We start from the raw sequence: 115000 nt of genomic DNA, 5'->3' as shown, positions 1-115000 counted from the left end.
GATTAGGAGTAATAGCCTGAAATAAATATTCTGCTTTTTTTAAAGCAATTACGAAGAGTAGGTGGCCTAAAGCATGGAGACAAGAGGGGGGGGGTGCTGGAGGCTCACAGCATTGCATTGCATCGCATGCTCCAATTACGATCAATTAATTCTCTCCTTTGATATGCATCCCCCTCTCAACATTAGCATCTGCATTCTGCTCCATAAAGCCCCTGTTTTTTTGTTGTTTTTTCCTCCACTTGAAAAATACAAGAAGGTGAGGATGCGCACGCAGTACCAACAAAATAAGATAGTCCCGCCCAGAGAGCAAGACTTTAAGAGGTAAACAGCCACTCCCCCTCTACAGTCAGCACGAAGCAGGAGAGAGAGAGAGACAGACAGACAGAGAGAGAGAGAGAGAGGGGGAGCCAGAGAGAGAGAGAGAGAGAGGAGAGAGGGAGCCAGAGAGAGAGAGAGAGAGAGAGAGAGAGAGAGAGACTCTCAGACAGGAGGCAGAGAGAGGAGTTGCTCTAATTCCTTGATATGCGTGTGTTCGTGCTCAGCCTTCCTAAAAGCAAGCAGCGCTCTTCTCTCGCCAGGGAGGAATCCTACCAAAAAATGTGCAAACCCCCCGCTGTGCTGTGCTGTGCGGGATGAGAAAGTGACGTTCTGAAACCAATGCAAGGCAAGCGTGGATCAACATGGATCATTCATGACATGAACTGATCTGCATCCATGACGCCCTAGTGTTCATCATGAGCAAGTTGAAAAATCACACAACTTCATAGCCGTCTAAAAAAAACACATCCAATTTGGAATTTGCGCGCGCGTGTATGTGCGCGCGCGAGAGAAAGAGTGAGCGTGCAGCACACACACACACACACACACACACACACACACACACACACACACACACACACACACACACACACACAGCACCGTCTGCTGTTCCATTTGGCCGCCCGCTGCCCTCGGCTACTCAGTTTGCAACGTGCTTTCTTTCTGGTGACATCGTAGCGAACGGAGGCTCGTTACATAAACACAGAAAAGAACCAACTGCGCTACGTTGTTTCACCACAACACTGACTGACTTCATCCACGTTTCCTCCTGCGTGCGGAGCGGAGCGGAGGACACTGACTACATTACTAAGTTTTACACACGCACAACACAGCAAAGCCGGGTATTTCCGCATACATACATACACAGTCAGTATATTGCTTGTATGTCGGTATGTTGAAAAAAGAAGGTAAGCCAAATACACAACCACTGAACCGCCCTAAGCCTAAGGACTACAAACCATTGAGTGTCCCGCACTATCTGTGCCGAGTAGACCTCCTGACAAATAAACAGAGCTGCCACCTAACGCATTTCTGAGGCTAAATCTGAGGCTTTTTTGTAAACTATTTAAATAGTTTTGAGAAAAAAATGCTCCTATTTGTACAAAAGTGACTGCAAGAGGTTGCTGCTATTTGTTTCAAAAAGCGTCATACCCTGTATATAACTATAGCTCTGTTTACATAATGCTGTACCCGGCTCCAACTGTATATACTTTACCCATTTTCAACTGTTTTTTATTACATTTTGACACTTGCTTTGGCAATGCAAACATAGTTTTTCTCATGCCAATAAAGCTCCTTTGAATTGAATTGAGTTGCTTGTAGTCTACTACTCTGGACCGTGGAGCTGGTAGCGGTTGTGTTTGACCCACATGCACCCAGCAGCAGGCTAACTAACGTACACAGCAGCACCTCTGCTCTGCTGGCTGACTGACAACCCGCTTCAAAAGTGCGTGGAAATGCCTCCCTCTGCTAGCTAGCATGGAAGCTAACAGCCCCAACTGTACTTCTGTTCTGTCTCTCTCTCTCTGCAAGAATCCCAAAACCTCCCACCTTTAACAGCGTTAATATATATTTTTTTGTATTTGTTAAAATGTGTATTTACCTTGGTCGTCAGTCAGCTTCGAGTGGCGACAGACGTCCGACTCGGTCCTGGACGGGTGGGGGGCGGTTCGGGTGGGGGGGCGATCAGGAGATCATTTGAATCATCCAACCACATGTAGTTTTATAAGAGTGGATTATTTGGCAAAAAAAATCCTCCTGTGTGTGTGTGTGTGTGTGTGTGTGTGTGTGTGTGTGTGTGTGTGTGTGTGTTTGTGAGAGAGAGCGTGCGTGCGCGCGTGCGTGCGTGTGTGTGTGTGTGTGTGTGTGTTAGCGGTGCTGTACAGCGGCAGCGGGCGAGCCCCCCTGTCTGTCTGACTGACGGACTAGATCCACGTTGGTGACAGTCAGGACTGTCCCTCCTTCCTCCGGCGGTGTGTTGTTGACAGGCTGCAGCGCGTCAGATCTGCAAAGATGAAGAGAAATAATCCGGGGGGAAAAAAAAGAGCGAAAAAAAGTAATACCGATGGATAGATAGATATCCCGGGGGTTATTATTGTGATTATTTTACCCCGGCGGCAGCATCGGTGCTGCGAGGTGCTGTAATGTGCGAGGTGCGCGCAAGACGAAGAGAGTGTTCAGATCCAAAAACCCATGTCGCATTTCCAAAACAGTCCCAAAAAAAATGTGGTTATAAAATAAATCCGCCAGGGTCTCGATCTTCTCTCTCTCTCTCCTTCTCTTTCTCTCTCTCTCTCTCTCTCTCTCTGGCTTCAACGAGAGTCAGTCAGCTTATGCTCTTCTTCTTCTTAAAAGGATGCATTTAATGTCCAAAAAGGATGATGAGTCATAAAATTATATAAAAAAAGATGTTGCAAGCTGCTAGTAGTTTTGCACGCAGCGTTCCTTCTTCCTCCTTAAAAAACATCCAGCTCTCTCTCCCCGTGTGTTCACTTGGCTTTGGCTTAATGCTCCCCTCCCTCCATCCCTCCCCCTAACACACCACTTTGCCCGACTGTATACAGATCTGCACAAATGTTCACACAGTCAGTCAGTCAGCCAGCCAGGCGGGTCTACTAGATCTGGAATGGATCTGGTCTGGGATCCTGCAGCCCTGATGCTTCTTGTTCTTCCCCCTTCCCTCTTCGGGAAAAAGAAAACAAAAAATCAGCTCATATCATTAGGTTGAAAAACTCTTTTGGCGCCATATTTTTATGGCGTACTTTCAATTCACCAGCTCCGCCACCAAAAGCCGCACTTCCTCCTGCTAGAATGATACACTCCGTAATACGACGGTGAATATACCCCCCTCCCTCCTCCCCCGCCCCCTAAAATGAACAGATGTACAAGCTGACAACGCGTCGCAACGTGACAGGTTATCAGCTTGTATATCTGTTCTTGTTTTGGTAAGCGACACCCTCCCTTCTGTATAGCCTATAAATTAAAGCTTTTTTTTTTTTTTAGAATTGCAAGAGTACAACGCCTCTGAGAGGAGAGCACGGGGATTGTCTAATAGTAGTCACCTGTTAGTTTGGGAGAGAGCTGAGAACATGATATACTTTGTAGTCACTGGAAATTTACGGACAAGAACAGAAGTAGCGCTGGTTATTTTCCGTGCGGGATGGTTGTCTTATGTCTTGTATAGAATGTAGGTGAAAAATTATAATAATTACAAAGTCACCGAAGCAGACTGGCTGTGTAGTCTGTTGTTATTATTATTATTATTAAGTATTCTATGAGAACGTTTCTGATACTGAATACCATTCATTCATTCATACTGTCCACCCCAGTGTGAGAGAGTGATGGTGTAAATAAATATTGGTAGCCTAAATTGTTCAGTTAAAATGTCAGATTAGCCAATGTGAATATTGTGAATGCTTTGTTAATTCTGTCACATATATAAAAGAAAAATATTGACAATGTATGCAAATAGAAGTGACATCCAGAGTGTAAAAAAAATGCAACAACAAAAACGTATGTAATATACACTTGGCTTTGGCTACCTCCCTCCCTTTTCCCCCCTGCTCCCTCCCTCAGTGGTGAAAAAAGCACTCACATTTTGTAGTTAAGTAAAAGTATCAATACTGCAATGTACAAATACTCTGTTACAAGTAAAAGTCCGGAATTCAAAATTTACTTGAGTAAAAGTGGTATCAAAATATACTTAAAGTGTAAAAGTAAAAGTACTCATTATGCAGTATGTCCCATTTCACAAGTTTTCAAATGTATAAAATGTATACAAATATTGACAATATAGTATGCAAATAGAAGTGAAATCCAATGTGTAAAAAAATTCTTATGTAAAAATGTATGATTATGTTTTTGCCTCTGTCTGTCTAGCATCTGTCTGTGTGTTGAGCTAATCTCACAAACCTTTGGACTGATCATCAAACTTTTTGTGCATGCTGCAGTAGGCCAATGGAAACAAGACCGCAAGGACTTTTTGGGTGTTATCCTTTTAGACCAATTATTAGGTAAACAATGGTACCTAATTAGTTGGTGGTCTATTGTAGTGTTAGTGTACAATAATAATGGTTCAGAATGAACAATAACAGATTTCAATATAATAAAGGAGTTTTAGAGATGTTCCTCAGTTACTCAAAAAGACGGTTACACAAAGACACAATCATAATGACCAGAACATTCCAAAGTAAGTTAAAAGAAGGTACAAAACATAGTTTCAGTCTCTGAACCACATGGGGCAGTCCACCATATCATCAAGCAATGTTATGATAGAAGCATTGTACAATACAGATATTGTCAAATCAGACCATCCCTCATATCTGTGCACCTGGGCAAGAAGAAACTGGTAGGAGATAACAATCTGAGACCAAAAACTACTTTGAAATAGTTCAGTTCAGTTCAGTACAGTACAAAGAAGTACCTCAGGCAACTGAAGAAAGTCAAGGTCTCAGAGAAGGTCCTGGAATCATTCCACTCCACTACCACCCAGAGCATCCTCCTGATGGGATGGGATCATCCATAATGATGTCTAATATTCTTGGGTCACCTTTTGGGTGAGTCTCCAGTGCCTTGGATCTGGACCTGTTTGAAGATAGGAGTAAAATATGTAATTAAATCACACTGTTTTTCTTTCCAAAGAAAATATCTTTGAGCTATTTTCATATTTGTTTCATGTTTTTAAAAGTTTATTTTTATTTTTAGCTAGAGTAACCAGGCTGAAAGATAGTGTACAGTATCATGGTGCTTGGTATAAATAATATGTCCATATTCAGCTGTTATGCAGTCTTTGGTTCCGCCCTTGGTCACCAGGTGGGGCCGATGTCTATTTGTGTGTATTTGTATATAAAGAGATGTAATTTCCTGGTCTGTAATCTTAACCTAAAGAAGATCCTCTCTCTCTCTCTCTCTCTCTCTCTCTCTCTCTCTCTCTCTCTCTCTCTCTCTCTCTCTCTCTCTCTCTCTCTCTCTCTCTCTCTCTCTCTCTCTCTCTCTCTCTCTCTCTCTCTCTCTCTCTCTCTCTCTCTCTCTCTCTCTCTCTCTCTCTGTGCTATCAACCAAAAGACAAACATAACAACCAGAGTATTTATTATTTATAAATTGTATAAATTGGTCCACATCAATTCTCATAATATTATGCAAATTAATATTGGGTTGCTGTTTGCAATGCAGTTAGGTCACGTAATTTCGACCTTACTCTCTCACCTGAACATGACACCTGAACAAAATCATTTGTTTCAATGCTTCAATTCCCTGTCTAGAACTGTAGGCTACTGTATATACCACAAAGTCAGATAATGTTCTTTGACACAATTCACACCTCGGAACTGCAACAACTTTCCAAGTCACAGTGATTAACAGCCAAGTTGCTCTGTTCCAGAGGAGAATATTGTTAATATGTTTAAACAAACAAGAACGGTCGGTACGACAAATATGGTTTGATAGAATTACAATAAGATTATGATAGAGGTGACAGAAATCATTAGCAATATTCAGAATCCTATAGGATTCTATTGCAACATTGGAAAATGAGAGAATGTATGTGAATGACTATTCAGATCATAGGTCTCACTCTCTCCACTGCTATCTCCCCACGTACAGTAAAGACAGTTGTAGAATTCTGTGTACTGAATCTAATCTAAAACAACATAATCTAATCTAAAACAACAAAACTCTTCTCTTATGGGGTTTAGCGGACGCAGAACTCAGCAATTTGGGGGTTCGTGACTTGAAAATAGTTTGAGAACCACTGCATTAGATCATGACAAAACAAAAAGGGACAATTGGGTGGGTTTTACCACATTAGAACACTTTAAATGGGGTTCAGCACAGAAACGCATCAATTTGGGGGTTGACAACTTGACATTGTTGTTTGAGAACCACTGACTGACAATGCATTAATAAATTAATTAATTAATTAATTTGGTGATAAAAGGAATCAGCACACAATATATAGCAGACACAATATCACAGAGGATCAAAACACGATAAAGCCCTAAGGCTTATTTCCATTGTGGTCCTCATTTCGGCAGGATCGGTAATCATAGGCCCTATGTCACATTTAATTAAACTGTTTGGCTTTTTCCTCTGACTGAACTGAAGACTTATAATCTAGTGGGTGATAGTCTTTCCCAGCTATCAAGGAAATCATTTTCAAATACATTGTCTTCCTATTAATATGTTATTATTAGTTATGGGAAGAGTTGATGCAGTCACTATAGGCAACCAACATAACCCCAACTCAAATAATAATAATTATCATAATTGGTTGGAAGTATGTGGAACAGTAGGAACAATATTACTAATACATCATTCTGCGATCATTGATTCTTTAGGAATATTGTGGGGGGCTCCTTTCACACTGTTTAACAAATCAGACATGAAGACATACAAAAAAATCCAGTCTGGAGATTTTATTTAATCCATGCTTTCTTTGTCTAGTCTTGAGTCTTGAGCTTAGATCTTCAAGCTCACAATACGTTGTGAGCTTGTAGATCTATTTATCACTTCTAAAAAGTTTTTATTTATGTATTAATGGAATTAATTTGATTATTTAGCGGTAGTATTTAGTATTAATATTTAATATTTAATATTAACATGAATTTCTTTTTTTTCTGAAAGAGTTTTGTGTGTCTTTTTTTGTTGAAATCATTGAAACAATTGTTGTAAACGAAGAAAAAAAGAGGGTATTTACTCGCCACCCATGGAAATGTGTTCAAGACCCACAAATGGGTCCAGACCCACTGTTTGAGAACCACTGTCATAGATGACCAACAACGGCAAAGAGTGATACATGAAGTCTGAGATCCACATGGTCCAGGTCCATTATTGGACAGTGTCATTATCTATTAGACCCACTCTTGTTCAATGTCTTTGTAATCTTCATTTATCTCCACTGCACAGGTGATTAGTGTCTATGCAGTTTTACCAGAGCCCTGTTAGTCAGCATTACCTGCTTCCACCTCTCACGACGTGGACGTAGGGCTGGATTTTGAGAGGCACACATTGTTTTTTTGGCGGGCGCCCCCCGTGAGTCACAAAGAGCGCATATACCTCAGTTTGAATCAGACCCAAGACATGTTACTGTATCTCATCATGGTATGCACTCTTTGACTCTTACTTGGTGACGCACCTCTTTTTATATTATACCTTTTTTATAGATTTCCCTGGTAGGGCGTAGCGCGTGGAAGGAATGCGTTATTCCAACCAGTTCCTTTCCCCTCCCTCTGGCTAACCAGGGGGAGGCAATATAGAAAGACCAGGATTACTGCATGTTCTTTGTGAGGGTACCTACCCTAGGGGACACAGGGAGAACATGCAAACTCCACCCAGAAAGGCCCTTTCGCCAACCCCACCTAGGGTATGGGCACTGATGACAAACGTACGGAATCTTAAGATTTTCCTATGCAGACGCAGGACACGTTGGAAAATGGACATACTTTAAGATTAAGGAATTATTTACTGCCCTCCCCTCAGACGCAGCACAAGATGGAGGGTGGATTCTTTCTGGATGTTGTAGTCAGAAAGGGTGCGTCCATCTTCCAGTTGCTTGCCAGCGAAGATCAGCCTCTGCTGGTCAGGGGGAATGCCTTCCTTGTCTTGGATCTTGGCTTTGACATTCTCAATGTTGTCACTTGGTTCAACCTCCAGGGTGATGGTCTTGCCAGTGAGGGTCTTGACGAAGATCTGCATTCCTCCCCTCAGACGCAGCACAAGATGGAGGGTGGATTCTTTCTGGATGTTGTAGTCAGAAAGGGTGCGTCCATCTTCCAGTTGCTTGCCAGCGAAGATCAGCCTCTGCTGGTCAGGGGGAATGCCTTCCTTGTCTTGGATCTTGGCCTTGACATTCTCAATGTTGTCACTTGGTTCAACCTCCAGGGTGATGGTCTTGCCAGTGAGGGTCTTGACGAAGATCTGCATTCCTCCCCTCAGACGCAGCACAAGATGGAGGGTGGATTCTTTCTGGATGTTGTAGTCAGAAAGGGTGCGTCCATCTTCCAGTTGCTTGCCAGCGAAGATCAGCCTCTGCTGGTCAGGGGGAATGCCTTCCTTGTCTTGGATCTTGGCCTTGACATTCTCAATGTTATCACTTGGTTCAACCTCCAGGGTGATGGTCTTGCCAGTGAGGGTCTTGACGAAGATCTGCATTCCTCCCCTCAGACGCAGCACAAGATGGAGGGTGGACTCTTTCTGGATGTTGTAGTCAGAAAGGGTGCGTCCATCTTCCAGTTGCTTGCCAGCAAAGATCAGCCTCTGCTGGTCAGGGGGAATGCCTTCCTTGTCTTGGATCTTGGCCTTGACATTCTCAATGTTGTCACTTGGTTCAACCTCCAGGGTGATGGTCTTGCCAGTGAGGGTCTTGACGAAGATCTGCATTCCTCCCCTCAGACGCAGCACAAGATGGAGGGTGGATTCTTTCTGGATGTTGTAGTCAGAAAGGGTGCGTCCATCTTCCAGTTGCTTGCCAGCAAAGATCAGCCTCTGCTGGTCAGGGGGAATGCCTTCCTTGTCTTGGATCTTGGCTTTGACATTCTCAATGTTGTCACTTGGTTCAACCTCCAGGGTGATGGTCTTGCCAGTGAGGGTCTTGACGAAGATCTGCATTCCTCCCCTCAGACGCAGCACAAGATGGAGGGTGGATTCTTTCTGGATGTTGTAGTCAGAAAGGGTGCGTCCATCTTCCAGTTGCTTGCCAGCGAAGATCAGCCTCTGCTGGTCAGGGGGAATGCCTTCCTTGTCTTGGATCTTGGCTTTGACATTCTCAATGTTGTCACTTGGTTCAACCTCCAGGGTGATGGTCTTGCCAGTGAGGGTCTTGACGAAGATCTGCATTCCTCCCCTCAGACGCAGCACAAGATGGAGGGTGGATTCTTTCTGGATGTTGTAGTCAGAAAGGGTGCGTCCATCTTCCAGTTGCTTGCCAGCGAAGATCAGCCTCTGCTGGTCAGGGGGAATGCCTTCCTTGTCTTGGATCTTGGCTTTGACATTCTCAATGTTATCACTTGGCTCAACTTCTAGGGTGATGGTCTTGCCAGTGAGGGTCTTCACAAAAATCTGCATGTTTGCGTACTTTGAGTTTTCTGATATTATTTTACTGAGATACTGTTACCTGCAACAAACTCTACAAACTGCAATGCTTAAACTCTTTTGCTCACTCTTATATTGGCAGTGACGTCACCTCGCATTGTGATTGGCAGAGAGGCATTGTCAAAGTCTCCTAATTTAGAAATGCATGGGCAATACCTGTTGGTCACACAAGAACCTCAGTTATACAATACTCATTGTACCCGAGTACTTAGTGCATATAGATGCATATTATCGAGTGGGGACCTGGAATTCCCGACCATTCATTTCAATGAAGTTGCTCACCTGCACTCCCTCAGGACCTACAAACACAGGTATTTGCGTAATTTATAGATAAATTAGAGAGACTAGAGGTTTGGGTCCTCACATCTAGGCCCGATCAGTTACATCACAGCTGCACCAGTGATCCAACTGATATGGCCATATATGGAGATGCGCAGTAGGGTGGGGTGCTGTGGCTAAAATGTGCAATGTAGTTTTATATTAACTGTACAATATGTAAGTACATTGCGGATGGGGAAAGAAGCCTAGGTATTAACCAGAGCACTGATCAATAGTCTGTGGCAAGTTTGGAGGCAAATGGAGTTATCGTGTGCTGACCAACCCCGGACGTACATTGGCGGTCATTTTAATATAGTAGTATTTCAATTATAGTAGTATATATAGGATAGGATAGGATAGGATATCATTATGTGTACTTGAACCCTAGCATCCGTATTCGGGGGGTAATAGCTGATTTACAAGCTCACAAGGCATCACAACGTGACACATTGCAGCGTGGCACGATGCGTAAAGGTTGCCATCCTTGTCTGTCATGGGCAGGGCAGGGGGGGGGTCCCTTTACATTGTACGTGCTCAGTAATAGATAACAGAAGAACATCTGAGCAGTTCTTATCCATCTTAACACAGCCATGGCTGACTGTCCACCCCCGAATCACTGCACAGCCAATGAAAGGTCATTCACATCAATGCACATACCGTACATACGTTCACGCACACACATGCAAACACGCTGTGTGTGTGTGTGTGTGTGTGTGTGTGTGTGTGTGTGTGTGTGTGTGTGTGTGTGTGTGTGTGTGTGTGTGTGTGTGTGTGTGTGTGTGTGTGTGTGTGTGTGTGTGTGTGTGTGTGTGTGTGTGTGTATACACGTGTATGTATATCAGGTATATATATATATATAATCATACGTGCTTGCCCACATGCAATGGTGCCAGGTGCACAAATGCTCATATCAGCTGTATTAAGTGTCACTCGGTCAGTAAAGGTGGAGAGCGAGACAGAGAGAGAGAGAGAGAGAGAGAGAGAGAGAGAGAGAGAGAGAGAGAGAGAGAGAGAGAGAGAGAGAGAGAGAGAGAGAGAGAGAGAGAGAGAGAGAGAGAGAGAGAGAGAGAGAGAGATGCTCTTTTGCACAATGTGAAATGAGACGGTGAAGGACACTGAAGAGGGATCTCCTTGGCACTCATTCAAATGCAACAGCAGCAACTCACAGTATGCCCGCCTTGCCCCCCATAAGGCAGGTGGGTGAGGTCCCCTGAGAAAACGCGTTTAATGTGGCCTAATGTACGTGCCTCGTGGCCAGTGAGTGGGCTGACTGTGCTGCTCCCTGTTTGTGTAAGAGATGAAACCAAGCAGACCCACCCGAGTCAAATAATGTCCACAAATAATTCGCACAGAGTCCCAATTGGGTGGGGTTTACCACATCAGGATCAGTCAGTGGAGGAAGAAGTACTCACATGTTTTACTTAAGTAAAAGTAATAATACCATAATGAAGTAGAAAAAAAAAAGTAAAAGTCCGGTATTCAGCATTTACTTGAATAAAGGTACAAAAGTATTGGCATGAAAATATACTTAAAGTACCAACAGTAAAAGTATTCATTATGCAGAATGTCACATTTCACAGCTTTATAACATGTACACAAATCATTTGAAAATAACCAAGCTCACTGTGAGCAGCTGTGAGCATGCAGATCGGCTATTTACAAATAGCTTAAGTATATAGGGCTGAAGTGGTTAAAGTATGTTTTGCATAATCTCAATCTACAAAGTAACTAGTAACTAAAGTTGTGAAATCATTATAGTGGAGTAAAAATATAATATTTGCCTCTGAGATTTAGTGGAGTAAATGTTAATTGTAATTAAGTACAACACTTGAGTAAATATACTTTTTTTTAAATATATATTATTGGACTTTTATGCCTTTATTTGATAGGACAGTAGACTGACAGGAAATGGGGAGAGAGAGATGGGGAGTGAACGTCGGGATCGGGATTCGAACTTGCGACACGCGCGCCCAGACCGCCACACCAGCGGCCCGGGCCTAAATGTACTTAGTTACTTTATACCACATTAGGACACTTCAGTTAGAATCAGGCATTAGAATGCTAAATTAACTCCCCAATACCTTCCTTGTGTCCTATGTAGCTAAATTGATCCATTGGCGGCATAAATCCTAAAAAGCATTTGCAAATGCTATTTTTTGCCCTGGTCTGGATCCAGCCACACACCTGGTATCATAAACCAGGTAACCGAGATAATAATCTTTGGTGTGGTGCCAAGGAATAAAGGCTGAATGTTATAGTGCTCCCCTTGACTCCCTGTCTCTGAAGTCTACAGACCAAGCCAGAAATCTCCATTTAATTATGGATTATTTTATTACCCTCATGAAGGGGCAAATTCCAATGCAGCAATACTATCATTGTAAAAGTATAGCACAAACTTCCACAGCACAAACTTCCCCTAACCCTGTCACCCATGGTTACCGGCCATTAAACACACATGACATAACATAAATTATGTAACATAAAGCAACATAACACATGCATTTCCAGAACCGCATTCCCATAGCAAGAGTAAAGGGAGTCAGGGGTTACTGTATAGCTGAGTGGGTAGAGAGGCCGTCTGGGAACTGGAAGGTCACCGGCTCGCCCTCGGTCCACCCAGTCGAAGTGTCGAAGTGTCCCTGAGCAAGGCACTTAAACCTTAACTGCTCCCTGGGAACTGTATTAACCATTTAAGACCGGGAAAGCATCATGTGTGTCATTTTCTTTCTTTTTTCTATGGCTATTCAAAAATAGCAGATATGCAAACTCATAGCGTAGAACTCGGTGCCACGCCATGATCTTGTAGATCTGCTATTTATTTATTTTTTGGAAAATTTGTGCAAATCTTGGAATATATATATTTTTAAAGCGAACATTCGTCAAATATTTAGTTCCAGGGACCCCCAGAAGCAAAGATTTGAGTTACAAATGTCTGCTTAAAAAATGACAAAGATGCGTTCCCGGTCTTAATGGGTTAATAGAGCCCACTGCTCCTAATAGTTAGGATGAGTAAATGCAGAGGTCAAATGTCATGTGCGTATGTGCAAGTGTACAGTGACAAATATCCCAACAACAACTAAAAGGTGCTTAAAGCTGCACTATGTAACTTTCCTCTTCTACCCCGGATTTTAACCCGGTTTCCTGCGAAACTGCGAATTTATTTTGCCATTGAGCTAATAGAGCCTGCCTGCTTGCTCAGGGGATAAATCAGGTCAAAATTAATGTCAGATCTTGCGTCTAGGTGAGACATGACCTTTGACGTGATCTAAATGTCTCATTGGAAGAGCAGGGAGACAAAATACAACCACCCCAATTGTATAAGTTATATTGTATTAACATACTCTACCATACTGATTGGACAAAATAACATTTTATTCATTAAAAAGGTTACATAGTGTAGTGTAACTTAATAATACAACAATAAAACGATACACAAAATATGTGCACCCCAAGGCATGCCACTAATATCCCGGGATGCTTCAATATTGCTGCTCATCTTTAAATCACTCCAAAATATGTCCCTGGATAATTTATATTATGAACCCTCGAGAAGTTTCAGATCGTTCAGGACCGGTCTATTAACCGTTCCTAAAGTTAAAACAAAACATGGTGAGGCGGCATTTAGTTCAGCCACACAGAGTTGAAACAAATTTCAAGAGGATCTGAGAGTCCCACTCCCAGCTTACTCTAACTACTACCTTAAGCATGTTCTTCACTGTCTTTTTCTAAAAGGAGTATGATGGTTCCACCATAATGGCACTTTGACCTTTGCTATGCCTGTCTATTTTATTCAATTTATTCTTCATTAATTTTTGAATGCACTATTTCTTTAAATGCCTTTCACTCATGAGAACCACCATAATGGCGCTTTGAACTTTGCTATGCCTCTCTATTTCATTCAATTTATTTCTTTTCAAATGCATGTCTTTAAATGACGTTTTGCCCTGTAATGCCAGATAATGTAATAACACTGGATAATGTAATAATAACATAATTGTATGTTTTATTTTACAAATTGATACTTGAAAGTGAAAAACGCTCATCCGTTAACAAAACTTGAGTTGAGGTGCTGGAGCTGAAGAAAATAAAAATGAATGAAGAGAGCAGCATCCGCACACTCAAAACTGTGCAAGAATTCAATTTTATTTTGTATAAATAAAATTGAGGATAGGATTTTTGCTCAAAAACAAATGTTTTAATAGGCCAACATTCTGTTAAAATTAAGATTTGCTCACAATGTGACGAGTCAGATTTTTTAGACAACAGTTAAACGGTCAGAGTCTGTGACAATGTAATCACATGCAAAGATGAGGATACCTATTTGAGTTGTCTTTTGGATTTTCTTTTTTTTACTTTACGGTGCCATCAAAAGTGATCATGAAAGGCAACCAAAGAACACAATTCTTAGGCAGGATCTCCTTGTTTATCAACAGGAGTGCACTGATAGGACTCTAGCTGGAGCCCTCATCCAGTGTAACTATTTTAACTATGCTTGCACCTCATGGTTCACTAACACCCCCATATCAGTGAAGACAAAACTACAGACCTCTCAAAACAAACTGATAAGACTGCTCCTAAACCTCCACCCCGCCAGGACTCACCTAACCCCAGCTCACTTTGCTATAGGCTGGGATGGCTCAAGGTGGAAGACAGAGTACAGCAACTTGCAATGGGCCTGGTCTTTAGGGACAGAGGAGGGAGCTCCTCTGTCCTTGTTCCCGCTGAATTCGGCACAAGCATGGGAAAAATGCATTCTTATAATACTGCCACCAAATGTGTAATGCCATACCGAGAGCCACGAAACGTCTAAATTCCCCTCCCAAATGTTGAATTGACCTAAAAGCATGGCTGTCCTCAAAATGTAATTGGACTCAGATAATGTTATCCCCTACTGGCCTGCCCCCAGAGATGAAAACAACTCACTCCCTCAGCGAGCACCACGGAAGGAGCCCTGTTTGAGAGGCATCCTCTCCCCCATCAAATCTCTTCATCAACAATAGCCGATCTACAAGCTCATTGCTCAATGCGTTGTGACGCATTGTGAGCTTGTACATCGACTATTTTTGGTGAACGTTCACCTACTCTCACAGAATGTGAATTGGCCTATTATGACATGCCCAGAATAGGAATGCGCTATGGTTCAAGTTGTTTAACTTAAGAATAGAGAGAGAGAGGATAGACTGGAGTACCAAGGAGCTGACCAAGGTGAAACACAAACTTGAATAATAAGAGATCGACATATATACCCGTAGCCTTGAAGCAAATTATACTTTTATTCAAGATTAAACGATCCACACAAGGACATTCGCTTGTAGCTAAATCTTTCGCAGGGCATTGAAGAAAGGCTGTTGATTTTAGCTATTCAAGCTTTTTACCATAATATGACTTCAGTGTCTCTATTGATATTGCTCTTAAAATGACACTTATATCAAATCTTGTAAAGACTTTCTTTCCATGCATTGGTCAATAGCTTAAACGCATTCTACCGATGTTTCAACTCCCTCGTGTTACTACCTAATGTTTGCAATTTCTTGCCCATACTTGCATTGTTACTTTATCCACTTTCAACCTGGCGTCCCTATTTTGGGTACAGTGGTTTAGTCAGTATAGGCAGGTCCAAGGGTGAACAAAGGTGAGAGTGAATGACTACTGTCCACCGCTGTGAACCACCAACAGAATAATTACTGCAGGTACACAGGACAGGGAAATGAGGTCAAAGAGATGCAGAGTAAGCAGGATTTTATGATGTGCCCCTTGAGTGTTACGGTTAAATTTGGTTACATTTGTACATTAACACAGTGATTCTCAACCTGTGGGCCGGGGCCCACTGGTGGGCCTTGAGGATATTGCAAGTGGGTCCCCAAATAATTGTCAAAACACTAAGATGTGAATGACAAGATGACATAAAACATAAAATTAAAAAAAAAATGTCATGATATTTTTTCTTTAAATCCTTGAAAAAGGTTTTCATTCTGATACCAATAAATAGGAGCTTAATAGTACTGCGTTAGTTCCATTAATCCACGCGGCCCACCCATCTGACCACTTAACATGGCATCTGATAGGCTGCCGTGTTAAGTGGTCACACTTTCAAGTGGGCCCTGATCCAGACAAGGTTGAGAACCACTGCACTAACACATACATCCACACTGTAGATTGTACTGTGTAGCTCTGTTTCTGAGGGAATAATAATGAAATTAATTAAATTGATAATCATTTAATCTTCTGATTTGATCTATTGTTTTCGCTATTTGTCATACGACAATTGTCAACAATTATTTTTCTTTAAAATGCTGCAATTTTTAGTGCAATAACAAATTAGTCAAGTAAAAAATGTTTTTGTCTTAGCCTAAAGATATACTTTGCACCTTTTGTATTTGCTTTGTAGCTCTATTTTTGTATCTCTGTTCTGTTTTCCTTGTGTAATGCAATGTATTCTATTGTTGCTTGTTTTATGTATTTTTTTGTGTCTAGTGTATTTAATAATAATAATAATGATAACTCAAATTTATGTAGCGCTTTTGTAAGTACCCAAAGATGCTTACATTACATTGATATGTATTGTTCATTAATATGCGGTGTCCGTCTAAATAAACAAATAGAGTAAAGTACAGAGTATGTAGGGCCTAAGTGGTTAATTGTGGAACATTCTGAAATAAATGAACGTGGGGATGAAAGTAGTGTCCACCTACTAGTGATGCCAGTAGCGGGGTGTTAGTTATATTTTTTTCAATGACCCTAATGTGAGTGTCAATCACAACTAGACTGTAGAAGGCGAGAATATATCCTCTTGTTAATACTATGAGTCAGGGAGATAAAATAGGTCATAGGCTTATATTGCAACTGGATCCATATGTCAAGCACTGTAGTTTTAATTAGCCTGGCTTCCAGAGTGACAGTCAAATTATAATTAAGTCCCAAGCCTATAATCTCTTACACTACTGAGATACTAAAGTTAATGCAGAGGTCAAGAATAATTCCCAGACTCCTATTTCAAATGACAACACTAAGATTTTTCTTGTATAAATAATGTATGATTCACTTAATCTAAACAAAAAAGAAATCTCCCCCAAGCCAGTAGATTTTAGTATTCTCCATTTGTATCAAGTAACTAATGTAGTCTTTGTATAGTTATGCCCACAGGTATATACAGTAAACAGTTTCCACCTTTGCCAATAAGAATAATATAGAACCAAGAGTGTTGTCATTGAATAGTTGATTAAATTAAATTAAAACTTTCCATGTATTCTTATTTACTTAGCACAAGTGAACATACTCATATCCTGGCCATGCTACTTTCATACAACAACAATTTATCTGTCTGTAAGTTAAAGCTATAATCTGTACGTTTTATGTCTCTAAAAGAAGATTTCTAAACTACAAGAAAGGTCAGTCTTCTTCAAATACAGTAACTTCCTAATTAAATTCCAGGAAGGCTTTTCCTTCTTCCATTGTAACCTTACTATACATGGCAGTCCAAGTGAACTAATAGTGAGACAGTACAAGTACTTATGTTAATTGATCATTTAAATGAAGTGATATTATTTTTATTAAATCAAAAGGATTATTGATTAAAAGTTAAAACTCTATACATTCTGAAAGAAAATTGTTTGTTCAGTAACAGGGCTCTCACTATCTCCCCAAATCTTTAATAAACAGAAAATACATTTTCAGATGGGTTACAAATTTCATCCAATCAGGAGAGAGAACCTCACAAAGATAATTTATAAGCTTGTGTTCCAGTTCCAATTTCACTTCTTTATCAGATGTACTGGATGAGTCTTTTCTCCTGATTAGATCAAATTGGTCTCCTGAGCTGATTTTCTGTACTATAGAGCTGGGGAAACCCCAGTATTTGACCCCAGTATTTGAACAAACACACTATATATCAATTATAACTATTAGATTATAGAGCTATTTAACGCCTTTAAAAAAAACACATACACCACCTTTAACATTTGAATGACACTTTGAAAACTTAGTAAAGAATCTCAAGCTCAAGCTCAGATTTTATTTTCAAAAGAAAAAGAAAAAAATGGTTGAGGCTACATTCCTTCCGTTACTGCATTATGGTGATCTGATTTACATGCATGCCTCTGCCAAATCCTTGCACTGGTTATATAGAGTGTAGCACAGTGCCCTGAGGTTTGTCACAGGCTGCATGCTTCTCAATTACCATTGCACCTTGTATGCCAGAGTTGGGTCTTCATTGGCCTCATGCGGACTCACTCATTGGTACTTATCTGTCTACAGCTTACGGAACTGAAAAAGCTTTCTTTTTTTTAGAGTAAAAAGAGTAGGGAGACCACACACAACCACTGCAGATGTGCTAGTTATCTTGTATTAACATACTCAGATTATAGGTATAAATCTGGACTTTATTCCTGCATATCCTGATATCAGATACTCTTCGTCACTTTCAGGACTGTGATACTGTAGGACTGTAGGACTAATCCCTCTTCCTTGGCAGGTCAACAGGACTCCGGATGAAAGGCCTACCTGTTGTTTCCGTGTATCCCAATTATACTTTTCCCCTGAGTAAGCATACAGCACATTCAGTGACTCATCAAAAATGCTCACTGAACACAGTGTATTATTTCAGCATCAGTGTATTATCTCGGGCCGAGCGAGAGGGAAAGGACAGGCCTATAAACGTAATGGTTTAGTTCACTCAATAAAGTGGTGACTTGTATGGCTTGGAAACTGCCCAGTGCATAGTGTACTGAAGAAGCCTGCTGATGTTTCATCTGGGGGAATTTGAGAAGAGGATCGAGCGAGTGTGTATTCAGTGTGTGTGCGTGCGTGCGTGCGCGCGTGCGCGCGTGCGTGCGTGCGTGCGTGCGTGCGTGTGTGTGTGTGTGTCAAAAGGTGTGCGAGCGTTCGTGCATGTGTGACACTGGCCTGCATTCAGTATTAACACATACACACATACACTGTGAATAAAATAATCTGTGCCTGCCTGTGCTAGTTTGCATGTGTAAAATTGTGCTTCTTTTGAAAACCTACTATATGAGTCTATGCTTGCACATATGCACATGCATGTGCATTTGTTTATAAGTGTGTGTGTGTGTGTGTGTGTGTGTGTGTGTGTGTGTGTGTGTGTGTGTGTGTGTGTGTGTGTGTGTGTGTGTGTGTGCGTGCGTGCGTGCGTGCGTGCGTGCGTGCGTGCGTGCGTGCGTGCGTGCGTGCGTGCGTGCGTGCGTGCGTGCGTGCGTGCATGCTGCCACTCCCCTTTGTAATAAAGCAGGCAGACACCCACATGCTGAGGTGAAAGAGGACACAACGTTCTTGTGTTGTAAGACCTTCCCTTCTGCATGAATCTGTGTGCGTGCGTGCGTGCTTACGTACATGCATGTGTGCTATCTGATGTTTTGAAATGTCAAATTATCTGAGCTGTGACAGTAACAAAAAGGACCAGCCTTGTGATGGATTTTCTGTACAACCACTTAAGCTATTATACTTCATCGTACGACCTTGCATAGATTAGGCCTTATGGCCTAATGAAAATGTATGGACAAAGAACTGCAAACATTCAGCAGTAGTGCGAGGAAGTTTGAAACATCTGTGGCATGTGTAAGCTATGGACTGATAAGTGGAAAGAGATTAATATTTATATCAAGAGCAAAACCAGTAGTGCAATTAAAGTCACATTATGGTAATTGGTTTGAATTGCTAATTTGATCTTCAATGCAACTAGATTTTCTTCAAAGCACTGCAAATATATTCCCACAAGTGAATGTCCTTGCTGGATCTTGAATAAAAATATAATTTGCTCCAAAGTTACAGGTGTATGTTGACCTCCTCTTGTTATCGAAGTCATAAGGTGTCACGTGCGGGAAAATAGCAGATCTACACACTCATAACACAACGCATGTTTTATATATTGATATGTATACGGTGTGTATATATTTACACACACTGTGCGTGCCATTAACATTGACAATCAAAAGGTTCGAACTTTACTCTCTGTCTGAGAAGAAAAGTGAAATACGAGGGTCCAGACTTTGAAAGCCCAACACCATCTCCAATGCCAACTTGTGGGACCTCACAAAACAGTGAACAATAGACACCCAAATCAATCATCCTAACGCATTCTCATTCTAAAACGACAATAATTTCCTATTTTTAGTTTTAATCTTAGTTCTTAGTTAGTATCTCTCTACTTCACATGTATCTATGTGTTTACGGCTGTGTGACTATAGCACCTGAATTTCCCCCACAGGGATCAATAAAGGTTTATCGACCACAAAAGCATTGATAACACACAGAAATGTGTGTGGGGAAAAACGACTAAATTGGAAAGAGAAAAAGGGGGTTAAAAAATATATTTTATATATTATTACATTAACAGTACAGTAAGTAGACCATTTGGAGGTTGCCCCGTGCGGTTGCCCCGGTGCAAGCCGCTGTGAGTCAGAAAAATCTGCATTTGTGGCACTCCCTATTGCCAGATGTTGCATTTATGATTTAAGGTGTTTTTTTATGAGGCCTCTCCCACAAACTTGGGCAGGCAGTTATAGTTTTTCATTAGGGATGCACAATATTGGAATTTTGACAATTATACGATAGTCGGTTAATTGCATGGTCAAATTGGCCAATATTGCAATCCAAGTTTCCAGTAAGTTTGACCTTAAACCTGTAATACAGGAATTTTGATTTTGGTTGCAGATGCAGTATTATAACAAATTATTTGCATTCTTATTGCCTGATTTATTAGGCCTACTGATGCACACATTAGTTCAAAAACCTGAAAATAAGATAAATCACTCACAGTGTGAAGTAAGCGGTGCTTTTGATGAGTTTATTTTGCTGCCCTATTGCTGACTCCCTACTGCCTTATGCTGCCTTATAACTGACTTCCTACAGCTTTATGCTGCCTTATTACTGACTCCCTTTCTCGTCTCCCTTTGCCTCTCTTGTCTGTCGTTGTATACTGCATGCATGTGTGTGTGTGTGTGTGTGTGTGTGTGTGTGTGTGTGTGTGTGTGTGTGTGTGTGTGTGTGTGTGTGTGTGTGTGTGTGTGTGTGTGTGTGTGTGTGTGTGTGTGTGTGTGTGGATGAACGTTTACTGCATGTGTATCAAATTGTACAGGTGCCGATAGAAATGCTTGTGTAATCATTTTGTGCAGGGCACATCCTTCAACGTTTCACTTAGAGGACATTTAGTTCATTAAAATGTGAAAAAGAATATTTTATCTGCCGTCATACAGTCATACAGTAGTACTCCTTCTTTTCTTACGGATCACAAGAGCTCTTTCTTGTCCTTAGATAAAGAGAGATAGAGAAACTGTATTGTTTAAAACATGAAACAGTTTTTTTTTATCGCTCCGCTTGCAGATGTGCTCAGCCTGGCTGTCAGTCTTGATGTTCATATTTTGCACCTATACTATGGTCTCGTCACATGAATATGATCAAGTAGAGACTTGACATTGGACAAAAACACATAATATTATCCAGCAATCCTCACTGCATATCAAGCAGTAGGTAACAAAAATGGCAGAGAAAATAAGAAATAATTCATTTAATTGAATAGTTTTTACAGTTTATTTATAGTTGTCTTCTTTATTTTTTTATATAATATATGTAGCATAAACCTTTTTTTTAAAGGGCATGGGGCATAATAGCAAGAAGTGGCACATGTTTTTAAATAATATGAGTTCTTATTTGAACTCAATCATTCACAAGCTCCGTTCTCCACCTATATAAAATGATTAGTATTATTATTGTTGTTATTATGACAAAAAATGTATTGACAAATATTTATAATTATTATTGTCATTATTGTTGTTGTACAGTAACGGTGGTGGTAGAGAAACTAATCATATCCTCTATCAGAGAGAAGTACCCTGAACTGTCTGTCCGTCTGTCTGTCCGTCTGTCTGAGAAATACAACAAACCTTCAACAGCAATGAGAAAAACAATGACAGCTCTACCAAAGACCAACAGTTATATTAAAGACAGTGACAGACCAACCCAACGCTATTAAAGACAGTGACAGCACTAGTAAAAACATTAACAGTTCTATTAAAGACAATACAAGCTCTATTAACGGCAGTAACTCTACTAATAAGATATTCATTACATAGCTAATATTCCTTGTGGTATTGATATTCAATCTATTATTTTAGATGTATAAATGTTTAAATGTGTTAATTGAGCTACACAAAACTTGGTACAAACCCTGTTTAGGGGTATGCCATCAGAATAGCCACACCAGGGGCCCCTGGGTGCCACAGACACACTGTTACTCCTGTCTGGGTCCAGGGTCTACCAATACTCACACAAGGGTCCACATACTGTATGGCCCCCAGGGACCCTGTCATTGGCATCATGCTCTAATCTGCACAAAACTTGGTACAAACACTGTTCAGGGGTCTGCCATGAGAATAGTCACACCAGGGGCCATGTCAGAGACCTAAAAGCCTAAATTGCAGCAGTGTTTAACACTTCAAATAGCCATAACTCGGTGACCATTGCTCTGATCAGCACAATATAGGAAAATCTAGTACATTATAACTGCAGCATTATGTATGTATGTATGTATGCATGCATGCATGCATGCATATGCATGCATGTATGTATGTATGCATGCATGCATGCATGCATGCATGCATGCATGTATGTATGTATGTATGTATGTATGTATGTATGTATGTATGTATGTATGTATGTATGTATGTATGTATGTATGTATGTATGTATGTACATTACATTACATTACATTACGGTCATTTAGCAGACGCTTTTATCCAAAGCGACTTACAATAAGTGCATTCAACATAGGTAGGGAACGAAAACTACTAATCACCAGAGGTTTTAAGTGCATTTTCTGCAAAAACAAGCAACCAAGAGTATACCTAGCGCTAAGGTAAAAGTGCAATATATCAGCTACCTTAAACAGATTAGACAAAATAGCTAAATCAAATGAGCAGGAGCTTAGAAACAAATAATTGTATCAACTAAACAAGTTCCAATAAACAATACAACAATAAAACAAGCGTTCATACAACTAGTTATGAAGACGAGGGCTATTCTACCTGAAACTACTTCAAGTGCTCTGTGAGACAGACACAGAGTATCAATGGCCTACTGCTTAAAGCACAAATACAAATATAAACTACAGACTAACACAAGCTAATAATACAGCACTAGTAGCAAAGCACTTAAAGTACAACTGCTAGCAACTTGCTAAATAAGAAAAATGCTATACTCACAACCCAGAAGTCAGGAGCTCAGTTCACTCCAGCACCTGCAAATGTCTGGGACGCTGGCCTGATGAGCAGTTCTTCAAATTGACCACGGGGTGGCAGTCTGGTGAAAAAGGCGTCTGAAATGTCAGGTTCCTGTCCCACTTTGTTGTCAGACAGGAAGTTGTTTTCCTCTACTACTTGACTTTGTTGCCATGTCCCCTTATTATAAGCGACTTTGAGATTATTTTCTGTTAAATTGCTTGTAAATATTAATATTGGTACTGTAGTTCTGGGTTGCGTTTTTTGGGGATTGTTTCCAAAGTGTAGTTGCTTATTTGGCCTTGGTTCCTAATGTTGTTTAAAACAGTGGTTCTCAAACATTTTCATGTCAAGGACCCCCAAATTAATGTATTTGTAGACCCAACCTTCTGAAAATAGTTTGTGCCACAAGATTTTGTGGATTTGAAAATATTCCAAAATTCTCACTTTTTTCAATACCTTTCTATGAAAATAGCAGATCTACAAGCTCGCAGATCGGCTATTTTCAAATAGTGCTCATGTGGCCTAGTTCCAGGGGTCTTCAACGTTTTCACCCCCAGCTGAGAGAGATATGAAGTTGTATAAAAATTGTGTTACAGATGTAACTTTTTTTGTTTACTTGGTCTGCTCTTTTTCCCCTCTAAACCAAACACCTCTTTGCCAAAAAATAGCCGATCTACAAGCTCACAACGCCTCGAGGCGTTGTGAGCTTGTAGATCGGCTATTTTTTGGCTAAAGTTCTCCTCAGAAAAGGAATGCTAGGGTTCAAGTAACAAAAAAAAAAGCATGGGTTTCCGAGGCTAGGGTTCAAGTGGTTAAGGTTAAAAAAAAATCACATCACACAAAGATTTGGCGGACCCCCTGTAGTAACTCTGAGGACCCCCTATGGATCCCGGACCCCCTGTTGAAGACCCCTGGCCTAGTCCCTATGTTGCTTATTTTGGGCTTGTTTTCCTAAACCTGGCTGCTTGTTTCTCTCCCCATACCTGGCAACGCTCCTACTATTTTCTTTATGTCCATGCTCATTCCCGGCTGTGAATTTTTGTCTACGAGGAAAAACAAACAAGCAAACAAACAAACATGGCTGACTTGGACATCCAGGAGTTCATCCAGCAGAACAGAGCTCTGGCCGAGCAGGTAGAAGAGTACCGGGGGGTTTCAGAGAGCGAGAAGCACTGGGACGCCAGGAGAGAGTTCCTGCTGAGGAACATCAACGACTATGAAGACCCGCATGTAGACCATCTACTGGCTCTGTCCATGGTCTGGGCCAACAACGTGTTTCTGGGCTGTCGGTGAGTCAACGAGAAGAACGCTGAGGGGAGAGAAAAGCAATGGGGAAAAACAGATCTACAAGCTAATAAGTACAAAAGCTTGTATATCCTTTTGTTTTGCGAGCACAGTCGTACTACTGCTGATCCTTATTATGTTGTCCGTTGTCTCCCTCTGCGGGTGTAGAGGGGTAATGTCCTGTTATCTGGCAATAACATCAATAACAATAAAATCATATTTGGGTCTTGGAGGCTAAATATCATCGAATGGGGGTCTGCAATTCTATTAAATTAGGGTCCTTGATACGAAAAAGGGTTGAGAAGCACAGCTATCTGGCAAGAATGTCTCAATGGAACAGTTAGGAGACCACATCCTAGTGGCACTGCAGATCATCTGTACAGATATATTGTATTAACATACTCAACCATGCAGATTGATTGAAATACCACTTATTCGTTACTCATATACCAACTCTGTGTATGTAGCACAGCTTGGGTAACTAAATCGTGCGTTAAGTACTGGGTGTTGATGGTAGGTGTTGCGCTCCACCTCAGCAATCCATCTTCCGTGCATTGAAAAGGAGGTAGATAGACGTTCACGGCTGATTTAAGACTATAAGCCACTACAACCTACTTACTTTTTCATTGTTATTAAGTCCTGTATTGCAGCTTGAAGAACTACAAGGGGAAATAGCAATTCACAGACAAGACCAAGCATTTGCATTATGTTTAATGTTATTGTTTCTTGTCATGTTTTCATACAGGTACAGCTCTGAGCTGCTGGAGAAAGTGACAGAGATGGCCGAGGGTATTGTGGTGGTCGATGCACCGATCTTCAAAACCAGAGATGAGATTATGAAGAAACAGCAGGTAAAATGTTAAAACCATACTTTTCTTATTTGCCATACTCTTGTGATTCACACACGGATATGGTGAAACAGACGTCTAATCAATGCCTCTCTTACTTCACAGGGTCGGTGACCGAGAAGAAACAGATTGAACACGCCGAGGACCATAGTTCTGTTAATCACACATTTTTATGTTTTATAAGTGATGTTGAATGTGTAAAAGTGTTACGGTTTTTAGATGTGTAAATTCTTTTTTTTTTCTAATTTTGTTTGACCATAATGATGGAGGCATTGTCTCGTGTCTATTTTTAAATTTGTTTGATAGTGTTCACTCTTCATTAAAGGCATGGTTTTGAGAGTTTATTTGTGCTGATATTAGAATCGTTCCTTAGCTATGCATACAAGTTATTAAATACTCACAAACAAGAGCTTGCACATGTGTTTTACAAGAGTATAGTGCTGGCCACAGTTATGGTTGGGCTCCGGAATCGGTTCCATCACATTTGGACCGGTTTATCACACTGTCAGAGCTGGTATGTGGACGTCACGTCTGCTATACAATTACAATACCGGGTTGGTTCAACATTTTAAATTTCAAAGACCACCATAATTTGCACCCTTACAGAATTACACACCGGTAAGGTCCACTTGGAACCCCCTCAAGTAACCCAGAGGGTTACTTTGAGAACTACTACAATATGTATGCAATACTGTACTGTATCATTGAATTTGTGTATCAAATTATAATTAAGGCCAAAATTATAGATTCCGTTTTTGCCTCATCGATAAAGAGCACATGACTGTATTAAGATACCAGACATCAGCCAGGGGTTTTGGACCCACTTTGTAAACCGTTTAATTGATCCATATTTTGTGCTACTTAATGTCTCAGATCTTTAAGTTACGGTCAATGCAAGTTTTAAGTAAAAAATATAAGCTGGTAGCAATTTATAACCTTCCAATTCTTAACTGCAAACAATACTGATAATTGTGTTATGTTACATATTCCAATAATGCCATGTTTGAATAAACCACAAAGTGGAACAATACAGTAAAAGAAAACTATCTCAAAGTCTGAAAAAATTGTTTTTATTGTTTATACAGCATATTGTTATTAAGTATACATGTTTTTTACTCCTAAGTAAATTCACAAAACTTTATAACATATCCCTTTTCTTTAAATAAGGTGAAATGAAGTCACTAGCCACAACATGAGCTATACCGTCTCAAAATGAAGCCTGAATTTATGCAAGTGATTTCCATGGACTATTTAGCAGTGGTCGGATAAAGTGAAGACATTTTACGCTTTTATTTAGATGACTTTTAACTGGGTGCCACATAAAGTTGGCAAAAGTAGGCATCACAACAAACTAGGACTCAAGAGAAAAGTTGACAAGTTTCCCAAGGGTCCAATTTGTGCAACTTGGTACGTAACTTTCATCAGTCATCTTAAGTTTCTACGTTCCTGGAGAGAGTACAATCACACTGCTGCTGTGTGCCGATTTATTGAAATACTCGAATGGAAATTTATGAATATAGTATAATTGTATGACCATAATTACAACGACTCACACTGGCAGGTGTCAAGAGGCAACAAGGCAACCCACAACTCGACTTTTCCTGTGCAATGAAGTAGCTAACATTTATTTGAGCTACTCAACTAATTATGTAGCTTAAAGGCAATTTATGTGACATTTTATGATCAAAAACTCAAAATACAATTATTAATAAACAGTATTTTTAAGTATGAAATCACACAACACAATCTGATTATGAATTCTCACACACCAAATAACCACTTTTTCTTGTGGCACTGGCATCCTTATTCAAGATTTTCTTTTAATATTATGTAAATTATACCAGAAAAGAATTAGAAATAAATATTGCCATAATTCTACTTGTCCCTGCCAACCCTGGTAGCTTATTGTTCCCGTCTCATCCCAGTCCTGGGATTTCAATGGAATTGCACCACCCCACAGGAGTCCTATGTAGCTGTACTCTCAGTGGTTCTCAAACTTTTCAAGCCGCGACCCCCCCCAAAATAATCATATTTGAGCCCCCACCCGACAAGCACTTAAATGAGTTTTAGTCATTTTGTTTGACTCGGTTCCATAGATAAATATTGTGAAAATAGCCGATCTACTCGCCTTGTGAGACCCGGGGGTCCCCGACCCACAGTTTGAGAACCACTAACTAAAAGTTTAGCGCACCAATATATACTGTGTGACTGTCATGCAAGATCACATTATAGCCGTGACACCTGCCAGTGTCAACAGCAACTCTTCTAAAATGATCAAAGTACTTTTGAAATGAACGAGAAGTTGGTGTTTTTTTTTTTCCTTCTTCTAGTCAGCACTTGGAGTGTACATGGAGAAACAAGCGTATTCCACCTCTGATGACCTTGAAAGTTGAAATCGTGGGACCCGTTAAGTCAATATGCTGTAACCCTTTCCAGAATAGCTCGGTTGTGTTCAGTCACAATCGGACATAACGATATCACTTTCTCTTTTTAATTCTGTAAAACTAAACACTAACAGCATCAATCCAGCAAAAAAAAAAAAAAGATATATTACAAATTCTGTTAGCAATAACTTATTTCACATCATGCAATAAAAAAAAAAAATTAAGGACAAGAAACACAAATATTAGGTTGATTTTTCCCCCCCTCTCTCCTTTTTCTTCAAATGAGTTGGCAAGCGAGTAAAAAGTCCACACCGGCTCTTTCCGTTTGTGTTATAATTCTTCTTATCGAGGTGGCACTTGAGTTCTGTCGTCTTATGTGTTTTTTTTCAACGAGGTAAAACGAAGATTGAATTGCTGGGATGATAGAGAGGAAGAAAAGAGAGTGAGAGAGGAGATCCTCTGCACTTTCAAGAGTGTGACGCCGATTCACACTTCGTCGCACGACGGCGTCGCGTGTCAAAAATAGCCGACCTACAAGCCTGCACCGCGTCGCGTCCGCCATGCGTTGCGAGCTTGTAGGTCGGCCATTTTCGCCCGCGCGATACGCCGTCGCGCGCCGGAGCATGAATGAAGGTATAAGTTCAGATGTCCACCCAGCTCTGCTCCACGATGGCGGACACCCTCTTCTCATACTCCCTCTTGTTTTCCTGATAAAGCTGTGCTGCCTGGCTGTTGGCAGGGCTGTTGGGGTTGGGCTCGTCCAATAGAGACTGGGGAGAAGAAAACCAAACGTTAACCCTATGTGGTTGAGCGGAGTCCTTCGGAGCTCTATTCTAGTGTTATTTCTGTTATTGTGGGGAAAGCGTTCGCTGAAAATAGGCGATCGACAAGCTCACAACACGCTGCAAAGCGCCATGTTGTGAGCTTGTCGATCTGCTATTTTCTGCGAACGTTTTCCCCACCATACGGATGCTGGGGTTTAAGTGGTGGTTAAATGCTACATGTGGTGTGGGATTTATACCTCAAGTACACAAACAGATAAATGCTGACAATACTTCTGGGCATGGCTTGTGCTAGGCCTGTCAGTTATTTTTGCATAATCGTCAAAATCGCTCCTATTCATCTCTGTAAACGTATCTGTTGCAAAATGTTCTTAGATTTTCAATCATTTTCAAAAACAATTGCAGAAATTGCATATCTACAAGCTCACAACGCTTCAGCCTATTTCGGCCAAAGTAGATTATTGATTTTGATTATTGGTATCGGTCGTTGTCAGTAATTTCTTTGGATGTTAAAGTTATTTGGCATATCTGCCCTGTGTACTTTTTGTTTACAAAGCCTAAAAGCCACACAGACATTTAAGTTGTATTTATGTTCCGATATTCAATGCCAAAACACAATTTAATTTTTCATCTAATGACCATTAATCGTCAAACAAAAATGGCCCGATTGTGACAGCCCTAGTGGGTGCAGTAAGTCTGTCTACTGTCTACTCTATCGGCTACTTCTGAAGGTAAATAAATATCATTCAGAGGAATAGTACATATATGTCTTTAACCACTACCCCTTTAGACTAGGATCCACCAGGGCTCTATACTATATCCGAGCTAAAAGCTTACGTGTGTTGTGAGCTCATAGATCAGCTATTTTCACCGATTGTTCACCACAGAATAGGGACGCTAGGGTTCAAGTGTTTAAGGAAGCTGACAAATTTAAGGAACACACAAACACACCGAATGGTGTGTAAGGCCTAACCAACCTGGATGGAGGTGAGTATGGATGAGACATCATACGTCGGGCTCCAGCGATTCTGAAGGATGTCTAAACATATACTTCCATCTGCATAAACTAGAGAAGAACATGCAGAAAAGTCAACATCAGAGAAAACAAAATACTAGGACCATCTCTAAATTAAATGACCGACCAGCTGAATACCATGATAGCTTTTTTACTTCTCCCATTATAATGTATTGGAGGCAGACTAAAGGGCCATTTCTATGTATTAGTTTTAATCAATCTCCAGAAGGGTTGAATGAACGATTGTGGAAAAATATGTAATTGTGATTTTTCAGACTAATATTGTGATTACAATTCAATTTGTGATTTAATATTTCTTTAAGTCGAGCTTCAATTCCGTTTACTGTACCATACTGAAATGTATGGAAACTGATGGCTTCTTGGAATATCAAGAAAACTGGAAATTGTCAGCAATAATTTATAGTATATGGCTTCTAGATAGTGGGTTAAATTGATATTGTGCTGTATATGATTCATGGACCAAATATTACTAAAAACACTAGAATACCTAGTTTAGAAGAAAATGTTGCTGTATGCAATTAATTGCAGCCTCTGAAAGTTGGAACTTGCCATATTGATCATGTGATTTTGTGATGTTTTGATCAAGTGTTCAGCCCTAATCTTGAACAGATGGAAGTGTTGTGAGTTCAGTAGACCTCTGCACAGCTGAGAGCTATTACACTAGTGAGATGGTTGGTCATTCAGTTGAATTACCGCTCTGTAAGCAAGCATGAGCTCAGAGAACAAGATGAAAGCAGGATAGTGTCGCACGACATGTTCTGAAGTTCTTTAAGCATTCACAGAGAATAAACACATTTGCAGAGGTCACATACATGTGTCCCGGAAGATATAAGTCATCATGACTGATAGAGCTAAGCAAGACAAGGCAGTACAGGAACAGACTGTATGCTGTATGCACATACAGTCATGTGAGGAAGAGAAAGACACAGATTATCTCTATGAAGTTCTAATAAGTACAGCAGATGAGTTGTACTTCTTAAGCAGATGGCACACCTGCTTACACAGCTACTAGAATTTAATCAGTATAGTTTAATACAGAAGCAGGGGTGCAGGTCAAACCTCCATTATCCCATTAAAAGCGGGAAAGCATCCGTGTCATTTTAGATTTTAGCGTTGGCTATTCAAAAACAGCAGATCTACAAGCTCACAGCATGTCACTTCGTACCGTGCTGCGAGCTTGTACATCTATTATTTTGGAAGTGTTTGAATAATTGTGTGTTGTTTTTTTTTACACACAAATCTTTTCCTCTGGGGGTCCCTGGCACAAAACCTTTTCAGATGGGGGTTCAGTGGCCAAATATATATTAATGTGGGGGTCCTTTGGCACAAAAAAGTTTGAGAACTACTGGTTTAGAAGGCATTTGAGAATCTGCTTCTCTTAGGCATCGTCTTAATGGGTTATATTACTACAGAAAGTAAATCGTTGTGAACAACAATAAAATTAAGTGCATTGTTCAAACTAAAAAATAATTGTTGTTGGAACTAGAGCTCGACCAATGCCAGATGTTTGGGTCCGATCCTGATTTTGGAGTCCTAGAGCACTGATTACTGATGTTTTGACCGATATTTTGTCAAAAAGTGCAATAAAAGTTAAAGTTTCTATAACTTATAAGTAAACAACTATATAAAAAACAAACGAAACAAAAATGTGAGAGACAAAACTTCAATATAGGCTCAGTGGCCTTGTGGTTAGAGTGTCCGCCCTGAGACTAGGATGTCGGGAGTTCAATCCCCAGCCGAGTCATAAAATGTTACCCAATGCCCCAACGCCACTCAGCATCAAGAGCTGGATTGCGGTTCAGTCCCTGTGACACTTACTAGCGTGTCCAGGGGGTGTACTTGTACATCAAGCTGCCTCACGCTAAGGAAACAGGAGATAGGCTCCTGACCTATGGGCCACATGGCTCTGGAAAAGTTCATTCCCAAGGCTTACTTACTTACTTACTTAAGCACAATTCAAAAATAGGCAATCTACAAGCTTACAAGGTGTTGCATCGCTACATATTGTGAGTTTACAGAAAAAGAAATAACCTATGCCCAAAATAGGAATGCCAGGTTGGAAGAGGCAAAACATTCCGACACATCGGCTGCACAAGTTATTGTACCAATGTCATCAAAAAAGTCAAATGACGGTCAGGCTTTAAACATGGGGTGGAAGAATGGCAGTGACATTTCTGTTGGTGCTTATCTGTGAGGGTTGAGCTCGGCTTACCATTTGGGTGAAACATTCTGGAGACAAACCGAACTGTGGGAGGCTTGTTGGGGTACTCTTCTGAAAACTCTATCACAAGCTTAAATGTTCCTGAAGAGGATCCAGGGGGATAGAGAGGGAGGGGGGGGAGGATGACAATGTGAGGTTTAGATAGTGGTACACAGAGACAGAACACAGAAAGAAACCAAAATTATAATAATTATACGTTTCTATATAAATACCACTTGTTCTGCTTATAGAAGAGCTAATCGTTTCAAGGAGTCTGAAATGTGAGCTCCGTGGGTTAATGAGACCAAAGAGGAGATTATCTGACAGGGCAAAAAAAACTAAAACATGAAACCCCGATTCAGCATTCCTGGTGCCAGAAGAACAGAAGGAAACGCAGGGGCAGTAGCAGGGTGTACAGTATGTTTGTATGCATGTGCGCACGCAAGCACGCACGCAGGTATATGGCACATCAATATGGGTGGGGACTTGGGACGGACACAGAAAGGAAGAGAGACTGTATGTTATTGTGTATTGTAAGTATAATACCAGTGATGTAATATATTCCAACCTTTTTCTACCCCTAAAAATCTTCTGTGTTATTTTAACTCTGAGAATATACAAACTTCATTTGTACATTCTCAGAGCTACAGACCTGTAAGGGTTCATTTGGACCGATGGTGGTCCCCGAACCAGATGTTGAGAACCAGTGATATATACCTATCACACTTATATTGTCTCTTTCGGGTGGAAACCTCATTTAACGAAAGTAGAAGGTCTACAAGCTCAAACCACGTCGCTTCCAGTGTTTCGGGCTTGCGGATCTGCTACTTTTGATACCTTTTGTGAGATGCTATAGTATGAGGGCATTCATTTACGAAAAACTAAAAGTTAAAATATGGAGATAAGAGGTTTCTGCCTGACAGCAACGATAGTGTGCTAATACTGAATGCTTCTGGGCTACTTCGGCCATGTTTTCAGTAGCTTAATAGACTGATTCAATAACCCGACCCCACCCTGTGAATGTGTGCTTAATTATGAATGACGATAAACTGCACCACACTTACCATCTTCAAATGGTGTCGCCACAGGTCTGCAAAGGAAGAGAGAAAGAGAGGGGTAGGGAGAAACAAAGTTAGGGAGAGAGAATGAGCTATAAAAAAGGCAGACAGGGCCCTCCCCTGTGGCTACCAATCAAAAGTGCATCCTACTGGAAAACATACATGACCATGACAAGTCTGTAATAAACTCTGTGCAGGATGTGAAAGGCCAATTTCAAAACGAAAGGGTCATGAGGCTTGACGTTCTTGGCTCTCGCATCGCTTCATTCCCTGACTGACAATTAGTGCAGGAACTCGACTACATGGTGACGAGCTAGTCCTTCACAGTCCAACAAGCACTGTGTCACCGTTTATGAATGAATTCCTCCGTTATCTACTGTACCTGTAAATCAAACACAATGCTGGCACAAAACTAAAAAAAGAACGTTGCAGTGATGCGTTTGCAGAAAAGCAAAACAAATGCATCACTGGATGATCTCTCCCCCCTGGTTTGTTCCTCCAAAAAAAATAGAAAATAAAAATCACTTCTCTGCATGCTGATTGGGCTGGCACTGCAAGATAGAGAGAGGGAGAGGGAGAGAGAGAGAGAGACGCAGAGGGGAGGAGTAGGATTTAGAGAATGACTCACCCAAAAATAACAGCGTTCCAAAGCATGATGTTGTTTTCTGACGGTGCTCCGCTCACGCCCGTGGGGGGGTCTTCTTGAAGTCTGTGAGACAGAAAACAGGGTTTTGATTAGAGTTATGGTTATAACGTTCGGTCAGCCATTTCACCAACTTGGAAAAGGCAAACACATGAACACAAACCATTTGAGAATATACTCTGTGTGTGTGTGTGTGTGTGTGTGTGTGTGTGTGTGTGTGTGTGTGTGTGTGTGTGTACGCTTAATGATCTGAAAAAACATCCTAGAAACACTGAAAACAAAGGACATCTCCATCTTCATCATCAGATGCTTTCCTAGCAGCAGTCTCCCTTCTGCAATGTCCCCAGCTTGCTTTAGGTAGAGCCAGGCTAAAGCCCGATTTATACTTAGTTGCACACTGGTGTTGCATGCTGTAAATAGCAGATATACAAGCTCACAACGCATCACATTCGTGACGCGTTGTGAGCTTGCAGATCTGCTATTTACTGAGCACGACACCGGTGTGCAACTAAGTATATATCAGGCTCAACTGTTTTGTTGTTGCTCTGCTGCCACAAGCACACAGTATACCATACAGTGCGTGTTGATATGAGACAAACAAACACATGCATTATGCACTGCAACGCGCCCAGAGTCTGAGAGAGACGTGCTGGTGATGCTCTGAAAGCGTTCTAGTCAGTAGGGAAATATGCATGCAGGTGCACGGTGCTTCTGCTGTGCTGTGGCTTGTGAACGGGACCACTGCAACACAACATAACCTGCCTAAACAAGGACGAACTAGATTTGAATGCAAAACACCACCCAACCTAGCAGCAAACCAGACAGTAGCCTTAAAGAGAGTTACTTTTCTTTTTTTAAATAGTCCTCAGGTCAAATAAAACGACAGACTTGAGGTTGAAAATGGGTTACAAGCCTGCTTCTGAGCACAGGAGTAGAATATTTTAACCCATTGAGACCTGAAGCCAATTCTACATGTCTCCTAAATCCCAACGGTTTTCTGAAAAACGTATGTTTCTATATCAGTGGTGCTCAATCTTTTTCATGTCAAGGACCCCCAAAATGATAATGTATTTGGCCGCGGACCCCCATCAAAATATTTTGTTCCAGGGACCCCCAGGCCAGAAGTAAAGATTTGAGTTAAAATGTTCGTTTTAAAAGTATTTATATTCAAGGATTTGCACACATTTTCACGATTTTTAAAAAATAGCAGATGATAGCCAAAGTGTAAAATAATGCTTTTTAGCTCAAATCTAATCTAAATGACACAGTTCCAGGTCTTAATGGGTTAATGTGCCTGGATGCAAAAAATGTTGTCGAGTGCTTTTCTGGCACTCCCCAGACCCTGTAATGATGATACGTAGGTTTAAAACATCATACAGCATCATGAATCACCAAAGAGGCCTACAATCCAACCCCTATGTGAGCTTAAGGCTATGAAACAAGGTAGGCTGATGAGTGTGTGCGTTGGTTCGATCCCCGGCTCCCCCCAGGGTTAGTGTCAGAGTGTCCTTGAGTAAGACACTTAACCCCCAACTGCTCCCGGTGAGTAGGTTGATGCCTTACATGGTTTCCTCCGCCGTCGGTGTACAAACGTGTGTTTGAATGTGGAATACAAAGCGCTTAGGGGAAAGGTTATATAAATGCAGCAGAGTCCATTTACCATTTAGATCCATCTGTTAAGTCCCTTGGCTTCAGACAGTCCCACTGCAATTAACCTCATTTACGATTAATCTGATACAGTAGCTCTCTGTAGGTGGAGGGATATCGAACTCATGGCCCACTAGAAACGCAGGCAGATACCTCATTTTACCACTTCATGCATTATTAACCCATTAAGACCGTGCCATTTTAAGATTTCTTTGGCTATTCAAAAATAGCAGATCTACAAGCTCATAGGCTATGAGCTTGTAGATCGGCTGTTTTTCTTTAAATCGTGGAGGATTTGTGCAAATCTTTGAATATGTATTTTTTAAAGCAAACATTTTTTACTCAAATCTTTGCATCTAGAGATTCTACAAATGTCTTCTAAATACTAAAATGTTTTTGAAAAAACATATATGGTGCTATAATATCAGTGGTTCTCAAACTTTTTTCATGTCAAGGACTCCCAAAATTATATATATTTGGCCGCTGACCCCCATCTCAAATTATGTTGTTCCAGGGACCCCCCAGAAGCAAAGATTTGAGTTAAAAATGTTCGCTTAAAAATAAGAACAAATTTTCACGATTTGTTTTTTTTCAAAAATAGCAGTTCTACAAGCTCATAGCACTCGGTGCCGCGCTATGGGCTTGAATATCTGCTATTTTTGAATAGTCAAAGAAATCTTAAAATGACGCAGATGCATTTCTGGATTGAATGGGTTAATCCCTGGGGCTATATTGGAGATTATACTAGTCTATAATGAGCAGATTATTCTGACTACTACAAGTCAGTCCTGGGTCAACTTACAGCAGAGCTCAAAATCCCACACGGATGGCTGAAAAGACAACATGACGATTAACAAGTCAGGTGGTCAAGAGTGAGGTGATGTTTATTGAGTTGCAGACTTTAACCACTTCTTAACCTCTTCAAACCCCAGCATCCTTGTTGTGGGGAAGGCTTTTGCAGAAAATAGAAGATCAACGAGCTCTGATGATCGGCTATTTTCAGCAAAGATATTTAATGTAGAGAGAAAACAGAAAATACACTAGTATAGACTATAGATGTAAACAATATATTTACTTTAAGTGGTTAAACTCTATATAATTCAGTTGACCAGGGTCCCCCAGGACACTATCCTGGCCTCACACACTCCTTTCCCCCCCCCTCTACACCAAATCTGCCGAATGTTCGCCTATAAAGACATGCCCAGAAAAGGGATGCTAAGGTTCAAGGGTTTAAGACGTTGTTATTCATAGAGAATGATGCTGACTAAACATAAAAATTGCCCTTTTGCTGAATATAATAAAAATGAGCCAAGCAAGTACAAACACGTACAAAATATATTTTTGTTCTTTTCCTTTCATACAGCTGGAAATACCTTTGAAGTGAAGTTGACGGCCCGCACTTTGTCCACATTGTATATACTCTCACATGTATAAGTAAAATAAGACAACTAGAAAGGCTTTAGATGTGGGTGGTATTGTGCACTTGACAATGCTGTTGACTGACAACGATTATGACAAAATAATTGCGATTAGGGTGCCATGCCCCTTTTAAGTGGCTAGTGTAAATGTGCAGGGCACACACGATATACAATGACAGTTTAAAGATCAAACAAGTAGGGGCTGGGCTATTTTAACTGGAGTGATAAATGAACAACAAGGCTTCGCTTGGTCACAGAGGCTGACCCCATTATCTCCAGCCAAGGAAGGGAAAGCCCCATTGTTTTCTCCTTCACACACACACACACACACACACACACACACACACACACACACACACACACACACACACACACACACACACACACACACACACACACACACACACACAGACCACCTGGAAACTGGGAGTCTAGTATTACACACAAGTCACCTTATCTGCTAGGCACGCTGAGTGGCATATTAGGTAAGCATCATCCTCAGTCTCTGTTGACAGGTGTGCAGAGTCTCTTTCTTTCTTTTTCTCTCAAACACACACACACACACAGTGGGGCGGCAGTGGCTCAGGACGCAGGACGGTGAGAAAAGTCCTGTGAGCAAGACACTGAGCGCCTAACTGCTCCTGATGAGCCGATTGGTGCCTTCGTTGCATGGTTTCCTCCGCCATCGGTGTGTGAGAATGAGTAAAATGTAACGCCCGGGATTCGAACCCGCGTCTCCCACGTGGAAAGTCATCATCTTATCCACCAGCCTAAAGGGGATTCCCCCTTGGGCGAACACATATTAGGCTTTTGGTCATCAGGCTGAGGCGCTGAGCCACTACTGCTACACTATGCATGCACATTATCAATCTCTCTCTCTCTTGCTACACTATGCATGCACATTATCAATCTCTCTCTCTCTTGCTACACTATGCATGCACATTATATCTCTCTCTCTCTCTCTAATTTAAACCATCCTGTTGGTCGACTCAGGCTGTCATAGTGTTTACACACTGTCTATTTCTCCCCAGAAATGTCAAATGCAAACACTTCGAGCCATTATGATGAGTGACATTTCAAAGAAAGAATATTCAAAAGTTTACACAACTCCAGTGGTGAAAAAGGTACTCACATGTTTTACTTAGGTAAAAGTATCAATACTGCAATGTAGAAATACTCTGTTACAAGTGAAAGTCCAGAATTCAAAATGTACTAAAAGTACAAAAGTAGAAAGTACTCATTATGCAGAATGTCCTATTTCACAAGTTTTCAAATGTATAAAAGATCTTTTGAAAAAAAAATCAAAATGTTTATAGGGGCTGAAGTGGTTAATGCATGTTTTGCAATAATAATCAAAATCTACAAAGTAAATTAAGTTTTTATATAATAGTAGAGTAAAAGTATAATGTTTGCCTCTGAGATGTAGTGGAGTAGAAGTAAAAGTACAGAAAAGTGGAAATACTCCAGTAAAGCAAAAATATTTAAAAAATGTTTTACTTATAGGTACTTGAGTAAATGTATTCAGTTACTTTACACCAGTGGTTCATTTCAAAAGATATGCCAGGGACCCCCATAAGAGAAGATTTTTTACGGCTCTAGCAGTGATTCTCAACCACTTTAATTTCAAGGACCCCCAGTTTGACATGCATTAGGCTACAGACCCCCATTTAATGGCATGTCTATCACTTGGACCGCAATTTAAAATCTATGTCAATTTAACTCTCTGAGAGTGTACAAATGGAACCAAATGGCAAATGGACCCGTTAGGGTCCATTTGTACACTCTCAGAGTAACAGACCCATAAGGGTCCATTTGGTGCCTAATCTATCATTTAGCTGGGGACCCCCTGGAACTCCCTCAAGGACCCCTGGTAAACCAATGCTTTACACCACTGTCTAACACTTTAGACTTTAGATAGTTCCTCCATCACAGGCGCCCGACAAGTGACATTTCAAAGAAAGAACATTCAAAGTTTACACAGGTCTACCAGGAAAGATGGAAAAAGACCAGACTATTCACAGGAACATAAAACATTGCAGGAATGCCTCATGTTGTACTTCAACTGACACTATAGAAAACAGCACGCCATTATTATCTGAACAACACATACATGCTTTACGTCTTCAGCCACAATGATATCAGAAAATGTGGATAATAAAACGTAAACAACAACATGTCCATGTTTGTGTTTAGTTTGACACTCCAGCACTTAGTCGGCTCCCCTCCTGCACCAGAGAGGCTAAAGCTAACGTGCTAACCAGTGTTGCCATGTCCGCTTATTATAAGCGACTTGTTTTTCTGTAAAGTTGCTTGTAAATGTTGGTTTAAGTCACGTGTTTTTTGGGGCTTGTTTTCTAAAGTGTAGTTGTTTATTTGGGCTTGTTTCCTAATGTTGTGTAAACCAGTGGTGTTTCATGTCACGGACCCCCAATATGTATTTGTCCGCAGACCCCCCCCCCCCTTCTGAAAATATTTTGTGCCAGAGATTTGTGTAGATTTAAACATATTTTTTTTAATATAGCAGATCTACAAGCTCTATTTTCAACTAGCCGATGTAGGTTTAATAGATGTCTCTTCTTTTGGGCTTGTTTTCATAGACCTAGTTGCTTACGTCTCTCACAGAATCTGGCAACACTGATGCTAACGACAGCTTCACTGAGAGCCAAACACAACAAGACAGGAAAGATTGCCATTACATACCGTTTAAAATCTCGCATAAGTCGTCTTCTAGCCGGGGTCGACATGATTCAAAATGTTAAAAAGAAGGAGTGGAAACACTTGATGATAAAAGCGATTATAAATCCTAAAATAAATGGTTGTTTCTTCCGCTTGAACCTTCTTTTCTTCTTCTCCTTCTTCCAAAACAACTGGCTGCTGGTAGTTACTGGTGACGTCACGAGCCTTCACTCCCCTCCTCCCTGGGAGTGATTTTGATATATATGTCAAAATGTGTCTGCCCTTTTTTTGTTGTTGTTTGTTTGATCACTTACTTACAATGTCACTTGCTTGTCCTGTTTCCTGTATGCCTATGCTCTTTTGGATTAGATAGAATTGGTATACTAAAATCAGAATGTATTTTGTTTCTGATCAAACACTTTTGTCATCAACAGGGTCTGATACCCCTGGGCCCCAGGGCCTGGGGTCCTCAGAGTTACCTCGTCTTGGTGTGATAGTTTTTATTTATTTATTGTCGTGTATCGGGTCCTGTGCTTATGTAATATGAAATTACTATGATATTAATACATTATAACCCAGGAATTGTTAAAAGTGTATCATAACATGAGAACATGATTGTTTGTGTGGGCTCAGCTGTAATGCAATCAGTTCAGAGTTCCTGGCCAATTGTACTACACTAGAGAGTCCAGGTAAGAGGTGAGAGGCACAACAGTCGTTTTGATAAACCTTTTGTTCCTTGGTTCAGAGGCATTGACACCATCTGTCTTGTCTTGATCACTCAGGGCAAGTCTTTTGTATTCACTTGAACTAATCAGAGTAATCATTGTTCTTTCCTGGGCAATCAGCTACAGACAGGAAATGTGTAGTAAATGGTTAGAAGCCAGGTCAAGATGACTGAGTAAACAGTTAAAATATACTTTGATTATTCTTAGGTCTTAGTCTTAGGTCTGCAGTGTGTAGTTAAAATGATTAAAGTCTGGATAACTATGACTTGTATGGCTAACAAAGAGAAACGTCAGTTAAGGAAAATATTCAGTCTTAAAGTAACTGTTGTCTTTGTTGACTCATTGTATTTCTAACTGCTGTTTGCAATTATGAATGTATAATGTGTGAAGATAATAAGATGTTAAACAAAGATTTCATAAATATGAGCTTGTGTAAAAATAAAGTCTTATAGATAAGGTTTAAGGGAATAATGTCATGTGTTCAAATCAATTAGTTCTAGCTTCACTACACTGGCTCCTGGTTGTTTTTAGGATTGATTTTAAAATTATTTTAATAGTTTATAAAGCTCTAAATGGTCTGGCACCTTAACCTCTATGACTGCCTAGAGAGATATGTTCCAAACAGGCCCCTCAGGTCTTCAAGTGTTGACCTGCTCGAGGTGCCTACAATGACATATAAAAAAGATGGTGAAGCAGCATTCTGCTTCTGCGGACCGACAGCGTGGAATAAAATCCCATTACACCTAAGACAGGCAGCCTCTGTCGATAGCTTTAAAGCACAGCTCAAGACCTATTTCTTCACTCTTGCTTTTAGCTGATTCTTTGGTTGATTTTTAAGTCCTCACTGCTTTTGCTTTATTGTTAAATTGGTTGTAACTGTAATTGTATTCTTGCTCTGTAAAGCACTTTGAGCTGCATTTCATGTCATGAAAGGTGCTATACAAATAACGTTTATTATTATTATTATTATTATTATTATTATTATTAAAAGTAATTAAATTGTAACTTTAGAAATGTGCATATATCCTGTATACACTTACACTGTATGTTGGTTTGTTAACTGTTGAGTGAGAATTCAACGTTGCACATTAAGCTAATCATCCGGGGACCCCCAAAAATAATGCTGAGACCCCCCTGGAGGTCCCAACCCCGAGTTTGGGAACCATTGGTCTACAAAATTGGGTTAGGTCAGTATTTGTTAGTGATATTGAGTACTTTGAGGCCAATCTGGAACAGTGTGGAAAACAGACAGACACACAAAACATTGAATGTTGACTCCTTTATATAAATATCCTCAGGATAGTTTTCAGAAATATGCTTAGAAACCTTTTTCTTTTCTTTTTTCGTCATTGTTTTAACTAGCAATTGTTTTAAATAAATGCAAGTGTGATGCCCGTTGGAATGCATGCCCCTTCGGTTCTGCATTTTGTATTCTGCCAGAGTTACAGACTTGTAAGGGTCCATTTGGCTTCTAACTATCAAATCATTTGACATTCCAGACCCCACTTTGAGAACCACTGAGCTATGTGCAATTCCTGGGAATCAAACCCGTGTCTCGCGCAAGGAAAGCTAACATCTTAATCACCAGCCTAGGGGAATTCCCCTTTGGCCAGGAGAGATATTAAGCTTTTGGTCATCAGGCTCTGAGCCACTGCTGCTACATATGCTGCTACATATGCATAGAGCAGACAAATCCACCACCATCTACTACACTGATCCACTGAACCACCTATCAGTCAAGCCCAAATATGGAACCGTGTGGAACTCCATATTTGGAGATGAGTGCACGTTGAGTTTACAATCTTATTGCAGCTCGTCTGGACGAAGCTATCACGGTTGCTGGAGATTTGTCAAGGTTTTCCTTTTTTTTTTAAAGAAAAAAAATCACAGGTGGTTCACACAGGAAATGTCACCCAGGCCCTGCAGTGGATTTGCCTGGATTTTCTTTTCATCCGTTTTCCTTGCAGAGTCCAACACAGTACTTTGTGGGATCGGTTTCTGGTCCCAAGTTGGCTTTTTTTTTTCTTGGGTTCCTTTGGGAAGCTAGTAACGGGTTTGGGGTGCAGTTTATCATCAGTAATAAGCCATTAAAGAAGTTAGCTCTTCCTTCACCATATCCTCCAGGGCAATACACGCTGCTGCTTGGCAGGAACCCTCACCTCCCACTTCTTCACAGGGTGCAAGAATCTGCAGTCAGGTGCCTGAGGAACTTCCGATCTTCCTATAGTTTGTTCACAACAGCAAGTCAGCTCCTATATCCAGGCATTCCTTCCATGCAGCACTCTAGCACTTCATTTCATAGCCACTGTTCTGCAGTTTGCTCTGATTAACTTGCCGCTTGAGTCATGTTCGTTTAGAAAAGATTTGTTGGCTTCGTCCAGACTTTTCAGTCAGAGAATCTTAATATTGTTCTCAGTGATTCCAAACATGGGCTGTGAACCAGTTTTTATCGGTCGAGGTGACACAAGAGTAATCCTGTTTTTAGTTTTTGTATTGTTTTTCTGTTTTTTGTTTTGACCTTTCCCACATTTAGATTTTTCTTCACAAAGAATGAGAAAAACAATTGACCAAAATCTTTCAAAAATAGTGAAAATAGCAGATCTACAAGCTCACACCACATCGCGATTGCGGTGTGAGCTAGACATCGACTATTTTCAACAATTTATTTGAAATAGGGCAAGTGATTAATTCATCTATTTGTGTGCGTTTGGGTCCCGGGGAGAGACAATTTTTTTTCTCTTTTGAGTTTATCTGAAAAGGTTTAGGAACAACTTCTTTAGATGTTCGATGGCCCTTTTTTAGAGCTAGCTAAGTTAGATTCCATACTTCTGATACTCCCATTCCGTATTGTCCAGAGGGCACACCTGCCTGGTCTTTAACCAGCGTGAAATACAGTGGAAGTGGTAAGCGTGGTTGCACACACCCCAGGCAATTTTGCACTCCTCGGCTCCTTGGCTGGCCTGGCACTCGATGCATAAATCCATGATCTGATTGCGGCAGATAGCACAGTTGTCCACGACAATGTCCCAGGACCACATTGCCACAGCATTCCATTTCTTTACTTCGATATTTTTCTTGTTGCTTAACTTGCCAGTTGGTTTATCAACTTCCATAGCTGTTGCCATTTTGACAATTAATTTGGACTTGGATTGACTTGCTGGCGCTGTTGTTTGATCAGAAACAGGGACGCTTTGGTGCCTGCATTGAGCATGTGCTGGCTTAAATATCGTGAGGCAGTGTTTGATCTTGTCATCATGATGTGTCAGTCTTGATGATCTGTCATGATGTGTCAGTCATGCCCAAATATGGAGTTTCATGTCAGGTGTACCCAAATATGGAGTTCATGAAGTATTCTGGCAACAGTGGTAACTATAACCAGCAGGACGCACCAGCAGGACGCACTCGTGAATGCCTTTTTAACAGCCGCTCCCAGATTTCGTACAATGTGAAGAAAGGCGCGAATGGGGGTGTCAATCACTGTAAGTTATTCGGACTGATTGGATGCGCGTAGGTCTAAACTCCGAAGTGGAACCACACACTTACTCTGTTGTCTGCTGCAGGGCCGACTTAAGACCTACCCAGTCCCAGTGCTGACCTGGAGGTCTGCCTGGTACACTTCTTGTTAACTGTCATTCCTCTGCCAGCCTGGAGGCTAGGCCAAGGTTGTTTCAAGACGTTGCTTACGGAAAGGATCTGCCAGCAGCCTACTGTCTTCTGTGTCTACAGTATGCTGACTTAACTCGGCCAACTCAGGATAGACAACCTGTGGGGTGATGCGTTTGGCCGCCCCATCAGGAGGGTACTTAGGGTCACAGAGTCTGAGTCAGCAGTGTCCAAGCGGTTGCTCCCTGTGCTTTCTGCTCTCAAGGGGATGACATTGTTAGCGAAACAGTCTGGCTGTGCTTGTCGAAGAAGGGCTATCTTCTCACGAATGGGTTGGAGTCGGCTGCCCCATGCGGGATCGAGATGTCGGGCTTCTATGATGTCTACCAGAGAAGGTAAGGGAGTACTGGGCATAAGATGCTCCAGACGTAGAATCAATATGAAGGTGAAGATTGGATTAGTTATTTTTAGTGTGTTTTTACCGTTGGCTGGCACCTCAAAAGGACAGGTGTGTGCTGCACTTGTTTGAACAAATGTTGTATTCATGTCATTACTACCAAATGTCCCTCTGACTGTTTGGGGAGCCAGGGAAAGCGAGAAGGACACCGCCGCCCCATGTAGCCCTTGGAAAAGTGCAGGATTCATATGTTTTCATCTTGGCTGAGTTCTGTTGAGGCCTGGGGCTGAGGTCGAGAGGGCGAGCACATTGGCCCAGCAGCTCGGGCAGTCCATCCTCAGATCACAATCTGCTTGGTGGGCTCGTCCACTGTGCTAGCAGTGGTGTTCGTCCCTGATCCAGCTCCACTTCTGGAGCTGTTAGGTTAAATTTAATCTGAATTTAATTATCACACAATTAAATGAATTAAGATTATCTGTAATCAACTGAAAACAGGAAATGCCTATCTTCCAAAATCTCTGTCCGTCTGTAGTTCACGTAACTCGAGAACCGTCAGACTGACCGACTTCAAGCTCGGCGCTGACGACCCGAGGGAGCGCCGTGCCTGCAGCGTCAAGTCGTCGGATAGGCCGTTGTCCAGAACCGCTGATCCGACTGCTATGCCCATATAGGCATGCCCAGATATGGGGCCGACGCAGACCGACTTCAAACTAGGCTTGCGTATCGTCGAGGACCCGAGGGTGTGATGCGCCAAGTGGGAAGTTGGTTGGTTCAGCGGATCTCCAAAAAATATCAATAGAACCGCAAACCCCGATATAAGGAGTACTCTGATGTCATCAACATGATGTCATAGACTGGCCCAGACTCCATCCATATTTGGACATGCCTGACACGGAGCTCCATATATGGGCATAAAAAAGACACAGACAGTGTCAGACAGACAGACAGACAGACAGACAGACAGACAGACAGACAGACAGGTACGCTTACTCTATAAACGGGTGCAATGGGTGTCCATAACCGGTTGGGGCATGCATTCCCAACTTGTTCATCCTCGTTCTCGACCTACATCGTTCCCGACTAGTCCTTACGATAAATTCGGACAGACCCTCTTCTAGACAGCTCACCTACTAGGAGACAACACCTTAATATTGTTGCCTATACCATACCTAAAATCGGTCCATTTTACAGGACCCATGTGACCCACACACACAGGTGCCACCTGATTCGCAAGTCAATTGTTTACTTTGTAAATTGATTTGTTCCGGGGGACCCTAATATGAAGTCTGGGGTAAACTAACCGGCAAATAATCTCTGGTGCATAGATGGCAGCAGTGTGCATGACGTGTAATTGATTAGGTCTTCAGAGAAATGGTAAGCGGCAATAATACTTTGCAAGCCTTGGCATGTCTTGTACTTCAACAAAACAAGTTAATGACTGAATTAATTCCCAAATTCCCAAGCTATTTCCCAAAATGTGTGACACATTAAAAAATATATATTTGTACTTTTTGTCCTGTAAGAATATATTTATGCCAATACTTTTGTACTTTTACTCAATAAAACAATTTAAGCAGACACCTGATTGGTTCAGGGACCAGTTTTTGTTTGCTTGCGCAGATCAGTTCATTTCTAGAGAGAAAGAGAGTTCAAAGCATGTTTCTTGGGAATATATTTTGGGAATGTAAAGCCTGCCCACCTGACAACAACTGATTTCTGATAGCCACTGTCAGTATTGCATTCAAGGCTTTCCATGTCATTCTCTTAACTCATGGCTTTCAAATGCAGAGAGGAGTTGTTCAACTTGTTTTCATTCTTCACTGCTTGGTTTGCATCATCCCTGCTAACCAATGCTTACCTATATTATGTAGTAATTTAGACCCACGCTGGGATCGAGTCTTGTCTGGGTCCTGTCTACTAATTTCCCATTCAATTGTATTTAACATGCTTTTGCTTCATTTAAAGCTGCAATATGGAACTTATTTTAATGAATAAAATGTTATTTTGACCAATCTGTATGGATGTACAGTAATACAACATAACTAGCTTGTGTGCGTGTGTGTGTGTGTGTGTGTGTGTGTGTGTGTGTGTGTGTGTGTGTGCGCGCGTGCGCGTGTGCGTGTGCGTGTGCGTGTGCCTGCCTGCGTGTGTGCGTGCGTGCGTGTGTGTGTGTGCGTGTGCGTGTGCGTGTGTGTGTATGTGTGTGTGCGCACGTGCGTGAGCTAGTGAGCGCGCACGTGTGTGTGTGTGTGATCGCTGGACCGATCAGTGAAATTTGTTGTGCATACTGCCAGTAGGCCGGCTTAGTACCTCCACCACCTCTACCTTTTTCATATTTTATATTATATATTTATAAAATCAGGTGCCAAACCTTTCCATTTTAGCTCAAGCTTATTTTTGCTATAATAATGATGCAACTCTCATTCAACATTGCTCCTGGAGAACTCAGACAGTTGCATAGCAACAGCACACGTAATACAGATCTCCATTTTTATGAGCCAGACAAAAATGGACTATGACTTGCAGTCCAGTGGTGGAAAGTAACTAAGTACAGTTATTCAACTACTGTACAATTTTGAGGTACTTTTATTTTCGATACTTTATACTTCTACTCCACTACATCTCAAAGGCAAAGATTGTACTTTTCACTCCACTACAAATCTGTACATTTAAGTTATGATTTAATTTGCAGATTTAGTTTATTATAACAAAACAGACATTAACTACTTAAGCCCTATTTTATACTTCGGCTATTTGAGAATAGCAGATCTACAAGCTCAATCTACAAACGTGTTGAATGAAACTACCAGGCTTAAATGACTTGAGTAACTACCAGTCTCCCCCAGTCTCCCCCAAACATGTTCATTTGCTATAAAAAAAAACATTTTACATGATAACGAGGAAGAAAAGATGTTGGCTTACATCAGACTATAACTGGCTAATTGACTGGTTAAATGTACAGTAAAGGCTTTATATAGAGTTTACAATAATTAATAAGCAATTATTTGCAATTGCTTATCTTTTTCCAACTAATGTTTCATTCAGCATTGAAAAAGTACTAAACTTGACAACTTGAAACCAAATGGAACCAAATGGACCCTTACAGGTCCATTTGGTTCCATTTGTGAACTCTCAGAGTTAAATAAACACTGAGGATTTTGGATTGGTGTCTCAGAGATTTAGAGGGTTTGTGGTCGTATATTAAGAAGGTTGCAAATCACTGGTGTAGAAGAGATGTTTGCCCCATAAACCTGACTCTGACTTCATTCCAGTGATATCATGACCTTCTGAAGTTAACTTTGAGAGACGGCGTTCAGTGGTGTTTCATGTGTGTGTGTGTGTGGGCTCCCTGACAATATTATGCTCATTGTTTCCAATGATGATCTTAAGAAACACATGTTGATACACACAGGAGAAAGGGCTTTAATTGTACTCTTTGTGGCAAAAGTTTTAGTCAATGCTAAAGATTACTTTTTGTTGCTCTCCTTCATGGAGCTACTTGCGGATTATACCAGGGTCAGTCCACCTTAGGTGAACACGCACTGACCCTCTGTACCTTAATCCCCATGTATAACGCACAATCTTTTTTTTATTTTTATTTTTTTATTACTGCGCTCTTTTCTCTCTAAGCACCTTAGCGTCTATAAGTATATCATGCACAGTATACATACATTGCTGCTATGCTCAGGCACCTTAGTTTGTCTCTTATCTCAGGTACTTTGTAAATATGTAGATAACTTGTTTTTGGCCTTCTATTGTTCTCTGTTGATCTCCTTCCCACTTAACCCCCTACCCCTCTTCTTTTTCTCTCTCCCCACTCTTCTTTCTACGGAATTTAACGTTGCGATGGGAGTGTTGTACAAAAACGAATTTCACCCACTTTTTTACCTTGTAAACCTGTGATGTGACAATAAACCTGATTCTGATTCTGATTCTGATTCTGATTCTGATAAAAAGGGGAGGCCCTGTCTGACTCACCCCAAATTGTGGCATCTCTCTCGTTTCAACTGTCTGGCAAACATCAGTACATAACAGTGACACAGCCAAATAAAACTGTACAGAGCATCATAGCATAGTGCAGTACAGCACATCATAGTACAGTAGACTACAATATAGTGTAGTATATATAGTATTGTCTTGTGCAGTACAGTATGGGAATGTATTTGTTTATTCAGTTTTCAGCATGATCACAGGTTTAAAAAGACAGGTGCCATTAAAAACATTGAATTGTTTTTTAGCTGATTACAATATAAAACTTCAAATCTAAAAAAATCCAGTTGCCTATCTAAAAATCTAATAACCTAAAACACAAATCTAAAATCCATATCATTTAAGAGTCTGTAGATGTATGCGATTGGTGATTTCTTGTATCTTGTAAGGCATATTGGAATGTCCAGTGCATTTGCGTTCCTTGTTTGGCAACCAGAGATCTCCTTCCTGAGGGGGGGGGGGGGGGGGGGGGGGGGTAGCCAGCAAATAGTATTAGTACAGAAACTATACTGTACTAATAGAACAGTACAGTAACCAGGTACCCCTGGGGGTCTGTTAGAGTGGAAGCTCAAAACAAGAGTCAATAGCAACAGCACAATAAGCTGTGTGGCCTTGGCCAGGAATATTTGCCAGATTTTTCATGGGCACAATCCAGATACTCAGCTGTGCTGCTCATCCCATAAATGTACAGTATGTGCCTTACAAATGGGGCATCCTTAAAAGGGGAATAAACAGGCTTTCCAGTGGTATAAAAGTTTTTATTGCGAGGAGCATTGTTACAACAGCAAAATAATCTACCTCCTAAAACCTCCCAAAACAAACTAATTGAACTACCTCTCGGCCCATCTTTTTCCATCCCATTTTGCTAGCCTAGGATGGCTCAGGGTAGAAGACAGGGTTAAGCAATACAAAATGGGATTGGCTTTCAAAATAGTCAATGCGACTTTGCCCTCAATGCCCTCAATACCCGCATCTGACTAATACCTCTAAAAAGTGAGCGACACACACAGCCACAACACTAGAGGGAGCGTGAACAATGATCTGGTAACACCCACCTTGCCACCTATAAAACAAATATGGATAAATTATCTTTTTACAGCACTGCCAACCAAGTGTGGAATGCCCTGACCCCATCCCTTAAAAATATGGTTCACTGGTTCCCTTTAAAACAGGCCTGAAATTCCACCTTCCAGGAGGCCAAAGGGGGAGGTAATTATCACTTCTCCCTTAGACATGTGATCACCCCCCCCCCCCCCCCTTTTTTGTTCTTCTACTCTGTACAGAGTGTTTTATATTTGTGATTAAGTGATTTGTGATATTTTTGATGTTATGTTGAGTAATTGAATGCATAGGGCCCCAATGGAAACAAGACTGCAAGGACCTTTTTGGGTGTTATCCTTTCAGACCAAGTGTTTGACTGTAGGCTACTTGTGCTGTTTTGCATTTCTGTCTAAAAAAAAAATATTCAATCAATCAATCAAACCCAACGCAAGTGTCTGAAGTTTTTGTTTTATGTTTTATATAAATCAATTATTGATATAGTTACATCATGGAAGGGGGCTGGCTGAGGGTATTTCTGTATTAAAGGTTATTGTTTTCCTTCTTGTTATCGTCCCAGCATGACTGCAATGGCCAGCAGGTGGTGCTAAGCTGCCTGACATCTTTTTACTTGCACTTGCTGTTTGCAGACAGAGGATGGAGCTCAAGATCCCAGGTGGAAATAGTAGCCTAGTGTTGTCATGGTTTTCCTGTATCCTAGAGACGCATCAAACTCTGTCCACGCCCCCCCCCCCCCCCCCCTGTGACTCTTTTAATTTATTTTCTTTCTCTTTCTCAGACTCTTTTACTTTCTTTTCTTTCTCTTTCTCTCTCCCTTTCACAATCTCTCTCTGTCATCTCTGTCTCTCTCTCAATTGAGGTCTCTCACCCACATATAGGCACATTACACACACACACACACACACACACACACACACACACACACACACACACACACACACACACACACACACACCCTGCTTGTCTTCCCTGCTTGTTTTTTCCTCTCTGTTTATTTACGTCAAGGGTAATCATCATATCACATGACTTTACCATCACATGACTTTACCATGTAGCCAGGATACGGCTGATGTAACATTATGTAAGCTGTTGTTATGAGAACCATTGTTTCAAGGTGACCATGATTGATCCCACTCTTCAACGGTGTGGCTATGGCGATGATGAGTAGATCCCACTCTGCAACAATGTGTGGCCTAGTAGTGAGTAGTAGGCTATTTAAGTTACATAACTATACTACAGGGAACATTATGACACTGTTATGGAAACTAAGTCAATATTTTTCATTAGGTGATGTATATGGTTACTACTAAGTTACTGATAAAACATGGAGGATATCACCACCAGCAGCCATGAATGCCTCCTATTGACACATTTAGGTGCTTAGAAAAAAAAACCTCATTTGGCTTCTTTAATGTCATGTGTAGCTCAGTGCACAATGGGTGATGTTCGGAATGGGGCATCCTGGTGACTCACCATACTAGTGCATGTAAATAATGCTAGCCCTTTCCCACAGCTGGTCCAGGTTCAAATCTTACTCTACTGCATGTCTCTCTTCTGCCTTTCCTCTCTGTTCACTCTCCTATCAAAATAAAGCACAGATCTTCAAAGTCACACTGTGTAGCCTCTTCAATTAAACAAAAGTTATTTTTGATATAATCTTTCACTGGTATACATTTCACAATGTGTGTGTGTGTGTGTGTGTGTGTGTGTGTGTGTGTGTGTGTGTGTGTGTGTGTGTGTGTGTGTGTGTGTGTGCGTGCGTGCGTGTGTGTGTGCACGTACAACCACATGAATCTCAGTGTCCCTATTCTATGGAGGACGTTCGACGAAGATATAGCAGATCTACAAGTTCACAATGCATTATTACAGCACAACGCATTGTACGTTTGTAGATTTGATGTAGAGGGACAAAAGGAGCAGACCTAGTATAGACCCCTGGGGGGTTCCATTCAACTAAGTATATGGGGTTTAAGTGGTTAAGCTAAAAACCACAGAATGATAAACCAACTAAAGGCCAAGCCTTGAATGGCAAAGCATGTGGGTCACATGAGGGGACCCAGTGGTTGTGCGTGCCAGATTGGTGGCCTGCCCAGTCCACTGGCCGGGGGAATAACTGCACAATCAGAAAGCCTGGAAATATCTGTTCCCTAAGGGACGGTTGAAATGTTAATGCTGAAAAGAATGAGCCAAACCATGATCCAAGGAACACGTATCCAAAACAGGAAACATGGTAATTCGTGAAGCAATGATCCAAAACATAACCCAGAGAATACTTATCATTGTTTCCAAATAGGTCACATACTGCTGATTTATTTAATTCAGAGGACACTTGAGCGCTTTGCACAATTGAAAACAGACTACATTTAATAGCTTTTATATTTAGACAACTATTGTTATGACAAAGAAGGACACGGTCCATGCATCTGTTTTACTGCACAAAATGACTTTCAACGACAGAGATGTTCAGTTATGAGGAGAGACGCCATCAGGAAAACAGAAAATACCAACAAAAGGCATGCAGATTTGTTGTTGTCTCCAAACAACTTGCTGAGTGCATCACTACCACACACACACACACACACACACACACACACACACACACACACACACACACACACACACACACACACACACACACACACACGCACGCACGCATGCACGGTCTATGCCTGGGATTGCTTGATTGCTGTGGAAGTGGAAAGGCAGAGAGAAAATGGAGTTGGTATCCCTCAAAACAGAGCTGTTCTTTTAAACAGCAGAATAGAGACAGGACAGCCCTTTTTAAGTACTTCATCTAAAATTAAGGTACAACTATAATAATCTGTAAAGCTGCCAGTTTGAAACATAAGCTTCCAACTGGGGTAAAAAACAATCAAAAAAGTTTTGCCCAAATAATACCATGTTATTTCACCGTTCCCATAAATCTAAGCACAAGTCCCCGTGCCTCTTTGCTCTCTTCATTCTGCTTTAATCTTGGCCATCTTTTCATTATAATTACAAAGCTAGGTAAAAAGGGGTAATTTGGGATTTGATGATTACTAATTAACAAGGTACTTGTTCATTAGCTTGTCCATTTAGGAGCAGCTGACGCAGTCTTTTGATGGCTGTTTTGATGTCAGTATAATGGGAGGGATGTGGTGGCTGTCTGGTGGTTGGCTGCATGGGGCCAAGGTTCACCCTTTATATGAGAGACCATCTGGGTTTGAGTCATGAAAGTGCACACTGTCGCACGCACACATAATATTTTCTGTATAATTCCCAATGTAATAGTGTATTATCTTGGCAATTGGTAAATTACTTAAAACATCAAACATTCACTGAGTCCATAAAGTCAGACTTAGTTTCCAGGATGAGTAGATTAACTTGCAGGCTGGGTGCTTAATGGAAAGAAAACTCCTCTATATGTCCCTCAAACTGACATACACGGTATGTCATAGATTCAAATTGTGCTGACAAGGGAACAGGAAATTACTCTTTCAAAATGATTTCCTTTACATGAGAAACTCTATCCTTAAACTCTATCCTCTATCATTACATTTTAATCTAACCTGAAGATGCAGGACTGGAGAAACAATAAACTATCTTTTATTACATTTTCAATCACATTTGCATTAACAGGATAAGAGAGCTTCACAACAACATGCAACGTTTATGTCATCGACCCCCAAAATAATGTATCTAGTCATGGTTTATATTTTGTGCCAGGGACCTACCTACAAGACATGTGTTCCACATTTTTCAGATGTTTTGAAAATGTGAGCCTGTAGATCAGCTATTTTCAAATAGCTGATGTATAGTTAAAGTGGCTAAACTGATGGATGCTATATTAACTTGTTTTGCTGGGGACCCCCTGGAACCCCCTCACGGACCCCTGGGGGTCTCTGGCTCGCCACACTTTGAGAACCACTGCTCTAGTCTGTTTACCACCATCACCTTCATTACAGCCAAGGCTGAGTATCGCTCAAACAATAATGTTGTTTGCTGTCCTTCCTTTTGCCTTGGCGTCAGTGCACAGCAAAATTACTGCACTTGAAAATCTGATTATAATAACTTCAGTGAGGTCACCATGAAATAAAACCCATTTCAACATTTAATTATGAATCTGTGTCCATAAGATTTGAAAACATTTGTTTCCCCCAAGCTTATGCAAGTGACATTTCCATCATGATTAAAGTTCTGTAAATCTCCTAACAAGTGAAAAACAATGATGTATTCTTTTCAATGTGGGCTACCTTGGTAACTTCTCATGGTAATAAAGTCTAAGCCAATAAAACTGCAGGTCTATCTGCAATGAGAGCCAATAACAATGTAACAGGCGCCAAAGCGCGCTTCTATTTGTGTCTGGTGTGGACACAGGGTACTTTTGTGCCTGAAATGTTGTTAGTGATACAAGCCCTCTCAATGTCACATTCCACCATACATGTAAAAGTACGTTTATCATAGTTCTAATATTATCCGAGTATAAGACAGACCTTTATTGATCTCACGGGGGCTAGCTGAGTGTATCTTGAGGATCGAAGGTTAAAGGTAGGGTAAGTGATATTTTTTGGTTAAAACAAAAAGTATTTTGTTAAAAGGTTAGAATACTATATTCTGATAGTAATCATTGCTATATAGTGTTTTTTCAGTAACAGATGTCTCCCTGTCTCTCCAGCTCTTTAATAAACAGAAAATACATTTTTCGGTAGGTGTCAAAATCTCAGCCAATCAGGAGAAAGTACCCAAGCTTAATTTGTATAGTGTTCCAGTTCCAATTTTGCCTGCTCATTTCTTAGTGTCATCACTTCCAATTTCACTTGTTTAATCTGTATCCTGATTGAGTTCTCTGTCCTGGTTGGATAAAATTAGAAATGAAACTGAAACTGAAACAAAAATGCATTTTCTGTTTAATAAAGAGGTGGAGAGACAAGGAGACTCCTAATACTGAACAAACACTCTATAGCAATGAGTACTATCAGAATATAGAGCTATTTAACAATTATTTTAACCAATGCAAATCACTTACCCTACCTTTAATTATTAAGCCTATTATTGCTCAATTTAAATTATCATATGCTAATTATTATACAGGCACATTTGAATTTGTATATTTATGACAGACAGACAGACAGACAGACAGACAGACAGACCGACCGTTACTGATCTCTAGGGAAATTCAGGTGTCATAGCAGTACTGCAGTAGGCATGATGAAATACAGATGCAGGTGAGAGTAGAGAGATACAAAAGAACTTCAGTAATTAAAAATAAGATAGAAATGTAAAAAATATCTATAAAATAGAAGACATAACAACACGTCCGGCCTGGTCATCTGCAATTGGACTGACCGCCCCGGGTTAGTGTAATGTTAATCTCTCAAGACAGATTCAAAGCTCTGCATCTGATTCAAAATTCAAAGGGAAAAAAAATGTTTTCCCTTTTTTTGTGGATGGGCTCCCAGATTGGCGTAATGTAGTGTAGCCTATGAACCATTTATAGATATAAATCAAATGTATGTGGTAGGCATAGGCATATGGCCTATTTTATTTATTATTCTTTTATGCCATTTTGTCTTATTCAGTTTTTTATTATGATGCACAATGTGACTGTTAAGAAGCTTCACTGTCTGTATTGTATGAGAATGTGACAAAAACACACTAAACTATTTCCAAAGACACCTGCCCTAAAGCATATCAAACTGGGGGTCCTTAAAAGGTTGATAGTAAACAATGGTATAAATTAAGGGTCAAAATCATTCCATTTGCACACTCTCTGAGACTGAGTTAAATTATTATGAACATTGATGATTTTACAATGTAGTTTGGGGTCCCAGAGATAAAAAAATGTATCAAAAGAGGGTTTTTGACAATGGTTCTAAAAATGAGGTACATTGCAGTATTGATGCTTTTACTTCATTAAAACATTTGAATATTTTTTCCACCTATGCAAGGCAACAACATACCCTATGCGCTGGGCGGTTCTCTGCCTCGGTGGGTGGGACAGTGAGGGGCGGGGACGTCCGGGTGACGTCACAGGGGCGGGTGACACTGACGTCTTGTCCCCCTACCCCCCCCTCGTCACAGTTTCATACTGTTCAGTCCAATCTGATCTGGCAGGTGGAGAGCACGCGTGTCTGTTAGTAGAGAGAGAGACGTGTTGTTGGGGGACATTCATACATTCATTATATACATACATACATACATACATACATACGGGTTAAATACGACGATATTCGATTAATCGATTCGATTGTACGAGTCCACACTTGAGTGTGTGCGGCTGAACTAATAAGCAGCAATCCGAATATCATAAACACACACACACACACACACACACACACACACACACACACACTACAGAAATGGACGAGAAACTGTTCACGAAAGAGATCGACGTGTGGATCGAACAACTGAACGAATGCAAGCAGTTGTCAGAGAACCAGGTCAAAACCCTCTGTGAGAAGGTGAGTTTATTGTTCCATTATTATCGTCAAGATGATCAAGTTATGTCAAAATGTGTCTTCTTGTGATGTCTCCCCTGAGTCTTCTCTCTCTCTCTCTCCAGCCTTCCAGACATTCTTAAAATGGCGTCTATAGTGTAACGTTACATTTCATAGTTTGTCTCTGACCATATTCGTCTTCTTGAAGCAACGTTTTGTGTAACGATTTCCTGGAAATAGTTGACTGGCAATATTCAAATGATGCAACTTACTATGTGAAGTAAAGACAGTTATAGTTACAGAGCTGTAGGCTACAGTGGCTACCAGTGGTGGATAAAGTACTCACATTTTTTACTTAAGTAAAAGTATCAATACTGCAATGTAGAAATATATTATTATATACTATTTTTAAATGGCCTAAATGTATGTTTTGTAATAATAAACAAAATCTACAAAGTAACTATTAACTAAAGTTTTCAAATAATTGAAGTGCGGTAAAGTACAATATTTGCCTTATGAGATGTAGTGGAGTACAAGTAAAACAAAAGTACTGAAAATTGGAAATACCTAAGTAAAGTATCAACATTGTACTTAGGTACAGTACTTGAGTAAATGTACTTAGTTACTTTACACCACTGTAGGCTACTAATAATAATCCATGCCACCCACATTCCACGTTTTATGAGCACTTCATGCTGACCTGTAACATCTCATTCATCGTTGACATTAAAAGACAACATTGTAAGTCAGGGGTTCTCAGCGTGGGGTCCTTGGGGGGTTGCAGGGGGCCCTCCTCCCCACTCCGCAGCTAAATGATTTATAGTTGATCTTCAAGTGAATACAACTAGAGAGAGAGAAGGTACAATAATTTACTATTTTGATCAGAGTTTCACTGAGAGACTACAGACATTCAGACAATACAAAACTACATGTCTAAAAAGGTCCCAGAAATTAGTTAAATAAATAAAGTCTTATTAAATGGGGGGTCTATTGCAGTGGTTCTCAACCTGTGGGTGGGGACATGATTGTGGGGGGGTCCCAAGATGATAGTGAAGTCACAATTTAAGGACTTTTAAGACCTTTTAATACCTAACAAAAAAAAGACCATTACTGCACCAAAAGTAATCAACAAACTATACTACAAAACATTGGCCAAATTGTCAAGTTATATAAGAAAGAGGCAAACATTTTGAAAATAGACTATCTACAAGCTCACAATGCCTCGCAACGCAAGGCGTTTTGAGCTTGTAGATCGGCTATTTTCACAATATTTATCTGTGGAACAAACAAACAAAATGGCGGGTCCCCAGGTCAATATGATTATTTTGGGGGGTCACGGCCTGAAAAGGTTGAGAACCACTGGTCTATTCTATTGCATACACAATTGGGGGGTATAAGTGAATCTTGGAGTAATACATAATGTTGTGTGGGTGCTTAACAAATTTAAATCAATGTGATAAAAGGTTATTATTTGCCTGTTTTTGTCCTTCCTCATTCCTCTATGCCTCGGCCACCAACCAATGATGACCACACAAGTAAAAGACAAGGCTCTTTCTGTCCTGCTACGCTGATTGCAAATGGAAAGCGTCAGACATAAATAACATCAAGATTTACTGGAAACCCAGCCTCTCCTAAAGACCCCTAGCTGTCCCTTACACAGGCTACTGAACCTGAGCTCGGAATGAGTGCATGTAGGCTTAAATATCAGTGGTGATGCATCTAGTCTAGTGTCATGTATTATGTGATGGCGACAAGCAAAAGTAGCCTATAGCCTGTTCTATTTGAGTGTGGTGCACCAGTATTGGAACATCAGGCACTTTGATTTCAGTTGAGCTACCTGATGGTATTGTATTGATTTCTAAAATATTACACATTTTCCTGTTTACGTTCTTTGTCAAGGTGACATTATCATTGCGTTTTAATGCATTTCAAAGTGCAGACTGAAAAGTCTAGTAGTTGGTCATTACTGCATGCTAATCATTTGATTTTCACACGTATGAGTGCAGCCTTTCCCTCTCGGCACTAAAAGGGTCGTAAAAGTAGCTCCCAACCCATCTATGGTGTGCAGTTGGCTCAAGGTTATAGGACCGGAGGCCTATTCTCCAGCGGTTTGTTTATCCCAGCATACATGTTCTTTCCTAGGCTGATAGTCCGACCCCAAAGTTTTACGTCCATTCTCCTCCAAGATTTCTTCAACCATGGATTGACCCCTCTTGATTATTGGTTCTTGAAGAAGGAAAGTCATCTTTACATTTGTGTAGGGAGGGAGCTGTTGGTATGAGGCAACCTTGTCATTGACTATCCATGTATGGAATCACGCAGGTCTTATAATATACGACGATATGTGGTCTTATTAATCTCTGTGTGTTTTGATCTCCTTGTACTTGACAGCCTGAACATTGAATAAACCACCAGAACAGTGGTCAAGTGATGAATTCACTGTCACCACACGCACCATCTGGTAGTGAATCAGCCACTCAGCACCACTCAATCAAACACACAATGAGGGAAGAAAGGCAATACGCAGGGCAAAACCACACAAGAAAATACACACAGTGTATGACCCCTATGGTCATAACAAAGGTAGAGGAAGAATGGCTTCAATCTGTGAACAAGAATAAAAAAGACTGTTGCATTTGAACGGCTTCTAAAATGTGATCTTTCGGACTGACTGTCCAAACTGTTATTTGCAAGTGATCAGATCGGATTTGTGTGTTCATTTCAGACATCGTTGACCTATCTGCATTGTTTGCGGTAACGACATAATCACATAGGCGTGAGTAATGCTTAACTTATTTACTCGTAATACGGGGTCTTAACGACAAAGTATAAATCAACTACCTAGGAATGTTGTGATAAGCAAAAATCAGTTTTCAGTTTCGCTGTTCAGACCAAACTGGTTCCAATCTATATAGGCTAAAATCTAGATTTGGGCTGCCAGTCTGAACTGAACATACTGTAGACATTGTGGCTGTGTGGATGCTGCCAGATACCTATTTTCAGTGGCATGGTGCTCGTGCCATGTGCTCCTGTTGTCAGCTCAGGTCCACTTCGGTTGACAACTGCTGTCACACATACTATATTGATTCTCTCTCTCTCTCCCTCACTAGCCACCACCGCTGTGTGCTGTTGACTAGAGCAGAGAATGACATATAATAATCGTTCACACATCTTTTGGTGTCGGATCTCACATGAAACACTGTACCTACAGTACTGCTCTTAGCCAAACACACAATGTATTCAGTGGAATACAATACACCTCCGCACCAACCAGCAGCTCCTGATTAAAAATAGCCAAGGACATGTGTGTGTTTGATTTAAAATTGCATCACAGTTCACCAACAAGCTCATTGTTTGTTTTGAAGGCAGGATCTGAGCATTGTTACTGAGGCTAGCGTTGCTCAGACTGACTCATAATGGAGTGATGGAGAGAGATCCCATTTTGGAATGCATGGGGGTGTGGATGGGTTGGGATGTGCTGTGTAATCCCCTACCCGGCCTTTTCATTTCCACATTCCAGCATTTTCCTCAGAGGAGGTTGAATAATATATTGAGTTGACGGCTGCCTTGCAGCCAAGTCATGCCCAGTGGTACGAACTTGTTGGAGCAGATGATGACGCGTTTTTTACTTGATTTGTACCAGATTTAGCTATCGGCTCATTTCCTTCTGCAGTTCCTGGGTACTTTACTGTAGGTGAACAGAAACTATGAAACTCAGTGCCACACCCATCATCTGACTGTGTAACGTAAGGCAAATTTAACTTTGTTTGATGCTTATCACATTCATGAGTTGCTGAATCATGTTCAAAGTCTTTGATAGTGAATATATTTGTTTCTACTGGATCTCAGTGACAACCTGTGTTGAAATGAAATTAAGTTCATCCTGCTAGAGGAAAGGAAAAACTGTTACATTAGCCTTTTTCTAAAAATAATTAATTGTCTATGTTACATCTAAAGATGTGGTTGTTGTAGTCCAAGTTATGTTGCCTGAGTTAAGAAAACTAAAGTTGGTAACCTCAGGACAGGAAATAAATGTAATAGTTGTAAAAAGTCATCAAGAATTTGACAATTTGACCCTCAATCCGAACTTATGGGCAACTCAATGCATTTTAGGGTCAATACTGCATATTCATTAACCACACAAAACCACAAACCCTAGTGTCTCTATTCTGGGGGAAACCGAGGCGAATATAGCAGATCTACAAGCTCACAAAAGGTCACGTTTGTGGGTTGTAGACTAGATGGGCTATTTTTGGTGTAGAGGAGAGAAAAGGAGGGGACCAAGTATAAGACCCTGGCTGTAGAACCCCAGTCAACTACTGTAAGTACAGTATATTGGGTAAGTGTTGCACATAACATTGCAATACAACAGAACCATTAAAGTAAACTACCTGACCATGCACAGCTAAGCATTAACTCACATCTGACTGCTCACTTTTCAAGGTTTTCCACCTTGATAACAGCTTGTGGTTTAGGAGATGCTGACATATTGACCATAGTAAACTCAAGTGGTGTGTCATGGTTTATCATGTGATGTAATGTTTGCGGTCAAACTTAAACAGCCTCCAGTTGTCTCCAAGAAGAAGATGACCTTTGGTCGTCTTAAATGGAATTTAATGGGCCTATAATGTTGATGTGTAGAGAAAACACAGACATGTTAACTACCCCAACCTTGTTTTTTCAAGAGTGGCCTCATTTTGTCATGACGGCAATTGTTTGAACCCACGTAATCACGCTCAAGTTTGCCCAGTTTGCGAGGGAACATTTGACCTTTTAAAACATTTCAATAGGATTATGTTGTTGTTGGAGCTGGTGAAACTGCTGACTTGACTTCTCGATGCCCTGCCCCTGACTAAACGGTTTGTTGATTGCGCGGTGGTGTCTGACGTCCCGTAATCTAAGCTTTTCCCAGCAGAGGCTGAGGCATGCCTAGGGAAGGTGTGGCTGGTTGGTGGTGGGCAAGGCAGGAGGCACTTGCGTAAACCTGTGCCGTCAGCCTTCTATTCACAGCTGGACTGGGATCTGTGCTGCAACAAGAGATGTGGGACCTTGCGTACAAAAGAGGTTTTAGGATTTAGCAGCCAAATTTGGGATTATAACCAAATCCAAGATAAAGGCACCATTTCTCGGAAAAAGTAATCTTGATGCTAAAAATTGGCAGCTTGCATTGGTTCTTCTGCCCAGTGTCTGTAGCCAAACAGTTGTCAAAGAGGTAAGAGCCAAAGAAAAGGATAAGTAATTAATTATTCAGTGTAGACACCTCGCCTAAATGTAAGCCCTGATCTCTGTCCCATTCTAGAAGATGCCGCTTAACAGCCATATTAATTAGCTGGCTCCATTACAGTTCATTCACATGGACGAGTTACTAGTCACTCACTATTTCAACAGCATTGCTACTGTAGGGTATGATCTATATATTGCTGTTTCCCATTCTGGGGTCCGGGCCCCCATTTTGGGGCGCCAAAGATCACAGGGGGATGTTAGGTCTTGTATGTTTGGAGGTAGTCCAAGATTATAAATTAAAACAAATTGCACAAAGTCTTGCTTTCGGCTGTCAGTCTGTATGCTTGTCTCAATGTGATATCAGTCAAACTTCAAAAATTGCAAAAATAGTGATGTAGAAGCTCACAACACGTTGCTATCCGACACGTTGTGATTTGTGAGCTTCTAGATCGATATTTTTTTCTATTCGTGAAAAACCTGTGTGTGTGGGGGGGGGCTTCCCAAAGTTGGGAACCAATGCTCTATATGATCATTATGATGTCATTTACACAGGTGAGACTAAGGTCAATGCTGAGGGCCATATTCCAAGTTATGATATTAATAGTTAAGCATTCAGGTGTGGTTACATAAAGACACTGCAACCTGATGTCATTTACTGTGTTCATACAATGCAGGCAGGGTAAGGTTGCATAGATCCAAGGCCAGGTTCTGAGTCACTAAACATAAAAGAAGGAAGACACCGTCCTCGGGTCCCGCACTGTAATGAGTTCAGCTGAATCATGAGAAACTGGAGGTTTGGACTGGAGGTTACTCAAGTTCACTTTTAGTTTAGCTTCTGTGTTGTGTTGCCTACAACATAAGGTAGACTTAAAGATGGAGTAAGTCATAGACTTTTGTTAAAATAAGTGTTAAATAGCTCTTATATTCTGATATTAATCAGTAGCGTCTCCTCGTCTCTCTAGCTCTTAGTAAACAGAAAATACATTTTCGGGTCAGGATACCAATGTTATCCAATCAGGGAGAACCCATACAGGATACAGGATAACCAGGTGACATTGGAACTGATGACACAAACAAATGAGCAGACAAAATTACATCTGCAACACTATAAAATTGAAGCTGATAAATGGGTACTTTCTTCTGATTGGATGACATTGGCAACTCACCTGTCTATTGCAATGACAACACTCTGTCTATTGCAATGATTGCTAACAAAACAGCGCTTTAACCAAAACAATATCACTTATACTACCTTAAAAAGGAAACGGAAAGCACCTTGACTTTGGTCAAAGTAGGTTAGTAGGCTACGTTAGTAGTCCAAACCCTCATTGTTGTGTGTTTAGTCTACACACTGTACCCCACAAAATCAGTCTGAGGCTGCAAGCGGTGGGAACTAGCCCTCAGTGAATTTGTGTCCCCAAACAAACAAAAAAGTTTTGTAACCGTTGGCCTGGATAATTCATGACCTCCTCTGAGTAGTCAGAGTTGGCTACAAAAACAAAGTAGTCGGAGTAAGACTGCCCTGTTCCAGTTAAAGGACTCTGGTTGACCTCTGTCTCATTCACTGGCCTGTTAACTCGTTATGGCTGAATTACTCATTAGCCTACATCATCAGCAAAGTTCACACATTTGCCCCTTGACTTGGGATTATTATGTGTGCCCACTTTCTTTTAGGGCTGCTATCTAAACTATATATTATCTTGTCAGCGATTATTCTATTGACATTTTTTTTTAGATTAATCAAATAATCCAGAAGGCAAGCACTTTTGTTTTTGGTGTAATTGATTTTTTAAAATATATATAAAAGTATCAACGCGAACATTAATTCTAAATCGATTAGTCTGATTAATCGCTTCATTATATGCTTCGTCCTGGAACGGTGTCATGCAAAAATAGCATTAAAATCACGTTGCATCTTGACAAGTTGTGAGCTTGTACTGTAGATTGTAGATCAGCAATTGTTTTGCTATTTATGAAAATCTATCGTTTTATTAAAATGTACTACCTAATTCATCATTATTCCCAGAGTATGGCATTAGCAGAATATCCGCAGTGTAAATATGATCATTTAGCCAGCAGTCACACATTTCCCACATCACAAGGTTAATGCGTTCACGGAGTAGTTCAATATTTATTCACTGGATGCATCCTTGTATTTAAACATGCTGTAAATGGTTTACTTTCCACTGTGGCTACAGTCAGTCAGATTGACTGACCTGTCCCATTTACAACACTTTGCTTGCATTGCATGCATGATTGTTTCCTCCTCTCAGAGTCTGAATTTCCATTTGAGTTTAATGGGGGATCTAAATAAATCCCCCCCAGATCCATTTTGATCACGCGCATCTAGAATATTCTCTTTTGCTTATAGCGACTGAATGGCTTCAGAGTCCGCCTAGTCATTGAAAGGCCTGATGTCACATGGTGGTAGAGGCACGTGGAGTGTGTGCGATATATAGGTCAGCAGCAGCAGTGCTGTGTGAGTATGTGTGTGTGCAACACTGACATTCTGTGTCACACACTCGCTGTGTCACACTGTCCCTCTCTGTCCCATCTGCCGCTGTCAGGTTGACAGGCTGTCTTCAGCACTCTGTTCTTGTCTCTCTCTCCCCAACTTAGCCTACATCAGTGGTTCTCAGCCTTTTCTGGATCAGGGCCCTGGCCAACTTGAACATCTGAAAAAGCATTTGTGGCCCACCCATCTGACCACTTGGCTGCGGTGTTGAGTCAGGTGGGTGGGCCACGTGCATTTTCGTGCAAAATATTTGTTTCAACGATCAATCAATTGAGTGCGTTTCGGCTTGGATCAATATACTTTTTTTCCCCCCCAAACACTACTCTAAACCTACAACTATTTGTACACTCTCAGTGTTAAATAAACTGGGGAAAAAAAGGTATTTCACTGTGTAGCTCGGGGTGCGAGAGATTTAAAAAAAAAAGTATCAAATGTGTTCCGTCTTCCGTGGCCTGATGCATATCATAATGGGGCTCGTTGAGAATCACTGGCCTACGTTATACTTCCTCTTACGATGAGCAACACGGTCATATGAAGAAGTATAAACTAATGTTGGCCTTATAAACACACACACACATAAAACACACACTTGTTTGTCTTCAATTGTCAGCACTGCCTGATTGTGATCTTCATCTCTTCTTCATCCTACAGGTTAGCACTGGCTGGCCTCTATCAGTCTCTCTATCTTTGACCCCCGCAGCCAGACAGTCAGACTGTTCCTTTGTCGTTCAATCTCAGTGCAGATCTCTTAGGATTTGTACCGTCTAAAGCTCCTTAAGCCGCTAACCCCAGACCTCTTACTGTACAGCAACCCCCTCGGTGTTAAGGGTCCATATTTGGTTCCATAGCTTTAAATGAACACTGAGGATTTTACTGTGTGTGCCACAGGCTGTTGTGCCATACACTGCAAAAATACTTGGCGTGTTAATCCAACACATGTCCATATTTACACTCTGAGTAAACAACTTGAGCCCTATTTTATACTACATTTATAAAAAGCCGATTTACAGACGCATTGTGAGCAGTGGTGGAAGAAGTACTCAGATATTTTACTTAAGTAAAAGTACCAATATACCACAGTATAAAAATACTTGTTACAAGTAAAAGGCCTGTGTTCAAAATGTTACTTGAGTAAAAGTACATAAGTATTGGCATCAATATATACTAAAATGTTTGAAAATAGCAGATCTACAAGTTCACAACGCGTCGAGTCGCGACGCGTTGTTAGCTTTTAGATCGGCTATTTTCAAATAGCCTAGGTATAAAATAGGGCTAAAGTGGTTAATGTATGTTTTATAATATAATGTATATCTGCAAAGTGACTATTAACTAAAGTTTTCAAATAATTGTAGTGGAGTAAAAGTAGAATATTTGCCTTTGAGATGTAGTGGAGTAGAAGTAAAAGTATTGGAAATTGGAAATGCTGAAGTAAAGTACAAATACCAAAACATTTTACTTGAGTACATGTACTTACTTAGTTAAAAGAGCCCATCTACAAACTCACAACATCCAATGTATTGTGAACTTGTAGATTTGATGTCAACACAGTTTAAAGCTGTCCCTGTTCCATTTCTATCTTGTGTCTAGTCACTGACCTGCTGTCTATCCAATGAACATGCAGTGCTGCACAGCTGATTAATTAAAGTGTATTGCATAGGATGTTCCACTTATTCAGAGAATGCTGATGGAATAAGGAGAGACTTGGTAATCGAAAACAAGCACAGCTGAGAAAACATGCTGCCTCATCAAATGAACGGGAAGATATCTGCACTCTGAAAATGTCTTACCGAGTAATCATTACTGCTGGCCGGGTGGGGAGGACGACCTCTGTCACTGTTGTGGTGACTCCCTCAGGTTGGCTGGGTGCCCGTTAAGCAGGGGGAGAGGAACTGGGAGGAATAGCGTGTTTTGTTCGTCCACTGTCGGGTGAAAAGAAGCACCTGGTGACTTATCGAAGTAGTAGGCCTGTCACAATTATTACATAATCGCCTAATCGCAATTATTTGAGATAATCGCAATTATTTTGCATAATCCAAAAATAATTCAAATTTGTAATCGTGACAGCCCTACGAAGGAGAAAGGTGCTCATCTACAACCTCCCACATGACCAACTGTAGGGGTCAGCAATGACAGGGCATAATGGCTAAGTTGAGAGAAAAAAGCGGAGAGACGGGAGAAACTAGCACTTGTAAGGGCTGTGGACCAAAACGGTATGACTGATGCAATTAAGAGCTTTTTGTACCAGAGTAGAGAACAAAAACAACCCAACTGCTTCTATTTTTGACTGACCCCCCCCCCCCCCCCTCCACATCAGAACAAGTTGCTCTGTGCTCTGTGTTCATTGTATGAGCGAACAACAGCGGCTTGAGTGTTCCCTCCAACTATAGTGGAAGCTGTGCTATTCTTGGTACCATGTTTATGGAGAAGCACACTGCTTCATTCTAGGAAGATGGGAGTCTGGTGCCAGCTTGCCAGCTATTGCGAGGAGCCTACAGCAAATGGCATGTACACAGCAGAGGCTTGTTTCATGGGAGAGAGATGACTGTTGGTGATGGAGGCCCGGGGAGCCATAAGTCATCATCACCACTGTGTAGAGTCTGCTAGAGGGATGGAGGGCTGGTTATTGCTTACAACCCATGATACGATGCGTATCGTGATTTTGAATGATGACCATGTCTTACAGAAAGATGATTCTATTAATCAGTTGTTGTGGTGTTGAGTAAGATATTGTCAGTCAATTAGTTACATTTTAGTGTTTTTAGTTTTTCTTTCTCCTCCATAAATAGAGTTAATTTCCTGAAAAATAATAACATTTCATGTAAGCATGAACTAAACTAAGAATATGTTGCTTGATTATCTGACTGAAGCGAGGCAGTCCACTCAGTGAGTGGGCGGAGTCTATGGTCTGGTGCCAAGCTAAAGAATGAAGTCAATGACTGACCTACTGGTCAAGAAACACATTATTATCTGGAGTATATCCCATGTAATATTGTGCAAGATAAATGATGCTTTTTTTCTCAATTATTTTTTTCTTCACCACCAGGCTAAGGAGATTCTGACCAAGGAATCAAACGTCCAGGAGGTGAGATGTCCGGTGACGGTGTGCGGGGACGTTCACGGCCAGTTCCACGACCTCATGGAGCTGTTCAAGATTGGTGGGAAGTCACCAGACACAAACTATCTGTTCATGGGGGACTATGTGGACAGAGGCTACTACTCTGTGGAAACAGTCTCTTTACTAGTAGCACTTAAGGTACGTACATGCTCTACGCTGTATTATTGCTTTATTATTATTCATTTTCTTTAACCCTGTGCCACCTGAGCTCCCTACGTTTTTTTTCTCTTTTTTTTGCTCTCAATCTGTCATAAAGGAAGATAGAATGTGACAAAACAGACCAGATTCCTGAATAAAGCAGTCATTAGATTAGAAACTATTTTAAAGATTTGAAGGGTATTACTGATAACTGGAAAAGTTTCCTCGCAGCTTTGCTGTTCAAGGTTTCATGGTCACAGTAAAGACAACATTTGAAACAGAATTTCTCAAGTACATTGATATACTGCACTTAACGCTAAAGGACAATTCTGTTGTAAAGCACATTTCTTTGGTAAGAGCAAGTGTGACCAATTCCTCCGGATAGGTTGACAATAATTATGTTCCATTGTTGTTCCTTACAATATGTATGGCTGACTCATGCACATTATAAAAAAACAAAAGGTAGCTTTTTAATAATTCTTTGCTTTCCCTGATGCCTCCTTTTCAGGTACGGTACCGGGAGCGCATCACAATCCTTCGAGGGAACCATGAAAGTAGACAGATCACACAAGTGTACGGCTTCTATGACGAGTGCCTAAGGAAATATGGCAATGCCAACGTATGGAAATACTTCACAGACCTGTTCGACTACCTCCCCCTCACTGCCTTGGTAGACTCCCAGGTGAGATGGCGCACTTTTCACGTCCATGAGTTTCACACGCATGCACTATGATCAAAGCAGGTATAGCGTTCTGTTGAACTTGAACAGGGCCTTTATTGATCTACAATAGGGCTGGGAAATTTACTTTTTTTCTTTTATTTTTATTTTTGACCTTTTACATGCTGCTATTTACAAGTTTTTTTCATTTGTTTTGTAAAGCGACTATTTAGAAAAGTGCTGTATAAATTGCTTGTATTATTAATCTAGCTCATACTGTAGGTTAATCGAGAAGCAGTTTTTTTTAAATACTTTTTATTTCTTGTATATCAACAAACTTGTATATTTTTGGGAGGGATCGGCTAAATCGATTAACCACTATTATACTTCGTTGTACAATGGTGGCTTACAAACATTGCGAAAATAGCCAATCTACAAGCTCACAACGCGTTGTGATGTGACCCGTTGTGACCTTGTAGATCGGCTATTTTCACAAACCTTTTTTTAAATCACTCATTAATCGTAATCAAGGCAAAAGTTTGAAATAATCGTGATATTTATTTGTAATCCCTCTTCAGTTGTAGTAAAGCAGGTATAGAGGGCCTTTGAGGTGGGTTAGGAGGTTTTCATGAGAGCAGAGCAGAGATGAATATTAGATTTAAATGTGGGTGGAAGGGAGAGGAATTTATTTCAGGGTTGGTTCGGCATGGAGCAGGGATTTTGTTTAATTGGATTTCAGCCTTTCTTGCACATGGCTTAAAGGGTCTGTGAGTGATATTTTTTGCCTAAATGAGTGTTAACGGAATTAGAACTGCAACACTATAAAATTTAAGCTGATAAATTGCCTTAGTGGAGTTCTCTCTCCTGAGTGGGTCAAATTGATATCCCGACATCTATTTTCTCGAACACTATAGCAATGATTGCTATTGGAAAATTACAGCTCAGTGTTGCAAGCTTGTAGATCAGCTATTTTTGAATATCCAAAGTATAATTTAGGTCAAAGTGGTTATGCCCTATTACTGTAACCAATTTTGCTGGGGACCCTCTTGAACCGCCTCAAGGGCCCCCTGGGGGTGCCGGTTGACCATACTTTGAGAACCACCAGTATACAATAAGAGACTGAGAGAGCGAGAGAGAGAGAGAAATATAGACGTATAGAGTTGCTTGTAAATCCATTTGGAGGCAGTGCATGTGATAGTGACACCTCTAATCTTTTGCCTCCTCATGTTAGATCTTCTGTCTTCACGGAGGCCTGTCGCCATCCATAGACACGTTGGATCACATCAGGGCACTGGACCGTCTGCAAGAAGTTCCACATGAGGTAATTCACCACTTAAACCCTATAGTTAGTTAACGTGGATGTCCCAGAGGTCTATACTTGGTCCCTTCCTTTCTTCCTTCTATACCAAATCTCTTCACCGAAAATAACCGATCTACAAGCTCACAGTGTGTTGCATTGCGATCTTGTAGACCTGTTATTTTCACCTAATGTTCGCCTATTCCAGAGGGCATGTTAGAAGGAGCTTCACAGCAAGAAAAATCATCAACATCAATTAATTAATCTAAATGAATTCACCAAACCTGTGTGTGTCCTGGGCATAACTCGAGAGCCGTCCACCAAACAGACTCAAACTTGCCATGTCTGTCCCATATGACCCTGGGGTGTGCAATGCTGATCGGACCAACGGTTGTTGTTTATAGGAGTGTGGGTACTCTTCATTGGCTAACGCGACCCCGTCTGCTAGACTGACTGGTTGAGCTTTGCATCACGTTTGTGCCGATGCGCTTAAATGTTGCCAACTTGCATCGTTCCCGCCTTGCATGGCCCCGAGTAGGCCAGTCAGAAACGGTGAAGTTTACAAATAATGTCTACAAATAAATGGCAATTATGCAAAATATAATACCAGAAACATATGTTGCTGAGTATAAGTCATCATTGATCAAATGAGTCCTTGTAATTGACCCATAATTCGAAAGCCTAGCACTCCGAATTGGCAGTCATAAATACGTATATGTATCAGTCCGTTCACCTGAAATGTTGTCTCCTTCGCTCTCTGCCAATAGGGTCCTATGTGTGACTTGCTGTGGTCAGATCCAGATGACCGTGGCGGTTGGGGCATCTCTCCTCGTGGTGCCGGCTACACCTTTGGCCAGGACATCTCTGAGACCTTCAACCATGCCAACCGCCTCACGCTGGTGTCCCGCGCCCACCAGCTGGTCATGGAGGTAACATAGTTTCAAGGATGTTTGTGTGTGTGTCTCAGTCTGTGATTGTGTACAAGATTGGACATTAGATTTTTGATTGATTTAAAAATGTATGCTTAATTAAAAGCCTATAGCAGTATGTCTGTTCCAAGCTTTGGCCATACTGTATATCGTACAACATTTGTTTACATTTTCCCCAAAGTTCGGCAACAAATTTACCTGAATGATTGAGTCAATGTTGCCGAAAGATCATTTGAAAATATAGTTTGAATTTCGTTTGTGATGCAGCCTGACAAAGAATTGCCTCACAGTGAAATTTAGCTTTGTTGGATTGTCTATTTCAAGCATGTTGCATTATTTATCAAGCAAGATTCAAGTGTATGCAAGTTGATTTTTGTACTGTACTGTACTGAAATGATTGGATCCCAATGACTTCTTGTAAATCAAGCACTGTAAGCTTTGGAAAATGGTCAGCAGTAAAATGTATACCATGATTTGAAGTCAGTGGACTAAACATACCACACTACTGGTATGGCACTTTTTAGGAATGACTCGGTTAGTTGCACAGTTTCATTTGGCTTATTTCTAAATTCAAGACCATGTTTTAATATTTCTGTACTACTAGATTTGCACTATATTAGTAGCTTTTTCTCATGATTAATAATGCATCTGCTTCCCTCAGGGTTACAACTGGTGTCATGAGAGAAATGTGGTGACGATATTCAGCGCTCCAAACTACTGCTACCGCTGTGGGAACCAGGCAGCTATCATGGAACTAGATGACACCCTTAAATACTCCTTGTAAGTATGACCAAATAAACCTGGGCCACTGTCTCCTTTTAAAATGGCCAAATAGTTAGCAGTAAATAAAAGAATGATAGTGGAAACCTTGTACGTCCAAAACCGTTACTTTTTAGGAAATAGGAAAAAAAAGAATCTGTGTTCCAATGGATCCAATGTAATTATTATTTAGTCGCAAGCTCTTGTTAATACTTTTCATTGGTTAAATATTTATAAAACCAACAGACTGAATTAACCACTTCAAAAAAGGTGAAAGTAGCAGATGTACAAGCTCACAACACATTGCAATGCGATGCGTTGTAGATCGGCTATTTTCACTACTTTTTCTTGACACTCTTGTCCGACAAAGTAGCACATTAATTTACGACAACATAAATAAGAATAACTTGAAATATGGAGATACAATTAACAGTCTGGGTTTGATGGTGTATTTTGCCTTTATTTCTGTGTACCTTGGCAGAGATGATTCCAGTGATAGGAAAACATTTTGTTGAACAAAATCTATTTGTTTCTTCACAGCCTGCAGTTTGACCCTGCGCCACGCAGAGGGGAGCCCCATGTCACTCGTCGCACCCCAGACTACTTCCTGTAAACCCGGTCCTTTGACCCCTGTACAGTTCAAGGTTCAAGTTCAGTTCAGTCAAGTTCAGTTCGGTCCAGTATTGCCATGATATGAAACTAATACAGTATCTTCAACAGATAAACAGCATAATATGAAACTACAGTACCTTCAACAGAGAAGTGAATGGGGCGAGGGGGGCCTAAAGCCTGATTTATACCTTGTTGTATGACAGTGTATAAATTAAGTATAACGCAGCAGTGTACATTGTATATTCACACAAAGATCTATTAACGCATTCAGAAACAAATATGTATCTGGGTCTATGGATGGACCAACAAAAAAAGGTGTTTGCCATATTCATTACAATATTCATTGCTGACGACCCCTTTTCATCAATGCCACTATTTTGCAACAACAGCGACGTGATAATTCTTCAATCCTGTACCTTTCTAGCTTGGCTGACTGCGATACAAGATGAAAGCAGTATTGATACCGTACGTTGCTCCTTCAAATCCCAGCTGTGTGAATCCCACATGCCATGGTTTTATTATTTGGATCCCTTCATTCTTTTTGTAAGATATTGAAACATGACTTGTTTGCACTTTTGTAAATCTAAAGAAATGTATAAAATCACCTCAATGGTTCAAGGTTCATGGTTCAAGAGGTTGATGAAGATGTTTCACACTACGGAATGTTTTTCTATCATTTTATTGATCTTGATTTGATTTATTTTCTTTTTCATTTCCCAGATATATAACCTTTGAAGTTCAAGGTTCAAGTTGTTTTTATGTGTGGTTATTTTCTCTCTAGTACAACATTTCAGGAAAACCTTTCATATGCGTTACCCAGCCCGTAGTGTTGCGTAGCCAGACGATCGGAGATCTCCGCCTACTGACACGTTGGGTGACATCTAAATTCAATGTATGCACTAAGAACTGGGTGGAAACGATTCAGAAAAAAGAACGGCAAACGGCATTGCAGAATCAATATTTGATTTTTGTTTTCAAAGCAGCTTTATTATGGCTCTTTTTGACTCCGAAGTAACCCAAAGCCTTCCATAACCTGAAACTTTCCAGAACCTGTGAAATTATGTGACATTCTTTGTTTCTTTTTTATTTCCGTTATAACCAGAACCACCCCTGAAGTGGGGGAGTACATCAGTATAGCTTCTGAGGTTCCCAGAACTCAGGGTTGGTACTAACTTCTGAGCAGGGCCCAAATTAGGTTCTGAGAACCTTATATGAAACTGAGCCGTAGGCATAGCGTATGGATGGACACAGATCCAGAACCCCTGTAATACATTTCAGGGCATTGTTTGCTTATTTCTTGTAGTCGAAAAGAACCATTTGCGGTCGTTCTCGCTGATGTTCTAGACCCTATATTAAATTGGTGGAGATCGTGGATCGTCAGGCTATGTGAGACTAGCCAGCCAGCTATGTATAATAGCAGAGATAAAGGATGTTCATGCATGTAAACTCACTGGCTCCTCCTGAACTAGAGTCTGTATTAACCAACCATTTGAATAATAAAGTTGAAAGTTTGTCCTTGATCCTGGTTTCCATTCACTCAGTATGCTGAAGATAAAGATGTGTGGATGAGACAGCTCAAAAGTTGGTCTAGCTTGCAGGCATGGTTCATTTTGAATTATGTATTCATTTTGATTTATTTTTGCATTAGATTGTGACCATCTTACAGGCTGTCAGTAATATCAGTTTACATGAAAGACTCTAGATTAATTGATTTCTGAAACTTTGAACATCTCTTGAGAGGCTAACTTGGTGGTTTATCAGGAATCTGATGGAAGATTCCTCTCTAGGTCAAACTCCAAAATGTGTAGATAGCGCCATCTTGTGATAGAATACATTAAAGGTGGAATTGGATTATATATTAAAAACAAATGTAGTTTGGATAATGCTATGCAATTTAATGTGTATACACAAGTATGTAGACATACATACACAACCAATTAAACTAAATGTGCCATTCATATGTTTTGCCTCTGCACTGATTCTAATTTAATCTCTGCTTAGTAGCGCGAGCTTGCCCTAAAGCCACGCATTTTAATTCAGTTGACTAACTGTTTGTATATATTTATAATTTATGCATGAAAATACATGATACAACATAGTAGGATAGAAGTCCGTGTACAAATTAACATAGTCAAATTAAATGATAAGGCAGCAGCAGTGTTGTTGTTCTAGCCGCCACCTTATTTTCTTCCCATCATTTGTGACAAAGCGAAAGGTAGGTTAAAAGATCCCATGGCTGGGATGCACTACGGACGCTGTCATTGGCTATTCGGTAATTCGCTGTGAACCAGCGTTGCCAGATTGTGCGAGAGAAATAAGCAACCAGATCTATGAAAACAAGCCCAAAAGAAGTGAGGCGACATCATGGGCCACATGAGCACTCAGACTATGATTGATTGTAATAAGCACCTAAACTTTAGAAACGAGCATAAAAAAGGAAACCACCAACATTTGCTCTGAACCGCAGCGAAAACGTGGGCGGAAAACGAAAACAACAGTTGCCCTGACAACCAACTAGCCAATCAAAGTGCGACAGCCCGTCCCCCCGGCTATGGGAGGTAGACTCCAGCAGAGAGAGAGAATTCAGTACTAGTAGTTGTTGTTTATTGCTCGCTGGCCTGGCTGCCCGTCTTGTTTCTCCTGCGTTGAGTTGACTTTAAAACATTCACAGTAAGTAACAACTCACACTTGTTACACAATATTCACATGTTATGAACGGTTCAACGTAGATGTTAGACCACATTTTGTACCTTTATTTACCTCCTAATACTGAATGTGAGCCTGTAGGTGGACGCTGCTGCTACGAGGCCTTGCTGACAACGCAGAGTGCTAACATTAGCTCCGATGCTAGTAGCGTCATGATGCTACTAGTTGTGGTTTGCTGTTTAGCTTGCTAATTATTAGCGCGTTAATTGGTACATTGGGCAGCAATGATTAAACACAGGCAGCTAATTAAATACACATATTACGTGAACCTTAAACTTCACGACAAGTCGGGGTAACAGCTAGCGAAGCTAAGCAAACGAGCTAGCTTCCCTGTTTCCCGGTCGGTGGGTAAGCACTGAGCAGCTTTAACTTGTTTAGCTGAGTAGCTGCTAACTGCTAGCCTGGGTATGATTATAATTGTGACATTATAATATTAGAGACCTGTCGTGATGATGTGGAATTAGGCTTCTGTGGCTGAAGGCAGCACCGAAACCGAATACGTTTCTGTTCCCTTTATGTCTACTTGGCAAAGTAACTCAGGTCACTGGTGCACTACCTGTCATGGTCAACTGCTGGTAGTCAGTTAACAGTACAAAGTAAAATCCCGAGTGTTCATTTAACTCATGGTGTACAAAATAGAATAGTCCTGTAAGGGTTGATTTGTACACTATGTTAGGTTACAAATTGGTTGGGGTCCATTTGTACACAATCTGTGTTACATTTTGTTAAATTTTGTATGCTCTTGAGTTACGAATGTTTTGGGTCCATTTGGTTCCTTATTGTATGAGTTTAATTAAAACAGGACTTTACTGTAGTGTGTAGTAGGCATTACAAATTGTCAGTTGCATGTCAACTAACAATAACTCAAGATTATACAACTTATGTTTACTGTGTAATGTACGTAACTGAAATAGTTTGTTACATCAGTTGTTTTGCTCATAACTGTATGATAATTAAAGTGTTCTCTATTATTCCAGATTATGCCTACAATAAAGTTACAAAGTTCGGATGGAGAGATCTTCGAGGTGGATGTTGAAATAGCCAAACAATCTGTCACCATCAAGACTATGTTAGAAGGTACAGTGCTGTTGTCATGTCATTGATCATTGTCATGTGGCTAGTAGCAACATGCAGTAGTGTTGGCCATTCGCTTACACAGTTAAAGGGCCATGAAATCCTAGGCCAATTTTGTTGTCCTGTACAGGTTAAAAACAACAGACAGATGAAAAATGGCTTGCTGGTCTTACAGTACACTGTGATGTAATTAATGTAATCAGAATTATTTTTATTGGCACCTCACGGATTTACAGGTGTAAAACGGTGGGTGAAATTCGTTTTTGTGCAAGCTCCATCATTTTTTGTTCTTTCCAGAAAGAGAAAAAAGAGGGGGCAGGGGGAGCAAGGGAAAACGGAGAATAAAAAAACTAAAAGGTATCTATATATTTACACATAGCATATCCATCCATGCAGCATGGATATGCTATGTGTAAATATGTAGTTGCAGTTCATATTAAAGCTGCCTCTTGATTGAGTGGTAGAAGTTTGGTCTCATGTGGGTGGGAGACCCGTGTTTAAAACCTGGGTAGGACATAATGCTGTTAGTTTTAGGTGTGCCAGTGTGCAAATCACTTACAGTAGTCAATAGTATTGTCAATGCTTGCACATTGGCACTCCTAAATCAAATGTTTGTGATCAATTTAACGCACATATCTTTGTGTTTAGCCAAACTTTAATAAACTTTATTTATGGAGCATTACAAGTAAAACTTGAAAGCACACCTAAGTCTAACACACCCATTATTGTATTTGCTGCATTTTCTTTGCTTACATCATACTAGTTTAGTGTACTATAGGTCATCCTGCCATGTTTCACCCTTCTGTAGTTTTTAACCTGTACATGAAAACAAACTACAAAATCATATATATATATATATATATATATATATATATATATATATATATATATATATATATATATATATATATATATATATATATAAATATAAATTAGGGATTCGCACATGCCTTTAAACTGGCTATTCTAGGAATTTTCATTTCGTCCAGAGGACAATGTCTGTACAAGATTTGTAAGGGAAGTGACTGACAATAAAGGCTGATCGAGTACAATTGTCTTTGTATTTGCATGTTGTCTAGATTTGGGAATGGATGATGAAGGAGATGATGACCCAGTTCCTCTCCCTAATGTAAACGCTGCCATCCTCAAGAAGGTAAGATAACACACACGCACTATGGTCACCTCTACTGGGTAGTGCAGGTTACCACCCCCCATATTCTCCTCTACCTGCCTGAGGGGCACCCTAGGCATGCTAAACTCTTAGACCACTCTTATGCCCCCACTACGTGTTAGTGTGGTTGCGTATTTTTGTCAAACGAAACCAAAACATTGATTTACTGTATGTGCTCAATTGAGACTGGTGATTGTTGGATATAGGCTTTAATTACTGTTAATTACTTCTACATGTCAAACCAACTGATGCTTATTAATTTGAATAATACATACAGTAAAGTGAACATAGCCCCCTTAAAATAGGGAAGTCGCACAGCTATGTTTTTCAGCACAAATTCGACAGTTATAGTCTGACCTTGGAGATTACTAAACAAAACGCACCACGATATTAGTGATGCTTGAACTGATGTCCACCTGTGACATATTTAGAGTTTGACACCTAGTCTAAGAAACCAAGATTTAGACCGTTGGAACTGAGATTTATGCTGTTTCTTGATCAGATTCTGCCTCTTGGCTTAGAACGGTGTTGAGCACTCAATAAGCTTGAGTCATATAGTGTCACATGGCAAAAATAGCAGATCTACAAGCTTACAATGTGTCATGATGCAACATATTGTGAGCTTGTACATCTGCTATGTTCACTGCACAACACTGGTGTACGATGAACTACAAATAAAGCTCATGGGCCTTAAAGGTGAGAATTCTCACCTATAATTAAATGCCCAGAATAGGAAGATCAATGTGGTTGTAAGTGCTGCGTTAACACCTTTTCTCCAGAGCCACAACACAAGAACCATTTCAATATGATGCCAAATATATCCGACTGATCGATGACTGGAGCTTTTACTGTTGTTGTGTGGTGATGATATTGATAAGAAAGATATTGTTGCAGTTGCCAGTTGGGCAGAAACCTTGTATCTCCATGTTTAAACCTTTTTGGTATTCATTCCCTACCTCGTTGTACGAGGTGTCATGCTAAATTAACGAAAAGTGACAGTGGTTACGTGTGTCTGTGGGTTTCTTAAATATGTAGTCAATGAAACATATTAACAAGAGCTTGTGACTAATTAATAACTGCTGTACCGTGGATCCATTAGAACTTAGGTTATTTTTTCCACTCGACAACATTATTATTGTAGATGGGGTATTTTTTGTCTTAAAAAGGGTAGGGTAAGCCTGATTAAATTTTAAACTGACATGCATATTCGTTCAGGTGATCCAGTGGTGCACCCATCACAAAGACGACCCCCCTCCCCCCGAGGATGACGAGAACAAGGAGAAGAGGACAGATGACATTCCTGTGTGGGACCAGGAGTTCCTCAAAGTGGACCAAGGCACCCTGTTTGAACTCATTCTGGTGGGTGGACACACGCACGCGCGCGCGCGCGCGCACACACACACACACACACACACACACACACACACACACACACACACACACACACACACACACACACACACACACACACACACACACACACACACACACACACACACACACACACACACACACACAGAGTGTAGGCCTGTCACAAAGAATGTGACAGGCCTACACTGTGTGACATATTAACATTCTCCTGTTGGTTCAATGTTCATATATTTTCTAAAATAGTGGAAATAGCAGATTTACAAGATCTACCGCTTGTAGATCTTGCAGATCGTTATTGGAAAGTATAAAATTACTAGTCTATACCTGCTATTTCCACCGACCGTCCATCCGGGCCATGGAACTGCTACCATGAGTATGGATCCCATTGCTCGTGAGGACCGTTCAGAAAAACGTAAATAAGCAGCTTAAATTTGGGAAAAGTAAAAAACTGACTTGGCCACAGTCTTCATATACCAATGGTCAATGCCCATGTGCAAGTTCAGATGAATTGGTCAACCCACTAAGGAGAAAAATGTGGATCAGACAGAATGATGGACAGTTTTTTTTGTTTATCTTCAGAAAATGTATAGTAGGATAATACATTTATTTTGATTATACCGGTCATTGTCAGTCAGTTCTTTCTATATATGTGATTTGTCATACTGTATTTGCCCTGTGCAATTTGTTTACAGCCTAAAAGCCAAAGTCAAATGTATTTGTATTTTCCAATGTTCATTCCCCAAAACACAAAATAAATGATTAATTGCAATTATTTGTATGACAATTAATCAACTAAAGTGGCGTGATGGTGACGGTGACAGGCCTAGAGACACACACATGGATCAGTTTTACCACCATTGATTTGTATTTTCCTTGGCTAAGAAACCAGCAAGTTCAGAGTCAGACAAAACAGAAGTTGCTTAGTGACGGGGTGTGGGTTAGGCAGTTGCCCTAAAGAGAAGGAAGTCCTTGGAGACAACTGGCCAAGGTGCAACACACCAGCACTAAATTTAGCCTCATGTGAAATCTCTCCAACGGCGTTATTTAAAGGTAAACAAGAGGCAGTGCAAGGGTAAAATACCTGTCCACCACCGTATAGTCTAGGGACTGTGGTGCATGCACAATTGGCTGTACTCAGGGAGGGAAGCTGGATGGGGAGGGTTAATTGGTATAATGGCTCAAACTGGGGTAAACATAATTGGCTACTCTTAAGAAGAAGGTAAAACAGAATAAAGAATTATGGAAGCTAGACCAGGCAAGTCCTCTGACTTGTGCACTGGCTAAGCTCGTCCCAATTGCACATTAGGCAATAGATTGACATACAGCTGTGAGGTCTTGGGAAATGACACCAAAGCTCAGGGCCGCTGTCATCTGAGTAGATTGGACCCCCCTCCGGGCCCCTGTCTCCTTGAAATGTTTACTTGCACCAGCTATGAGAACCAGGGCACTCCGACGTCATCATTTGTGTGTCCACAGCGGTTAGTAGCCTTGCTACTGATTGTCGGTGTGCAGGGGTTGATTTCTACTGGGGCCCCCTTTTCTAAAAATGTATGCACTCGTGATGTTGTTACAGTGCTCTGGCTAAAGTCTAATGTGTTTTTGTTCAATCTCTTCTCTCTCGCTCTTTAGGCTGCCAACTATTTGGACATCAAAGGCTTGTTAGATGTCACCTGCAAGACGGTGGCCAACATGATCAAAGGCAAAACCCCAGAGGAGATCAGGAAGACGTTTAATATAAAAAATGATTTCACAGAGGAGGAAGAAGCCCAGGTACACCACCCATCCATGTTGTTATTGCTGACTTTCCTCTGCAAGCTTCCTCTAAAGAAGTTAAGCCTGTTTAACACTGTAGTGTGACTGTGTTGCTTGCCAAAAAGAGCTCATATACAAGCTAACAACACGTTGCATCAACAATTCCTTTTGGCAGGCAACACCCTCATGCAATGGATTATGCATTAAACTTTAATGCATACTAAGTTTTGACTATATGGCGAATATATCGACAATTGGATTAGTCCAATCGTCAGTTGTTTTTATTGTCAGATGTTTTTGGCTGATATTTGTCATTGTATTTAGCAAATTAATGGTCTGCCTCCTTGAGAATTAAACTCTTCAAACATGGCCAAATTAAATGTAAAGCGCAATACAAAGCGTGCACAAAATGTTAATCAATTTGGGCCATTCCAATGATTATAAGGCACGCTCTTGTTGCCCTTATTTCCGGCGAATCTATGCTACAAAACTCAGTCCCCTCCCCGGTAGGTAGGCTATACTGAATGGAGCATAGTAGAGAACAGCAGGGGAAAGAGGGAATAGCTTTTGCTTTCCTAGTTGTTTATCAGCTACTGTACGTTTGATAGCTGTATATATAAATATTTATATGTTCAAGGACGAGCCGTAAAAACTAAAATCAAACTACAGCTCTAGTTTCTACAAATCCTCTCTGTGCATTTGCAAGCTAGATAACGCAGGAACGCATGTCCCTCCGGTCTCGCAAGATCCAGCACTTGATTCTTAACTTTTGCTGTCAAGTCTGAATATTAAAACTTGTGTCAGTTATGTTTAGTCAATCATTGCGATTTGAAATCGCAATGATTTGTGTGACAACAAATTATGTCACACCTCAAAAGAAAAGGAAAATGTCCTGTTAAATCAGTTTGGGCCATGTTCTTTTATTTTATTTCATTCTTAGATCATGCTTGACAATGTGTATTAACCTGTGCTTCCTATTCAGGTACGCAAAGAGAACCAGTGGTGTGAAGAGAAGTAAGGGGGGGGTCGGTGGAGGATCCTGCCAACACTACACCACACTGAAGAGGACTCGTCCCAATTAACTGGTTGCACTGGCACGCTGTTCATACTTGTTAATATTCACATTTAGTATATTTAGAACGACCACCACCACTCAACCCCCTTTTCTGTGTACTGACAGCATGGTCCATTTTAGCCCGCTTGTGTGGCGCAAATAATTTAAATAAAAATTTAAAAAAAGCTCTTCTGTTTCCACACATTTTCTCCTGGCTTTATATAATCACAGGAAGTGTATAGTCCAGGTTTTATCCCCCCCCCCTTCTCCAGAGTAGATGATACAACACTCCTTTCCCCCATTTTTAAGCGCTACAGTTCTGTTTTTTACTGGACGATTGCTTTCTTTTTGAGTCAATGGAGTAAAGGCTTTTTTTCTTCAGAACTGAACTGAAAGATTTAATATTGTTGGGTTTTTATTTTGTTTTCCTGTATATGCATTTTGTTCTGTGCTATCCTTGAAGTCATGTTAAAAGAGGACAGGCTGTTATAGGAAATCTGAAGTTTGAGGTGGAAAATACGATGTGTGTGTGTGTACATTATGTCCTGTGGACTGGAAGTACTTGTCAGAGAAGTAAAAAGTTGCTGTCACAACTCTGGGGTAATTCTGCTTTCTGTTCATGTTGTATTGAATTGGAAACTGTTCTCAGATCAACTCTGATGGCATTTAGAATGACCAACCATGCTATGTTACGGAGGTAATTAAAGGATATTAAAATGTGCCATCTGTCATGTTCTGTTCTGTGTGTTGACCAGGAAGATGGATTGATTTCATTTAAATTCTGTATTGTAATTTCTAAAAGCTGCATGATTTGAGCTCTATGTCTGAAATGGTCCATCGATATGAAGGTAGTATGGTGTCATCTTGTAAGTCACTTAACACCAATCTTTTTTTAGAGACTAATAACTTGTAATTGATTCTGATTATGTATATTTCTTTATTTGTTGCGTCTTGGTTTGCTATAGTACCTGCGATATACCTTTTGGGGCCTTTAAAATAGAGAGACAAGTGCAATGCCCATTAGAACCCATGCCCCTTTGGTTATGCAATACCTGCTGTCAGAGTACTTGGTGCATTACCCATTTTATCATAGTTGTTGTAGGCCATTCTCATGTAATATTGATGACATCAGGGATCTCCATTTATGGGGATTTGTGGATTTATAGATAATTTGGGAAAAACGTCACAACTGGCACCACACTCCTCTGCTCTTCGGCGAAGTCGACCGGTCGGAAGGTTCTCGAGATACACAAAGGAAAGATAAACAGATTGTGCTTTCATAGAGAGACGGCCTCCAATGTCCTCTTATAACGGATACTGATAAGCAATATGGGGTAACCCTGGCAACCTGATATTAACAAACATGGTCACCATGAGATTGCCTTTGTAACAGTATCAAAAGGCAATCTATAAGATGGAGATACTAGCAGGGCAAGAGTTGCGTGGGTGTAATAGACAAATTACTTGGAGGCCAGTTGATAGATGACATCAGTACTGTGATGTCAGGCATCTCCATATTTGGGCAAACCCAATTACTCCTGTCCGACCTGGGGTGTAGGGCTGGTTGAAAGAGACTACTTAATATTATTATTATAATAGGTAGAATGAAGATAGATAGGCTATCATATACATATGATTTATATTCTACCTTTATAACTGCAAATAAATATGGTAGTTTATTAACATGAAGAGGTTATCACATTTCTTTACTCAACATGTTATTCTTCTGGTTCTGAATAAACTAAAGCAGATGGGCATGACATAAGGGACAGAGCTCATCACTAATTGTTGTGTGTTTGTCAAACAACAATCTGCTAGCTTTCCAACAATACAAGGCGTGGTCTGACGACGGGCGCTCAGTCGCTCTGGTTCGCTGTGGATTTGACGTCTGACTAAGTGATCACTGGCTGAATCCAATTAGGGCGCGTGACGTCATCAAACGCATGTCGCCTACTGTATAAAAAGCGTGGTCCGACAGGTTTCTTGGCAGTAGGAATATAACAGAAGCAGACTTCAAAGGTTATCTATGAAACGTATGTAGCTGCAGTGTTAATATTGTATTAACCAAAGTAACAAGGTTAGGCTATTTTTGCCTTAATATTTGTATACAATTATAGAGGGGGTACGTGTTTGAAACAGAAGGGCTCATCGGAACACGCACTAGACAAAGTATTTTTCACTTGGGTTAGCTTTGGCTAACCTAACGCTTAAGTACTTTTAACAGTTTAAACCGAGTCTGGTAAACGACTTCTAAGGCCAAAATGCATCGTCCCACCAAATTGCCTATGAATGAGCGCTATATGATGAGGCAGAACAACCAGTCGACGGAGAGTATGAGAGCCGCTAGGCGTCAGAAGCAAACGGCCAGTGCCCGGGATCGCCAGATGGCCCGGCACATTCAGAACCGGCCTTCGATGCAGGCCTCATTGTCTCAACAAGAGAAGAGGATGATCATGAACCGGCGCCTGGGAAATACCAAGTTTACCCCCAAGGCCACACTGAACCACACAAACCTGTCTCTGAATGATCGCTTCTACATGCACAGGCTGAACAAGTCACCGCCGGAGGTGAGCGTGAGAAACAACGTTAGGCGTCAGAGGCATAACCGCCACCGCCGCCACCACCACCAGCAGCAGCAGATGATGGAGATAGATAACCAGCCTCCACTGCAATCTGGACTGGACAATGAGCTGAAACAGCGACTGGGAAAGAAGAGCAACGTTCACCACAGGCTTGGCCGGCCTTTGCGTGGGGGAACGAGCATGACGGGCCGAGGGGGAGGGATGATCCTGTCCAGAGGTCGTGGAGGAGCCGCCATGAAAGAAGCCCTTTCTACAGGCGGCGGGAGGGTAGCACGCGGAGCCTTGCGTAGGCGCAGGCGCCAGAGTGCAGGTGGGCCTGTACGCGGAGAGGGAGGCAGAGGTATCGGGGCCAGAGGTGGTGGTGATGACAGTCGTAGTGGTAGCGACCGGCGCGGCGGGTTCACTGGCCGAGGTGGGCGGCGGCGTAGGCGGGGCAGAGGAGACGAACGCCCAGCGATGACCCGGGAACAGTTGGACAACCAGCTGGACACCTACATGTCCAAGACCAAAAGTCACCTGGATGCAGAGCTGGACGCGTACATGGCCCAGAAGACCGGCTCTTAGAAACCTCCAAAATACCAGCTGTGGACCGCATCAACTTTGGAGGAGAGTCTCAACATAAAATGCACTGCCTCCTGCCTGCCAAGCCCTGACTAAACCCAAAGCGGGAGGGCCGAAAAGGCGACAAAGCCTTGCAGCCATGGAGACACGTGTTTGAACCAAGGTTATTATAGTTAACACTAAAACTAAACTAAAAACTAAAGCGTGTGAATGACAAAAATAAATACATTTTAAGTTAAAAAACCTACTTTGGCGGTGCATCCGACTTCACTGTGCGTCTATTATACGATCACAACTGGCTGTGTTCGGGGGGAAGGAATCTGGGCGGGGAGGCCCCATCTCTCGCTGCGCTAGCGACTCCGACTGGGGGTGTTTGACGGCCTTGTCAGTGGGGGTGTTGAACGGGAGGAGTAGGGCGGAGGCACTATGTCCTCCTGGTGGGGGCTCCTCACTGGCAAAGGAAGGTGAGTTATTAGGGTACAATAGTAGCGAGAAATTAACACAGAAATGGGGAGGGTAGGTAGGCGCAATAATGACTAAATTGGGACAAGAAAGCTTTTTTAATAAATAAAATGGAATAAACTTAACAAAAAACAAAACTAACTGAAATCATTATTGTTTGATTTAAAATAAACTTAAAATAACATTTAATAAAAAATATATACAGAAAATGTCTTCAGTTTTGTGTTTGATTGTAATTTTCTGAACGAGCAAAGCCACTGTGGAAACTAACTGAAACTGAACAAAAATGATATTGAAGAAATACAAATAAATATTAATGAAAATTACAATATCTTTGGTTTGAACCGTTTTTTTCTTTATTTCTTTTTTTTCCTTTTCTTTTTACGCCTCTGTTGGCTGTTACCCGGAGGCATTATGTTTTCAGGTTGTCCGTACAAACGTCCATCCGTATACGTATGTCCGTCCGTCCGTCTCAACCTTGTGAACAAGATATCTTGAACATCTTGAGGAAACATCCAACTTGACCTCAAGAACGAACCAATGTTATTATAGTTTTTCATTTGCTTTTATTTTATTTTGACTTTGTTTTCAATTTCAGTTTAGTTTTAATACATTTTAAAGTGGATTTGCTTGTTTTTGCTTGCTAGTTTATTTAGTTTTTTAAACCGTGCCGTGTCAAACTGCAAAATGGAAACAGTTGGAACCGTGATAACTGTCCTCATCCATACTCAGAACTCTTCTGTGGTACTGTGGAAAAGAGCCTTTACCCTAGTGTTAGTTTAGTTTGTATTAGTTTTCAGTGTTGTTTTTTCTTTCTTTTTTTTTTTGTAATATGGGGCATTTCTCAGGGGGTGAGATTCAAAAAGGTCAGTTAACTAAAATATAGTTTTAATGTTATTTTGTTTTATTAGTTTTACTTAACTATTACTTACTATAACTCTATTACAATTTGGTGGTCAAAGATCAAGGTCACAGTGACATAACCATTTGTGTACAAGTTCAGGTATTACTGCTGTACCCATTATCAGGTATTACTGCTGTACCCATTATCAGAGTCCATGACTCTAAATTTCAATGTAATTAATTTTCTAAGTGGATTTGCTAGTTTAGTTTATTTTGAGGACCTGGGAAGCGTGGTGCCCCGTGTGAAGTTGGTCAGATCGGTCAGATCAGCGGTTGGGATCTCCTTATATAATAAAAGGGACACAGACAGATCCAGAGATAAACATAAAAGAGACATACAGACAGACTGGTACCCTGATTACAAAGTGCAGCGGGCATTGCATAACAGGAGGGGCATGCGTTTCCAACGGGTATCTGCCCAGTTTAGACAATTTAATCTAATGTAATTTAAGCCAAAACACCTTTTCATACAAGTGTTCATAGTAGGCTACACAATAATTTTATATGGTTGTCCATCATGGCCCAATGAAAGTCAATTTGGGGATCCATGACAAAAAAAAACGTTTGAAAACACCTAGAGTAGGGCACTGTTTCTCAATGTCTGGTCTGGGTTTATAAAAAAAAACGTTAGAACTAAAACATTAACTACTTAAAAAAACTAAAATAGGGAATGGGAAATCACAAAAAAATGTTTTAATTAAAATAAAGATTTTAATAAAAAAAATCTCCTACATTTCTTAAGCTCCTCCCTCTGGAGGTGACCTCCCTCCATGCTACTCCCTCTCCTCCGAGAGCGTTAGGAAGGGGTAGGGCTGCCTCCATACTCCTAACTCCTCGCCTCAGAGCTAGTTTGGCGCCCCCCAGTTGGTAGTGCGAGGGGATATTTGATCGTAATGGAAACGGTAGATTTTGATGCGGTGTGGTGTGGTGGTAAGATTTAGATTGTTTAAAACCTTCTGTTAGAACATTTTTACTCCACACCCAGATTTACACGAAAGCAAACAGCCTAAGTAATGCCATTACAATCTGTACGTGTTTTTCATATGCCTATATTCATTTCTTAGCTGACATCAGCTGGAGGAGAAGGTCTGACTGGAACTACAGGAAACATGAGTCCATTGAGTCCAGGATAAACTGACATTCTGTACAATGGTCGCCGAAATCATGTTCAAAATATCCAAACAGAAAAAACAAAAAAACTCAACTTCAATAAAATAGGGCTTGGGCTTGAATTCAACCACTTCCATTTTGTGTATTCATTGCAACACCAATTAACAAATAAATATTAAAACAGATATCTATGATGTGAATAATTTAGGCTAATAAGTACAAAGTATTATGGCATTATAACTTTAACAGTACTGTATGGCATTTTGTTTAAACTAAAGTATTACATGACTTCATTTTCGTCATAGAATAGTATGACTTTTTTTTTTTAACATAAACTATTGTGTCATTGTAGAAACTGACTTAAAAACAAGCTAATCTACTTTTTTTGCATCAACTCCCTGAAGGAACAGGCCATGTGATCGTCAGAATTTGGAGAATGCAACAAGGAGGGAGTCCACACGTAAGTAAAATGCAAAAAGAAAAAGATTTGAAATTAAACGCCACAAAGTAAATAAACATTCGCCATAAACAACAATTATCTATACATACATTACAGAGCTATCTGTAATGTATGGATGAGTGGGGTGTGTTGTAGGCCTATGCGTGTATGTGATGGTATTACTACAAATAAACTCAGGAACTCAAACAAAAAGCTGCACACTCACACACTGGAGGAGAAGAAGATAGAGATGTTAGTTTCCTCAGCTTTCCTTCCCTAGTTACCCCCAGGTGAGGCCCAGTGGCTGATGACCTGCCCCACTCTGCCAATCACTTCCCCTGATGGGAAAGTGCCAGCCCCAGACAGGCAGAGTGTAATCTCACGTAGCCAGCAGTGGTGTAAAGAACTAAGCACATGTATTCAAGTACAATTTTGAGTTTTTTTTTTTTTACTTTACTGGAGTATTTCCAATTCTCAGTACTTTTGCTTCTACTCCACTACATCTCAGAGGCAAATATTATACTTTTACTCCACTACAATTATTTGAAAATGTTACAAGTTACTTTGTAGATTTTGAATATTATTACAAATATACATTACCCATGTCAGAAACTACAAGGTTCATTTCCCCTCCGCTCCACAAGGAGACACCACAATGGGATTCAGACTGGTACCTGTGGTGGTGACCTCACTTCCTCCCACAGTCCCACTATAAAAGCAGGACTGGATTTCAATTCTCCCCTTGTCCTTTGTTTCCAAACACATGCGGCTGGCCTGTGTGTTTGCCTTGTGCTGCCCATGTTCTGATGTTTGCCATGCGTCTGTTAAACCTGGTATAATGTAAGTTCCAGTGTTTTACTTCTAGTGATGTGGATTATATAATTATATTGAAGAATTGATGAACTTGAGTTATATGAATATTTAGATGTTTAATATTATGAAGTAAATACTTGGCCAATTATTATTTTGATGATATACCTTAATGTATAATATAATTTAAAGGCCATATTTATGTTTGATATTTTATCTGGCATGATATTAAAATGTGTTTCTTTGTGTTTAGAACCATGGCATCATCATGAAAACCTACTGTCATACTATTCATCAGTATCCGGCTAAATAAACTGGATATTTGATTGCAACCTTGTTTCCTGGTGGTTTGTGGCTTTAGTGGTTTGTGCCCTAAAGATACACCTTCAGGAGGCTGCTATTCAAAAATGGCCCCTGTCCAAGTCCTAACCTACCCCATGTCCTAACCTAACCTACCCCCTACCACCCCCCCCCCCTCTCTTTCTTCTTTTGTACATATGTTAAACTTTTCATACCAGTAACCTGTAAACTGATTGTATGACATTCTGTATAGTAGCGTGTACTGTATATCTGTCTGTCTCTTATATGTCATCATGATTTGTGTGCATGGGGATCTCATCTTAAACAAGCTTAGTGCTTAATGAGCTTTCCAGTTTAGTAGACCTTGTATTGTGAATTTGTACTTCCATGTACTGTTATGTACTGTAATGTACTGTTCTCATGTCTTACTAAATAAAGTACATCAATCAATCAATCAAACCAGTATGAACTTTAAATCCTAACAACCCACTTCAGCACTATATACATTTCGTCCATTAGAAAAAAGCCCATCTACAAGTTCACAATGAGTCGCATTGTGAGCTTGTAGATCTGCTATTTTCAAAAGATTTCTATACATTTTATATATTTGAAAACTTGTGAAATGGGACATTCTGTATAATGAGTACGTTCTACTTTTGGTGCTTTAAGTATATTTTGACACCAATACTTTTGTACATTTACTCAAGTAAGTTTTGAATTCCAGACTTTTACTTGTAACAGAGTATTTCTATATTGCTGTATTGATATTTTTTACTTAAGTAAACAATTTGAGTACCTGTTCCACCACTGGTATTCTTTACATTTTCTCCTGCTTTTAAGTAAGTTTCCCTTTCCAACAGGTACAGGTTACTACAGTAAATATAGTCTACAGGTCTACACCAATTAGGTGTAAGTATCCTAATCAAAGTGAGCTAAGTCTACCCATTTACAGCAGAAATATAATAATATATAATAATAATTCAATTTTCGGCATGATCCAAACTATTCATTACTGAATTTACTTACAGACAGTCTCAGAAGAAACAAACAATCAATCAAAGGGGATTTCTGAGCCTGCATGTTCTCAATCGATCTAATTATATCGGGGGTCTTCAACCTTTTCAGGCCAAGGACCCCCTAGCTGAGACAGAGATGAAGCAGGGACCCCCTCTATATTGTATAAAATGGTGTTTTTTTTGTTTACTTGGTCTGCTCTTTTTACCAGGTGCTCGAAGCCTCAGGCAGGACAGTTAGCCTAAATGCTAGCGTGTTTCATTAGAACTAGTTTGGCTATTAAGTTATTATTTGGCCATGTTCACACTGACTTCACTCGTCGCTATTGTTGGGAAGACCTGTGTGGTGTCTAAAAATGTTGCCACCACTTATAAAAAAAACATTATTAGCATTTAGCGTCGCAAATTCTGTTGCCAGGTTTGGCGAGAGAAACAAGCAATCCGAAAAACAAGTAATCAGGTCTATGCACACACACACACACACACACACACACACACACACACACACACACACACACACACACACACACACACACACACACACACACACACACACACACACAGAGCACCTGGTAGAATATGACTTCAAGTCATTTTCTTGTTTCCCTCTACACCTATACCTCTTTGCCAAAAAATAGCCTGAGCTTGTAGATCTGCTATTTTTGGCTAAAGTGCTGCTCAGAAAAAGGGATGCTACAGTTCAAGTGGTTAAGGTAAAAAAAAAGAAATATCACACAAAGATTTGGCGGACCGCCTGTAGTGACTCTGAGGACCCCCTAGGGGTCCCGGACCACCTGTTGAAGACCCCTGAATTACATTTGCTCAGTCACAGTTGAATTACATTTGGTCACTCACAGTTATGTGAGTGACCACCACACAAAATAAAAGTGTAGAAAAGATATTTGGCCCAGGGGCCTCCTTGAGTTTTAAACCAACCCTGCTGCCATGATCCCTCTGATGGCCAAAATCGGTTTTATTTCTATCTTCACTTATTTTTTTTAATAGTAGGGTAAACTAAACGGTAAATAGACACAGAAGAATCAAATCTCACTAAGGTTTTCCGAAAAGTTGGTGGTCTTGTAATAACATTTCCAAGTGTAACAGAGAGGTCCTCTGTTACCTCTGTTACTCTGAGAGGTCCTCTGTTACACTTGCATAATTTGCACATTGTAGTTTGCACAGAAAGGAATGCAGTCATTTTATTGTTGATTACATTTAACTGAACATTTGAGTTGTGTCCTGTCCAGCTGAGCTGGCCACTCAGCTAACTAGTCCACCTATGGAGACAACATGTTTGGTGATATCTGGCAAGTGCAATTGGTGTAATATGAGTGCAATAGAGACTAAGTGGAATGTGTGAGAGGTGCAATATGGGTAATGCTGAGTAATGATCGAAAGCTTAACATGTACCAAAGCGGGCTGTTCTGTTTGCCAGTGTAATTGGGCTGGACCAAGTCAGAAGGGCAGAGGGGGATTGTAATGTGTATTTGGAATTGTGAGGGATCTTGTGTAAAGTTGTAGTATGAGAATCATTAGTGGTGTAGTTCATGGAGTTTTAAGATATTTTATGAGTTAATGTTATATGCATTTCTGTATTTATATATTTCTGTATTTGTATCTGTTTATCTACCCCTTGACATGGTGGAGTGGAGTCTTAATTGCCTCAGCTGCTCAGCTGAGTATAAAATGCTGCCAGTAACAAGCTTGGTCAGTTGAGGTAGAACGTGAGCCAGGCAACACCATGTCTGTCACCTGTGTTGGAGCTCCTGTGTTGTCTTCGGTGATTAAACACACCTCTTGGTTGCACTTAACAAACACCTCTGTACTGCTTCCAGCCGCAAAAGGGCTCGTTCTCACACCAAGTCAATAGTTCAGCACAATATACAGTAGGCTAGTGGTCAGAAATAAGCCATTCGGAGTTGGACAACAATGTATAACAGGGCTTGCCTCTAGTAGTTAAAATGACCTGATTGTTGTGGCTTCACAGCAATGAGACTCAATCTCAAAACTCGTAATTTGACAAAATTTCAGACACCAACATTTATTTGGCTAACTAACTGCATATAGGCCCCATTACAACGATACCAACACTGCCATAGTCAATTTTCAGAATACTTTTAATACATCAAAACAAAAACAAGGGTATTACATCAGAGGCAAAAGTCATTCAAAGCATAAAAAAAGACAAATGACAACTTGTGTTCACTCACTGATATGAATAGGCCCACTTACAATAATATGAGCAAATATTTCTATAACAAGAGCACCCTCTGGTGGAGAAAACGGAATAAAGCAGCCTTGCTGTACAAAGAATCATTCTACAATGTCTTTTCCAAAGCGTTGGTTCCCAAACCTTTTCCTTTGAGACCCAACATATTAATTTGTCGTCTCCCCGGGACCCAAACTTACCATAAATCGATTATGAAATATTATAATCATCTAGAAAATTGCCGATCGCATTGTGAGCTATTTTCACTATTAAGTTTTTAGGATTTGTTTTACTGAAATCCGTAAAGATTTTTGAAAATGAAGGAAAAAAAATAGGAAATGCAAAAAAAAAGATATTTACTCACGACCCATAAACATGGGTCCATGACCCAAAAATGAGTCGCGACCCAGTGTTTGGGAACCACTGTTTCAAAGCATTGTAGTCTGGGGTTTGATGCTGCAAGCAGAGCAGTAACGTAAAGCCAGTGATGTCCTTTCCACTCTGTAACTGTATTTTTGGTAAACTAAAGTTGGTACATGCACAGGTTTGTAAAATTAACACAAGACATAGTTTGAACTGTTGCGACATTATCAATAGAAAATAATAATGCAAACTTCTGCACAAAATGCTTTTTCCCCTCTTAGGAGGGCAGGAAAACAGAAAATGTATGTATTGCTTTTAGAAATGGTGGAAACTAAAAAGTCTACTGAAACTTTCTTCTTTTTTTTTGGGTCATTTTTTTGTTTTGTTTTTCTTACATAAAAACATATAAAAGTTTAATTATAGATAGGAATCCCAACATTTATAAAACTTTACAACACAATAATGAAATATAATAGTACCCATTTTGGTCTTAGAATAGATTAGAGCTGCAGAATGTTCAGTCATACAAAACAGCCAAAAAAAGACTTCCTGTTCCTTCTCATGGAGGGATTGAACACCAGCTAACACCAACTGCGCTTTCAAACAACTTTTAAAGCTACAATCTGGGACTTATTCTAATGAATAAAACATTACTTTAACCAATATGTAATGTAAAAGTATATTAATACAATATAGCTCGCACATCTGCAGTGGTTGGAGGTGGTCTCCCTACTTTTATTGAGAAATGTGTCGGGAAGGTAACCTACAGGTTGAAAATGTAAATAATATTGGACACTAGACACACCACCATCTTTGTTTTAGTTGCAATTATCTCTCTGTTGGGAGAGAGGTAGACAACGGACATAGAACTTTAGGGATTGTAGCTTTAAAACTGGTGTGAACAAACATCAAAAGGAACATTTGAATCAATAGTAGATCTTTCAAGAGTGTGACAGCCTGGAAGTGCCTAAAACAAGTAAACAGAACTTTAACAGAGGGAGGGAGGAGGCTTATTACATGACCATTCAAATTACTTTCTGGCAGTTCCGACATATTTAATTGCAACCCTGAATGGATATAAATATAACTTTTTTGTCAACGGTGACCAGTCGTATCTAAAAACATACCAGTCCCCTTTGATATGGAATCGACTGGACTTGAAGCTGTGAACAAAAACAATTTACACAACACCCTCCAAGTCAGCACATTGTCGACCATTTTCAAAATGGCTTCCAAGTAGTGAAGTTCTTCCCCTTCTAAGGTTCTGTGTCCAGAACTGAGGTTCTGCCCCGGTTCTGGACTGGGAAAGACGACTGACTGGCTGGCTGGCTGGCTGGCTGGCTGGCAGGCTACTGTTGGTGTTCCATGATTTGTGCTCCCCTTTCATGGTCTCATGATTTGGTCAGAATGGTTGTGAATACTGCTATTCAAGCTATGCTCTCTGTGTAAGGTAGGCAAAGTTATAGATGGACAATTCATAGAAGGGTGACGAACAAGCATATGTCATCTCCCTTTTTGAGTCATAATGTAGACTTTCACTCTTCTTGGGGGGGGCGGAGAATACATGATCACTTGGTGTCCCCTCGAATAGAGTTTTGGCCTTTTGACGTCTTTCAGCAACCAGCTGTTGGGATGAGAAAACTGGTCGCAGTTTTTTGACCTCTGGTGTGTGTGAAGCGAGAGGCGAGTTGATCACAGGAGTTTATTTGGCAAACAATGTGGTTCATTCCTTCAGTCTTCAATTAATTGGAAAGGATGGAGATGAATGTTGAGAACGAGGGCTGGTACAGTATGGTGGCTCTGACGACAGCGATGCAATGGGACAGATTGTAAAGTTGAACGTCGCGCTATCGCCGAGACTCTGTCAGTGCTTTAAGAGTAATGTCAAATTTATGCTCCGTCGTAGAAGGTCGTGGCGCGCCGGAAACAGCAGACCTTCCGGCTCGCGATGCTAGCTGGAAGGCCTGCTGTTTTCGGAGCACAGCGCAGCCTGCACGACGAAGCGCGATTCGGGGCTAAAATACCGCAGTCTTGGCGGCTGACAGTCCTGCACCGGGGGAGACAACGCGCGTGTGCTTGTGGTGGTGGGACAGTTCCGTGTGTGTGTGGTGGTGGGAGTGCTTGCCGGACGCCGTCCGCGGCCTCTGAGAGATGTCGACGGCGTGTTTGCTGGCGGCGGGCTGCTCTGTGGGTGTGGTGCGAGCATGGTGGTGGTGGTGGTGCTTGGCTGGCGGAAGCAAGGGGCTGCGCAGTGAGGGGGAGGCTGGCGAGGTGGGCGAGCAGGCCGGGGAGGGAGGGTGGTGTTGGTGGTGGTGGATAGGGGAGAGGGAAGGGGGAGAGTCTATAGCACTTCCATCTGAAGAAGTTGGGCTGGGACAACCTCTTCCTTGAAGGTAGCGAATGCACTTCTTTTTCCTCCTAGGAACAGTCAAGAGAGTTATCTGTGAATAAAGTGTAGAATGTCACCAGGGTTTACTTTTAAGATGTGATGTCAACCTCTCAACCTAGAAAGCATAGATCTAATTTCACGCACATCGACGGCGGGTGCTGCTAGGCCAAAAACTAACAGTTAGAGAGGCAGAACCCGCACTCTGACTTTAAGGAGAGAATCACTTTGTTATAAACATTGACACCGTTTTGATCCACACAGGATCTTCTTGAGGTCCGTTTTCAAACTGCTTTAAGAAGATCCTGTGTGGATCGAAACGTTGTCGATGTTTCTGATAAAGTGATTCTTACCATAAAGTCGGAGTGCAGGCTCTACCTGTCTAAACCTCTCAACCTAGACCACTGGTTCTCAACCTTTAGTCATTTCAAGGGACCCCCAGTTTGATTATTTGTAGGATCTTTATCTTTGGGGACCCCCATCTACACTGTAAAATCCTCAGTGTCAATTTAACTCAGAGAGAGTACAAATGGAACCAAACACGCTGTCGGCGTTACAGACCTGTAAGGGTCTGTAACCATGAAAGCCCCTCAAGGTGGTCCCCCGACCCCACGTTGAGAACCAGTGACTGTTCTAGACCATTATTGATGTACACAATGGGTTTACTACAAACAACATGATCTGGCAAATTATGCTTAATACAGATATCAGCATAATTTAAATGTCTTAATTTAATTAAACTGAACGCATGTAGATGAAATGATTGGAATAATACAAAATATTTGTGCAAATAACATGAACATTGCAGGAACGTTTATACGTTGAACCATTTATTCTTTGAATGGATGTTTTTAATAATTTCTTTGTTGTTGTCAAATGATGAAGTTAGTTGTTTTTAATTTAAATTATGGTTTGGTCTCCCCACTGGTACTATCCAGAAACCAAGGCAATAATAATTTCACTGGAAACAAAGCAGGCTTGTGCGCTGCTGAGTACAGCATCAAAGACCTTAACAGGATCCATGCTCATTACCAGAATATGATATGACTCACTGGCTGTCACCGCAAAGGGAAGGCAACTAGCCCATATTTTGATAGAGAGACTCTTAGAACGAGTGAGGAAGAGAAAAGGGGGGGAGAGAGAGAGAGAGAGAGACTAAGATAGCAAAAGAGAAAGTGTTCTCTAAATGTCATAGTTCACCATCAAACGGCACCACGGGCCGCACCACATGAATGGAGAGTGGAAAGGCAGATGCACGGCACAATGGCATCGTCAAAGTGCAGAGCTGCAGCGGAGTGTGAGAGTGTGAGAGTGTGTGTGCGCGTGCGTGCGTGTGTGTGTCTTGCTGTGGTGATAAGGATTTGCGTCAAACCACAATCACCCACCCCTTTGTTGTTGTCTCCAACACACACACACACACACGCACACACATATACACACTCAAACACATAGATTTCCATGACGTGATGACGGGGGAAGACACCGTGTGGCAGGAAGGGGTTGCTACGGTGCAGAGCTAGCAAAATTAGGAGTGTGTTTTTAGACAAACTACAGTAATTTCTGCTACACATCTCTAAGTTTGATACATTCATTTAAAGCTGCATTCCAGAACTTAATTTCATGAATAAAATGTGACTTTAACCCATTGGTTCTAAAAGTGGGGTCCCCAGCTAAAGTAGTTAATATAGCATCACAATCATTTTTAATCACTTTATCTATTTATATGTTGGCTATTTCAAAAATTGCAGATCTACAAGCTTGTAGATATGCAATATTTTTGAAAATATTTGAAAAATATCGAAAATGTATGGACAATTTTGATTTTTGTTTTGTTAACACAAATCTTCTCTTCTGGGGCTCCCTGGAACAAAACCTTTTCAGATGGGGGTCCGCGGCCAATTTGGGCGTCCTTGACATGAAAAAGTTTGAGAACCACTGCTTTAACCAATCTGCATGGTTGAGCAATGGTTCTCAAAGTGGGATCCGGGGACCCTCAGGGTTTCTCGAGGGGGTTCCAAATGGACCCTTGCAGGTCTCCCTCCCTACCCTTCCCTGGTGTCAGATAGGACACCTGCTGGTTGACAAGTAGTGCTGTCTGAAGCTCATAAGCGCAATATCTCCCCTGGCCAAAATGAGATTGCGGTATATATTTGGTCTTTCACACAGACGAGCCAGGTTTAAATCCTGAGTGGGACATAAAACTTGCAGTACTACGGACTGCAGCTTTAACACAAAAATAGAATTGAACAGTGTGAGGTGATGAGAAAAGGCATTGAGCCGTTCCACTGTAGAATTACTAATGATGATGCTGTAATTCTTTACATGAGTGTTTTTCATGGTGTTTGTTATTTGTACGGTGCACTGTTAAATACTACATGGATGATGGGAGAGAAGCGGTGATATGGGATGGGTTAAGCAGCGGTGGCTTATGGCTAGTTTATGCTTTGGCGAAACATATTGGGTATGTGGGCTCGTATAAGCCTCAGGGAGCTGAACGCCCCTGCCTTACATAGTTTCGGGTCACCCTTGGGCAAGGTGTAGCACCCGTTAGCCCCCCTCATCAGGGTTACGAGACTACTGCCTTGTAGTGAGGCCCCGGAAGGTTAAAGGCTAAGGGACCTCCCCTGACAAGAAAAGGGTGTCTGAAGAAGTTGCGCTCTCAGCACCCAATTTAGCAAACGACAAGATCAAGATATCGTCGCTGTCGAATGGAAACCTTTTATGTCCAAGACTGTTACTTTTCAGGATTCAAATTCAAAAATAGCAAAAGCAGTAGTGACGTAGTATGATCAAGTAGGGCATTCATTTACGAAAAAACACAAAAAGTTAGAATATGGCAATAAGAGGTTTCTGCCCAACGGCAATGATATACTGCAAATAAATGTGACTAGACTTGACTTTCAATCGTAGTCACTTTTCAGCATGGTCTGTATGAATGAAGCATCTTAAATAATCTTAAAACTGAATTAAATGAATAAATGAATCAAAAGTTTGATGAAAATGATAACATGTACTCAGATTACTATGATCTGATTCCATGTAATACATTACTCCCCATTATTTCTTTATTTGTTTTGGAGCGGGTTAGAGACAGGAGGGCATGCAGAGCACAGGGAGAAATGGATAGATGGATGGATGGATGGATGGATGGATGCAGAAGAAGGAGGGGTGGGGAGAGCAAGGAGCGCTGTGAAAGACGGCGCGACAGGGGTTGTGCGAGGGGAGGTGGGGGGGGCGGGGGCGTCTGGTACACACCTGCAAGGACCGCACCAGTCCGTTTGTTGGTTGAGACCGAAGCGAGCTCGGCATTTCTTAGGTGAGCCCGGGTCTGAGCACAATGCACAGCATGCACAAAGGAGGAGAGAGAGAGAGAGAGAGAGAGAGAGAGAGAGAGAGAGAGAGAGAGAGAGAGAGAGAGAGAGAGAGAGAGAGAGAGAGAGAGAGAGAGAGAGAGAGAGAGAGAGAGAGAGAGAGAGAGAGAGAGAGAGAGAGAGAGAGAGAGAGAGAGAGAGAGAGAGAGAGAGAGAGATGAGTAGAAAGATGAGTAGAAAGATGATGAAAATGTTAACATAGATAGATAGATAGATATAAGAATGAAAGGGAGAGACCAGAGGCTGTCAGAGCAGAAGCATCGTCAAAGCGGTCCAATCAGAAGCCATCAAACAGAACCGTTAAGCTCGATTTCTACTCCATCGCACGACGGTATCGCTTGCTGCCAAGAACTGCTCCACAACGATCTACATACTAATGCGTACAAGCAATGCAACATTTTGTTAGCTTAAGGATCTGTCCTTGGCGGCAAGCGACACTGTCGTGTGGCGGAGTATAAATCAGGGCATTAGTCGCAGAGGACATAGCAGTAAAAAACATCAACTTTCATGACGACCAGAACGGCAGCCACACAGAGAAGACAGAGCCGCTTTAAAACACCCACTCATCCGGGAAATAGGCTGGCATAGATAGAGAGACACAGAGAGGACAGCCATGCTTTCACTCAGTTAGTACACGCTTTAAGAAGGGTTTCACTTTTATGGGCAACACCGCAAAAATCAAAACTCAATACCAAAACTTTTAATAAAACTGGTGCTGACACATAGGGCCGCCCCTTAACCCCATTTAAGATTGGAGTCAAAAGTACAGTACAAGCCCTTTGGTGAGGCAGGAGAAGTGGCTGTGAACCCCACCACAACAAGAGCTTGGAAGCTGGGATTCAAAGCTGTATTGTTGTTGCTGTTGATGTTGTTTTTGGCTCTGTACTGAAAACAGTAAGCCATTACTTTAGACACGTTTCAAAGAGTTCAGTGGGTGAACTGTTACCTGTGTTGGAGTCCTGTTGCTTCTCTCTTTTTCTTCTCTTCTTCTTACCCTGAAAAAGACACACACACAGTCCACCTCAGACAGTTGACATGAACACTGACACAATCAAGCTTCATTTCATACACTGGTAGCATGATAGTCGCTTGCCTTTTCGGGGAGCGACTCTGTCGTGCCATGGATGGAGTAAGTCAATACACATTCTAGCTGAGGCCTGTGATGACGAGTCCCGATGTTTAATTGCTAACCTGACCAGGTATTGAACTTTGTGTATTGTGTCTGATTGGCTTCTTAGATTTCTGTGTGAATACCTGCATATAATATGGGATTATTCAGGTTGAGACCTGGCAGCCTTAATGCAATTAGTCTGACATGAAACATAATAGTGTTTTGTGTGACTGTCTCTGTTTGGGAGTAGGGCCTCCGTAGGGTGAGATTGTGATGGGTGCCTGTAAGAGGTAAACATCAGTGTCAGAGCTGTTAGTGTGAAGCCACTGATGCTGAAGTGGAGCCTCACATTCGACTGAGATGAAGGATGTGGGTTCAGATATCTTCACGCCTACGCTACAATGTCTATTTTTCTGCTAGCTGACAGTACTGTCTGTGTGGTTACGAGTTCTCTTCTCTTGCAACTGCAGCTCTCAAAAGCATTGTGTCTGCGCCGCTGCGGACGTAGGTGTGTGTGAGTGTGTGTGTGTGTGTGTAAAACTCGTAGGAGAAACCCTCCACAGTTGCGTGGGCGATTATGTGGAACTTCGCTTCCTGTTTTGCTAGCGGGTCACATGACTATTTTGGTTTTCAACCTTCTGTTCATGATTCAAGTTTGCAGAATTTCAGCAGAACTAACATTATTTTAAATATCAGATAATTTAGATATTGATCAGATACAAATGTAGCCATTATAACGTCCCTCGTTGAATCTGGCAGAACTACTAGTGTTCAAAAAGGTTCAATAAATTCAAAGCTGTTCTTTTTTTACAGCTGTTGGTACAGTATAACAGTGACTAAAAGTAATAATACTATTTAACAACTGGCATCACTGGCCAAGTAATTCTAAAGTAAGCTACATTTAGGATGGAAGCTTATGTAGCTGGCTTGTGCAGCAATCATAAACCTCCCTTTCTGTTATGGAATGTTATGTTAGCTCCAATTTGATGGGGGAAGACCTCCATATATCATATGCCATCATATGTACCCATGTAAATGAAACAAGATCAACATCCGTAGTTCACATTGTCTTTTTGGTCTACGTTGTACAGAAAACGAACCATAGAGCAAGCTACAGTAGCTAACAGCATTCCATGCACGATTTTCATAGCTGCCGTAACTTCTACACTCCGCACAATGCACAGTTCAGCCCAGCCAGATATATGGCCACCCAGTCACAAGAGAGGGGAAAGGACAGTCTAGCCTTTCTAACTGCTTCCCACACCCAAGGTATCTGGTTTAAATGCAAAGCAAAAGCACCTTCTGTTGCTACCAATGCACCGTTCAATCATGTTTGGCTCAGACTAAGCATGTCCTTGTCAGCGTGCTGCATTCGTGTACAACTAGAGAAATGTAAAGCATTTCTGAACAGAGCCCAGTCTCAAACAGCAATCACCATAGTATACTGTTAGTGTGTAAGAGAAAAGAGAAAAGCCTTCATTTAAAACCCTGTTCAAAGAGGAGGAAAGCGAAGCCATGCCATCTTGCTGATCGTTAATGAAGCCAAGTCTAAGAGTGTTTCATCAAGTCTTTCAGACGTCACAGTCGAACACCCGGGGGCTTATTTCCCCACACCTGCACAAGCTACTAAGAATTAAGAATGCATGTTTAACTGATAGGGTCAGATTCCCTGCTACTAATCGAAAACCCCATTGGCAACCACTCTTGTCTGTGCGTAATGGCTTTAACCCATTAAAACCAGGAAAGCATCTGTGTCACTTTAGATTTTTGCGTTGGCTATTCAAAAATAGCAGACATACAAGCTCACAGCGCTGCCGCGCTGCGAGCTTGTACATCTGCTATTTTTGAACATTTTTGAAAAATCTTGAAAGTGTGAGAACTGCTGATTTAGAAGGCATTTGTAGAATCGTCCTCAGGTCTTAATGGGTTAAAAAAAACAACTGACGTGTTTGCTTTACAGGTCAAATGTACCACCCCTAGGCGCATGCAGCTATGTAGAGGGGCCTCTGTAGCCTGACAGGCAACCTTTGACCCTCCCCTCCCCCCGCCACACCCCCCCCGTGCAAAAGTATGGAGGCATAAAGCAGCCGTAAGACGTGTCCCTACCCAATCAGCTTTACCGTTTCCCCCTGCGACCCCGTTACGGCCCACCGTCTGTAAGAGTGCAACAGCAAACTGACACGTCAGAGGCACACACACACACAGTCAAGTCACAGCAGTTTACAACAGCTAGCTATAGCTTTATCCTCGTTCAAAACCACCCTAAAGGAGCGCCTGTGGCTAATTGCAACAGGGCCTATAGATACAGTAAGTCTTCTAGCTTGCTACCAGAGAGAACCGTCAGCAAGTAGAAGGTGCACCCCCCCCGCACTTTTCTGTAAATATATATTTATTGCTCCTGTATTGACGATGATTTGTATTGTATCGTACGTCTTGTATGTCCTGATTATGAATCGACTACATAGGACCATAATGTTCTCCTTTTAGCATTGCTTGCGTAATTGTACTTGCTGTACTGTTTGTAATTTGTTAATAAAGTATTGAATCAATCAAGCCTAGCCAACATAATGTGTGAATTCAGAGACCCTTGCCACCGTGTACCGAGTGTACCAAACAGGCTTGATTCCACCCCCCCTCCCCCACCCCTGCCCCAAAAGACTGTTAAAAAGACTACCTTCATAATTGAGCCTAAAGGATCACGTCTCTACCTGAAACCTCAAGTTTAATTGCTAGACGTCAGAGACGACGATCATTGCTGCGTCTCTGTGGATGGAGGTGGCATTTAGTTCCCTTGTCCATTGTTCTCGCTTCTCCTCTATTTCCATTTATTTCTCTTCTGGCTCTTAAGTGCTTTTAATCCTGTCCTGTTTCGCCCGTCATGCCTGTCTTGCCAACCTGTCATTATGTCCCCCGCCCCGCTTAGAGGACCACAATGGAAACAAGCCTTTGGGCTTTATTGTGTATTTTATCCTCGAACATTTTTTTTATGTGTGTAAAGGTCTGCATGAATGCAATCGTGCATGCAACTTTTGTTACTGTCAAATAAAATCCATAACCCCCCCTCCAACCGGGAGCAGACCCTCAGCCTATGGGCGGCTGCCAAGTTGGCACGCAATGAATCGACAGTGAAAATAGTGTGACATGTTTTACTGTGTAGAGGAAAAGGAAGGGGAGGAGCTTACGTAGTTGTCCCGGGCCGACCAGCTGGGGTAGAGCTGCATGTGGAGCTGTCTCTCCTTCCTGGCCAGCTCATAGTACTTGGCCTGCTCCTCCCGGGTCAGTGCGTGCCACTGTGTACAAAAAAAAACCACACACACACACACACACACACACACACACACACACACACACACACACACACACACACACACACACACACACACACACACACACACACACACACACACACACACACAGTTATTCACAGTTATTCACAGAGGTGTGTACGGGTGTCTATGTGGGTCCTTGAGGGGGTTCCAGGGGACCCTCCAGCAAAAACGGAGGGAACAGTCTAAATTGTTAAGCCCTATTAAAAAAATAATAAAGCCCCGCGACACGTTGCGACCTTGTAGATCGGCTGTTTTAGAAAAATGTTGACAATTGTTGGGAAATCTTCACTTATAGGGGTCCCCTGGGAAATAATCTTTATAATTGGGGGTCCGCGGCCAGATACATTCAATTTGTCGGTCCTTGACATGAAAATGTTTTGAGAATCGCTCACATAGAGCAACCGGATTGAATACAGGGAGACCTGAGACTGTTGTGACCGTTTTTAAACATTTCTGAAACGTTGCAGAACTTGGCATAATAGTACTGCATGGATTATAGTAACAGACAGTGTCTTAGTTAGGAGACACCTTATGTCAATGGTTCTCGAAGTGGGGTCCGGCGACCCGCAGGGGTCCTTGAGGGGATCTTCCACTTGAACCACTATTTACATTGGCTATTTGAAAATAGCTGAACTACAAGCATCACTATGCGCCACATTGTGAGCTTGTAGATCTGCTATTTAAAAACAAATCCTCAAAGAAATCCTGTACAACACACATTTTGCATTTTTTTAAATTTGTCATTCACTTGTACGTGTTTATGAAAGTGTTTTAAGCCGTGCACTCTAGAGATGTTCTCATAGATACAGTATCATCTCTGTGGTCGCAGGGAGGATACAACTTTATCATTACAGCCCTCTCATGTTGCTCATGTGTGAAATTACACACAGGCAGGGGCATGTGGGATTAGTGTGTGTGTGTGTGTGTGTGTGTGTGTGTGTGTGTGTGTGTGTGTGTGTGTGTGTGTGTGTGTGTGTGTGCGCGTGTACGTGTACGTGTGTGTGTGCGTGTGTGTGTGTGTGTGTGTGTCCTCACCCTCCGGCCCAGGATCTGGTTGATGGCGGCGCTCTCCTTCAGCGTGCACTCGGCGATGACCTTTGCCCTCATCTCCTTCATGTACAGCATGAAGGCGTTGAGCGGCTTCTTAATCACAGGCTTCTTGGGCTCCTTCTCTCGCTTGACCTCGACCTGGGGCTTACTGAGAGAGAGAGAGAGAGAGAGAGAGAGAGAGAGAGAGAAGGAGAAGGAGAGGGAGGGAGGGTGAGGGTGAGGGTGAGAGCAGGAGAGGGAGAGAAAGAAGGGGGCGGAGAGAGGGGGGGTGGAGAGAAGGAGAGGGGGAGACGGAGAGAGAGATGGAGAAAGAGGATGGAGTGAGACAAGCAAGAGAGAGGGATTGCAGTGGAAGAGAAAGGAGATGGAAGGGAAGAGAATGGAAAATGTAAAAGAAAATATTTCTTTGAACCCTAGTATCCGTGTTCTGGGGTGAACATTCGCTTAAAATAGCAGATCTACAAGCTCACGAAGTGTCACAATGCAACGCGTAGATCAGCATGTTTGGCAAAGATATTCCCCATGGGAATGCGGTCAAATAAGTATAGAGATTAAATTGTAAAAAAGCACTTTATTTTCACCACATAAAATATGTGAAACCACAAAAAAATAGGGGGAAAAAAGTATATGTTATGTCGTCAAGTCAACACAAACCCGACAAAACAACCAAAACTAGACAAGGTCCAAACACTGCAACACTTACATGTACATGTTTCTGTCGTACTGGTCGTGATGATGATGATGATGGTCCTGTTTGCCTGAAGGGGGCACTATGGCAGGGTGGGGGATCCCTGTAGGGTGCATCCCTGACGGGCCCAGCATCAGGGAGTGAGAGAACCTGGAGGGAGGGAGAGAGAGAGAGAGAGAGAGAGAGAGAGAGAGAGAGAGAGAGAGAGAGAGAGGGAGAGAGAGAGAGAGAATACTTCATCACAAAGGAACTTGTTATCTTTCTTTAGCTGCATGGACAAAAGGACAAAAAAAAGCGCTGAAGCATGTCTCTGGCCTTTAGCCTACATTACGCAGTGAGCCTGTAAGCATGGCTGCCCCGCTTGTGGGGGGGGGGGGTCACGACACACACACACAATCTCAACGTAGAAGCATACCAGGACTAGGCCTCAGAAGCTGGAGCATCAACTTCTTACTAGCAAGAATGGGGGCTTTAACGATTTCTTCCTCTAGAGGGGCGGGGGGGGGGGGGTTAAATATGTAAATCATTTTGTACTTTGTACTTTATACCAGATGACAAGGGCTATCCATAATGATTAACTAAAGACTTGCTCCAAGTCATTAGTCAAGTGGACTTGGACTATTACATTTCAGCTGTGAAACTTCAGATTGGCGCAGTTCATTTTCTGTGCATTAGAAACGGGCCGTTGAAAATCTTGGCATTAGAACAAAAGGGGGCTAAGTGTTTTCAGGAAGAAAACCCTTGGCTTCTGTGTCCTATAGCATCCATCTACCTCGACATAGTATTATGTGTCAAACCTCAGTATGTTATTATGTCCCTTCTGTTCAATGCAACAAGAGGCACTCCATCCAACACTAGAGGGCGCCCTGACCATACAGAGGGAGCCGGTGGATGCTGCCGACTGAATGTGCTTTTATCCCGAGTGAGGCTTGGCACTGTAACTTAGTGTCTTTGATGAGGTCTGTTCACTTATGTGATGGATGTCTGTTATCTGGGCGCAGTGGGATGAATAAGAAATCATCAACCATTTGGACCAGTGTTTTGAACAAAAAAGCATTAGTCTAAGGAGACGACCATTTTTCTCGGCGACGTCCCGCTTACTGAAATCAACTCCATGTTGCCGTCGGTCCTGCCTGTCTCTCTCTCTCTCTCTCTCTCTCTGCGACCGTCTCTGACAAGGGGTGTGATAGATGTTTGATGACTTTTAAACTAGATCCATATCCCCCCTGTTAGGATTTCATAGCTGATGGTCGGGGGCCTGTCACCGCGATGGGTTATCCAGTTTCACAAACAGTGGAACCCGGGTGCCACAACAGAAGAAGCTGACTGATTGAGGAAGGAGGCAGTGCCGGCGGCCCCGCCGACTTGCAGCCGCTCTTCAGCATCTGTCTCCTTCTTTCTGTCACCAGCACGCAGATCAGCTCAAAGAGGGTACTGCTTGCTGTGCACGTCTAGGTGTGCGTATTAATCCATTAAAACCGTGAAAGCATTGTGTGTCATTTTAGATTTTAGCGTTGGCTTTGAAAAAATACCCAACCGGGGGTCCCTGGCACAAAACATTTTCAGATGGGAGGTCCTTGGCACCTCCCAAAAAGTTACTACTGATTTAAAAGGTATTTGTAGAGGTCTTAATGGGTTAATTTTATCTCCATATTTAAACTTTTTAGTGTTTTTTTCCTGTAAATGAATGCCTTACTTGGTCGTACGAGTATGTCACGCAAGCTTGTAGAAACGCGATTCAGTTAAAGTGTGTCTGTGGGTTTTATGAATAACGAACCAATGAAAAGCATTAACGAGAGCATCGTGAATAGAATAAATAACTATATTGGATCCGTTGGAACACTGGCTCTTTTTTCAATTTCTTGAAAAATAATGTGTTTATTATTACCACAATAGGGAAGCTACAACAGATGTAATGGCAACTTGCAGTATAGCTCAAAAACACAAGCAAGGACATGTCAATGCATACGAAAGCTCAGCGTGCACGCGCACACACACACACACACACACACACACACACACACACACACACACACACACACACACACACACACACACACACACACACACACACACACACACACTATGATAATACTGCTGCTCCTGTACGAGACAACGTTGTCTGTATGCATGGCATGGCCTGGCACCACAAGGAGCGGGCATAGAAGCTGTGGAGAGGCCATGAGAAGGACCTGAATGCTGTTTGGTCCGTTTTGGACAGAGGGCCGAGACTGTGAACACAATCAGAAAATAACAAGCAAGAACACGGTCTTGGGTGTGTGTGTGTGTGTGTGTGTGCGTGTGTGTGTGTGTGTGTGTGTGTGTGTGTGTGTGTGGGCACATGTTGGAGTTGAGGGCACTGTACGGCGAAGGCTTTTGCAGGCTGAAGCAGCTCAACTCTTGGCTTATTTTGTGGCGCACTATTTACTTTGAAGTCTGGTTTACAACACACAGCATGTATATGTAATAAGTAATGCATGAACATGAGCAAAACATCAGCTACCCGATGAAAGACGCACTAAGAGTTGAATTAGTATGAGTACATCTTTGCATATTATGTGTGTTGTAAACTTGACGTTCAAAGTTAAGCATGTATCTATCCCAGCTTGGCTCTGGTTTAGCCTGGCTTGCTTGCTTGGGCCCGGATGGGCGCTGGTGGACAACAGTACCTGGAGTAAGAGGAGGTGCTGGGAAGGTTGGAGTTGTAAGGTGGCCTGAACCCACAGGAGGACAGGGCAGGGTAGACTGGCTGACTCTGCCTGCCACAGCACAGCAGAGGGGAGAAGATGGCCCACGCACGTCAATAACAACTCACCACAATTACACCAAATTCCATTAAGTTACAAGATAGGGTCTAAAATCGGCATGGCTTCCCCAGTGAATTTCTAACGTCATTCATATTGATGATGTCCGTCTCGTGCCCAAATAGGAGTAAATGCCACCATGTAAGAAAGGCGCCACCATGTAAAAATAAAAAAGTTGTTAAATTAAATTGCATTTAGTTAGCCTCAGAAGAGCATTCATGTCCTTGTCACTGCACTACAGTCCCCCGCTGGTAGGCGTGGCGCCTGTTTCAGCAGGGAGGGGAACAGGGGGAGATAGTGTGAACCTCCATTCTGGTTCCACTCCTCCTGTGAAACTCCTTGCAGTCAGGTTTAAACAAGTGGCTGGTGACTTCATGTGCGTCGGAGGAGGAGGAGGCACGTTGTTTTCTAGACCCTCCTCAGGCCAACAGTAGGGGGTTGGCAGCGACGGGGACCACAGTACACTTTGGGAATTATTACTAAATTGAGTGAAAAGAAATAGTTGTTTACATTGGACATTGTGGGCAATCTGGTTGAACTCCTCAAGCTAATCTAACAAACCCGAACTTTGTCAGAGACAAGCAATTGGTTGCAACACCCAACACACGATTGCTTGTTTCTTTGTGTATGTTGATACAACTAGTGTGCCTCCGATCCAAACCAATAATGGAGAGCCCTAGACCTAAACCCTGTGATGTACACACACAGTATCACATACAGCATACTGACAGTATCAGGGCCTGCTGGGGCCAAAACCATGGGAGGGACAGGTAACGCATGAATGCACCCGCACAGAGAGAGAGAGAGAGAGAGAGAAGAGAGAGAGAGAGAGAGAGAGAGAGAGAGAGAGAGGAGAGAGAGAGAGAGAGAGAGAGAGAGAGAGAGAGAGAGAGAGAGAGAGAGAGAGAGAGAGAGAGAGAGAGAGAGAGAGAGAGAGAGAGAGAGAGAGAGAGAGAGAGAGAGAGAGAGAGAGAGAGAGAGATGTGGCATATAGTTGGGGGTAGGGTGTGTAAACAGGAGCCTTTGATATGTAGAATACATCTTTCCACCTCCTCGTAACCAATCCACCCAAGTCCCTTTTAGCGTACTCCCCCCCCCCCCCACTCTGTCTCTCTCTCTCTCTCTCTCTCTATGTGTGTGTCTCACATCCCCATGTCTTCCTTACATCTCTTCACTAATACACAACTTGGGCTGGGAGGAATCAGAGGGCCACTTCCCATAGATAGATAGAGGGTCATTGATATGTTAATCCCTCTGACTGAGCAATGGCCCTGCCCTATGTTGACACTGAACACATGCACACGTTGTGCATAATACTAGGGTGACCATTATTTTCAAAAACCCAAACCGGGACCCTTAATCACCAAAATACGATTTCATAAATAGATAAAATAGCCGATCTACAAGCTCACAATGTGTCACATTGTTTTCATTACTTCTAAAAATTCCTTATATTTTTGACTCACATGAAATTCTTTTGAAATATGTTTGAATTGTATGCCATTTTTTTCTAATCTTTTGAAATAACAATTAAAAACAAAATGTAGGAAACTGTAATGGAGGGCACTGTACTGCGAAGGCTTTGCAGGCTGAACCAGCTCAGCTCTTGGCTTATTTTGTGGCGCACTCTTTACTTTGAAGTAAACTTGCGATCCATAAAAATGGGCCCACGACCCAAAGATGGGCCCCGACCCACTGTTTGGGAAACACTGTTCTAGTGCAGTGTTTCTCAAACACTACTAGTTGTAAAAAAAACGTTATTGTAAAAAAAATATATATATGTACAGTATATATGGCTATGAACCATTTATCCCACGTTCATAAAATCAGCTAAATCTGGAATCTATCACACACGTTTGAAAAATCTTTTATATGCCATAATATTTTCAATACAACCAATCGCCAATATACGTCAGCCATCCGCCAGTAAAAAAAAACAAGTTGCCAGATCATTTTGTGACATGGCCCGAGGGACTTTTGAATATGAAAGCCAAGGGAAATAAAATGTCAAAAAGTAGATAAGACAAAGACAAGGACGAAAAACGAAACAAAGTTAAGACAGAAATGTAAAAAAAATCATCAGTATCAGAAAGAATGTTTTGGCTGGTGAAGTGGGTTCTCAGCTGATAGATTATTTTGGCGGAGGTACACTGGTAAAGAAAGCTCTAGAATCACAGTCTGTTCTAATTTCTCATTTGTCTATTGTTTCTCACCATTTGACTTAGAGTGGAGTAACTACTATCTGATGCAGTGGTTCTTCCACGGACCCTCAGGGTTCCTTCCTTGAGGGGGGGTGGGGGGTTCCAAATGGACCCTTACAGGTCTGTAACTCTGAGAGATATGGGGGTCCTTGAAATGTAATAGTTCTAGAACCCCTGTTCTAAATGTGTCTGTTGTTTCTCACCAGCTGACCTGAGGTGGACTTGACCACATGGGGTTAAATCACGTCCAGTTGGCAGCACTGCGTTAGGTGGAAGGCGTTAACGGAGGACATCGTAAGCCAGGGAAACCGACAGCCAGCATGTGTGACAACTCCGAAACAAAAGAGCCATTGTTCCTTGTGATGCACAACAGAAACTGCCTCAACAGCAACACAATAGAGCTTGGAACTTCTTTTCACTTCAATAAATTTCATACTATATGAAAAAAATAAATCTGTGAAAAATGTTGCATTTGATATCACAAGAATGTTGGTGTTGGTTAGGCACTGCTGTGCGTAACCCGGGCCATAGTGACCGCAGTGGTCTTCAGTATAAAACCACCCCAACCTCATGGGGTTTGAGGAACACAATGCTACACGCCAGTGACTTGTTCTTAAAGCCTCATTTATATGCTGTCATTTATGTATCTCCGTCGTGCGACATCGAAGATAATGGATTTTCAAGCCGACAACACTACCCATTATACTTAACGCGCGCATGCCTCTAACCATGGAGTACACCCTATCATCTGGGGGGATGTGCGAGTTATCTTACTGTTTCATTGTCTAAGAACGACGAGAACATGTGGCTTGACATTTTCGCTGTTCATTGTCCGTCGTCCTCAAGCGAGAGAGACACGCGTGACAAGAGGAGCCCAGATGAGCATGTAATCTGGGCTAAAAAGGCGATTAGCAGTTAATAACCACTGAACTAAATAAATAGATAAATCCATTGTGAGAAAGGCAAGCGTCTGGAAGTGACGACCATGAGACAAGAGAATAAGAAAGACAAGAAGAAAGAAAGAAGAGAGACTTCCTGAAACAATATCGAAATGTGGACGCAGAGACGCGAGTGAGAACGTGTGTTTGCAAATACAAATACGCATTTTTGCGTGTACATAAACACGATAGATAGAAGGTACACACAGCAGTCTTGAGCAGCCACTCCAAATGCCCCCACTCATACTGGACGTATAAGCCTGTGATGACGAACTGGAACAGGATTTGTTCAGTGTGCTTGGCCAGCCTGAGATAGATTTGTAAATAAATGGATTAGAATGGCAGCCGATACATGGCATCGGCAGAGCGGGGGATTGTTTCACGTTCATTACCAGTTCATACAAGCCTGACATTATGAGGTCCCCGCAAGCAACTCAAAAACAAACTGAAGATTCAAAATTATTTTAATAAAAAGAGACAGTGGTAAGCTGCTGTATAGGGCTCAGTTTCCCCAACATGCGGTATTGTTGCTCCAATCCCGCAAGGACCTGCTTGGAAAATGTAATCCTAAATACGATGGCCACCACTCTATGTTTTTTTATAATATCGATAAGGGGAATCTCATTATTCCATTAAGACCGGGAAAGCATCTGCGTCATTTTAGATTTCTTTGGCGATTCAAAAATAGCAGATATACAAGCTCATATATATATTCAAGAGCTTGTAGATCTGCTATTTTTGAAAAATCATTCAAAAGTGTGCACATTTTTGAATACATGTTCTTTAAAGCGAACATTTGTAACTCAAATCTTTGCTTCTGGGGCGGGAGGGGGGGGGGTCCCTGGAACAAAACATTTTGAGATGGGGGTCCGTGGCCGAATACATATCATTTTGGGTGGTCCTTGACATGAAGAAGTTTGAGCACCACTGATGTTATAGCAACATACGTTTTTCAAAAAACTGTTGATGATGCTGCTGATTTAAAAGACATTTGTAGATGTGTTCCCGGATTGAATGGGTTAATCCTCTAGCTGGTTTAACACCTTCAACACCTAGTATATTGTCTCTGTCGGATGCAAACCTGTCCAAAACTGTTACTTTTCAGGATTCAGAAAAGCTCATGCTTGTGGATCTGCTACTTTTGATGCTTTTGTGTGACGCTGTAGTATGATCAAGAAGGACATGGCTTTACGAAGAAAACACAAAAAGTTAGAATATGGAGATGAGAGGTTTCTGCCCCACAACAGCGATATTCATATCCATGCAAACTAGCCTCTATAACAGGTGTTATACTCTGATCACTCTGTAATGTTATTTTCATTTCCTAATGCCAGGTAAAAACCTCCGATCAAGTTATTTTGCAATTGTATTTAAAAATTGGGGAAAAAATGTAATACCAATTAAAAGTGAATTCAGAATTGTTTGTATAGTACTGTATATACTGCAAGTCCGAAGGCACACCGTTTAGGAACAACTGCTATAGTTATAGCACATTATGTGGAATGATTGTTTTTTTTCCTCACACTGGCCCGGCTGTACACATTCCTTTGACTTTGACCGGAGGCGATGCACAAAACGCCAACAATAACAAAATAACAAAACCTCAAAGACTTGGTGGGACGAGGCGGTTACCATGTCAACAGGACCTTGGGTTAGCTCGCCCGACCCCCTGTTGACGCATGTGAGACAGTGACAAATGGATCTCACTCTGACTCGAGACAGTGTGTGTGTGTGTGTGTGTGTGTGTGTGTGTGTGTGTGTGTGTGTGTGTGTGTGTGTGTGTGTGTGTGTGTGTGTGTGTGTGTGTGTGTGTGTGTGTGTGTGTGTGTGTGTGTGTGTGTGTGTGTGTGTGCGCGTGTGCGTGTGTGTGTTACAGGTATTCCTGTACGACTATAAACTTTGTACAGTTAACAGCCACGGGTTAGGAGGTCAGGTGTGGGGTTAAGGGTTAGAAGTAGGCCACAGGTCAAGCATGTAGGAGAGGGCTAACGTTGAGGTTAAAAGGGTCAGGGAATAAATTTAAGTCATTTATGGCTCATAATGAGGGCACAAACGAGTGCTTCTGTGTGTGTGTGTGTGTGTGTGTGTGTGTGTGTGTGTGTGTGTGTGTGTGTGTGTGTGTGTGTGTGTGTGTGTGTGTGTGTGTGTGTGTGTGTGTGTGTGTGTGTGTGTGTGTGTGTGTTACCCACCAGCCCATGGAGGGTGTGATCTGGCCAACACCACCTGGGGGAAGGGAGTAGAATCCTGAGAGGTCCTGGGACTGCCTGTGAACGCCTGTAGGACACACACACACACACACACACACACACACACACACACACACACACACACACACACACACACACACACACGTTAATATGGAAAACAAATTATTTTACACACATATATACCCACAGATAAAAATGCATTGTAACAATCTCTCATTTCTCTTTTTTAATTGCACAGATCTCTCTCTCCTCTCTATCGGGTGACATTGCACAGTGACATTGGCTAAACGGGGTCAGTGGCCCCTGGGCGAAGGTCCACCACAGCTCCATTAAACAGTCTGGGAACCTAGTATTACACACCGGGACACTCCTACCAGCACACACCCCTCTGCGTGACTCACACTCCCCATGTCACTCCGAGAAGTGGTTCTCGAAGTGGGGTCCGGAGACCCCCAGGGGTCCCCAGCTAAAGTATTGATAGGTAGGAGCCAAATAGACCCTTACAGGTCTTTTCAGTTGTCCTCCAAACCCCACCTCCAGTCGCTGTCATTAGGACGGAGGGAGCGCTCCCTATGATCACGGCAGTACAGGCTACTTGCTCGTGCAGCTGCAGCCCCTCAAGCCTAAATAATAATAATAAAGTTGTTGTTGTTACTTACCCTCTCCCCCTGGCCCCCCCCCCCCCCCCCACACACATGTAAGGCGACTTTGGGTACTCAGAAAAGCGCTATATAAATCCCAGGTATTATTATTATCAATCCTAATTTATGCTCCGTCGCGGGAAGGGGTCGCGCACATAGAACGGCCGAGAATAGCAGACCTCCAAGCTCACAACGGTTGCTGTAAGTCAGCTATTCTTGGCGTGCAACACCGTTGCACTATGAAGTATAATATGTCTTGCTGGGGACCGCCTCATCAGGCTACACAGAGGTAAACAAAGAATTGGTCCGATCAACTCTCTTAGAGTTATAGGGGTCCATGGCTTACATAATGCATACTAAACTGGCCTGGGGGGTCCTTTGAATTAAAAGGCTTGAGAACCATTGACACAGAAAACAGTTATGTGGTCCGTCAGAACAGTTGACTGGTGGTGGTCTTCCACCACAACACAGCTCCACTACCTGTTTTCATGTCAGGACCCGGAGCCAAAAGGTTCCCACATTTAAATAGATACTGTAGAGCTCTGAGGTTATAAGCTCATTTACGGTACTGGAACACACACTTCTTTTAACCTAACCCCTGACTAGACTAGACACACACAGGCACACGCACACGCACACGCACACGCACACGCACACACACACACACACACACACACACACACACACACACACACACACACACACACAGTACAAAGAGAGCCACACACAGTCACACACCCAGGCGTACATATACACGACACACCAAAAAATCTAATTGCTCTTTTATCTCCACTCCTCCGTTACCCCGGCTCCAGCGAAGCCAATCGTTACCAAACAAGCCCCCCCCCCCCCCCCCCCCCCCCGGCCGGCTTGGGGAGACAAAGCCACATAAAGCGCTCGCACGGCTCTCTCTGCCGTCGGGAGAGCAAACAGCCGGGGCCCTCTCTCTCTCTCTCTCTCTCTCTCTCTCTACGCACCCTTCAAAGGAAGTCATTTGTCAACGGGCAGCACCTAGCACTTAGCGCAGGCCCACCGCTGCCTAACCTGTGTTTGCAGCGGTGGAATGCTGTGGATGACTGTAATTTGGTCGCTTGCTCAGGGAGGGAGGGTGCAAGGGTGGGTGGGTTGGGTCGGGGGGGGGGGGGGGGGGTGTTGCTTCAGGACCGCCATAAATCTGGACGACAGGAATGCGACTGAGTCAGTCTACCTGACTCGCCAGGCCGCTCCCTCTGTCTCTCTGTGTCTCTTTCTCTCTCTCTCTTTCTCGCCGACGACTCCCATCCCTTCTCTTGCTCTGAAGACCCCTTACCCCCCCTCCCCATGTCTCCTTCTCCCTAATTTATCTTGTTTCTTTTTCCCGTTCCTCCTACCTCCCCATCCATCAAGCCCATTTACTGTCAACCCTTTTAATTTCAAGGACCCCCCCAGTTTGATATGCTTTTTTTGTAAATCTCTGAAACCACAATCTGCACTGTACAATCCTCGGTGTCAATTTCACTCGACCCGTTCCATTTGTACACTCTCAGAGTTAAAGACCCATAAGAAATCAATTGGTTCATAACAATCATCATCATTTTGCTGGAACCCCCCTCAAGGAAGGACCCCTGGGGGTCCGAGGACCAGTGATCTAGCTATCTCTTTAATTAAAATGTATACGTTCATACGCCCCCCCCCCACGTACCTACACCACTCCCGGCTTTACTCTTACTCTCTCTCTCTCTCCCTGTCTATCTCTCTCTCCTTTCATAAATCCCCCTCTCATCCGCCCCTGCAGTCAGGGTCTGTGTCTCATGGTTACATCATAGAGGTGAGGGGGGGGGCTTCTTTAACGAGGCTCCACGTTAAGTCCCCCACCAGACATCCCAGTGAATGTTCACACTCCATAAAAAACATTGTTTTCTTTTCTTTCTTTCTTTCATTCAGCCACCGTGTTATTTGCATGCTCCTTTCAGTGGTTTTTGCTTCATGCTTTAACACCAACTGAAGCAAGTAGAGTTGTACCCACTCCCCTCGCCGGTCCTTACACTATAATACATCACATGTAAGCTACTGTATGTGTTGAGATGTACTGTATGACTCACATAGAGAAGTGTAATGCTTTGAAGTTACCTAGTTACCTGACCTGAATGAAGTCAGTGGTTCTCAACCTTCATCAGGGATCAGGGCCCACTTGATAATCTCGAGAAGCGTTTGCGGCCCACCCCTCTGACCACTTAACACGGCTGCCGTGTTAAGAGGTCAGAAGGGTGGGTGCATTTTCGCGAGCGTGTTTAACCGTTCATTTGTGTTCTGGCTTGGATCAAAGGAACTAACATTAAGTTCCTATTTATCGGGTATATCCCAATCCTAATTCTTTTTCAAAATTGTAAAGGAAAGAATACCATGACAGTTCTTTTTTAACATAATTATACCTGATTCACTGATCTAAGTGACTCTCCAGTTTAAATAAAATAAAATAAAATAAAATAAAATAAAATAAAATAAAATAAAATAAAACAAAATAAAACGCTTAGATACTGCATTCCAGTTACTGAGAACTTTGGTGGAGTGTGTCCTTTCATCAGCGGTGGCTCATTTCACTGATTTATAGTCATTTCAATTAGTCACATGACCTTCTTGGTAACAGGCTACTTTTGGGAAACCTGTGGAAGGGAAAATGACTGATGATGGCTCTAATAGGGGCAGTTTTCTGTGGAATGTCCCTATTTTGTTTTTGAGTGAGCTGTCTAATAGCCGCTATCTATCTCACTGTCTCCTCGTCTGCGTCTCCAGGAGACCCTTCAAAGACCAATAAACACCAGAGTCAGAGCTGCTCTCCAGTCTCCACACACAGGGCTGCCGGTGGTATCAATATGTCTGTGTGCTTTACAATATCTGAGCAATGCGGATGATTCCTCGCAGGGGCTGCATAACCGCTGAAAGTGAAAGTGATGCACAACGCGCTGCTCTAATGACTGGGCAAGGGACTGCTGCACTGTACAAAAACCGCGACATCTAAAGAGCTGCAGACACTGTAAATGTATATTATACTGTAACTACAGTCGGAAAGGGACAGGAGAGCAGACATGCTTATGTACGTCTGTACAATCTGAACGGGGCACTATTTGAGTTTGCCACCCGCTTCCCGAAATGCTTCCTTTTCAGCTTACATCAATTAGACGTAACGCACCATAATCGTCCCTCAAGTTATGGGAGATGTTTTTGGCCGAAAATGAAACATTTTGTTGCGCTCTGCACTTGTTAAGTCTAAAAATAACTAACTAAAGTTAAGAGGAAACCTTTAAAAAACACCAGAAACCAATTAAAGACTTGTAAAAAATGCCTCCCCCCCACCAAAAGCAATGTTCCAGTAAGAAGTGTAAACAAAACACGGTAGGCTACATGGGCTTGCAGTAAAGCCCATCTTAGCTTCTACAGTAATGTCTCGTGTCTCATTTCTCCTTTTTAACTTTTATGGTGTTTACAGTATGAGAGCAAACAGTCATATCTGGGAATCAGTATGAGAGCAAACAGTCATATTTGGGAATCAGGCGTTCAGATCAATATGAGAGTGCTAGAAAGAACCGCTGATGTTTGTGACATCTTTGTGGTTGACTGACACACGTGATGACTCAACATTGACTGACTGACCGACCAATGATCTGATCAAGTACCAGACTGACAGGGGTTTTTACCGAATTACAGTGAAATATGAGTGGACTGCCTCGGCATTTTGTAGCTGTAATGTTTTAGCTGGCACTCTTGTTTTTGTTTGCCCTATTTGAAATTGGGTCTTTTCTCTATCGTTGTGTGCTTTATATCTTCAATGGACTGAAAAGACTAATTCGATTCCAAGTGCTCGGGTGGTCCAGTTTGGCCGAGCGTCTCTATACTAACACAACTGGCCCGTGTTCAGGGGAGGAAAGCTGGGCGGGGGACCATGATCTTTGTCACTGCACTGTCAGCAGGGGGTGTTGAGCGGGAGGGGTAGGACGGAGGTGCTACGTCCTCCCGGTGGGGGCTCCTCACTGGCAGGTGAGCCAGTAGG

General features: G+C 41.5%; 7 protein-coding genes across 12 annotated transcripts in view; 3 read left to right on the top strand and 4 right to left on the bottom strand.

Moving 5' to 3' along the window:
• Positions 1-2187: 2187 nt before the first annotated feature.
• On the bottom strand, positions 2188-9378 carry LOC311056741 (polyubiquitin-C-like; the record flags this gene model as incomplete). Its single annotated transcript, XM_084073548.1, has 2 exons — positions 2188-2323; positions 7781-9378. 2 exons carry the CDS (start codon positions 9376-9378, stop codon positions 2188-2190), a joined length of 1734 nt encoding a protein of 577 aa, XP_083929674.1.
• Positions 9379-23977: 14599 nt separating this feature from the next.
• cdkn2aipnl (CDKN2A interacting protein N-terminal like) lies at positions 23978-25429 on the top strand. The gene is made up of 3 exons (XM_084073931.1): positions 23978-24244; positions 24985-25090; positions 25193-25429. Exons 1-3 carry the CDS (start codon positions 24033-24035, stop codon positions 25199-25201), a joined length of 327 nt encoding a protein of 108 aa, XP_083930057.1. The 5' UTR covers positions 23978-24032; the 3' UTR covers positions 25202-25429.
• Positions 25430-26141: 712 nt separating this feature from the next.
• ube2b (ubiquitin-conjugating enzyme E2B (RAD6 homolog)) lies at positions 26142-39128 on the bottom strand. The gene is made up of 6 exons (XM_084073676.1): positions 38956-39128; positions 33176-33256; positions 32554-32579; positions 31502-31591; positions 29231-29319; positions 26142-28241 (listed from the first exon to the last, which is right to left on the bottom strand). Exons 1-6 carry the CDS (start codon positions 38997-38999, stop codon positions 28113-28115), a joined length of 459 nt encoding a protein of 152 aa, XP_083929802.1. The 5' UTR covers positions 39000-39128; the 3' UTR covers positions 26142-28112.
• A 3341-nt stretch (positions 39129-42469) lies between these two features.
• LOC311056740 (E3 ubiquitin-protein ligase RBX1-like) lies at positions 42470-42781 on the bottom strand (the record flags this gene model as incomplete). Its single annotated transcript, XM_084073547.1, has 1 exon — positions 42470-42781. The coding sequence occupies one exon, from the start codon at positions 42779-42781 to the stop codon at positions 42470-42472; it is 312 nt and encodes a 103-aa protein (XP_083929673.1).
• Positions 42782-54787: 12006 nt separating this feature from the next.
• ppp2cab (protein phosphatase 2 catalytic subunit alpha b) lies at positions 54788-71887 on the top strand. The gene is made up of 7 exons (XM_084073271.1): positions 54788-55145; positions 65903-66112; positions 66621-66794; positions 68002-68091; positions 68835-68996; positions 69658-69776; positions 70296-71887. The coding sequence occupies exons 1-7, from the start codon at positions 55044-55046 to the stop codon at positions 70366-70368; spliced, it is 930 nt and encodes a 309-aa protein (XP_083929397.1). The 5' UTR covers positions 54788-55043; the 3' UTR covers positions 70369-71887.
• A 1039-nt stretch (positions 71888-72926) lies between these two features.
• On the top strand, positions 72927-80226 carry skp1 (S-phase kinase-associated protein 1). Of its 2 annotated transcripts, none has more exons than XM_084074450.1 (6): positions 72927-73016; positions 74033-74150; positions 75227-75300; positions 76534-76677; positions 78319-78459; positions 79424-80226. In XM_084074450.1, the coding sequence occupies exons 2-6, from the start codon at positions 74054-74056 to the stop codon at positions 79457-79459; spliced, it is 492 nt and encodes a 163-aa protein (XP_083930576.1). In that variant the 5' UTR covers positions 72927-73016; positions 74033-74053; the 3' UTR covers positions 79460-80226. The 2 variants fall into 2 exon arrangements, with proteins under 2 accessions (XP_083930576.1, XP_083930575.1); XM_084074449.1 differs by having other exon boundaries at positions 72938-73037; positions 74051-74150.
• Positions 80227-92442: 12216 nt separating this feature from the next.
• tcf7 (transcription factor 7) overlaps positions 92443-115000 on the bottom strand; it is a 71909-nt gene continuing 49351 nt past the window's right edge. The window contains exons 5-12 of one of the 5 annotated variants that reach the window (XM_084074984.1): positions 110315-110399; positions 104852-104941; positions 102198-102332; positions 101480-101642; positions 100298-100405; positions 99222-99269; positions 96951-96999; positions 92443-92665 (exon numbers count right to left, since the gene is read on the bottom strand). In XM_084074984.1, coding sequence (XP_083931110.1) covers positions 92589-92665; positions 96951-96999; positions 99222-99269; positions 100298-100405; positions 101480-101642; positions 102198-102332; positions 104852-104941; positions 110315-110399 — 755 coding nt within the window. In that variant the 3' untranslated portion in view covers positions 92443-92588. Of the gene's footprint in view, positions 92689-96950; positions 97000-99221; positions 99270-100297; positions 100406-101479; positions 101643-102197; positions 102333-104851; positions 104942-110314; positions 110400-115000 lie in introns of all 5 variants that reach the window. The other 4 variants (XM_084074986.1, XM_084074985.1, XM_084074987.1 and 1 more) reach the window with 4 other exon arrangements.

Source organism: Gymnoscopelus microlampas (assembly GCF_963454915.1).
Source record: "Gymnoscopelus microlampas genome assembly, chromosome: 12".
In the NCBI taxonomy this organism is placed as follows: domain Eukaryota; kingdom Metazoa; phylum Chordata; class Actinopteri; order Myctophiformes; family Myctophidae; genus Gymnoscopelus; species Gymnoscopelus microlampas.
This window is presented reverse-complemented; position numbering and strand designations above follow the sequence as displayed.

Coding starts and splice junctions, on each gene's coding strand:
- ppp2cab (XM_084073271.1), top strand. CDS start 55,044: ATGGACGAGAAACTGTTCACGAAAGAGATCGACGTGTGGATCGAACAA. Junction 55,146..65,902: donor TCAAAACCCTCTGTGAGAAG/GTGAGTTTATTG, acceptor CTTCACCACCAG/GCTAAGGAGATTCTGACCAA. Junction 68,092..68,834: donor TGCAAGAAGTTCCACATGAG/GTAATTCACCAC, acceptor CTCTGCCAATAG/GGTCCTATGTGTGACTTGCT.
- cdkn2aipnl (XM_084073931.1), top strand. CDS start 24,033: ATGGCTGACTTGGACATCCAGGAGTTCATCCAGCAGAACAGAGCTCTG. Junction 24,245..24,984: donor AACGTGTTTCTGGGCTGTCG/GTGAGTCAACGA, acceptor GTTTTCATACAG/GTACAGCTCTGAGCTGCTGG.
- skp1 (XM_084074450.1), top strand. CDS start 74,054: ATGCCTACAATAAAGTTACAAAGTTCGGATGGAGAGATCTTCGAGGTG. Junction 75,301..76,533: donor ACGCTGCCATCCTCAAGAAG/GTAAGATAACAC, acceptor ATATTCGTTCAG/GTGATCCAGTGGTGCACCCA. Junction 76,678..78,318: donor CCCTGTTTGAACTCATTCTG/GTGGGTGGACAC, acceptor CTCGCTCTTTAG/GCTGCCAACTATTTGGACAT.
- ube2b (XM_084073676.1), bottom strand. CDS start 38,999: ATGTCGACCCCGGCTAGAAGACGACTTATGCGAGATTTTAAACG. Junction 32,580..33,175: donor TGGAACGCTGTTATTTTTGG/GTGAGTCATTCT, acceptor CTTCCTTTGCAG/ACCTGTGGCGACACCATTTG. Junction 29,320..31,501: donor CAGAATGTTTCACCCAAATG/GTAAGCCGAGCT, acceptor GTTCTTCTCTAG/TTTATGCAGATGGAAGTATA.